The following is a 144,179-nucleotide window of genomic DNA, read 5'->3' on the forward strand; positions in this document are numbered from 1 at the left end:
AAGCATGTAATGAGTCAAACTGACTCATTACATGCCGCTGTGTGCTGCGGGCAACCGCTGCCCGCAGCACACAGCCGACTAGAGAGGAGAGGATCGCACTGCAGCGGCACGGGGGAGAAGGAGGGAGATGGAGGAGGGAGCCGCAGCAGCACTTTGTTACGGGTTGAGGCGCTGCTGCTGCTGTCCCTCCCTCTGCTTCACTATAGGCTGTCTTCCGAGAACAGCCTATAGTGAAGCATAGGGGCAGCAGCACCTCCACCAATGACACAGCGCTGCTGCAGCTCCCTCCTCCACCTCCCTCCTCCTCCTTCTCTCCTGCCCGGGAATCGTCAGAAGCTGCACCGAGGAGCCTGAGCCAGCGGAGAGGGTAAGTATAATTCTTTTCTTTTCTTTCTTTCTTTCTTTCTTTCTTTCTTTCTTTCTTTCTTTCTTTCTTTCTTTCTTTCTTTCTTTCTTTCTTTCTTTCTTGGGACTGTCTGCCGCAATGTGTATAAATGGGGAATCTGGCTGCCGCCATGTGTAAAAATGGAGAATCTGCCTGCCGCAATGTGTAAAAAGGGGGATGCTGCCTGCCGTAATGTGTAAAAATGGGGAATCTGCCTGCCGCAATGTGTAAAAATGGGGAATCTGCCTGCCGCAATGTGTAAAAAGGGGGAATCTGCCTGCCGCAATGTGTAAAAACGGGGAATCTGCCTACCGCAATGTGTAAAAATGGGTAATCTGCTTGCCGCAATGTGTAAAAAGGGGTAATCTGCCTGCCGCAATGTGTAAAAATGGGGAATCTGCGTGCCGCTGTTATGCACACCAGTGCCTGCAGGAATGTACTGGTGTCTGAACTGTTATGCACACCAGTGCCTGCAGGAATGTACTGGTGTCTGAACAGATAGGGATGCAAAACAAATGAACTCACAGACAGACTGGGGAATATGACATTACGTACACAGAAGGTGATAGGGTAACAAAATAAACACAAAGTGAACAGAGAAGCCCAGAGGCTAAGAAACTGGGTGTCTCCCTAGTATTAAGAATGCTCAGATGGAAAAAGCAAGATGTTGTGTTTTAATACGTAGAGAACCCGAAATGCTGTTGCTAAGGGCAACAGCAAAACCCTAAAGGGTTACCAACGGATGTGGCAGTAAACTCCTTGGTCAGAGATGGAATGATAGATACAAGGACAGTCTCCACAATCCTAATCCTCACTTGCAGTGCACAGGTTTAGCTTACTGCCACTAAACTGACACCTGAACACCTTGCACAGTGAGACCGGATTTAGGCAGGCAAATCTGATAATACAGCCGCAAACTTGCTAAGTTCACAGAGTAGCAAAAGAACCCCAGCAAGTTAAACGACTGACTCCAGTCTTACTGCTAGGTCTGGATTGGCAGAGTGTAGTACCAAATCCCAAGGCCTATATGCAGTAAGCAACAACAAATACAAAGCTACACAGTACTGGCTAACTTTCAGGAACTAACTAACCAACAAAGATTCAGCAGCATCTGCTTAACCTGAGAAGAGGCCTTATATAGCAGGTGCTGTCCACGCCCCACTCAGACCTCACAGACTGTGAGCACAAAAACCAGCACCGGATCCCCTGCCGTGCACAGAGCCTGTAACCACTGCACAGCAAAAGACCCGAACCGGAGTATCAGCTGCTCTCAGGTTACTCCGCTAGCACTTGTCTCCCGGTTGCCATGACGACGTGGCAGCACAGGGCAGGAGACCCTAACAGTACCCCCCCTCTGACGAGGGGTCAAAGAACCCCTACCACCGGGTTTATCGGGGAACTGCGAGAAGAAAGAGCGTATCAGTCTGGGGGCATGAAGATCACAACTGCGCACCCACGACCGCTCCTCCGGGCCATACCCCTTCCAGTGCACCAAAAATGACAGCCGACCCCGAACCATCTTGGAGTCAAGAATCCTTTCAACAACAAACTCCCTCTGGCCACGTATACGAAGAGGGGAAGGTCTTCCACTGGAAGAAGGATTACTAATCGCCCGTTTTAAAAGGGAACAATGAAATGTTTTATTGATACCCAAAGAACGGGGCAGATCTAACTGAAATGCCACCGGATTGATAACCCTGGTGATCTTATAAGGGCCGATGAACCGGGGGCCTAACTTATGAGATGGCTGTCTCAACTTCAAATTCTTGGTAGACAACCAGACGAAGTCTCCTAATTTGAAGCTGCAGGGTCTTTTCCGCTTATCAAAAACCCTTTTGGTCACTAATGACACAGACACAAGGGCTTTCTTCACTTTCCGCCAAATACCTCTAGGGACCGAAACCACCGAGGAACCACCAGGCGTGGAGTCCAGGGGGTCAAAAGAATTGGCCTTAGGATGATGCCCATACACACAAAGGAAGGGAGAGATCCCTGTAGCAGAGTGAGCCGCGTTGTTATAGGCACACTCCGCCATGGACAGATGAGCAACCCAGTCAGTCTGACACTTGGAGACATAACACCTGAGGAACTGCTCCAAGGACTGGTTCACCCTTTCAGTCTGCCCATTAGACTGCGGATGGTAGCCTGACGACAAGCTGACAGAAATCTGGAGATCGGAACAAAATGCCCTCCAGAATTTGGCCACAAACTGGGATCCGCGGTCAGAGACCACATCAAGTGGCAACCCGTGGAGACGCACAACATGCAGCATAAATAATTCAGACAGGCGTCTGGCCGATGGCAGCCCAACCAGTGGAACGAAGTGCGCCATCTTCGAAAACCTGTCAACGACAACCCAGATGGCTGTCATCCCCGAGGATTTGGGCAAGTCCACCACAAAATCCATTGAAATGTGGGTCCATGGCTTAGATGGGATAGAGAGTGGATGTAATGGGCCAACAGGAACCCCTCTAGGAGTCTTATTTCGGGCACAGATGTCACATGCCCGAACCCACTGATCCACATCCTTAGCCACCGAGGGCCACCACACCGCCCTAAATAGCAACTCCCGAGTTCTGGCAATACCCGGGTGACCTGCTGACTTCTTGGCATGGAATTCCAGGAACACTCGCTGTCTTAACCTAGGAGGCACAAACAAAAGACCTACCGGAAGGTCTGGAGGAGCCTGCTCCTGTGCTCTAAGGACTAATGATAAGAGGTCCTGGGTAATGCCCACTTTAATACATGATGGGGACACAATGGGCAATGGCTCCTCGGTGGTCTCCTGTATTGGAGCAAAACTCCGCGAGAGCGCATCAGCCTTGATGTTTTTTGACCCAGGGCGATATGTTATCAAAAAATTAAAGCGAGCAAAAAACAAAGCCCATCGTGCCTGCCTGGCATTGAGACGCTTCGCTGACTCTAAATATGCCAGATTCTTATGGACGGTGAGAATTGAGACCACAAACTTAGCCCCCTCAAGTCAGTGTCTCCACTCCTCGAGTGCATCCTTAATAGCCAACAATTCCCGGTTACCCACGTCATAATTCATCTCGGCAGGCGAAAATTTACGGGAAAAGTAAGCACAGGGATGAAGGCGATTATCAGACACTCCCATCTGAGAGAGCACTGCCCAAATACCCATCTCAGAGGCATCCACCTCCACCACAAAAGGACGCTCTGGATCTGGGTGTCGCAGCACCTTGGCCGATAAAAATGCCCTTTTGAGACGGGCAAAAGCCGCTTTAGCCTCACAAGACCAGTGAGCAACATCCGCCCCTTTCTTAGTGAGTGCCACCAAGGGCGCCACTATAGACGAAAATCCAGCGATAAATCGTCTATAAAAATTCGCAAAGCCCAGGAAACGCTGAAGCGCCTTCAAACTAGTGGGCTGCACCCAATCCAGGACTGCCTGTACCTTGGAACCCTCCATTTGGAAACCTTCTGGGGAGATAATATATCCTAGAAATGCGATTTGCTGAACTTCAAATTCGCACTTCTCCAGCTTCGCCCCAAGCCGGTGGTCTCTGAGTTTCTGGAGGACTAAGCGTACATGCTTCCGATGTTCCTCCAGGGAATGGGAGAAGATTAGGATGTCATCTAAGTATACAACTAAGAATCTATTTAAATATTCCCTGAGTACATCGTTCATGAAATCCTGGAAGACTGCCGGGGCATTACAGAGCCCAAAAGGCATCACCAAATATTCATAATGCCCTGAGTGGGTATTAAAGGCAGTCTTCCATTCATCCCCCTCTCTTATTCGGATTAGATTGTACGCCCCGCGTAGGTCAATCTTAGAAAAAATGGTGGCAGTACGAAGCTGGTCAAACAAGACCGAAATGAGAGGCAGTGGGTATGAGTTTTTAATTGTGATACGGTTCAATTCCCAGGGTCGCAATGAACCGTCCTTTTTACCCACGAAGAAGAACCCCGACCCAACTGGAGACTGTGAAGGTCTGATAAATCCCTTAGCCAAGTTCTCCTGAATGTACTCTGCCATAGCCTGAGTCTCAGGACGTGACAGGGAGTACAACCTGCTCTTGGGAAGTTTAGCATTTGGCAACAAATCAATGGCACAGTCATAGGGGCGATGGGGAGGTAGTACCTCTGCAATTTTTTTGGAGAACACGTCCGCAAAATCTGCATAACACCCTGGCAATCCTGGCAAACTTAGCTGCGAGAGCCTGACTGGAAGGCTCAAGCAACTCCTGAAACAATCAGTACCCCAACTAAGAATCTCCCCAGAGACCCAGTCAAATTGAGGATTGTGGGCCCTTAACCAGGGTAACCCCAACACCAATGGGGCAAAAGTACAGACAGTCACATAAAAGGACAATTTTTCAGAGTGTGTGGCTCCAATAAACAAAGAAATCTTGCTAGTGCAAGAGGTAATTTTACCTTGGGATAATGGTTCCCCGTTTAACCCACAAATCTCAATTTCCGATGCCAAGGGTACTAAGGGAACAGAGTGTTTCAGGGCGAATTGGCGGTCCATAAAAACCCCGTCGGCCCCACTGTCCACAAAGGCCTCAGTCTTGACAGTTTGACCGAGGATCTTCAAGGTCACCGGAATGATAAAAGTCTTCTTGGGAAATTCTGACTTCTGGCCTGACAGGATATTTCCCATCACCCTCAGGCCCTGAAGTTTTCCGGCTTTTCTGGGCATGATACTACCACATGACCTTTATTCCCACAGTACAAACACAACCCCTGCTGTCTCCTCCGCGTCTTCTCACGCGAGGAGAGGCGGGTAGCCCCAATCTGCATAGGCGCCTCGGAAAATTCCTCAGAGTCTGAGGTTCCCTTGGGAAAGAAGGAAACCTCGGTCTCCCTTTCAAGCCTACGCTCTCTCAGCCGTCTATCCACCCGGATGGATAACTGCATGAGCTGATCCAAGCTATCAGGCAAGGGATATTGTACCAGTTGGTCTTTTATCTGGTTAGAAAGACCTCTTCGGTACTGGTGTCTCAGGGCTGGGTCATTCCACTGGGTATCATGGGCCAACCTCCGAAACTCCGTACAGTAAACCTCAACTGGCCTTCGCCCTTGCTTAAGGATCGAAATCTGAGCCTCGGCTGAGGCCGTCTTGTCAGGGTCATCATACAACATGCCCAGTGCCGTAAAAAAAACATCAACACTTTTAAGCGACGGACAGTCAGGCTGCAACCCATATGCCCAGACCTGTGGGTCTCCTTGTTGCAAGGAAATCACTATGCCCACCCGCTGAATCTCTGACCCAGAAGACTGAGGCCTAAGCCGGAAGTATAGCTTGCAGCTCTCCTTGAAACAAAAGAACTGCGAGCGATCTCCAGAAAAACGATCCGGGAGATTTACTTTCGGCTCCTTAACCCCTGAAGGTGCTGCTGCTGCGGGAGCTCCGCCAGCGGCCTGGGAAATGTGCATTTTAATGGACAAATCATTAAATTGTCGAGTCAGGACCTGCACCTGATCGACCACCTGTTGCAACGTATTTTGAGGGGTATGCTCCATATTCCCACAAAATTTCAACAGGAGTATTAGGCTGCTGAATATGTTATGCACACCAGTGCCTGCAGGAGTGTACTGGTGTCTGAACTGTTATGCACACCAGTGCCTGCTGGAATGTACTGGTGTCTGAACAGATAGGGATGCAAAACAAATGAACTCACAGACAGACTGGGGAATATGACATTACGTACACAGAAGGTGATAGGGTAACAAAATAAACACAAAGTGAACAGAGAAGCCCAGAGGCTAAGAAACTGGGTGTCTCCCTAGTATTAAGAATGCTCAGATGGAAAAAGCAAGATGTTGTGTTTTAATACGTAGAGAACCCGAAATGCTGTTGCTAAGGGCAACAGCAAAACCCTAAAGGGTTACCAACGGGTGTGGCAGTAAACTCCTTGGTCAGAGATGGAATGATAGACACAAGGAGAGTCTCCACAATCCTAATCCTCACTTGCAGTGCACAGGTTTAGCTTACTGCCACTAAACTGACACCTGAACACCTTGCACAGTGAGACAGGTTTTAGGCAGGTAAATCTGATAATACAGCCGCAAACTTGCTAAGTTCACAGAGTAGCAAAAGAACCCCAGCAAGTAAACAACTGACTCCAGTCTTACTGCTAGGTCTGGATTGGCAGAGTGTAGTACCAAATCCCAAGGCCTATATGCAGTAAGCAACAACAAATACAAAGCTACACAGTACTGGCTAACTTTCAGGAACTAACTAACCAACAAAGATTCAGCAGCATCTGCTTAACCTGAGAAGAGGCCTTATATAGCAGGTGCTGTCCACGCCCCACTCAGACCTCACAGACTGTGAGCACAAAAACCAGCACCGGATCCCCTGCCGTGCACAGAGCCTGTAACCACTGCACAGCAAAAGACCCGAACCGGAGTATCAGCTGCTCTCAGGTTACTCCGCTAGCACTTGTCTCCCGGTTGCCATGACGACGTGGCAGCACAGGGCAGGAGACCCTAACAGCCGCAATGTGTAAAAAGGGGGAATCTGCCTGCCGCAATGTGTAAAAAGGGGGAATCTGCCTGCCGTAATGTGTAAAAAGGGGGAATCTGCCTGATGTAATGTGTAAAAAGAGGGAATCTGCCTGATGTAATGTGTAAAAAGGGGGAATCTTTGCCGTAATGTGTAAAAAGGGGAAATCTTTGCCGCAATGTGTAAAAATGGGGAATCTGCCTGACGTGATGTGTAAAAAGGGGGAATCTGCCTGCCGCAGTGTGTAAAAAGGGGGAATCTGCCTGCCGTAATGTGTAAAAAGGGGGACGCTGCCTGCCGTGATGTGTAACAAGGGCACGCTGTCTGCTGTAATGTGAAACAAGGGTACGCTGTCTGCCGTAATGTGTAAAAAGGGGACGCTGTCTGCCGTTATGTGTAAAAAGGGGACGCTGTCTGCCGCTATGTTTAACAAGGGCACGCTATCTGCCGTTATGTGTAAAAAGTGTACGCTGTCTGCCGTTATGTGTAAAAATTGGGACGCTGTCTGCCGTAATGTGTAAAAAGGGGACGCTGTCTGCCGTTATGTGTAAAAAGGGGACGCTGTCTGCCGTTATGTGTAAAAAGTGTACGCTGTCTGCCGTAATGTGTAAAAAGGGTACGCTGTCTGCCGTAATGTGAAACATGGGTACGCTGTCTGCCGTAATGTGTAAAAAGGGTACGCTGTCTGCCGTAATGTGTAAAAAGGGGACGCTGTCTGCCGTTATGTGTAAAAAGTGTACGCTGTCTGCCGTTATGTGTAAAAATTGGGACGCTGTCTGCCGTAATGTGTAAAAAGGGGACGCTGTCTGCCGCTATGTTTAACAAGGGCACGCTATCTACCGTTATGTGTAAAAAGTGTACGCTGTCTGCCGTTATGTGTAAAAATTGGGACGCTGCCTGCCGTAATGTGTAAAAAGGGGACGCTGTCTGCTGCTATGTTTAACAAGGGCACGCTATCTGCCGTTATGTGTAAAAAGTGTACGCTGTCTGCCGTTATGTGTAAAAATTGGGACGCTGTCTGCCGTAATGTGTAAAAAGGGGACGCTGTCTGCCGTAATGTGTAAAAAGGGGACACTGTCTGCCGTTTTGTGTAAAAAGTGTACGCTGTCTGCCGTTATGTGTAAAAAGTGTACGATGTCTGCCGTTATGTGTAAAAATTGGGACGCTGTCTGCCGTAATGTGTAAAAAGGGGACGCTGTCTGCCGCTATGTTTAACAAGGGCACGCTATCTGCCGTTATGTGTAAAAAGTGTACACTGTCTGCCGTTATGTGTAAAAATTGGGACGCTGTCTGCCGTAATGTGTAAAAAGGGGACGCTGTCTGCTGTTATGTGTAAAAAGGGGGATACTGTCTGCCGTAACGTGTAAAAAGGAGGACGCTGTCTGCCGTAATGTGTTAAATGAGCTCTACCTGTTGTAGTGGTGCTACTGTGCGGCGTAATTTGAATAATGGAGACTACTGTGCACCGTTATATGACTTGATATTATTTTGTGGCCACACCCCTTCCCCACAAAGCCACGCCCCTATATTTTTTGTGCGCGCCTGCGCCGCGCACTGCCCCTGCTTTGCATGCAGGGGTGGGGCTCCGATGCCGTTTCTTGCACACAGTGCTAAAATGTCTAGTTACGGCACTGTTGCTAGGTATCCATTTCTCTGGCCCTGAGCAGGTCCCCATCAACAGATCCTCTCCAGGGTTGAGGGGGTGGACTTGGATGGGGGGGTGGGGCAAAGCATTTTGTCACACCTGGGCCCACCGCTCGCTAGTTCCGCCACTGAAGCAGCCAGTATTTACCTTGCACAGAAACAATATAACCCACCCAAATCTAACTCTCTCTGCAAATGTTATATCTGCCCCCCCCCCTGCAGTGCACATGGTTTTGCCCAATTGCTAACAAACTTGCTGCTGCGATCAACTCAAAATTATCCCCTATATACTAATTCAATTAAGAAGCCAGGTTATTATGGTATGGATAAAGAACCAAAGGTCTTTTTAATCGACTCAAAGAATCCGTATGTTATTCATATCTACAATTGATGATTAAACCTTTGGCCTTTAGAAGATGTACCCCTGATGAAGTCTTGACAAGAGACGAAAGAGATATGCGGCGGATACTCTTCATGTTTTGTGTTTTGGTTTTGGATCTGGATTCCCGCTCGTGTTTTGGATCTGGATTCCCGCTCGTGTTTTGGATCTGGATTCCCGCTCGTGTTTTGGATCTGGATTCCCGCTCGTATTTTGGATCTGGATTGGTTTTGTCAAAACCACGCTTTCGGATTTTGGGTTTGGATCTGGATGATTTATGAATTAAAACATAAAAACAGCTAAAATCACAGAATTTCGGGGTAATTTTGATCCTACTGTATTATTAACCTCAATAACATTCATTTCCACTCATTTCCAGTCTATTCTGAACACCTCACACCTCACAATATTGTTTTTAGGCCAAAAGGTTGCACCATGGTCGCTGGATGGCTAAGCTAAGTGACCCAAGTGTGCGGCACAAACACCTGGCCCATCTAGGAGTGGCACTGCAGTGTCAGACAGGAGGGCAGATATAAAAAATAGTCCCCAAACAGCACATAATACAAAGAAAAAAAAGAGGTGCAAGATGTAATTGTCTTGGGCTCTCCGACCCACCCTTATGTTGTTTAAACAGGGCATGCACAGTTTAATAAACCCATCATTACAGCGACAGGTGGTCCCCCTGGAAAAAGCTTGCCAAGTTCTCCGAATCATAGCTAGCTACATACATACCACCTCCATATTTGATGACTTTTCACATTATGACAAGAGGCAAGAAGAAGAGGACAGTGTCAAGAAGGTGATTAAAAATTAGAGAGGCACACGCAATCAGGAACAACACACAGGCTTTCACCCCCACTCCTATATTGGTGGGGAACAGAAAGGACTTCAACCAAGAAAATATATAATTAGTAATTACCACATTACTGGACAAACTGAAAAACTAGTGGCCAAAGCCTCCAAATTTGTACCCCTTCTCCATTTTCAGGGTTTAAGATAATCTCGGATTTAATGCTGGGATACAAATAAACTGGTTTATACCACAGTACCAATATTGGATATTTTCCCCTCCACGGAGTCTGGAGACTTATTTTGTGAAAATCTTGTGGGTTTCCTTTTTTCCATTTTTTTATTGCATTTTTAGTTACATATTTTGTGGCAGATGCCTTATTTTTGTTTTTCACAGCTCCCAGTTACACGCGTGTGAGCATACCTGTGTTTCCCAGTTACACGCATGTGAGCATACCTGTGTGTCTTGTTTATTTTATTCATATTTATGTTTTAAATAAAGCAGCCCCTTAGATGTTTTAGCAGCACCTCCTGAGCCCCCACAGCAGCCCCGGCTTGGACAAGTTGAGTTCGGTACAGTACTAAGCAGGACTGTGCAGTGATTTTTTTGTTATGGAGCCCCTGCCTTAGTGGAGTTTACCACTCTACAGTCAAAAATCATTTTATACTATAAGTAGGACTGTGGGAGGACGCAATGCTAACCTCTGTGCCCACAGCATGCCTTAGCCTGGCAAGCCAGACATCTTCCTGGCTATAAGCCATCATGAGACTCGATACTGGGCCTTATTCAGTAACTGTTTGTGCCTCACAGGAGCTCCTGGCCCATCTAGTGCTGTAGTGCAATGGAAAGCTGATGCAATGCAAGATCACTGAAACTCTGTTCTTCTAACACCGCAAGGTCTTGGGATAACCCTACGCAGCCCTTAGGAAAAGGAGATACCTGTACAACAAATGCGCATCTTGTATATAAATAATCCCAAAATGTGGAACATCAATATTAAATCAAAATTAATGTTGACTAATTGGTGTCACTGACCTAGGTTGGGGGTGTTGTGAACTCGGGGGTTCTCCCGATGGTAGGGGAGAGGAACCACAGTTGGGTCGGAACAGGGATAGCTTGATATAGGTCTTCCTCATACAGGACTCTGACAGTAAAGCTTGGTGAAAATATTAAAGAACTTTATTGCAGGAAGGGAGCAACACAATGTCACATAGCAGAGAAGGAACGTATGGGGTAATGTCCAGGCCTATAGGAGAACTTGTAAGCAATGTTAAAGATTCTAGGAAAAGAAGTACTTGTGAGTGTTGGTACAAGATAATAGTGACTGAAGAACTTGTGAGTGATGTTTTTAAAGATACTGATGATTTGAAGAACTGGTGAACGGTGATTAAAGACTCTGATGATTTGAAACACTTGTGAGCGGTGGTTAAAGACACTGTAGAACTTGTGAACGGTGGTTAAAGACACTGATGATTTGTATGACTTGAGAGCGGTGGTTAAAGACACTAGTAACTTGCAAAACTTGGGAGCAGTGGTTAAAGACACTGGTAACTTGCAAAAGTTCGGAGCGGTGGTTAAAGACACTGATGACTTGTAGAATTTGAGAACGGTGTTTAAAGACACTGATGACTTGTAGAACTTGAGAGTGGTGTTTAAAGACACTGATGACTTGTAGAACTTGTAAGCGGTGTTTAAAGATACTGATGACTTGTAGAACTTGAGAGCGGCGTTTAGCCCGCAGCCCACGCTGACTCCAAGAAGCACTGGTGACTGGATTGCAGAGAAACACAGCAGCCGCTGTATACGCTGGAACTGTGCAGCAACTGGCACCTGGAAGTGCCGGAGACACTGGGGTACGACTGCAGAGAGATTCGCCGGGAACAAGAGCACTGGCATCCACTTCAGGGGAAAAGACGATACTCAGGCGCCGAGGCTCTGCCCGGCATCTGCCTTTGAATCTCCCGCCTCCGCTGGATTGGCGGAACAGTCCGATGACGTCACCCGCTCCCCGCTCACGTGATGCCGGGTGTCATGGCGGCGCCCCTGCCCCGGGGAACCGCCGGGAGCCGCGCCAGCCAGACGCCGGAGCCCATGGACCATCGAAGGCGGAGGCCGCAACACAGACCAGCAGGCACGCAAGGGTAAGCGCGGTGAACGCCGCCTATGGCGTGTGACAATTGGAGCCATTCATTTGAGTGAGTCTCTAACATGAAATAATTGAGAAGAACCACTCTCTACTGCTCCTGCAGAAAATCTTACTTTTACCTCTCCAACAGCTGCTCTGGGTTATGATTCGGTATCTTCTGAGTCACACTGACTTTGACCACAAATGTGGACTCTCCCCACTTTATTTAAAAACACTTCGTCAAAATAGCAATTTCCATTTCCACCTTTGCGGCTATATGTTTTCACAAATCTGTTTGTGATGTTGAAGCTTGTTTCATATGCTCTAGGATTTCATTTAAACCTAGGATCAAGTACAGCAGCACCCCTGGAATTAAACGGCAGTGCCCCATGAGAATTACACAGCACAGCAGACAGGCAACCGCACCCCTGGACTTAAACGGCAGTGGGGCAGCACCCCTGGACTGATAGGGCAGAGGAGCAGCATTCCATATAGGGCAGCACCCCTGGAATGATGTGGCAAAGAAAACATGTGCAACATGGAATTGTCCTTGGGCCCTCCCACCCAACCTTATGTTGTATAAACAGGACATGCATACTTTAACAAACCAATAATTTCAGTGACAGCGTCTGCCACACGACTGTGGCTGAAATTATTGGTTTGTTTGGGCCCACACCAAAAAAAAAAAAATAATCAATTAATCTCTCCTTGCACAAACTGGCTCTACAGTGGCAAGATGTTGTCAGCATTTTCAGACCCCCTTCCCATTCAGTGTTTACATCCTCATCCTCATCCTCACAGAGAAATAATATTCAAACAAACAACATAATTTAGGTGTCAGTGGACTGCTTACACTATTACCCAAAGTTTCTGAACTTGACAATGACTTCTGATGAATGCGCTGCAGGTGACGTATAAGGGAGGATGTTCATAGGTGGTAAACGTCCTTACCCCTATTTATTATGGATTGACAAAGGCAACAGATGGCTTGACACCTGTTGTCCAGATTTGTGGAGAAATAATTCCACACTGAAGAGGTGGCTTTTTTGGTATTTCGCCCAGGCATCACAATGGGCTTTGTCATCCCATGGCCAAAAACTGTCTCCACTGGTGCCTTATTCAAACAAACCACATCACCATCAGAATCCTCATCGTCAACTCCTCCTCAGCACCAGCTACACCCATATCCTCCTCATCAAGGTGTACTTCTACAGTGACATCCTCAATCTCAATATCAGCAACTGGACTGGCGGTGATCCTCCCAGCATGCTCCTCTTCCCATACTGTGTTGTGAAGGTCAGGCCTAGACATCGCAACCGCAGACAGTGCCAGCACCCCTTTATTTTCACAAGACCCCTGTGATTTTACAGCATACAGGACCAGTGTACTTTTATTTTAACAACAGTACCCCTGTATTTTTACAGCATACAGGAACATTGTACATTTATTTTAACAGCATCACCCCTGAATATTTACAGTATAAAAGACCGGGCCAGTGTACATTTATTTTCACTGCAACCCATATTTTTTACACCATACAGGAGGACATTGCCCCCTATACAACACAATGACAGCCAGGACAGCACCCCTAACACAGCACAGGTACACCACACTGACAGGACAGCACCCCTACTGAGCACCAGGACTGACAGAAGAGACAGTGCCCTCCCCCACCAAAAAAAAATCTGCTGAACCGCTCCACCCCTATGTGATGTGTGATGTCATACATCGTGAAGTTACATATGGGAAGAGTATTACAGACCTGCTGATGCACAGGGAAGGCTTGATTTAAGAAGTCCTCCCTGCACATCAGCCTGCTGTTGTTGTATACACCTGGTGAAGCTCTTCAAGTCTCTGCTGTAGGAGCCAGGGGTGGGCCCCTCTCTATGTAAGGGCCCGGAACACCAGTCCCCGCAGTCCCCCCGATGGCTGCCCTGCTGAGCACACACTGACGCCACCACCGACAGAGAGACAGAGTTCTGTCTCCCTTACTCTCCAAGTCCGGCTGTTTATATGAAATCCAAACCCTGTGAGAATCCGACTGCAGGACGATGAAGTTTTGTCTCGTTCTGTTTTCCGAGTCTGGCGGGACCCGGGCTCGGAGCATTAAGAAGTTTGGGGGGGTTTGGTTCTCTGAGAACCGAACCCGCTCATCTCTTTTATATATATATATATATATATATATATATATAAAGAGAAAATACAGCGCCACTTGTGAGATGAGATCTCAGTAAAGAATGTAAACATATAATCAACCGTTGAGAGTGCTATCAGACTGTTATATTAAAAACACACATAACCTTAATATAGGTGTCTGCCAGCCCCTAAAGATGCAATGCTGGTATAGTACTGCTAGAAAGGTACAAAAGTGGGGGGATAGGGGTATCTGCGACCTGTGTTTCGTCACATCAGACTTCTTCAAAGCCCTTTGAAGAAGTCTGATGTGACGAAATGCGTTGGGTTTCCTTCACTGACCCCCTGCCTATTTTTAAGTTAAGTCTCCTATTTTTATAAAATTAACATTTTATGCTTTTATTTTTGCTAAGGATCTTTATGTAATATTTTACTCTTATATACTATTAAAACTTTTTTATTGTCATATATATTTTTTGGCTCATAAATTATAACTATAGTGACTATATGTTAACAACACAGGTCGCCGATACCCCTATCCCCCCACTTTTATATATATATATATATATATATATATATATAAACAAATATAGAAAACCACAGCACTCGCCACCCCAGAAGCGGGGTGCAGCATCCACACTCGCCACTCATAGGGTGGGGTGCATGCCGCCCATGGCCACCAACCCAAATATATACAAACAGAAAGTTCAGCACTCACCATAGCAAGCTCACTTGTCCTCACAACATCAATAAATAAATGATGGGGGTTTAGTTAATGCATTGGCCAATGCACGGAAGCCTGCAAACCGCTCGCCAAGGTACTCCACCTTCATGCAGGTCCTACACTATCACAAAGTCTTAAAAATTAAAACCTGGCAACTGTATCACACATAATATACTGCACACATGCCCACTAGGTTTAAGGTATACCTGCCACATATCTTACGGCTTTTAAAGGTACACTAGTCACCTGACCCTGGCTGATAAATTACTAAGGAGCAGCTGAAACAGGTTTAGAACAAGTGAGATTACACAGGGGTGCATGAAAAGGCCTGTGACCACGGTTAATAAGAGTTAACCAAAGATGAACCTCCTAGTGATACTCTGTGGACCCCTTCATTCAAAGTAAAGCATTCGTTACCTCTAATACCAAGAAATAATGACACGGAGACTTGAATTTGGCAGAAAAATTGCTAGCTATTTATTGTACCCTAACCATTAGCAAACCTGTAAATTGAAAATTTTGTTAACATGCCGATTCAGCCGGCATATGGTGGCAGAAAAAAGAACGGCTCTATTGAAACTGACGCTAACCTTAAAAACGTTAAAATTCAAAACTATCCTAATTTAAATACAAACTATAAAATCGGTAATAGGTGCCCAACTCAACCCCCACGGTGACTACCCACCCTGATGGGTGCCTGCCGCTGCCCCCGGACGGGTGGTCGAGTGGCCTTAAAAGTCGATGGAGGTGAGTGCACCTAAACCACACCAAACTGTAAATCACTACAGCTAACAAGACAAACTACAACCTGCCGTTCTTTTCCGCCAATAAATAGCCAACGATAAAACCAGCCAACAATTCAACGCCAAGGCACTCCGTGCCAGAACCTCTACCAACAGGGCGGGAGGGCGGGAAGGCAATTCAGAAGCAAGAGAGACCAAGCTTGCCTAGCATTCCCTATATATATTAACCCTCCCCCTTTTCCAAAGGCTGTACTTTCCTCACAGCTAGGTCCACCCCTCACAGGATGTTTAACTCTTTCCATTCCTATGTAGTCATTTCTCACTCCTTAACCCCACAATATACAAACAAATCTAGAAAACCACAGAACTCACCACCCCAGAAGCGGGGTGCAGGATCATGATGACAATATGTTTAAATATTGAAACGTTGATCGAAGTCCACTGACTCTTGTGAAGTTTTTCCTAGCCTAAGTGCCGCTCCTCTGCACGTATATATATATATATATATATATATATATACACACTGCTCAAAAAATAAAGGGAACACTAAAACAACACATCCTAGATCTGAATGAATGAAATATTCTTATTAAATACTTTGTTCTTTACATAGTTGAATGTGCTGACAACAAAATCACACAAAAATTATCAATGGAAATCAAATTTATTAACCCATGGAGGTCTGGATTTGAGTCACCCTCAAAATTAAAGTGGAAAAACACACTACAGGCTAATCCAACTTTGATGTAATGTCCTTAAAACAAGTCAAAATGAGGCTCAGTAGTGTGTGTGGCCTCCACGTGCCTGTATGACCTCCCTACAATGCCTGGGCATGCTCCTGATGAGGTGGCGGATGGTCTCCTGAGGGATCTCCTCCCAGACCCGGACTAAAGCATCCGCCAACTCCTGGACAGTCTGTGGTGCAACGTGGCGTTGGTGGATGGAGCGAGACATGATGTCCCACATGTGCTTAATTGGATTCAGGTCTGGGGAACGGGCGGGCCAGTCCACAGCATCAATGACTTCGTCTTGCAGGAACTGCTGACACACTCCAGCCACATGAGGTCTAGCATTGTCTTGCATTAGGAGGAACCCAGGGCCAACCACACCAGCATATGGTCTCACAAGGGGTCTGAGGATCTCATCTCGGTACCTAATGGCAGTCAGGCTACCTCTGGCGAGCACATGGAGGGCTGTCCGGCACCCCAAAGAAATGCCACCCCACACCATTACTGACCCACTGCCAAATCGGTCATGCTGGAGGATGTTGCAGGCAGCAGAACGTTTTCCTTGGCGTCTCCAGACTCCGTCACGTCTGTCACATGTGCTCAGTGAGAACCTGCTTTCATCTGTGAAGAGCACAAGGCACCAGTGGCGAATTTGCCAATCTTGGTGTTCTCTGGTAAATGCCAAACGCCCTGCACGGTGTTGGGCTGTAAGCACAACCCCCACCTGTGGACGTCTGGCCCTCATACCACCCTCATGGAGTCTGTTTCTGATCGTCTGAGTAGACACATGCACATTTGTGGCTTGCTGGAGGTCATTTTGCAGGGCTCTGGCAGTGCTCCTCCTGTTCCTCCTTGCACAAAGGCGGAGGTAGCGGTCCTGCTGCTGGGTTGTTGCCCTCCTACGGCCTCCTCCACATCTCCTGATGTACTGGCCTGTCTCCTGGTAGCACCTCCATGCTCTGGACTCTACGCTGACAGACACAGCAAACCTTCTTGCCACAGCTCGCATTGATGTGACATCCTGGATGAGCTGCACTACCTGAGCCACTTGTGTGGGTTGTAGACTCCGTCTCATGCTACCACTAGAGTGAAAGCACCGCCAGCTTTCAAAAGTGACCAAAACATCAGCCAGAAAGCATAGGAGCTGAGAAGTGGTCTGTGGTCACCACCTGCAGAACAACTCCTGTATTGGGGGTGTCTTGCTAATTGCCTATAATTTCCACCTGTTGTCTATTCCATTTGCACAACAGCATGTGAAATTGATTGTCAATCAGTGTTGCTTCCTAAGTGGACAGTTTGATTTCACAGAAGTGTGATTGACTTGGAGTTACATTGTGTTGTTTAAGTGTTCCCTTTATTATTTTGAGCAGTATATATATATATATATATATATATATATATATATATAAAATTCAGATTTCCCTTTATTTTAGCGAACTTTAATTTGTCTTATAAGCAGGGCCGTCTTAACAGCAGTGTAGGCCCTTTGACAAAGAAATGCACTGGGGCCCCTGCCCACCCTCCAGCGGTAAGGTTTGGGGGTGCTATCAGAGGCAGCTTTGATGTCCCACGGGCGGTAGGGGGTGTTCTATCTTCCGCTCAGCATGTAGGACCTGGAGCAGTAATTCCTGATAATTGCTCCTTTACTGAACAGATTGTGAGAGATGGGGGCGGGAGGGAGAACACTAAACTGTAGAAGGGGGCATTGGGCTGAATGAAGGGGCCCCGGTACATGACTTCCAGGGTGGTAGGGGGTGTTTAATATGCAGGGGAGGGGTGGATAGTGGAGTGGGCTTAATATTCATCATTTTCCAGTGGGAGGGCAGCTTGCTTGATTGCAGATATCTCCAGTTGCTGGAAACAGATTTCTTAGCTTTCAGTGTTATTAAAAACTAGAGAGTCCCACCTTTCAGGAAGTACTGGGGACTTAGAGATCAGGGCTCAGGATCAAGAGCAATCCACCGAAGAAAGAGGGTGGTATTCATGTGACAGATGGTCACATGACCTCCCCCAACATCCTGCCCCCCCACTATCCCGATGGTCGGCATGCCAACAAACAGGGACTATTTCCACTCATGGGTTCCCATAGAGTGGGAATATGACCCGTGGTGAGCCACCACCAAGCCTGCATGGGCCTTGCAAGGGGCTTGCAGCACTGGCTCCCCCCTCCTTCCCGCCTGGAAAACTGCATACCAGGCGTGTGGAGCTGGAGCAGGGACCGGCTGCTGGAAGGCTGATAGCTCTGGTTCTGGGCATAGTAGAGACAAGTTGCTATTGTCCACCAAAAGAGGAGAGTCCCAGCTTTTGGAGTATACTAGTGATGTGCACCGGAAATTTTTCGCGTTTTGTGTTTTGGTTTTGGGTTCGGTTCCGCGGCCGTGTTTTGGATTCGGACGCGTTTTGGCAAAACCTCACCGAAATTTTTTTGTCGGATTCGGGTGTGTTTTGGATTCGGGTGTTTTTTTCAAAAAACCCTCAAAAACAGCTTAAATCATAGAATTTGGGGGTCATTTTGATCCCATAGTATTATTAACCTCAATAACCATAATTTCCACTCATTTCCAGTCTATTCTGAACACCTCACACCTCACAATATTATTTTTAGTCCTACAATTTGCACCAAGGTCGCTGGATGACTAAGCTAAGCGACCCAAGTGGCCGACACAAACACCTGGCCCATCTAGGAGTGGCACTGCAGTGTCAGACAGGATGGCCGATTTAAAAAATAGTCCCCAAACAGCACATGATGCAAAGAAAAGAAGAGGCGCACCAAGGTGGCTGTTTGACTAAGCTAAGCGGCACAAGTGGCCGACACAAACACCTGGCCCATCTAGGAGTGGCACTGCAGTGTCAGGCAGGATGGCCCTTCAAAAAAATTGTCCCCAAACAGCACATGATGCAAAGAAAAAAAGAGGCGCACCAAGGTCGCTGTGTGACTAAGCTAAGCGACACAAGTGGCCGACACAAACACCTGGCCCATCTAGGAGTGGCACTGCAGTGTCAATCAAGACAGGATGGCACTTCCAAAAAATTGTCCCCAAACAGCACATGATGCAAAGAAAAAAAGAAGCGCACCAAGGTGGCTGTTTGACTAAGCTAAGCAACACAAGTGGCCGACACAAACACCTGGCCCATTTAGGAGTGGCACTGCAGTGTCAGGCAGGATGGCCCTTCAAAAAAATTGTCCCCAAACAGCACATGATGCAAAGAAAAAAAGAAGCGCACCAAGGTGGCTGTTTGACTAAGCTAAGCAACACAAGTGGCCGACACAAACACCTGGCCCATTTAGGAGTGGCACTGCAGTGTCAGGCAGGATGGCCCTTCAAAAAAATTGTCCCCAAACAGCACATGATGCAAAGAAAAAAAGAAGCGCACCAAGGTCGCTGTGTGACTAAGCTAAGCGACACAAGTGGCCGACACAAACACCTGGCCCATCTAGGAGTGGCACTGCTGTGTCAGGCAGGATGGCCCTTCAAAAAAATTGTCCCCAAACAGCACATGATGCAAAGAAAAAAAGAAGCGCACCAAGGTGGCTGTGTGACTAAGCTAAGCGACACAAGTGGCCGACACAAACACCTGGCCCATCTAGGAGTGGCACTGCAGTGTCAATCAAGACAGGATGGCACTTCCAAAAAATTGTCCCCAAACAGCACATGATGCAAAGAAAAAAAGAGGCGCACCAAGGTGGCTGTGTGACTAAGCTAAGCAACACAAGTGGCCGACACAAACACCTGGCCCATCTAGGAGTGGCACTGCAGTGTCAGGCAGGATGGCCCTTCAAAAAAATTGTCCCCAAACAGCACATGATGCAAAGAAAAAAAGAGGCGCACCAAGGTCGCTGTGTGACTAAGCTAAGCGACACAAGTGGCCGACACAAACACCTGGCCCATCTAGGAGTGGCACTGCAGTGTCAATCAAGACAGGATGGCACTTCCAAAAAATTGTCCCCAAACAGCACATGATGCAAAGAAAAATGAAAGTAAAAAGAGGTGCAAGATGGAATTGTCCTTGGGCCCTCCCACCCACCCTTATGTTGTATAAAGTAAACAGGACATGCACACTTTAACGAACCCATCATTTCAGCGACAGGGTCTGCCACACGACTGTGACGAGATGAGCGCCTGAAATTTTTCGGGTTTTGTGTTTTGGTTTTGGGTTCGGTTCCGCGGCCGTGTTTTGGGTTCGACCGCGTTTTGGCAAAACCTCACCGAATTTTTTTTGTCGGATTCGGGTGTGTTTTGGATTCGGGTGTTTTTTTCAAAAAACCCTAAAAAACAGCTTAAATCATAGAATTTGGGGGTCATTTTGATCCCATATTATTATTAACCTCAAAAACCATAATTTCCACTCATTTTCAGTCTATTCTGAATACCTCACACCTCACAATATTATTTTTAGTCCTAAAATTTGCACCGAGGTCGCTGGATGACTAAGCTAAGCGACCCTAGTGGCCGACACAAACACCTGGCCCATCTAGGAGTGGCACTGCAGTGTCACGCAGGATGTCCCTTCCAAAAAACCCTCCCCAAACAGCACATGACGCAAAGAAAAAAAGAGGCGCAATGAGGTAGCTGACTGTGTGAGTAAGATAAGCGACCCTAGTGGCCGACACAAACACCGGGCCCATCTAGGAGTGGCACTGCAGTGTCACGCAGGATGGCCCTTCCAAAAAACCCTCCCCAAACAGCACATGACGCAAAGAAAAAAAGAGGCGCAATGAGGTAGCTGACTGTGTGAGTAAGATAAGCGACCCTAGTGGCCGACACAAACACCGGGCCCATTTAGGAGTGTCACTGCAGTGTCACGCAGGATGTCCCTTCCAAAAAACCCTCCCCAAACAGCACATGACGCAAAGAAAATAAGAGGCGCAATGAGGTAGCTGTGTGAGTAAGATTAGCGACCCTAGTGGCCGACACAAACACCGGGCCCATCTAGGAGTGGCACTGCAGTGTCACGCAGGATGTCCCTTCCAAAAAACCCTCCCCAAACAGCACATGACGCAAAGAAAAAAAGAGGCGCAATGAGGTAGCTGTGTGAGTAAGATTAGCGACCCTAGTGGCCGACACAAACACCGGGCCCATCTAGGAGTGGCACTGCAGTGTCACGCAGGATGGCCCTTCCAAAAAACACTCCCCAAACAGCACATGACGCAAAGAAAAAAAGAGGCGCAATGAGGTAGCTGTGTGAGTAAGATGAGCGACCCTAGTGGCCGACACAAACACCGGGCCCATCTAGGAGTGGCACTGCAGTGTCACGCAGGATGGCCCTTCCAAAAAACACTCCCCAAACAGCACATGACGCAAAGAAAAATTAAAGAAAAAATAGGTGCAAGATGGAATTGTCCTTGGGCCCTCCCACCCACCCTTATGTTGTATAAACAGGACATGCACACTTTAACCAACCCATCATTTCAGTGACAGGGTCTGCCACACGACTGTGACTGATATGACGGGTTGGTTTGGACCCCCCCCAAAAAAGAAGCAATTAATCTCTCCTTGCACAAACTGGCTCTACAGAGGCAAGATGTCCACCTCATCATCATCCTCCGATATATCACCGTGTACATCCCCCTCCTCACAGATTATCAATTCGTCCCCACTGGAATCCACCATCTCAGCTCCCTGTGTACTTTGTGGAGGCAATTGCTGCTGGTCAATGTCTCCGCGGAGGAATTGATTATAATTCATTTTAATGAACATCATCTTCTCCACATTTTCTGGATGTAACCTCGTACGCCGATTGCTGACAAGGTGAGCGGCGGCACTAAACACTCTTTCGGAGTACACACTTGTGGGAGGGCAACTTAGGTAGAATAAAGCCAGTTTGTGCAATGGCCTCCAAATTGCCTCTTTTTCCTGCCAGTATAAGTATGGACTGTGTGACGTGCCTACTTGGATGCGGTCACTCATATAATCCTCCACCATTCTTTCAATGGTGAGAGAATCATATGCAGTGACAGTAGACGACATGTCCGTAATCGTTGTCAGGTCCTTCAGTCCGGACCAGATGTCAGCATCAGCAGTCGCTCCAGACTGCCCTGCATCACCGCCAGCGGGTGGGCTCGGAATTCTGAGCCTTTTCCTCGCACCCCCAGTTGCGGGAGAATGTGAAGGAGGAGATGTTGACAGGTCGCGTTCCGCTTGACTTGACAATTTTCTCACCAGCAGGTCTTTCAACCCCAGCAGACTTGTGTCTGCCGGAAAGAGAGATCCCAGGTAGGCTTTAAATCTAGGATCGAGCACGGTGGCCAAAATGTAGTGCTCTGATTTCAACAGATTGACCACCCGTGAATCCTTGTTAAGCGAATTAAGGGCTCCATCCACAAGTCCCACATGCCTAGCGGAATCGCTCTGTTTTAGCTCCTACTTCAATGTCTCCAGCTTCTTCTGCAAAAGCCTGATGAGGGGAATGACCTTACTCAGGCTGGCAGTGTCTGAACTGACTTCACGTGTGGCAAGTTCAAAGGGTTGCAGAACCTTGCACAACGTTGAAATCATTCTCCACTGCGCTTGAGTCAGGTGCATTCCCCCTCCTTTGCCTATATCGTGGGCAGATGTATAGGCTTGAATGGCCTTTTGCTGCTCCTCCATCCTCTGAAGCATATAGAGGGTTGAATTCTACCTCGTTACCACCTCTTGCTTCAGATGATGGCAGGGCAGGTTCAGGAATGTTTGGTGGTGCTCCAGTCTTCTGTACGCAGTACCTGAATGCCGAAAGTGGCCCGCAATTCTTCGGGCCACCGACAGCATCTCTTGCACGCCCCTGTCGTTTTTTAAATAATTCTGCACCACCAAATTCAATGTATGTGCAAAACATGGGACGTGCTGGAATTTGCCCAGATGTAATGCACGCACAATATTGCTGGCGTTGTCCGATGTCACAAATCCCCAGGAGAGTCCAATTGGGGTAAGCCATTCTGCGATGATCTTCCTCAGTTGCCGTAAGAGGTTTTCAGCTGTGTGTGTATTCTGGAAAGCGGTGATACAAAGCGTAGCCTGCCTAGGAGCGAGTTGGCGTTTGCGAGATGCTGCTACTGGTGCCGCCGCTGCTGTTCTTGCTGCGGGAGGCAATACATCTACCCAGTGGGCTGTCACAGTCATATAGTCCTGAGTCTGCCCTGCTCCACTTGTCCACATGTCCGTGGTTAAGTGGACATTGGGTACAACTGCATTTTTTAGGTCACTGGTGAGTCTTTTTCTGAGGTCTGTGTACATTTTCGGTATCGCCTGCCTAGAGAAATGGAACCTAGATGGTATTTGGTACCGGGGACACAGTACCTCAATCAAGTCTATAGTTGCCTCTGAATTAACGATGGATACCGGAACCACGTTTCTCACCGCCCAGGCTGCCAAGGCCTGAGTTATCTGCTTTGCAGCAGGATGACTGCTGTGATATTTCATCTTCCTCGCAAAGGACTGTTGGACAGTCAATTGCTTACTTGAAGTAGTACAAGTGGTCTTCCGACTTCCCCTCTTGGATGACGATCGACTCCCAGCAGCAACGACAGCAGCGCCAGCAGCAGTAGGCGTTACACTCAAGGATGCATCGGAGGAAACCCAGGCAGGAGAGGACTCGTCAGACTTGACAGTGACATGGCCTGCAGGACTATTGGCTTTCCTGGGTAAGGAGGAAATTGACACTGAGGGAGTTGGTGGTGTGGTTTGCAGGAGCTTGGTTACAAGAGGAAGGGATTTAGTGGTCAGTGGACTGCTTCCGCTGTCACCCAAAGTTTTTGAACTTGTCACTGACTTATGATGAATTCGCTGCAGGTGACGTATAAGGGAGGATGTTCCGAGGTGGATAACGTCCTTACCCCTACTTATTACAGCTTGACAAAGGCAACACACGGCTTGACACCTGTTGTCCGCATTTGTGTTGAAATAATTCCACACCGAAGAGCTGATTTTTTTTGTAATTTGACCAGGCATGTCAATGGCCATATTCATCCCACGGACAAAAGGTGTCTCCCCGGGTGCCTGACTTAAACAAACCACCTCACCATCAGAATCCTCCTTGTCAATTTCCTCCCCAGCGCCAGCAACACCCATATCCTCATCCTGGTGTACTTCAACAGTGACATCTTCAATTTGACTAACAGGAACTGGACTGCGGGTGCTCCTTCCAGCACTTGCAGGGGGCGTGCAAATGGTGGAAGGCGCAAGCTCTTCCCGTCCAGTGTTGGGAAGGTCAGGCATCGCAACCAACACAATTGGACTCTCCTTGGGGATTTGTGATTTTTTTTTTAATAACACAATTTTTATTATTATTTAAAGGCATACATGAAAGAACAGATAAAGATGTTCGTCACATACATATAATGCGGTGAACTTTTAATACAGAGACAGTGATATGAAAGATTAACCAAGAATGCAGCTTGCTAACATAATCAAAAGCTTCAGCTAGATTACTACAGATTGGAATGCGGATTTAGGATTCTGTAGGATTTATCTACTTGAGATTATGACGAGAATAAAGTGGAGAAATAATAAAAAATGAGAGTATATGAAGAGAATAATATGAAAAGAAAGGAAGAAGAAATAAAAGAAAAGGAAAAAAAAAACCAAGAAAATAAAAAATCGTGAGAAATAAAAGACAAGGGGAGGGGGTGGAAGGGGGAAGGAGGAGGGGGGGGACGAGATCATAGTTATTATGAAATAAAATAAAAGACAAGGGTCTCTGCTATGTACAAGGATTTAGACGAAGTGTACTAGAAAGCTAGTGTTGTTTGGGATTAAGAGTTAGCGACGACCCGTAGATGATGCCAGTCTGTGTTTTCAAACACTTTCATAACTTTATCTTGAGTAGATGAGTCTAGAGAAACAATAAATGGGGACCATTTGGCATAAAACCGATCTACATGTCTATCCAAGTCTGGAAATGTATTATTCCTATCGAAATAAAGGATTTGTAGGAGTTTTATTTTTAGTTCTTGTAAGGAAGGAGAGGAAGGGGAGATCCAATGGATAAGAATTATTTTCTTTGCAAGTGTCACAATGGTGGCCAGCAGTGGAATATGGGAGGAGAGTTGCTTGTTGGGGAGCCAATTTTTAAAATTCGCACACAGGTAGGCTAGTGGATCAGGAAAGACATGAATGGAGAATAAATAATTTATATATACCGTTACCTTATTCCAAAAGCGTTTTATTTTCCCACATTCCCAGAAACAGTGGTAAAAGTTAGCATGCGAACAGTGACATTTGGGACAGGATCCTGAAGTGTCTGGATTCATATGTTTTCTCTGAGCAGGAGATATGTAGGCCCTATGTATAGTTCTCCAGTGCACCTCTTGAAGGTATGAGGATTTTAGGAACTTTAAGATTTTAGAGCAATGTTGAGTTAAGATCAAAGGGGAAGTTATATCAGGGATATCAGTTTGCCATGTAGATGCAAGTGTGTGCCATGATTTCGTGTTAGAGATCGGTAGTAGAATAGTATAGAGATATTTTATACGGTAAGATACAGCATTTATTAGTCGCAGTAGGGAGTTAATGGGATCAGTCGAATTTTGATGTCTGGTTTGAGGATCTAGTGAAAAAGCAAAGTGCCGTGCTTGTAAATACATGAAAAAATTAGAGGTGTGCAGTGAAAATCGTGATTGGAGAGTGGAAAAAGCCAATATTTGTCCTCCAGGGTCAAAGACCTGTGAGGTAAGTGAAAGACCTTTATCTTTCCACGTGTAGAAGGATGGATTGGTTATCGAGGGAGAGAAGGAAGGGTTGCCCCAGAGGGTATTGTATGGGGAGGAAGTCGGGTTTCTCATCAGTTTTTTGTTTATGGAGACCCAGGCTAGATAAGTGTCATGAAACATTATATGATGGAAAATATTTGAGGGAATGTCTGATTTTTTGGAATGAAGAAGGGCGCCAGGAGAGTAGGGATTGAATAGAGCGGTGTCAAGAGAATTAGAAGTGAATGTAGATTTAGAAAGAAGCCAATCTGAGATATATCTGAAATGCGTAGCTAGTGAATATAATCTTAAATTTGGGAGGGAGAATCCTCCATGTGATTTATGAGTCTGGAGTTTATGGAAGGCGATTCGAGGGCGTTTATTTTGCCAGATAAATCGTGAGGTGATGTGGTCAAAACGTTTCATGTCCAGTGCAGAGAGATTGATTGGTAACATTTGAATTAGATAGAAAATTTTAGGGAATATGATAGATTTGACTACCGCTATTCTTCCAATAATGGATAATGGTAAGTTAAGCCATGAATCGTATAGAGAAGTTATTTTAGCGAGAGCCGGGGTGAAGTTGAGTTTGTATAATGAGGACATATCTGATGGGATATTTAATCCTAGATATTTGATTTCTGTTTTCGAGGTGGCTACTAAGAAAGGAGGTGAGGGGGTTTGTGGATGAGGTTTGGGATCTTCTAACGTCAGAATATCTGACTTAGACTTATTTATCTTGAACCCCGATTGGGTGCCAAAATTAGAGATCAAAGAAAACAAAGAGGGTAAAGAGGTAGTAGGGTTGGATAGAAAAAGTAGAAGGTCATCTGCGTATAGAGCTAGTTTCAGCGTGGAAGACCCTATTGAGATACCCTGAATAGAAGAAGAATTTCTAATAGAAATTGCGAGTGGTTCAATGGCAATGGCGAAAAGTAACGGGGAAAGGGGGCATCCTTGGCGTGTGCCTCGAGAAACTGCGAATGGCGTGGACAGGTGGCCATTACAATATAGCTGAGAGGACGGAGAAGTGTATAGGGTCTGGATGAAGGAAATGAAAGAGGGCGGATAACCGAAATGTTGCATGGATTTGAAAAGGTGGGGCCATTCTAGAAGGTCAAACGCCTTTTCTGCATCTAAGGCTAAGACAATGGTGTGAGATGAGGAGGGGTAAAATTTGAGATGTTGGATTACAGAGAGAACCTTGCGTACATTAGTCACCGAATGTCTTCCCCAAATGAACCCAGATTGGTCCGGGTGGATTATGTGGGGGAGGGTGTACTTTAGTCGGTCGGCTAAGATTTTGGCAAAAATTTTATAATCTGAATTCAATAGAGAGATTGGGCGGTAAGAACCAGGGAGGGAGGGGTCCCTGCCTGGTTTCAATAAGATTTTGATTATGGCACTATTAAAATAAAGGGGGATAGATTTGGAGTCAATTATTGAGTTAAACAGGGCCATAAGATGTTTATCTATTTTATCTATTAAGAGTTTGTAGAACTCGTTAGAAAAGCCATCAGGGCCTGGAGCTTTATTAAGTTTCAGGTGGCTAATAGTATAGCGAACTTCTTCCAAAGTAATGGGGTTAGCTAGCGATTCGGTTAATTCAGTAGGGAGTTGAGGTAGTATAGGAAATGACCAGGAATGATGATTATCTTCGGATGTGGAAGGTTGACCTGTGTATAATGTTTCATAAAATTGTCTCATGAGAGAAGTGATTTGTTGGGGGTCATTGGTTAGAGAACCATCGGGAAGCTTTTGAGGATGCACTAACATAGGAGGTGAGGTACCTTTCAGAATGTTTGTTAATAATTTACCTACTTTATTTCCAAAATTATGAAACCTAGAATCAACTTTAAATTTATATTTGTCTCCCATCAGAGAAAGAAATTCATTAAACTGAAGTTTTAATGTTAAGTATGAAGATTTGTGAGTCTGAGTGGGGTACGTTTTGAAAGCTTGATAAGCAGAAGAAAGTGCACGTTGCATGTCTAGATAAGATTGAGCGTATTTTTTCTTAAGGGCTGACGAGTAGGAAATGATGTTACCTCTAAGTACTGATTTGGCAGTCTGCCAGAATAAAGGTGGATCTAACTCTGAATGTTGTTCATTTGAAAAATAAAAAGAGTCCCATGTAGCTTGTAAAGAGTCGCAAAACTTCTTGGAATTATTAAGGTGAGAGGGAAATCTCCATTGAGGAGATTTATTCCGAGAAGGGTGAAGAGTGTATGAGAACCAGATCAGAGCGTGGTCGGAGATAACTATGGGTTCAATGGCTGAGTCTGATACCGACGGGAAGAGGTGTTGAGATATAAAGACATAGTCGATCCTAGAAAAGGTGTTGTGTGCGGAGGAATGGCAGGAAAACTCTCTTTCTAACGGGTGGAGCGCACGCCAAATATCTATTAGTTGTAGAGAGTCAGAAAAGAGAGGAATGCCTAGGGTAGGGAGATGTTGAGGGGTCCTAGAGGTGTTAGAGCGGTCTAGGTAGTTGGAGGAAATTAAATTGAAATCACCGCATACTATTAGATTATCATTGGAGAACGGAGAAAGTTTAGCTAGCAGCATCTGAAAAAATGATTTTTTGTAAGTAGTGGGAGCATAGATATTGCACAGAACTAGTGCATGTGAATCAATTGAAAGTTTAGTGATCAAAAATCGTCCATTAGGGTCAATGTCGGAGGAAATGATTGTAGTGTTAAGGTTACGTTTTGCCAATAGAACTACCCCTCTAGATTTAGAGTTGAATGGAGCCGCTGCTATAAGGGACCAATGTGACATTTGCAGTTTCAAGGACTCTTGTTGAGTTAAATGAGTCTCTTGCAGGAATGCAACATTAATGTCCGACTTGGATAGGTAAAGAAGGATTTTACGGCGTTTAGCCGGAGAATTAATCCCACCAACATTTAGCGTACCAATTTTTAAGTCTATCATGTGAATGGCCAGTTAGGGTAGAACAATAAGAGATGCACCCTTACTTCAAGTAAATAGATCAGAGAGTGGAAAAAGGATATGGGGATAGGGTGGGGAGGGGCATGGGAAGAAAAAAGACACCAACAAAAACTAATAGTGAATGTTTGGCAGGCAAACAGACTTCGGGACCATATAAGCATAGTGATAACCAGAATGAATCTAAACATTAATTCTATTCCGGAACAATGCTTCCGGTGATTCCCCGACCTCAGCAACTGGGAGAATTATGAACTAATACAAAATAGAGCTAAGCCAACAGATGCAGCTATAGACCTAGTGTTCATTTAGACTAAATGTTGAATTGAAATGAGAGCAACACTGAGATTAAAAAATAATGCTAATCATTAACTACTCATAGGATCACCTGAGAACAAAATTCACACCTAAATATAAACAAATGGGATTGAAACCATCCCATTGGTAATCATCATAAGTTTGAAAGGATATTCAAACGTAGTTGAGTTAACTCTAATGTATCAAAAGAAGGAAGGGAGCCTCTCTAATGGGGGCATTACTAATTAGGCCTAAAAGTCAAGAGTTAGGGATCGGAGTAACATCAGCGATGTCAGTTTGATCTTCAGAAGATCCTTCTTGGAGATATGACGCTGCGTCTTCAGGAGTAGAGAAATCCACGTGCTTGTCACCATCATAGATTCGGAGCTTCGCTGGGTAAAGTAAAGAGAATTTTCGTTTTTCGGATACCAATTTTGAGCAAATAGGATTGAAGGCTTTCCTAGCTCTCGCTAGTTCCGCAGAAAAGTCTTGGAAAATGAGCAGACGGTTGTTTTCCCACTGTAAGGATCGAATCTTCCTGGAGGCGGACCAGATGGCTACTTTGTGCAAATAATTCAGGCATCTGAACAGTGTGACACGAGGGCGACCCTCTGTAGAACGAGGAGGAGGACCCACACGGTGCACACGCTCTATCACCAGATCTTTACTAATATCAGGGATACCTAGGAGATTGGGGAGCGTTGTTTGGACAAATTGAGTAAGATTGTCCCCCTTCACAGTTTCAGGGAGACCTACCAGCCGAATATTATTTCTTCTGGACCTGTTTTCTGCGTCATCTAGCTTCATCCATAATTGATAATTCTCCTTTTCAAGACGTTTGACACAGCCCTGAACATCAGCCATATCATGACAGAGGCCTCCAATTCTATTCTCATTAACAGAGACTTTGTGTGAGAGATGTTGTAATTGAAGCGAAATGTCTGCAACTGCTTTTGACAACAATGGAGCCATGGCTTGTGTAATGGCCTCTGTGAGGTCAGCGTATGTAATAGGCGAGTCAGGGGAACGATCCAATGGAGGGGGGCATGAAAGTGATTGTGAAGCAATCAGTTTTTTGGGAGCTGGAGATGAGGGAGGGGTGGTAATTCCAGGAGCCATAGTGGTATTAGCTCTCCTTTTTTCCTGACGAACAGGGAGGGAGGAAGGTAGGGCTTTGGCTGTAGAATTGGAAGATAGAAATCGGTCCATTTGTAATAATAGGGATAAGGAAATGAGGAGTTATCCTTTTAAAAATATTTCACTGGGTTTAGAAGTAAGAAAAAGCGTGCGTAGTATCTATGAGCTGTGGAAGTTGGTCCTGTGTAGTGTGGTATTCTCAGGAAGCCTTTGATATGAACCTGACGTGGAAGTTTGCTGGAGATGGTGTGTATAAAGTTAAAAGTTAAACATCAGTGACCCACCTTATAATCTTCAGCAGGGATCAAGTATTAACTATAAATCTCTGCAGCTGCAGGGCTAGGCCAGACAGTGTGTATGTAGGCAGCAGGAGAGTCTCCCAGAAGTAGTGCTGCTGCGGTTGCTATGGTTACCGCTCGTACTTATGTGTAAGCCGGGTGCCGTGGCTGAGCTCTGCGGCTCTCCTTAGCGGCAGCGTCTTCTCCCCACGTTTATGATTGCAGGTGTGACTGCCTGTCGCACCGAGTGCAGCGAGGGAGGGAGAGAGCGGCCGTAGTGAAGTGCCGTCCGGCGGGGAAACCTCTCGGCGGGCGGGTGGGTGGCTCAGATGTATCGCGGTCAGAGCCGCCAGCGGCTTGTTATATAAGGGAGCAGCGAGGCTACAAGTGTCGGCGTCGTGAGGCTGTTAAAACAGCCGTTATAACGGTGCTTTAGCCGGGAAACACCGGAGCTGTGCTGTGGCGTGTCCTCACAGCATAGAGCCGGAACCGGAAGTCGGGGATTTGTGATTTTGAAGAACGCACAGTTCTTTGCTGTGCTTTTGCCAGCTTAAGTCTTTTCTTTTTTCTAGCGAGAGGATGCGTGCTTCGATCCTCATGTGAAGCTGAACCACTAGCCATGAACATAGGCCAGGGCCTCAGCCGTTCCTTGCCACTCCGTGTCGTAAATGGCATATTGGCAAGTTTACGCTTCTCCTCAGACGCTTTTAATTTTGATTTTTGGGTCATTTTACTGAACTTTTGTGTTTTGGATTTTACATGCTCTCTACTATGACATTGGGCATCGGCCTTGGCAGACGACGTTGATTTCATTTCATCGTCTCGGCCATGACTAGTGGCAGCAGCTTCAGCACGAGGTGGAAGTGGATCTTGATCTTTCCCTTTAACCTCCACATTTTTGTTCTCCATTTTTTAATGTGTGGAATTATATGCCAGTATCAATAGCAATGGCCTACTACTATATTTACTGCGCAAACTAAAATGCACCACAGGTATAGAATGTAGATGGATAGTATACTTAATGGAAGACGAGTGACGACACAGAGGTAGGTACACAGCAGTGGCCTACTGTACTGCTATATATAGTATACTGGTGGACACTGTCAGCAAACTGCAAAACTAAAATGCACCACAGGTATAGAATGTAGATGGAGGGTATACTTAATGGATGACGAGTGACGACACAGAGGTAGGTACACAGCAGTGGCCTACCGTACTGCTATATATAGTATACTGGTGGACACTGACAGCAAACTGCAAAACTAAAATGCACCACAGGTATAGAATGTAGATGGATAGTATACTTAATGGATGACGAGTGACGACACAGAGGTAGGTACAGCAGTGGCCTACCGTACTGCTATATATAGTATACTGGTGGACACTGTCAGCAAACTGCAAAACTAAAATGCACCACAGGTATAGAATGTAGATGGATAGTATACTTAATGGATGACGAGTGACGACACAGAGGTAGGTACAGCAGTGGCCTACCGTACTGCTATATATAGTATACTGGTGGACACTGTCAGCAAACTGCAAAACTAAAATGCACCACAGGTATAGAATGTAGATGGATAGTATACTTAATGGATGACGAGTGACGACACAGAGGTAGGTACACAGCAGTGGCCTCCCGTACTGCTATATATAGTATACTGGTGGACACTGTCAGCAAACTGCAAAACTAAAATGCACCACAGGTATAGAATGTAGATGGATAGTATACTTAATGGATGACGAGTGACGACACAGAGGTAGGTACAGCAGTGGCCTACCGTACTGCTATATATAGTATACTGGTGGACACTGTCAGCAAACTGCAAAACTAAAATGCTCCACAGGTATAGAATGTAGATGGATAGTATACTTAATGGATGACTACACAGAGGAAGGTACAGCAGTGCACTCTGCACTGTACTCCTCCTATATAATATTAATTATACTGGTGGTCCCCAGTCCCCACAATAAAGCAGCACACTGAGCACAGATATGGAGTGTTTTTTCAGGCAGACAACGTATACTGGTGGTCACTGTCAGCAAAACTCTGCACTGTACTCCTGCTATAGCTGCTCCCCAGTCCCCACAATTAAGCAGTGTGAGCACTCAGCACAGATATATTATGCAGCACACTGAGCACAGATATGGTATGGAGCATTTTTTTCAGGCAGAGAACGGATAAAAACTGGTGGTCACTTATCAGCAAAACTCTGCACTGTACTCCTAACAGCTGCTCCCCAGTCCTCCCCACAATTAAGCAATAAACAACCAATGAATCAAGTTCTGTCTTCTACAATAAACGGAGAGGACGCCAGCCACGTCCTCTCCCTATCATCTCCAATGCACGAGTGAAAATGGCGGCGACGCGCGGCTGCTTATATAGAATCCGAATCTCGCGAGAATCCGACAGCGGGATGATGACGTTCGGGCGCGCTCGGGTTAGCCGAGCAAGGCGGGAAGGTTCGAACCTGCCTCGGACCCGTGTAAACAAGGTAAAGTTCGGGGAAGTTCGGTTTCCGAGAAACCGAACCCGCTCATCACTAGAGTATACCCTCAGAAAACTCTATATCAGACAGAACCCGAGATATCTGGCTGGGAAGAGCAGTTAACAGGATCGGATGGTGTCCACTGCTTTGAAGTCGGATATCTCTGGTTCCTCAGAGCCGATTTTCAAAAACTGGTACCCCTAAAATATGGGACTCTCAACTATCAGTTTAGGTCCCCTATCCTCCTAAGGCCCTTTTGAAACTCCCCACTGAGCCCGTATAAAAAGACGGCCTTGCCGAAGAGGACCCTTTTTCGAGTATTTGTGAGTAATAAATTGGGCAGTGAAGGGTGTTATCTTGTGTTTTTTTGGTAAAATATTACAACAGTAGTGTAGGCTCAGAGGCCTGGGGCTGGGTATCCATTTGGGGACCCCACACTGTTTTCTATTTTTATCTTTAGTGGGTTGGGGGGGGACAGATCCCACTAATCTACAGTATGAAAACTGGATTCTTGTCAGTTTCTCTGGGTGTTTGTGGTGGGAAAGGGACGTAAAATCCGATGGGTATCAACAGCGGATTTAAAATGACAGACTCAATGCTTAGTAAATCCTGTATTTTTAGACCCTTTACCGCTGTTGCCCATCAGTTCTGAATTGACAGCAGAACCCACTCTTAGTACATTTAGCCATTAGTGTCAGACACTGTTAATCCCTCATTATTAAAATAGTTTTGTGATTTATTTGCTAATTTATATACTGATAGCTGAGCTTCAGGACGGTATTCTCCAAGCAATACATGAAAACATGGCATGATAATGTAATGCTGTTGTGCACATCTGGAACGTATGAAGTCACCCATAACAGAAGAGGAAATCCAGTCTCATTGTCTCCTGGTCTCCTGACGGAATTACCGGCTTGTGTTGTCAGATATGTTGCAAGGAGTAATTCCAGATACTGTAATTCAGCGCTGAGTCATCATCATCGTCACTTCCAGAGAATTCTTTATCCTGATCTGACCGGAATTCAGAACTATCTAGGCCAGGGAGAATCACCATCTACTGTCACTCTACATAGAGCGCAGATCAATAGACTCATCCCACAACTACAGCACGTGCAACACTATACTACAACACTATACAACTCTCATTAACTCCAACTCATGTACAAAACCCCAAATCCTAGTTACCAATAAAACACATTTCATATAAAACAGCCCGAACATTAATGGGTTAACTGCACCATAAACACATTTACATACATCACTAAATAGCTATACATAAAAATCAGGATAAACAGGATTAGTAAATGACAAAGTGTTCTTCATTACCACACACGTGCTCCAGCATAGAAGAGCTGATTCCGCTTTATAGATGTACAGTATGTAAAGCTCTTACAATAAACACAATATCAATCAAAATGTATTGGAAAGAAAAGACAGAAAAGACCAAAACTGCAGATTTCTGCCAGGGGGCTCCTACCAAGCACAGCCTGTAGCTTTTATCCTTTGCTTCTCCATTATTTTCCAAACCTTGTACTAGATGTCACCCACCACCATTTCTCAAGGGAGGACTTTCTGATGGGTCGATATTAAACAGTGTGCGTGCCACGTGGAATACCTGACCCCTACGGTAACTAAAAATAATATGGTCAAATGAAAATCCCGAAACCTCTTGAGAGCCCATAAACCCATAAGTTCTTTCCCTCAGCAGTAAGCCCTCAGCCCAACACTCATTTAACACTTCCATAAGAAGGGGCCAGAAAATCCATTAAGGCCTTATAGAATTCAGATGGTAGAACACGCAGTCCTGGGGACTTCTTCATATACAGACAGTCCATAACTGTTCTCAGCTACTGTTACAATTCCACATAGAATATCATGTGATGCATGCAGACTATCCATACCTGGTGTAATCCTTCTCCAACACCAAATAAGCGTACCAGTTATACTGACATTCCTTCATCAGAGCGTTCACCTGGGAGCAGTGGCGTAAGCTAGCCCCAGTCGCACGGAGGCATGATAAATGTTGGTTCCCCCCCCCCAATCTTCATATATATAAGTCATCACAGTACAATAGACACCAGCATACCTTTATAGCACATCTACAGTGCTCCCTCACCCGATGGAGATACTTCGGCGCAGTGGTATGACTATATGTACAAGAAACACACATGAATCTTTCACTTAAACACACAACTTTCCTCAAAAAAAATACAGACATACACACACAACTCACTTAAAAACATGCACACACATAAACACAATGCTGCCAACATTTACTAAAGTCACCCCCAGCACCCATCACTTCCTACATGCACCACACACACGCACAGTGCACCTTGAGGCAGGTGCTGCCATCGCCTACCTGTTGCTATCAGCCGGGATGGAGACAGAGTCAGAGAGAGCTTCACCCGGCCAGCTTAATTGGAAGGACCTGGGAGGAGCTGTGTGCTGGAGCTCCCCCTAGCTGCAGCCAGTGCCGGCTCCCTGGAGATACGAGGAGGCAGCTGCCATGTCACCGAGGCACAGCTCTGCTCCTCCATCTGAAAATATAATGCAGCAGCGGCGATGGATCAGTGGGCAGTTGGGGACAATGGAGGAGAGGTGTCCCCTTCAGGTCAGGAGCCCGGCGGCAGACGACTCCCTTGCCTCCCACAGTTCCACCACTGCCTGGGAGATATCTCCACTATCTTACTGCTCACAGATCAAGAAATTATGTCTTCTTTCCAACACCAAGTAGGCTTGGTTCTCCTTCATGTTTTTGTAGTCTATGAGGCGGTGGAAGAAGTTTCAAGTTTGCTCCTTACATACCTCTCATTATCTGACCTACTCCAACCAGTGTCCAAAAGTGATTCCTGGGATTCAAAGGAGTCTCTTAAGGACTGTCCAATCTCATCCTCCTTTAGGAGCTCAGAGTTCAAGCACCATAGGACCCTTCCTTTCTGAGGGGATTCTGAGATGCTCAAAAAAAGCACACAGCAAATGTGATCAGTGAAATCCACAGGCTCCAGCACAGGAGCTGAAGTCACAGAGCCCTCCTTATCAAAGAAACTATCTATCCTAGACCTACAGCTACCTCTATAAAGGTGAACCCCATGAGATTTGGGGAATGGCAAACATGCACATCCACCGAACCTGCCTCTCTAATCATACAAACTAAAGAAGAGGAATAATAGCCCAGGGTAGACTATGAGACTCCTCTATCATTTGGTCTAGGTACAGGGTTAAAATCACCTCCGAAGACTGTTTGCCGAGCTCTCCATGAATACACATTTCCTGTCTCACTTAGATGTTAATTAGTCTTAAGTTACATTTCTACAGTTTGACATCCAGAACCATACATACATCTACCATCTTCATGCTCTAATATTCACTGTATGGTTACATACATGTAAAACATCCCAGCAACTTACCATATGGCTTAGTAGCAATAGACTGAGCCATATGGATTGGCCATGCATCCACTCACATTTGGCCTTGTAGGATCTGCAAGTTGACCTATCATAGTCTCTTGCAAAAATAAAAAGTCAACCTCAAGTGCGCTAAACAATCAAAAGCCATATAATGAGCTCAATTGGAAAGGACAAATGCCCCATTAATGACGGAAAATCTTGTAGGCTGGGGTGCCATCATTAAGAATAATAAAAGAACAACATAAACTGAATTCTTTACTCGCAGAAGAACTATTTTTGCTTTCTACCAACAGATGAACTCACTATGAGTTATAACTAGAGATGAGCGGGTTCGGTTCTCCGAGATACGAACCAACCCGAACTTCACCTATTTTACACAGTTCCGAGGCAGCCTCGGACCTTCCCGCCTTGCTCGGTTAACCCGAACGCGCCCCAAACGTCATCATCCAGCTGTCGGATTCTCGCGAGATTCGTATTGTATATAAAGAGCCGCGCTTCGCCGCCATTTTCACTCGTGCATTGGAGATTGAATGGAGAGGACGTGGCTGCGTTCTCTCCCTGAAAGCTCCGTAATCTGTGCTCAGAATGCTGCAAATATCTGTGCTCAGTGTACTGCAAATATCTGTGCTCAGTGTGCTGCAAATATCTACGTTCTCTGCCTGAAAACGCTCCATATCTGTGCTCAGTGTGCTACAAATATCTGTACTCAGTGTGCTTTATTGTGGGGACTGGGGACCACCAGTATATACAGGTTGAGTATCCCTTATCCAAATATTCCGAAATACGGAATATTCCGAAATACAGACTTTTTTGAGTGAGACTGAGATAGTGAAACCTTTGTGTTTTGATGGCTCAATGTACACAAACTTTGTTTAATACACAAAGTTATTAAAAATATTGTATTAAATGACCTTCAGGCTGTGTGTATAAGGTGTATATGAAACATAAATGCATTGTGTGAATGTAGACACACTTTGTTTAATGCACAAAGTTATAAAAAATATTGGCTAAAATGACCTTCAGGCTGTGTGTATAAGGTGTATATGAAACATAAATGCATTGTGTGAATGTAGACACACTTTGTTTAATGCACAAAGTTATAAAAAATATTGGCTAAAATGACCTCCAGGCTGTGTGTATTAGGTGTATATGAAACATAAATGCATTCTATGCTTAGATTTAGGTCCCATCACCATGATATCTCATTATGGTATGCAATTATTCCGAAATACGGAAAAATCCGATATCAAAAATACCTCTGGTCCCAAGCATTTTGGATAAGGGATACTCAACCTGTAATTATAGTAGTACAGCACAGTAGGCCATTGCTGTATCTTGCAGCACTGTGTCACTGCAAGTATCCATTCCATATCTGTGCTGCATTTTTGTGAGCAGTATATATAGTATTACAATGCAGCATTTTGGTGACCAACAGTATATAGTTGTACAGTAGGCCATTGCTGTATCTTGCAGCTCTGTGTCACTGCAAGTATCCATTCCATATCTGTGCTGCATTTTTGTGAGCAGTATATATAGTATTACAGTGCAGCATTTTGGTGAACAACAGTATATAGTTGTACAGTAGGCCATTGCTGTATCTTGCAGCTCTGTGTCACTGCAAGTATCCATTCCATATCTGTGCTGCATTTTTGTGAGCAGTATATATAGTATTACAGTGCAGCATTTTGGTGAACAACAGTATATAGTTGTACAGTGGGCCATTGCTGTATCTTGCAGCTCTGTGTCACTACAAGTATCCATTCCATATCTGTGCTGCATTATTGTGAGCAGTATATAGTAGGACAGTGCAGCATTTTGGTGACCAACAGTATATAGTTGTACAGTACATTAGGCCATTGCTGTAGTATCTTGCATCTCTGTGTCACTGCAAGTATCCATTCCATATCTGTGCTGCATTATTGTGAGCAGTATATACTGTAGTAGGACTGTGCAGCATTTTGGTGACCAGCAGTAATCATATATAGTACAGTAGAGTAGGCCATTGCTGTATCTTGCAGCTCTGTGTCACTTCTAGTATCCTGATCAGTGCTCAATATCTGCTGCATTGTTATGACCAGTATGTATACTGTACTGTGCGACGTGTGTTATACACCTGGTGATTATACATCCTGTAATCTGTACTGAGCGATGTGTGAGATACACCTGGTGATTATACACCCTATATTATTATTATCCTTTATTTATATGGCGCCACAAGGGTTCCACAGCGCCCAATTACAGAGTACATAAATAATCAAACAGGAAAACAGCAACTTACAGTTGATGACAGTATAGGACAAGTACAGGGTAAATAAACATAGTTACATCAGCAGATGACACTGGAATAAGTATCAGGTGGCAGAAGACTGCTGGATGTGGTACAGTTGAAGATTATTAAAGTAAGACAAAGGATAAGCACATGAGGGAAGAGGGCCCTGCTCGTGAGAGCTTACAATCTAAAGGGGAGGGGTAGACAGACATGGGTGACACAGATGGGGTACATAGAGCACATGGAACAGAGGGTTAGGTTGAGATTTGGCTGGGTTTGGTGAAGAAGTGGACCCCCAGAAGGCACAAGTCAATATTTAACATTGCAACATTTTACAGGGCTATGCAGGAGAAAATTAAAAATAGGGGGAAAAAAAATCAATAACTTCTACCGCTTTCAAAAAGGTCAATGGAAGCTGAAATAATGGACAACTACCTCATGTAAGCCAGATACAGTATACCACACAGTACTTAGCAGAGTTAGGAATGAGTGCTTATGAAATACAGTAACATTTTGTCATAATATTTCAGAAACTGCATGGCTGCTCTCTTGCACTCTTTTGCTCTAATACACCACCTGCTTTAGGATTTATATTCAAAAACATTATGTCTCCATAATCCCAAAAACGTCAGTCTTCTTGGAAAGTGGTTTGTTCCTTTGTAAGGGAAAGAGAACAAACGTTCTCAAACAACGGTTTCTCAATTTCTTTTTCCTCTGGGAAGGGATTGTGGATTCGCAGGAATATCTGAGCATTTCTGTAATCAGAAAGCAGCGACTTTCTACAAATGTTTATGAATAATTCCAGTGATTTTGTCATTTTCTTCCAGTGATTTGGACCAATAATACCATTGATTAGAAAGAATAATTCCTGTGATATTGAGGTGTTTGTGTCGCTTAGCTTAGCCGTCCAGCGACCACAGTGCACCTCTTTTTCTCTTTTCTTTGCATCATGTGCTGTTTGGGGCCAATTTTTTAAAGTGCCATCCTGTCTGACACTGCAGTGCCACTCCTAGATGGGCCAGGTGTTTGTGCCGCCCTCTTGGGTCGCTTTGCTTAGTCATCCAGCGACCTCGGTGCAAATTTTAGGACTAAAAATAGTATTGTGAGGTGTCAGGTGTTCAGAATAGACTGGAAATGAGTGGAAATTGTTTTTATTGAGGTTAATAATACTATAGGATCAAAATTACCCCCAAATTCTATGATTTAAGCTGTTTTTGAGGGGTTTTTGAATAAAAAAAAAAAACAACCGAATCCAAAAACACACCCGAATCCAATAAAAACTTTTCAGGGAGGTTTTGCCAAAATGCGTCGAATCCAAAACACGGCCGCGGAACCGAATCCAAAACCAAAACACAAAACCTGAAAATTTTTTGGTTCACATCTCTAGTTATAACAGCTCTTTTTTGGATTCACCTCCCTCCACTACCCCACCACCACAACCATAATAGACCCAAATGACCCATCACCTCCTCACACCTATCTGGTGGGTTAGATGGTAGTCAGATTTGCAATTCCTTTGGGGGAATGGAAATGTTTTCTCAGGACCCCCAACCATCAGGATCTCTGGAAGGGGCTACACAGGTCTACACATGTGATAAAACTCATTAAGGACTCCTTCCAACTCTTTGTATCCACATTTGGGAAAGTGCCGCCTGTGCCCCAGGATCTTTTACAGCCACAATGAGACCATCATTGTTTATAATGCAACTTATTTGATACTCTAATTTTTATCTGAGAAGATTGGATACTTTGTATTTTACACAGTCTATAATGAAATGGTTTGATATACAATGAAACAGTACCCTTGTATCAAGTGAGCAGTTCCTTTTTCTTTTTGGTATTATACTGTATGTATGATTGAGTCCTTCACAGATGGCTCATTGTACTACTGCACTTGTGTCTAGGCTACATTCGATGTCAGTAGCGCCGTGGGGTTGTTTCTGGTATTTCGATTCCTCCTCACACTTTATGGTAGGTTAGATGGTATTTGGACTTTACCCTTTCTTTCCTCTTCTTCATCCCTACAACTAATCCTTCACCTACTGCACTGGGTATCCACTGACTCAGGCTGAGGGAACCTTTCTGCACTTTTTGGCTCTTTTGTTTTTTAACCATCATGTATCACCCCCTCCTCCTCCTCCTCCTTCTCCTCCTACTACTCACTGAAAAATGAATGAAACTGATTTGTTAAAATAACATCTACCGTAAATCTTTCTTTTCCTTAGTTTTCTGTTTTTATTAACCAGTACAGACCCAGTCTCTGTATTTTCTATTCTGGGCCTGGGCCTGATCCACCCAGTTTAGGGATCCTTGGACTCAGTGGAAGCCACTGGATGTTTTGAAGTTGACAGAGAACTGGGAACAGGATTCAGTCAAAATCCAGGCAGTCAGAATGCTAATGGATCCCGGTGGTAAGTACAGGGGGGGTTTAGGCACTAGGGAGAAAATTAGGGTTAGGCTGTGGGAAGTGGTGCGTTAGGATTAGGGGTAGAATCAAAATACTTTCCAGGATCCATCAGGGTTCTGCTGTCAGTCTTCAGACCATCAGGATCCTGACTGCTGGGATTTCGTACCCAACCCATGGGAACCTCACCAATCATCTCTTTTGAACTAAAATCAGAATGATTTTGTCCCCAACTTCAACATCTCTCTGCAGACTAGTTTAAAGCCTTATAAATGAATCTGGCTTACTGGATGAGATGCAATACTGTTACGATCTGGGGAGTATATCTGGACAGAGTGTTGATTGAAATAATCTAGGGAATGTTTCTGGATGAAGTGTTACGCAAGCCCAGCAATCCTCAAGTCTCCTGCATTCTAAAGCTTCACCTTTAGCAGCCGCCTTTCCTAGGTGGATTAAGTTCACCCGGTACTCAGATGCCCCCAGGTCTTAATGTGGACAAAGAAACTATTGGAGGCTGGGGCTGGGCAAGTGCAAGGAGATATGCTGGAGTAGAACCCACCTGACATGGAGTGGGTTAAGGCTGGACAGACTGGCACACACTAGACAAGGACTAGACCAAGAATATCAAAAGACAAGAAATAGATAAGAGAATAAGGAATTAATAACAAGGTATGGTAATAAGGTAAAGGTACTAATGAGACATCTGGGTATTGAGAGACACAGAGTGATGAACTAATGGTAATAGCAATGGGGAAGTAGTCAGGTGATCTAATTAAAGAGACAGGCAAGAAACAAATCAAATGGTACATAAATAGCAGGGAATGCTCTGAACTCATGTTACTGCTGGCAACCGCAGTACCAACACAAAGGAGCAAAGAAGACTGAGACAAGGAATAGTTCAGAGAACAGACTATTAGGATGGTGACAATGGCCCTCATTCCAAGTTGTTCGCTCGGTAAAAATCTTCGCATCGCAGCGATTTTCCGCTTAATGCGCATGCGCAATGTCCGCACTGCGACTGCGCCAAGTAAATTTGCTATGCAGTTAGGAATTTTACTCACAGCTTTTTCATCGTTCTGGCGATCGTAATGTGATTGACAGGAAATGGGTGTTACTGGGCGGAAACAGGCCGTTTTATGGGCATGTGGGAAAAAACGCTACCGTTTCCGGAAAAAAACGCAGGAGTGGCCGGAGAAACGGAGGAGTGTCTGGGCGAACGCTGGGTGTGTTTGTGACGTCAAACCAGGAACGTCAAGCACTGAAATGATCGCAGATGCCGAGTAAGTCTGGAGCTACTCAGAAACTGCTACGAGAGGTGTAATCGCAATATTGCGAATACATCGTTCGCAATTTTAAGATGCTAAGATTCACTCCCAGTAGGCGGCGGCTTAGCATGAGCAAATCTGCTAAAATTCACTTGCGAGCGAACAACTCGGATTGAGGGCCCAATGTACACAGATAAACAAGCCAGAGTTAGACTGTAGTGGAATGGGACTGTGGAAATAGAGACACAGGTGGTGGTATGTACTGTATAAAGTAGCTATATGCAAATGAAATGATACTGGATAACAACAGAAAGACCAAGATACAGACAAGATAAAGAACAAGTATAGAGTTAGAGAAATCCCCACTGCAGGGTCTGGCAAGGACACTTTAGCACAGGCTCTCACAGGACAAGAATATAAAACAGAGAGCCAAAGGCTTCCGCAGCAACCAGGATCTATGACCAGCAGGGAGTAATGAGCAGACTGGGAATATAAAGGGAGTACTAACCAATGACATGATTCAGTACAGACAAGCCCCCCTTTAATTACTAACTCAGTGCAACTGTGCTGCTGCACATCCACCAGGCTCCAGACTTTAACAAGTAACACATGCTGGAGTAATGTAAAAATGCATCTACCAACATGTGAGCTGCTCCAGCAATTAAGCAGACAGAATAGAGTTGCAGACAGCACATCTAACAGTACCCTCCCATCCTTGAGGGACACCCACACAGAACTAAGAGGGACTACAAACAAGGTTGATTCAAGACTTCCATCGAGACTTCTTTTTGCAGGATCCTAGCGGTCTGACCAAGGTAAGTCCCCATAAATTATCTGAACTGATAGTACCCTCCAGCAATGGAACCTCATCGGCTTCAGAATCATAATCAGAGTTGGAGTCTACATCCAGAGGGAGGATAACTGTTTTCTTCTTAGAGACAGATGGAACTAGAAAAGCATGGCTGGATTGGACCTGGGCATGGGAAGGCTGGACTGGAACTGGATACTGCAGATCAGATTTCTGCACAACTCCTGTACAGGGTGCAGACAGTGAGGCAAAACCAGCAGTTATCTTCCGGATAGGAGAACTTGATGAAGAGGATACTGCGCTGTGAATAGCCTGAGACTGAAGTACCGTAAAATCCTGGTTCATGCACTTCCGACTCTTTTTGTTGGTAATCGAGTCCTTGGAAAGTGAAGCAGAATCCTCAGAAGAGCCAGAAAAAATAATGTCTGGTCCACCAAACATCTTGATCACAGCTTGGCTGAAGGTCCCCACGTCCTGCAGAATAGGATCTCCGGATATGATTAAATGGTAAGCCCACTCCCTAGTCTTCCTTCTAAAAGACAGGAGAAGAAGCAACACAATCTCTGCTGGAGAGGAACAGAGTGGAGCCACGTCCTGGGACTGCAACAACACTTCATGAAACTGCTCCATCTTCCCATAGAAGAGGGCTAAATCTAGATCTTGGTCTTTAGGAGGAAGTTGGGAATCTTCTGCAAACATAGCTGGCTTAGATTTTTTTCCTAGATCTTACATGGTCAGAAGTTCTTTCAGAAGTTGAATGTCTAGAAGATTTTTTAGGGGACATAGCATGAACTACTACATTTGAAGTCATGGCTGGACCCTCTCCTTTAGGGGACTTGACAGGATCAACCCCTACCGGAGTCTTGACTGAAATTTCCTCTGCTGGGAACTTGACAGGATCAGATGCTCCACAAAGAGCTGCAGGAATTGAGACATGGACAGACAACCCTCTTGGGGCTATAGGACTTGACACTAAGTCAGATGTCCTTTTTGGGGCTACAGGACTTGACATTAAGTCAGATGCCCCACATGGAGCTACAATACTTGACACGGAGACAGACTCCTCCTCTGAGGCTTTGGAGTCAAATTCCCCCTCAGAGTCAGATGACCTTTCCAAGGCCACAGATTCAGAAGACTCTTCTGGAACTGACCCATCAGCCACAATGTCAGATACTTCTCTTGAAGACTGCACCTCAGACTCCCCTCCTGGGGTCGGAACCTCAGACACAGCTCCTGGGGTCGCACCTCAGACATGGCTCCTGTGGTCGGCACCTCAGACACGACTCCTGGGGTCGACACTTCAGACACGACTCCTGGGGTCGACACCTCAGACATGGCTCCTGGGGTCAGCACCTCAGACACGGCTCCTGGACTCCCAACATTTGACACCCTTGAATAGACTGGAATATTGGATTCCCTTGATAAAACCGGAACATCGGATTCCCTTAATAAAACCGGAACTTTGGATTCCCTTGATGAAACCGGAACAACGGATTCCCTTGATGAAACCAGAACATCGGATTCCCTTGATAAGACCGGAACATTGGATTCCCTTGATGAGACCAGAACATCGGATTCCCTTGATGAGACCGGAACATCGGATTCCCTTGATGAGCCGGATCATCAGCCTCTCTCTCTGGGACCGGATCATCGGAGTCTCTCCATGGGACCGGTTTATCGGACTCTCTCCCTGGGAGCGGATCATTGGACTCTCTCCCTGGGACGGGATCATCGGACTCTCCCTGGGACCAGATAATCGGACTCTCTCCCTGGAACCGGATCATCGAACTCTCTCCCTCTCTCTCTGTCCTTTGTTTGTGAAACATTTGTCAAACATATATGCCTAACTTAAAAAAAATGCTTTGTCCTTCCAGAAACAACTAATGCTACCAGCATACCTCCGACACACCAGCAAGACAGTGACATAGATGAGACAATCATTTTACAACTTCAGCCAATAATTGAAGGAAACACACCCCCAGCACCTGTGAGTACACCACCCCCGCTAAACACACCACCACCACAACACAGCCCAACAACACCAGTAGCACAAGGGCCTGATCAAGTGTTTTGGGACAGTTGGGCTACACAACAGGCCACTAATCAGGATTGCCTATGTAGACAGACACACATTTTCTCAAGCCTACCATCTCACCTCAGAAGAATAAGCTGAAATATCAGCCAACAAATTGAGCCAACCACGCGAATGGCAAACACCATGGAAATAATGCGGGCAGACATGACACATGTCATGGGAAACTTACAACGCCTAATGGAAGAACATCACAGACAACAGCAAAGCTGACTAAACATTTTAGAAACAAATCAAATGCTCATTGAATCAATACAGTGGCGCACCCAGGGGGGGTTTCCGAGCACCCAGAAACCCCCCTCCACTAAAAAAAAAAAAAAAAAAAAAAATTTTTTTTTTTAGCTGCATGAGTATTATTAATGACTGTCTAGCGTCCTCTGCAGCCTGCTGTCTTCCTGGTGGCACTTGTAAGTGCAATAAAAGTTTACTTTATTTTAATTATAGTACATATATATCCATGTGCATACATATATACACATGTATATACATACATACATATAAACACACACACACACACACACACACACACACACACACACACACACACACACACACACACACACGATATATATATACATGTGTATATATATATGTGTGTACTGTATGTGTGTGTACACACATATATATATATATATATATGTATGCATGTTTAATATGCTATGTATATGTGTATATGTATGTGTGTGTATGTATATATATATGTATATATATATATATGTGTAGATAGATATATATATATATATATATATATATATATACACACACACACACACACACAGACACACTAGTTTTACGGACCCGGCATATACTGGGTCACCTCAGTCCCCACCCCCGTGATTGGCTCCGCCCAGTTCTGGAAACCCCCCCATGCAAATCCTGCGTTTGCCACTGGAATATCCTGTATCAAGGAAAATCACACTGCTGCCTGCAACGCGTGAACTCAATGCCACCCTCATTAACCTCAATGAAACACTCAGTTCCCAGCACCAACAGCAACAAAGCACCAGCTCTGGTATGACAACTCCACTTGTATCGCCTGTGGCCTCACCACCAAGGTGCTCCAGCAGAACACGTGTAATTCTAATTCACACTACTATATACCAGTCTTTGTCAATTTTTTGGCCAGGAAAATGTTATCTGTGCTACACATTCTGAGGTGTATGCATTAATGAGCCAACAGTCTTTGATTATCTAATTAGTATTACCAGATTCAGTCTCATATCTAGCAGCCAGTCTACTGCACAGCCATGCTGATTAACACATGACCCATACAACCTAATTTTTGTCTTTGAGTGGTTAATTGTTTAAAACTTGACACCATTAGGACACTAGCAGTATTGCCCAACAAGCAAGTGTCCTAATATGTGCAAGCAGAGCCGGCCCTAGCCAATTTGATGCCCTAGGCAAAATTTTGTCCGGTGCCCCCTAGCTCCGCCACTAGTTCTGCATCTGTACCTGCAACGCTCAGGTAGTGGGGCCCACCGGGGGGTTACCCTGTGGGCCAGTTCAACTCTGCTCAATGCCACACAGTAATGACCATAATACATATAATTCCACACAGTAAAGGAACCTTACACATATGCCCCACATTAGTAATGCCCATAATACACATAATGCCACACAGTAATGCACCTTACACATATGCCCCACATTAGTAATGCCCATAATACACATATACTGCCACAGATACTGCCACACTTGCTGGTTATACAAAAAGATCAGTATCAAACATGTAGAAACTGTCCATTCTCTTCACTATTCAGTGTGTTTGCTGGTGTCTGTTACTGCATGCCCTTTACTTTATACTGTGGGAGCTAAATGCTCTGCCCTCCAGTCTGATGTGTCCGAAAGTCACGCTGCACTGATGTTTCATATAGAAATAGCACAACGCAACTTACTGACCACGTTACAGTGCTAGATGGCAGGGGAATTTTACGGTATGGACTGACTAGGAAATAAAGTGTGGGGAGAATACTGCCCATGTTATGTCCCTGCAGACACCTGGGGTTTGCACAGGGATAAGGGACACACACAGGATGGCAGGGTCCCCTTCCCCCATGTGCACAAGCAGTATAGGTGATGTCAGGTTTCTGTGAAGCAGTCTTCCAAAATACACATGTGTTATCATAAGAAGCCATCCAGTAATAACCTTATATAGTCAGTAAAAATGTCACAGGTCCAGGAATTGCATTTACTGGGCTTCTGCTGTCTGTCTGAGGTCTCACAAGTCAGGGGCATTCAAGCATGTCGGAGGAAGTTTAAGGCACAGTGTGCATTTTTTTTGACAAATGTAAACAGCAGTGTATACAAGTACTGATTGAATACATTTGGAAAGTAACAGTTAGTTTGCGGACTGTCCCTCTCAGCATGAGATACTGCAGGGACATGCTTGGATGCCTCTAGACATGCTTGAATGCCCTAGGCCAGTGGTTTCCAAACTTTTTCGAATCACGGCACCCTAGAGTATCAGAATTTTTAGCATGGCGCCCCTAAGCCAATAGTTTTACTGAAAAATGTAGAAAGAAATATTAAATTATGTAAATTGTCTTTATAGGACCTCCTTAGGGTAACTTATGTGGTGAGGGACAAGATTTGCTTCTGATTGTCAATATATTTTATGATTGGCAGCCATTAACACTGGTTTCGCTATTTACATTGACCATGCAGAATTTGAATTGGTTCTGGACCACCAACCCGAGGCACCCCTGCAAGTGTCCCGAGGCACCCCAGGGAGCCACGGCACACAGTTTGGGAACCACTGCCCTAGGCAAATGCCTAGCCTGCCTATAGCTAAGGCCGGTTCTGTGTGCAAGCAATAATGTTTTTTTTTTCATTTTTTTGGTGGTTTATCATTAATGCCCTGCCATGTTTGTGTGTGCTAAAAAGGCGTTATGGGAGCATTTGTTTATAAGCTTAAAAAAAAAAAAAAAATTTTCCTTGCAACTGCAAAAGTAATGTGTGTAATAATGGATACATATTGTTTATTGTGTTGTGGCCCTCATTCCGAGTTGATCGGTCGCAAGGCGAATTTAGCAGAGTTACACACGCTAAGCCGCCGCCTACTGGGAGTGAATCTTAGCTTCTTAAAATTGCGACCGATGTATTCGCAATAATGCGATTACTAACTACTTAGCAGTTTCAGAGTAGCTCCAGACTTACTCTGCCTGTGCGATCATTTCAGTGCTTGTCGTTCCTGGTTGACGTCACAAACACACCCAGCGTTCGCCCAGGCACTCCCACCGTTTCTCTGGCCACTCCTGCGTTTTTTCCGGAAACGGTAGCGTTTTCAGCCACACGCCCCTGAAACGCCGTGTTTCCGCCCAGTAACACCCATTTCCTGTCAATCACATTACGATCGCCGGAGCGAAGAAAAAGCCGTGAGTAAAAATACTTTCTTCATAGTAAAGTTACTTGGCGCAGTCGCAGTGCGAACATTGCGCATGCGTACTAAGCGGATTTTCACTGCGATGCGATGAAAAATACCGAGCGAACAACTCGGAATGAGGGCCTGTGTCTTTAAAACAAGCAGAATTGAACAAGCAATCAGAAACAAATAAAACATTAAGGATGATACAAAGTTTGTGTCCCTTAAATACCATGGAACACCACACATAGGGACACATGTATTCAGCATAGAGAAGATTAAAAACATGGCGAAGTGTAAAGTTACTACGTAGCAGACATTCAGATAGTAACTAACATTTTCAATAACAATCAGGATTACGTAGTGGGTTATCACCTTCCACTTATCACTGCTTAATGACTTCTCCAGTCTTTTTACATGTGCTGTCAGGCTCCGGAGCCTTACCTCAGGCGTGTGCCCACACGTGTTGCCGTCCCGCTGGTTGGCGCGGCTGGGGCGGCGGGTCCTTCTGGACGGATGTGCGGCTGCCGGGGGACGAGGGTCTGGAGAGCCAGGCGCTGCGGCGGGGATCGCTGCGGTAAGGTCCTTTAGTGGTGACACAGTATAGTGCGTCAGAGACAGAAGCTGGCTAAAGCTGTGTGCTAACAGCTAAGTATGTCTCCTGTGCTGGGGGCAGCCATGTTGGAGACCAGAGAATTACCAATGAAGTTCCCAATCTGTGTCCAGCCAATCCTGCATGTTCTCCCCTCACAAAAGGGGGCTGGCTCAGAGGGAGAGTGCCAGTGCTTCAAGTTACCTCCTTGTGAAAGGTTCTCCAGGTCTGTGCTCCCAGGTTACTTTTGGTTCCCTGGTCCTGATTGCTCTCATCCATCGGTTACCTAAACGCTGCTGCAGTCCTGCTGTCTAAGTCCGTTGGCACCGGCGCTCACGGTGTCCCAGGTCATAGAGGAGCTCCACGTGCTAACAGAGGTTCCCGCAGACGTCTTCATTTCTTCAAAGTCCAAGTTCTTCAGCCTCGTCTTTCAATCACAAACCACAGTCTTCATTTCTTCAAAGTCCAAGTTCTTCAGCCTCATCTTTCAATCACAAACCACAGTTTTCATTTCTTCAAAGTCCAAGTTCTTCAGCCTCGTCTTTCAATCACAAACCACAGTCTTAATTTCTTCAAAGTCCAAGTTCTTCAGCCTCGTCTTTCAATCACAAACCAGTCCTCATTTCTTCAAAGTCCAAGTTCTTCAGCCTCGTATTTCAATCACAAACCACAGTCCTCATTTCTTCAAAGTCCAAGTACTACAGCCTCGACTTTTAATCATAAGCCACAGTCTTCAGTTCTTCTTTACCGGAGTTCTTCAGCTTCACTCTTCAAGTCATTTAAGTATAGACTCTAATTCTTCCAGTTTCTTCAATTGCTCCAATATTCGTGTACAGCCTGATTATTCATTAAAACTACAATTATCTTCCTACGAAGTCCTCCTTTTCTTTACACCCTCCAGCCAACGTTAACACTTAGTTTGGCTCCCACCCCATGAGGAGGAATTACATTCAGCCACCTCGTTTACTCTCCTCACAGGTAGCTGTCCCTTCAGCCAAAACTCGGTTGTCGGAACCCCAATTTACGCCGAGCGTGACAGTAAGCACTGGCCCAATGGATCCGGCAAGTGAGCAGGCTACCGGGGGCGATGCCTCTGTGGATATTCTGTCTCGTCTAAATAAACAGGAGGCCACGCAGGCACAGATTGTGCAGTTCATGCAGAATATGTCCACTCGTTTGGATTCTCTTCACTCAGCCATTTCCACATCTCGGACTCCAGTTCCAGCTTCCAATCCGCCAGCACCTAATCCTCTAGTGTCGATTCCAGTTCCTCGTTTACAACTACCGCCACCCAGTAAATTTGACGGTAGTCCAAAGCAATGCCGAGGGTTCCTCAATCAATGCGAGATCCAGTTTGAGCTTCAGTCAGCTAACTTTCCGCCTGATTGGACCAAAATCGCATACATCATTTCACTTCTGACCGGACCAGCTCTGGATTGGGCTTCACCCTTATGGGAGAGAACTGATCCCATACTCTCGAATTACCCGGAATTCGTGGCAACTTTTCATAAAATCTTTGACAAGCCAGGCCGGACCACCTTTGCCTCTTTCGAGATTCTGCATCTGCGTCAGGTAACCCGTTCCGTTGCCCAGTACGTGATCCAATTCCGTACTCTGTCTTCCAAAGTGGGCTGGATTGAAGAGGCTCTCATTGCCGCCTTTTGGAACGGTCTCTCCGAAAAAATTAAAGATGAACTGGTCACTCAGGATGTGCCAGTTAAGCTCGATCAGCTTATTTCTTTATGTAACAAGATTGATCTAAGATACAAGGAGTGCTGTCTTGAGAGAACAAGGTTCGAGCGACCCAAACCTCGGGCCTGTCTCACTCCTAGACCATCCTCACCATCTACTGAAGAACCCATGCAGGTCAACCGCTCTTGTCTCACCAATGATGAACTTCAAAGATGCAGACAGGGCAACCTCTGTATGTATTGTGGGGTGGCCAACCACTTTGTTAAATCTTGTATTCAACAACTGGGAAACTCCCACTCCTAGCTTATGCAGGAGAGGTTAAGCTAGGAGCATTCCCCAACCAATTTACCAGGAAGGAATCACTGTTGGCTGTATGTCTTGAACTTCCCTCTGCCTCCTTTCATGTTACAGCACTTTTGGATTCTAGAGCTGCAGAAAGTTTAATTACTTCCGCCTTAGTCCGACAGTCTGAAATACCAACCACTTGTTTGGAGCGAGCTATCTCTATCACCGTGGTTGACGGAAGTTATATCCCTGAAGGGATCATCACCCACCGTACAGTTCCTCTGAAGATAAAAGTTGGTATTCTCCATTCTGAAGTTCTCTATTTCCTGGTAATTCCCAAAGCCTCTCAAAAAATAATCCTAGGATTCCCGTGGTTACAGGAGCACAATCCCCGCTTGGATTGGCAAACTATGGATGTACTCGCCTGGGGGGAGTTGTGTTCTCAAAGCTGTTTATCCACCGTCAAGCCACTCTTTACCCTACACGCCACTGATCTCCCAGATGCCTATCAGCCCTTTCTGGATGTGTTCAGTAAGCAAGGGGTGGAAACCTTGCCTCCCCACCGAAGTTGGGACTGCCCTTTCGATTTATTGCCTGGTAAAACACCTCCCAGAGGCCGAACGTACCCTTACTCTCTCCCAGAAACCCAAGCGATGTCGGAGAACATACAGGATAATTTGGCCAAAGGGTTCCTTCGCCCTTCCTCTTCTCCAGCCGGGGCAGGGGGGGGGGGGTTTGTTAAGAAGGACGGGGTCCTACGGCCTTGCATCGACTACCGGGGCCTCAACGAAATTACAGTTAAGAACAGATACCATTTGCCATTGATTCCCAAACTATTTGACCGAGTAAAGGGGGCTACCATTTTCACCAAATTGGACCTGCGGAGAGCTTATAACCTTATACGCATTCGCTCAGGAGACGAGTGGAAGACTGCGTTCAATACTCGCGATGGGCATTACGAATATCTGGTGATGCCCTTTGGCTTATGCAATGTTCCAGCAGTCTTCCAGAATTATCTCAACAAATTATTCCGAGATCTCCTCTATAAGTGCCTGGTTGTGTATCTGGACGATATTCTAATATTTTCCAAAGATCTGAAAGTCCATCGGGAATAAGTCAGAGAAGTCTTGAGACGTCTAAGGGAAAATCGACTCTTTTGTGAACTAGAGAAGTGCACGTTTGAGGTTCCCTCCATCCCTTTTTTAGGTTACATCATTTCTGGGAGGGAATTACAGATGGATCCTGCCAAAGTCCAAGCAATCAGAGATTGGACCCTTCCTACCACTCTGAAGGGAATCCAGCATTTTTAGGCTTCGCCAATTTCTATAGAAAGTTTATGAAAGATTATTCCTCCATCATTGCCCCGATTACAGCACTAACAAGAAAAGGGTCTAATTCTGCAGCTTGGCCACCTGAGGCACTAAAAGCCTTTTTGTTTCTAAAAGAGGCCTTCATGTCTTCTCCTATCCTTCAGCAACCTGATCTCAGTCGTCCTTTTCAGGTGGAGGTGGATGCTTCTTCAGTAGGAGTGGGGGCCGTCTTATCCCATTACTTCGAGGATCAGAAAGCTCATCCTTGTGCTTATTTTTCCCGAAGATTCTCTCCGGCAGAACAAAAGGACGCCATTGGAGAACAAGAATTGCTTGCCATAAAACTTGCTTTTGAAGAGTGGAGGTACTTACTGGAAGGAGCTCAGCACCCAATCTCAGTAACCACAGATCACAAAACTCTTTTATATCGTCAGACCGCTCGATGTTTAAACCCCACGGCAAGCCAGGTGGAAACTGTTCTATACATACATTGTGTTGGTGAACAAAGGTTATTGTATCTAAACACCAAGCAAATGACACTCACACAATGAATATGCCTGAGCACAATAAGGGCTATTACAGGCACATACAAGGTTAACTACATCCCATATGTTTGGGTATTTCTCAGATTAGTCACTTATAATTAATTTATATTTGAGTTCTAATCTGCATAATTTGCAGTAAATTATTTGGTCTGTGTATACTTTTTTATTCATCAGTCTCTCATCTGGCTGACAGCAGCACTGATTAGGACATTGTTCTCTTCAGTAGACTATTTGCAGTCACAACAGACAGCAGAAGTGTCTCTCTTTCTTCAAGCCTAGGGTCAATTTTACAATCCCAGGCTCTCAAATCTTTACCCATTGTGGCTCATCTATCTTCAATATATTTATATATTTTTTCACTTATATTTTCACTCTTACTTTTTTCCTTTTCACTTCTTTTTTCGTACACCCTCTCATCTGGAAAGGTCCTGGACCTGATGCTTTTGCATCTGAAACAGGCAAAGTACAGACAGCAGAAGTGTTTCTTTCTCCTTGCTTCCTCATCCAATCTCATAGATCACGACTGTCCTGTATACGCCCGATCCCACTCCAATTCGGAAGCTCAGCAGGACAGGCCTGGCTAGTACCTAGATGGGAGACCAATCTGGGAACACCAGGTACTGTTGACCAATATTGGATGAAATATTTTTCTTATATTCAATGTCACAATAAAACAACACAGACCTTCCTAGAATAGAGTTTAATTGGGAATTATAATCCAAATTCATATTTTCACCCATTATTGTGTATTTCTATTTCTTAATGGTCAAATCAAGATTTCATGCATTTATTTTGACTATACTATGTCACTATTTTTAATGCAATATGGAATAAAAGTTAAATTTTAATTCACTCATTAATACATATTTTTATATTTCTTCACATATAATATATATCAATTATCATAAAAAGTGCTCCCTAAAAGAGTTTTTTTGTCTTTGTCCTTTTTCATATTGTGGGCACTGTTCTTCTCACGTTTTTCTTTCAAGCTCAGTTATCGTCCAGGGTCTCTTAATCAGAAAGCAGATGCGCTCTCTCGTTCATTGAGTTCAGATGAGTCCACAGATCTTCCGGACTGACAATTCATCCTAGATCCTGCCTCCTTTGCTGCAACTCATACTACTCTGCTTCCTCCACTGGGAAAAATCTTTGTTGCACCAGAACTCTGAAAAAAACTGCTCACGTGGGCTCATACCTCACCGTGTATGGAACACTCAGCTAGCCTCAAGACTCTTAAGTTCATCCAATGCTCCTATTGGTGGCCTCATCTGAAGACGGATGTTTTGGAATTCATAGCTGCCTGCCCAAAGTGCGCCCAACATAAAAGTCCAAGAGGATCACCATCGGGTCTTCTTCATCCGCTATCGGTTCCACAAAAACCCTGGACACACATCTCCATGGATTTTATAACTGACCTACCTGTCTTCAGAGGACAAAACACCATTTGGGTCATTGTGGACCGATTTTCCAAAATGGTGCACCTTGTCCCACTCACAGGTCTTCCAACCACTCCACAACTATCAAAAATGTTCATATCAGACATCTTCCGATTACATGGAATTCCACAAGAGAGAGTTTCCGATCGAGGGCCTCAGTTTGTGGCTAAATTCCAGAGAGCACTGAGTTCAGCTCTTGGAATGGAATTAAGTTTCTCCTCTGCATACATCCCCAAACGGATGGCAAGACTGAGAGAGTGAACCAAGACTTAGAGACTTTCCTATGACTCTTCATGTCTTCTTCTCAGGACGATTGGCTGGACTTTCTTCCATTTGCTGAATTTGCTCACAATAATCTCTACCATTCCGCTACCCATTCCACACCCTTTTATGTGAATTATGGTCTTCATCCACGTGTTCCTGCTTTCCAATCTCTTCCAGCTCTCGAAGTACCTGCTGCAGAGTTAGCCCTTCAGCAATTCACTAAGATGTGGAAACAAGTTCATGAGGCTCTGCTTAAAACGTGCAATAAATAAAAAATGTTTGCAGATCCGAAATGGAAGGCTGTCCCTAGTCTCAAAGTGGGTCATCAAGTCTGGATTTCTACTCAAAACTTAAGACTCAAGGTCTCTTCCAAGAAATTTGCCCCCAGATTCATTGGACCATATCCTGTTGAAAAAGTATTGAATCCAGTAGCATGCAAAGTGACGTTGCCTCCATACTTGAAGATCCCAAATGCATTTCACACCACCTTACTGAAGCCTCTCATACTTAACCGTTTTCGGGCTGCGCTCCCTAGACCTCCCAAGGTGCAAGCTGCTCAGGGAGAAGAATGTGAACTTCATAGGATCCTTGACTGTCGAAAAATATATTGTCGTCTCCAATATCTTATTGATTGGAAGGGATATGGACCGGAGGAAGGGTCCTGGGTTTCTGAAGAGATGTCCACACTCCAAGATTAGTCCAGGCCTTTCTTACCAAGAATCCGATGAAAGCACGAGGGTGTTCAGAGCCCACCCTAAAAAGGGGGGGTACTGTCAGGCTCCGGAGCCTGACATCCGGCGGGTGCTCCCACGGGTTGCCGTCCCGCTGGTTGGTGCAGCTGCGGCGGCGGGTCCTTCTGAACGGATGTGCGGCTGCCGGCGGCCGAGGGTCTGGAGAGCCGTGCACTGCGGTGGGGATCGCTGCAGTGTGGTCCTCTAGTGGTAACACAGTATAGTGTGTCAGAGACAGAAGCTGGCTAAAGCTGTGTGCTAACAGCTAAGTATGTCTCCTGTGCTGGGGGCAGCCATGTTGGAGACCAGAGAATTACCAATGAAGTTCCCAATCAATAAGTTCTTCAGCCTCGTCTTTCAATCACAAACCACAGTCCTCATTTCTTCAAAGTCCAAGTTCTTCAGCCTCGTCTTTCAATCACAAACCACAGTCTTCATTTCTTCAAAGTCCAGGTTCTTCAGCCTTATCTTTCAATCACAAACCACAGTCCTCATTTCTTCAAAGTCCAAGTTCTTCAGCCTCGTCTTTCAATCACATACCACGTCTTCATTTCTTCAAAGTCCAAGTACTACAGCCTCGTCTTTTAATCATAAAACACAGTCTTCAGTTCTTCTTTACCGGAGTTATTCAGCTTCACTCTTCAAGTTATTTAACCATAGACTCTAATTCTTCCAGTTTCTTCGATTTCTCCAATATTCGTGTACAGCCTGATTATTCATTAAAACTACAGTTATCTTCCTACGAAGTCCTCCTTTTCTTTACGCCCTCCGGCCAATGTTAACACTTAGTTTGGCTTCCACCCCATGAGGAGGAATTACATTCAGCCACCTCGTTTACTCTCCTCACAGGTAGCTGTCCCTTCAGCCAAAACTCGGTTGTCGGAACCCCAACTCAGGCTGAGTGTGACATTTGCATCATAATATGATGTGTACTGAAAAGCATGTACACATGCTGCATTTGTATGCCACTAAACCGGTGTATGTTTCTATGTCTTTGGAATCATATACATTCTGATGAAGTAACATGTTTGAGTTTGTTTTAAACAATAATTATGTTACAAAGTAACAAAAAAAACAATGACAAGATACACATATACTTACCTTAAAAATGTAGATTTATAAGTTCTTGCCTCACCTGCCTCCCTACATCTGTACTCCAAGTGTCGCCAGATATATCTAACTCCTCTGCTTGCTGACTGCTTTCTTCATCATCCTCCTCCTCATCAACATGTGGCAGATGTTGTTGCAGACACATGTTATGAAGAAAACAGCAGCAGAACACAATTTTGGTCACCTTTAAGGGACTATACAACAAATGCCCACCAGACTTATCCAGACACCGAAACCTAGATTTCAGCACACCAAAACATCTTTCTATCACATTCCACATGGACTTATGTGCATTATTGTAATTGTGTTCAGCAGGGGAATCAGGGCGGGTCAATGGAATCAGAAGCCAAGAGAAACAGCCATATCCTGCATCACCTGAAAGACATATATAGTAACCTGTGTAAAGTACATATACAGCAACACATAACTAACACAGTGGATTTGGGTGTAGTATACAAAGCCCTACACATATTAAAACACATACCTAGCAGCCATCCATCTGGCATTTGTCCGTCCTCAAATTTATCAAAGAGGGATGACTGACTGAGGATGAAGGAGTCATGGCAGCCACCAGGGTAACCAGCAACAACACTCATGATTTTTAGTTTTGCATCACAAACCACCTGGACATTTGTAGAGTGGTCAAGATGTCTATTGGTATATATATGCTGCCTGCCCCTAGGTGGTCTCAGCTGAATGTGTGTGCAATCTATGGCTCCCAGCAGATTGGGCATGCCAGCCAGCTCATAGAAATCTACCCTGATAGCATGCCACTGAGACTCCTGGATAGGGAAGCAGATTGAGGCATCGATGTGGGGCTGCAAAACATCCAACACCTGTGTGTATATTTGTGAAAATAAGGGTACTGAGATTAAATGACATAACATTATTACTGGGCACTGACATTACTAAAACCAACAAATAAACAGATGAGGTTGTTAGGTATACGTCACCTGTGTTAGGATTCTGGAAAAGGAGGGCTGTGAGATCCCAATGACATCACCAGATACAACCTGAAAGCTACCAGTAGCAATAAAGTGCAACACAGCCAGGAGTTTATGCAGGCCTGAGACAGGGCGAGAGCGTGCAGTCTCAGGGTCTAGGTCCAGTTTGACAAGGTCATACAGATGGAAAATCTGTATGACCTTGTCATCAGCCAATTCATTTAAGTTTAAACGCCCCCTAAAAAAATGAGGCCTGCACAGCCTCCATGGAACCTGTACAACCTGCTGACCATGTTCAGTTTCCTGGCCCAGGTTTCTTCCAGGCTGATATCTGAGTCTCAGGAATCCCACAGCACACAAAACATCACTGCACCATAGTCCAGCAGCCATTTCTGAGTGTGGCAGGGACGTGCAGTCAGGGGAGGCAGTGCCTCCCCTGTCATTAATGATTAAAATAATAGAAAGAAGATACTTATGACACATATGATGTGTCATAAGTATGTGCTTAGCCTTTATATTATTTTAATAATCTTTTTATGTAAAAAAAAACTGTTTTAATTGTGAATAGGAGGCACCACTCTCGGTGCCTCCCGATGGCTATGTGAAAGGGCCGGAAGCGGGGGGCGGGGCCAGGCATCGGACAGTAAAAGCCCATTACAAAAAGCCCTGCAAGCGGCACCTCTAGAAGTGCCGCTGTGACAAGGGGCGTGCTGTCAGATATGAGAGCACGCCCCTGTCACTGAATGATTGGGCAGTGGCAGCAGGGGTGGATTGAACAGTCAGGACACCAAGCCACCCCCCTTCCCGGGCTGACTGCCACAAACAATGCCCTCTCCATCACACCAGTGCAGTGGCCTGCCGATTGTCACCCCCCACCACGCCCCGATGTTTACCGGGAACGGAGGACTTCAGGGCAGCAGCAGGGCAGGCTCTGTCTGTAATGTGCAGCTGCAGCTCAGCCTCATTATACTTATGTGGAGGCTGGGCTGGCTGTACGTAGGGGGAGCTGCAGAGTCACTTCCTCACCTGGCCAGCTCCTCTCAGGCAGTTCCCGTGGGCCTTTGAGAGTTCAGAGGTCGGGTGAGGAAGTGACTCTGCAGCAGGTTCCTGACTGGCATGCTGGAGGGGGCTGGCTGGCCGGCTGATCAGGTAAGTAGTCACTGTCTTCTCTCCCCATGCCTGTTTTTCTGTGTCTAGCTGTCTCTCTCTCTCTGTCCCTCTCTGTGAGTCCCTTCCCATAGCAGTCTCCCTCCCCATATCACTCTCTTCATGTCTTTCTGTCTCTCTCTCTCTCTCTGCATGTCTGTCTCTCCCTGTTTCTGTCTCTCTCTCCCTGTGTCTGTCTCTCCATGCCTCTCTCCCTCCATATGTCAGTCTCTGTCTCTCTCTATCTCTCTCCCCTACCAAGAAATACATGATGAAAAAGCACTCCATAGAATAACATATAATGATATAATAATATAAAAGTTTGCATGGTTAATATATTAAAACACTTTAATATGGCAAATATCCCATGTTCATTACAGAAATAGTAAAGTGACAATCAGCTTGCAATTAGCATTATAATCACATATGTTTAAAAAGTGCATGAAGTAATATGTAACAGTTTATGCCCCTGTTCCAATAATACAGAATACTGACATGTATTCTGTATTATTGGAACAGGGGCATAAACTGTTACATATTACTTCATGTACTTTTTACACATATGTGATTATAATGCTAATTGCAAGCTGGTTGTCACTTTACTATTTCTGTGATATACATGGGATATTTGCCATATTAAAGTGTTTTAATATATTAGCCATGCCATCTCTTTTATATTATATTATTCTGTTGAGCGCTGTTTCATCATGTATTTTGTTTCAGGGCGTAACTAACCTCTACGTATTAACAGCTGCTGTGGAAGCGCTGCCCTTGTAGCACCTGGAATAGGGTCACTGGTTCTCATACTCGGTCCTCAGGACCCCACACGGTTCATGTTTTCCAGGTCACCTGTAGATTTTTAAAATGTGACAGTTGGTGACACACAGTGCAGCTGCCGGGTGACATGGAAAACGTGAACCGTGTGGGGTCCTGAGGACCGAGTTTGAGAACCACTGGGTTAACATACCATTTTCCTCAGTCTCTCCCTCCCTCCCTGTGTCTGTCTCTCCCTGTCTCGGTCTGTTTCTCCCCGTGTCTGTCTGTCTGTCTCTCTGTCCCTGTGTCTGTCTCCACGTCTCTGTATCTCTCTCCCTGTGTCTCTTTCTGTCTCTCTCTCCATGTCTGCTCCCTCCCCATGTCTGTGTGTCTCACTCTCTTTCCCTGTATCTCTCCCTCTCCATGTCTGTCTCTTTCTCAATGTCTTATCCCTCCCTGTGTCTGTCTGTCTCCCCATATCTGTCTCTTTCCCTGTGTCTGTTTCTCTTCATGTGTGTCTCTAGCCCTCCTCATGTCTGTCTCTCTCTCTCCAAGTCCATTTCTCTTTCCATGTTTGTGTCTCTTTGTCCCTGTCTTTTTCTCCCACCCAAGTTACTCTCTTTCCAAAACTGTCTCTCAGTATGTATGTCTCTCTCTCTCAACATGTCTGTATCTCACTCCCTCCATGTCCCCCACTCTCCCCATGTCTGTCTCTCCGTCACACACACACACACACACACACACACACACACACACACACACACACACACACACACTCACATGCCCCTAGTCATGAAGAGAACTGGGACAGACAGCTCCAGTGATGAGGAGGGCACTGCTGCGGGCAGCCAGAAAACGAAGAGCCTTATGTACACCTGGTGCGGAGGTGCAGCCCTGCCCCACCCCCAACCCGATCGCAGGCCACGCCCATGCTTCCCTGGACTACGCAGAGAACACCAGAGGAGCGGAACCCATAACTTCTGCTGAGGCTGTCTGTCCGTCCTGTGTGAGCTTGCATGGAAGGAGCAACGGTGGCTGGGACCTGGGAGCTGCATAAGAGGAGGTGAGATCCCATACTGCCCACTTTTTCCCTCCACTTCTCCCATCCTGCCCCCCCCCTTCTATTACTCCCTGCCTGTCCCCCTATTCTGCACTACTGTTACTCCAATCCTGCCCCCTGCTCTCCTCCACTACTACTCCCAGTCTGCCAGCCTGCTCCTCTTCCGTCTCTCTCCCTCTAGTGTCTCCTTATTCCTCCTCTCTCTCTCTCTGCCATCTCCCTCTATTTCTCTCTCTCTCTTGTTTCCTCGCTACTCCTCTTTCCCGTATACCCCTATTTCTATTCTCTTTTTGCCATCTCCTCTATTACTCCTCTCCAATCTCCCTCTATTCCTTCTCTATCTTCCTTCTGCCCCCTATTCCATCTCTCTTCCTTCTCACCCTATTCCATCTCTCTTCCTTCTCACCCTATTCCTCTCTCTCTCTCTCTGCCATCTCCCCCTATTTCTCTTCTCTCTCCCATCTCCCCATATTCCACCTCTCTGTCTCCCGTAAATTAATAAAAATTGACAATGTATTAGCCACCTGCTCATCACAAGTTTGATGAGCAGGAAGGCTGCAGGCACTGGCGGCATCAGACTGAGATGCAGATTAGCGGCTGGGGGTCAGGCAGTTGATGGCGGCAATTTTGTAGGTCATTGGCAGGGTTGGCACCCATTAGTGGCGGCAGTAGTGGGCATTGGCACGGCGGCAGAAGATGGCATTGTCTGGACTCCACAGAGATTATGGCTGCAGTGCCTCACCAGCCACTGACCTCACCGCACGCCACTGGAGTGTGGGTTGTTTGAAATGGGCCTAAGATCCTTTTATAGGCATGCTAATTCAGGTGTGATTGATGTGGAAGTTGCAACACATGTAAACACGCCAGGAAAAAGCAGGTCTATTTTTTTACGATTCGCAAAACAATACGACCGCAATTGAGCATTCATGGACAAATATCCAAATACGAATGAATAGTAAATTAACGCATTGTATGAACAAACAGCCGTGTTTGACCGATGGTCTATTCATTCGTATTTCTGATCTCAGCCAGGAAAACCATTACGAATAGCACAAGCACTGCCGAGATTTTAACTTAGTAAATTCCTGTGTTGTCAGAATAAAAATACAAACTCGGAACAAATCTGAAATTTAGTAAATAAACCCCCTTGTGTTATTATCCAGTGGATACTGTATAAAAGGAACAAGGGGGCGGAGGGAGGGAATTGTATGGGGGAATACTTCAGCCCTCGAATCCTATTTTATGCCCCATTTGAGAGGTGGGGGCATCGACCTTCCCTGTCCTTTACCTTTTTAAGTAGCTTCCCAATTTACCAATCAGAATACAATTTGAAAAGTGTATGATAACTAGGGGTGTGCGCAAGGCCATTTTTCGAGTTTTGGTTTTGGATTTGGATTTTTATTTTTAAATCATAAAAACGGCTAAAATCACAGAATTTGGGGGTAATTTTGATCCTTCGGTATTATTAACCTCAATAACAATAATTTCCACTAATTTCCAGGCTATTTTGAACACCTCACACCTCACAATATTATTTTTAGGCCAAAAGGTTGCACCGAGGTCGCTGAATGACTAAGCTAAGCGACCCAAGTGTGCGGCAGAAACACCTGGCCCATCTAGGAGTGGCACTGCAGTGTCAGACAGGAGGGCAGATATAAAAAAGGCCCCAAATAGCACATGATGCAAAGAAGAAAAATAATTGCAATGAGGTAGCTGTATGACTAAGCTAAGCGACACAACCACCTGGCCCATCTAGGAGTGGCACTGCAGTGGCAGACAGGAGGGCAGATATAAAAACTAGGCCCCAAACAGCACATGATACAAAGAAGAAAAAGTGGTGCAAGATGTAATTGTCCTTGGGCCCTCCCACCCACCCTTATGTTGTATATATTAAACTGAAGAACTTCAGGAGGCTGAATACATTTTGGAATAAACCAATAAAGACACAAAGAACATCCCAGAATAGCATACCCTTCAACTGTACCTTTTTTATGGTCTGTACTGATTTTTGGCTCTCCAAACTTCCATTGAAAGTACAGGAAAAGGGGTGTGGTCATGGCCCCTTTACCCGTGACCACGCCCCCTCTCCTAATTTGTACCGATTTTTATGTGTAAAATGTTGGAGGGTATGGAATAGGCCTGCAGCCCTGCTCACCCTCCAACTTCCCCAAGTCTCCTCACCAACGGCAAAACTGTTATCTATCATCATACTGTATGTTTTATTGAGCAGTGTGACTCGACAAATGAAGCATTTAAACAGTACACATACAGTAGTGTTGACATTTTCTCACATTGCACTTTAGAAGCCTATACTGTATCGCGCTTCCCCACTGAGATGGATCCAATTGGCTCCCTCCCATCACTGCCCCTCCCCCTGCAGCGCACATCATTGGATGCATGGACAAATAGGACCCTGGACCCGGAAGTCCTATCATTGCTCTTACCGCAAGTCCTGTCCTTCGGGATATTAGTAAATGGCGATTTGCATGCGGTGAGCAGTAGGATGCGCGATGGTTGATGCATCCCGTCCTCAATGCACTGAAACACGTTTCGTCAGCATGAATATGTTTTCCTGTGTGTTTATTCTGAGTGCAGACTACAAATCCGTTGCAGCGCTCTACTAGAGAATCCGGGACTCTTGTTTGCGTCTGCCCCCCAGGCTGAAGTTGCCATCCAGCCCCTGGCTAGGAGAGATGTTGTGATGTATCTCCCAATCCCAAGAAACACTGCAGAAGACGTGGGAGCGGTGAGGGGGCAACGCTCCTGGGTAATGTATGTAGTGGTGCGCCTGGAAGAGAAGGAGCCGGGAACACCGCTACATACATTACAGCGGGCAGATGGCGGTGGTGCAAAGTACAGTTGGGTCCTCTTACAATGTTGCCTCGGTGCATATACACGGGCGCACTCATCACAGTAGTGCTGTGCTGCGCCAGGCTGCATATTCTTGCACCCGCAGTTTTACCACGCATGACGCAATTCATATGTATCACGGCAAGATTATAAAAGGGGACATATGTGCATAGGCAATGTGCTGTGTGCCAAGCACTGTCCGCACCACCCTATGGTGGCCCAGGGGAATGATGTCCAGATCTGCCTCATGGAAACAGACATAAGGGGAGTACACACGTGACTATTCAAAATCGTCAGCAACAGGACCCGGCGGCGGAGCCGGCATCGTCAAGTGCATACACACCTGCCAATGCCGGCAGCAACGAACGGCAGCGCGGTGGGGGGCATTCAGCAGCATGGCATGGCTAACGACAGCCCCAGATCTTCTTGCAGGTTCAAAAAATCAGGGACTGTCGCTAGCGTCCCGCAGGTGCGCGCATCGCCATCAGCATTGGTCATACACACGGAACAATGTGCACGATGTGTCGTTCCGTTTGACTGGGAACGCCCACATCGTGGCTGTAACCAACCCGCGTGTGTGCAGCTGTACAACACTACACAGTGACACTGAGGACAACAGTGAAGGAGATCAGAAGAACACCGGTGTCCACAGGAGAACAAGCTGAATGGGGAACATAAACCTCTAAGAAGAAGGTATCGAGAAGAAGAGGCAGATGTGTTTTTGGTAAACTCCAAAAGAAGGAACCTAAGGTGAACATGACTCAGGTCAGTAAACAGAACACCTTTAAATGATATAATTATGTACTTGCAAAAGAAGAATCATCAATGGTGCCAAGTATAATTGTTTAAACAAGTATACTTGGCATGACTAATGTGTTGATTTAAATATGTTAATTACAAGAACAACATTAAAGAGGCATATCTCTACAGATGTGTAATCATACATCCAGCCTCAATACTCCATGCACAGCGAGATGCCAACTCTGCTAACGCATGCTTGAATTCTGTGTCTGTATCTGCATTCTGTATGCAGATACAGCGGCAGTCACACACAGAATATAGACATGTCGCATATCCTATTACTGACACTGTAACATAGCATTCCATATGCAGATACAGCTACAGTCATACACAGAATATAGGCATGCCGCATATACTATTACTAACACTGTAACATAACATTCCATATGCAGATACAGCGGCAGTCACACACAGAATATAGGCATGCCGCATATCTATTACTGACACTGTAACATAGCATTACGTATGCAGATACAGCGGCAGTCACACACAGAATATAGACATGTCGCATATCCTATTACTGACACTGTAACATAGCATTCCATATGCAGATACAGCTACAGTCATACACAGAATATAGGCATGCCGCATATACTATTACTAACACTGTAACATAACATTCCATATGCAGATACAGCGGCAGTCACACACAGAATATAGGCATGCCGCATATCTATTACTGACACTGTAACATAGCATTACGTATGCAGATACAGCGGCAGTCACACACAGAATATAGACATGTCGCATATCCTATTACTGACACTGTAACATAGCATTCCATATGCAGATACAGCCACAGTCATACACAGAATATAGGCATGCCGCATATACTATTACTAACACTGTAACATAACATTCCATATGCAGATACAGCGGCAGTCACACACAGAATATAGGCATGCCGCATATCTATTACTGACACTGTAACATAGCATTACGTATGCAGATACAGCCACAGCCACACACAGAATATAGGCATGCCACATATCCTATTACTGACACTGTAACATAGCATTCCATATGCAGATACAGCCACAGTCATACACAGAATATGGGCATGCTGCAGATCCTATTACTGACACTGTAACATAACATTCCATATGCAGATACAGCTGCAGTCATACACAGAATATAGGCATGCCGCATATCCTATTACTGACACTGTAACATAACATTCCATATGCAGATACAGCTGCAGTCATACACAGAATATAGGCATGCCGCATATACTATTACTTACACTGTAACATAACATTCCATATGCAGATACAGCTACAGTCATACACAGAATATAGGCATGCCGCATATACTATTACTTACACTGTAACATAACATTCCATATGCAGATACAGCCGCAGTCACACACAGAATATAGGTATGCCGCATATCCTATTACTGACACTGTAACGTAGCATTCCATATGCAGATACAGCTACAGTCATTCACAGAATATAGTCATGCCACATATCCTATTACTGACACTGTAAAATAGCATTCCGTATGCACAGGGCCGGCTCCAGGCACGTTCGAATTGAGCGGCCGCGCGGGGCGCCACCCTTAATGGGCGCCGCGCGCTGGCGCCGCCATTTTCGTTCCTGGAGCCGGCCCTGTGCTGCGCTGCCCGGTCTTAAACTATTGTGTGCTTACGCGCTTTGCGGCGCTGGCATCTGACGTCAGACGCCAGCGCAGCGCACATAGCGCACACCACCCGCACCGCCGCCACACCGCCCGCGGCCCTGCGCCCTGCTCCCTTCTCCCTCAGACAGCAGCACTCCTCCCCCTCCCAGTGCAGCAGGTATTGGGGGCATTTATGGATGGCATTATGTGGGGGCTGCACTGTGGGGGCATTCATTTATCTAGCACTGTGCGGGCATTTATTTATCAGGCACTGTGGGGGCATTTATTTATCAGGCGCTGTGGGGGCATTTATTTATCTGGCACTGTAGGAGCATATCTGGCACTGGGGGCATTTATTTATCTGGCACTGGGGGCGTTTATGTATCTTGCACTGTGGGGGCATATCTGCACTGTGGGGGCATTAATGTATCTGGCACTGTAGGGGAATATCTGGCACTGGGGGCATTAATGTATCTGGCACTGTGGGGGCATATCTGGCACTGGGGGCATTAATGTATCTATCACTGTGGGGGCATATCTGGCACTGGGGGCATTAATGTATCTGGCACTGTGGGGGCATATCTGGCACTGGGGGCATTAATGTATTTGGCACTGGGGGCATATCTGGCACGGGGGCAATAATGTATCTGGCACTGTGGGGGGCATTAATGTATCTGGCACTGTGGGGGGGCATTAATGTATCTGGCACTGTGGGGGCATTAATGTATCAGGCACTGTGGGGGGCATTAATGTATCTGGCACTGCAGGGGCATATCTGGCACTGTGGGGGGCATTAATGTATCTGACACTGTGGGGGGCAATAATGTATCTGGCACTGTGTGGGCACTTATGCATCTGGCACTGGGGGCACTGATGCATCTGGCACTGGGGGGCATTTATGCATCTGGCACTGGGGGCATTTATGTATCTGGCACTGGGGGCATTTATGTATCTGGCCCTGTGGGGGCATTTTTATATCTGGCACTGTGGGGACATATCTGGCACTGTGGGCACATATGTATCTGGCACTGTGTGGGCACTTATGTATCTGGCACTGTGGGGCATTAATGTATCTGGCACTGTGGGGGGCATTAATGTATCTGGCACTGTGGGGGGGCATTAATGTATCTTGCACTGCGGGGGCATATCTGGCACTGTGGGGGGCATTAATGTATCTGACACTGTGGGGGGCAATAATGTATCTGGCACTGTGTGGGCACTTATGCATCTGGTACTGGGGGCATTTATGCATCTGGCACTGGGGGCATTTATATATCTGGCACTGGGGGCATTTATGTATCTGGCCCTGTGGGGGCATATCTGGCACTGTGGGGGCATTTTTATATCTGGCACTGTGGGGACATATCTGGCACTGTGTGGGCATTTTTATATCTGGCACTGTGGGGACATATCTGGCACTGTGGGCACTTATGTATCTGGCACTGTGTGGGCACTTATGTATCTGGCACTGTGTGGGCACTTATGTATCTGGCACTGTGTGGGCACTTATGTATCTGGCACTGTGGGGGCATTTATGTATCTGGCACTGTGGGGGGCATATCTGCACTGTGGGGCATTTATGTATCTGGCACTTTGGGGGCATTTATGTATCTGAACTGTGGGTGCATATCTGGCACTATGTGGCCATTTATGTAGCTGGCACTGCTGGCGGGGGCATGTCACGTGTAGCTGGCACTGCTGGGGGGGCATGTCACGTGTAGCTGGCACTGCTGGGCGGGCATGTCATGTGTAGCTGGCACTGCTGGGGGGGGCATGTCACGTGTAGCTGGCACTGCTGGGGGGCATGTCACGTGTAGCTGGCACTGCTGGGGGGCATGTCATGTAGTGTTCCCGCTAGGCGTCTGTGGCTAGGCAATGTGTCTCAGTGCTCTCCCTGGTGCAATGTGTCTCAGTGCTGTGCCTGGCGGAAAGTGTATAGGAGGTTCTACCTGGTGCAGTGTGTATTAGCTGCACTACTGTGTGGTGTAATGCAAATTGCCACTATTATGTGGCCACGTACCTTCCCCACAAAGTAACTCCCCTTAATTTTTGCTGCGCGCCTACGGCGCGCACTGTCCATGCTTTGACATATAGGTATGGGAACAACAAGCAGTATGTACATCATTTTGCCCTCCTAACTTAAAAATGTGCCCTCCCTGTGATCAGCACCATGCCCTAAAAAGTGAACACTATCATGTGTAGCTGGCACTGCTGGGGGGCATGTCATGTGTAGCTGGCACTGCTGCGGGGCATGTCATGTGTAGCTGGCTAGCTGGCACTGCTGCGGGGCATGTCATGTCTAGCTGGCACTGCTGGGGGGCATGTCATGTCTATCTGGCACTGCACATTATGTGTATCTGGCACTATACTGGAGACATTGTGTGTAAGGAACACTACTGTGGCTATGTGTAAGGCTGCTAATTGTGTGAAAATATATTTATAGTTTGATGATATGAAGTTACAAGGCCACGCCCACTTTTCCAGAGGTCACGCCCACTTTTCCAGAAGCGCGCGCGCCTTCGTCGCGCTCATGGGGGGAGGGGGCGCTTTTATAATTTTCTCGCTCAGGGTGCTAGTAGGCCTGGAGCCGGCCCTGCATATGCAGATAGAGCTGTAGCTGCACACAGAACATAGGCATGCCACATATCCTATTACTGACACTGTAACATAGCATTCTGTATGCAGATACAGCCACAGTCATACACACAATATAGGCATGCCACATATCCTAATACTGACACTGTAAGGTAGCATTCCATATGCAGATACAGCTGCAGTCATACACAGAATATGGGCATGCTGCAGATCCTATTACTGACACTGTAATGTAGCATTACGTATGCAGATACAGCCGCAGTCACACACAGAATAGAGGTATGCCACATATCCTATTACTGACACTGTAACGTAGAATTACGTATGCCTATGTAGCCATAATCACACACAAAATATAGGCATGCCTCATATCCTATTACTGACACTGTAACGTAGCATTCCATATGCAGATACAGCTGCAGTCACACACAGAATATAGGCATACCTCATATCCTATTACTGACACTGTACTATAGCATTACATATGCAGATACAGCCGCAGTCACACACAGAATATAGGCATGCCGCATATCCTTTTACTCACACTATAATGTAGCATTCCATATACAGATACAGCTGCAGTCATACACAGAATATGGGCATGCTCATATCCTATTACTGATACTGTAACTTAGCATTCTGTATGTAGATATAGCCTAACACAGAATATAGGCATGTATTTTTAATAAACAGATTCTGCTTGTGTGTCTTGTTCATATAGGAATGTGAATATTATGCATTTTTGGGGAAATATGCCCAAAAATACACCCAGCATTAGTAAGCGCAACTAGAAGGGCTGATTAACGTGACTGCGGCCACGAAAAAGGAGGACACATGAATGCACATCAACCCAGGTTGTTGCTCAGTTGAAAGGGGTAAAAAAAAAAAAAAAACACCCTGAGTCTAGTTACCCGGGAATCAAACCCAGGTAATGAACAGGTTTGGGCATGGGTAGGACCCGGGTCATGCTGAAAGCCCATACCTCTCAAACAATGGTGCCTCACGGGTGGTCAGGAGGTTGTGGGACACAATGCATCTGCCAGCTCTGCTTTCTACCCTGCTATGCCGACAGCAGCGCTGGCAGGCTAAAGGTATGTGACGGAGGCTGGGGGCAGAGTGCTGGCCTTGCCCCCAGCATGATGTAGGCAACTTCCATTAGGGGCATGGCCTAACAGGACTCAGGCCACTATGCTGAGCTCCCGATGTGCCAGGTTTCCTGGTGCTTGGAGATTACATCATCTCTAAGCGCTGGCCAAAAGACACTGCACTTGCGTGCAGTGTAAATGGCTCCAACCTGGGAAATTCACAGATTGATGCCGCAGTGGGAAAGGGGTAAGTCCTAGGTCTGACCCGGACTGGAACTGTGTTCCAAATCCCATGACAGAACCAGAAAAAGAGGTATAAGGGAATACCTCAAACCCAAAAATAGATAACCTGTCCCTGAGAGAAGATTCTAAATGCTGTACCTGACTGAAGCAGCTGTGTCGGTAGCCAGACCAATGAAGAATATATATATTAAAAAACACAGCGCTAAAAAAGGTAGCATACAATTACACAAAACACTTTATTGCAAATATAGCATGTCATAAAAACCTGTAAAAATATATCCACTTGGCTGAAGCAAATCACAATTCCAGATGTTGTACAGTATGATCAATCTCACTCATCAGCAATGTGACCACCTTAGGGCTCTAATAGATAGGAGCTCCAAATAAATAGATAGAATATTTTGTGGTAAAATATTATATAATATCTACTAAGGTGGGTACACACTGGAGCGATGTGTACTCAGCTGTTATGTCAGCCCAATGGGGTGAAATATTGGATTCTGGGTACACATTGAGGCTCACTCAGGAGCGGTTGTTCTAAAAAAATCTGTGAAACGTGCGTTGGCGGTTGACACTGCACGCATGTGATTAAATAATACATGCAATGAAAATGTGTTGAAAATATTTATATGTAAGTGCAAGCAATCAGCATTCTACAGTATGAGACATGTTCACTAATTGTAATAACAATATACATAAATTTGCCAATCGCTTTCAGTGAGAACTTTTCGGCCATACGCTGCATGCCATTGGGATAGAGATTATGCTCAGCAACTAGAGATGAGTGGGTTCGGTTCTCAGAGAACCAAACCCTACCGGACCTTTCTACCTGAGTCCAGATCTGAGTCAGGCTTGGGTTTTCCCACCTGACTCGGAAACCCAAACGAGGCAAAACGTCATCATCCTGCTGTCGGATTCTCGTGGGATTTTTCACTCCTCTCTCGGAGGGTGTAGTGAGAGGACGTGTCTCCGTCCTCATTGTCTGTGTGGGGGCGGGAAAGTGCGGTGGTGAGTCTTGTGCTGTGTTGTGCTGCATCAGTCCAGTCCAGTGTAGTCAGTGTATTGTGCTGCATCAGTCCAGTCCAGTGTAGTCAGTGTATTGTGCTGCATCAGTCCAGTCCAGTGTAGTCAGTGTATTGTGCTGCATCAGTCCAGTCCAGTGTAGTCAGTGTATTGTGCTGCATCAGTCCAGTCCAGTGTAGTCAGTGTATTGTGCTGCATCAGTCCAGTCCAGTGTAGTCAGTGTATTGTGCTGCATCAGTCCAGTCCAGTGTAGTCAGTGTATTGTGCTGCATCAGTCCAGTCCAGTGTAGTCAGTGTATTGTGCTGCTCAGTCCAGTCCAGTGTAGTCAGTGTATTGTGCTGCATCAGTCCAGTCCAGTGTAGTCAGTGTATTGTGTTGCATCAGTCCAGTCCAGTGTAGTCAGTGTATTGTGCTGCATCAGTCCAGTCCAGTGTAGTCAGTGTATTGTGCTGCATCAGTCCAGTCCAGTGTAGTCAGTGTATTGTGCTGCATCAGTCCAGTCCAGTGTAGTCAGTGTATTGTGCTGCATCAGTCCAGTCCAGTGTAGTCAGTGTATTGTGCTGCATCAGTCCAGTCCAGTGTAGTCAGTGTATTGTGCTGCATCAGTCCAGTCCAGTGTAGTCAGTGTATTGTGCTGCATCAGTCCAGTCCAGTGTAGTCAGTGTATTGTGCTGCTCAGTCCAGTCAGTGTAGTCAGTGTATTGTGCTGCATCAGTCCAGTCCAGTGTAGTCAGTGTATTGTGCTGCATCAGTCCAGTCCAGTGTAGTCAGTGTATTGTGCTGCATCAGTCCAGTCCAGTGTAGTCAGTGTATTGTGCTGCATCAGTCCAGTCCAGTGTAGTCAGTGTATTGTGCTGCATCAGTCCAGTCCAGTGTAGTCAGTGTATTGTGCTGCATCAGTCCAGTCCAGTGTAGTCAGTGTATTGTGCTGCATCAGTCCAGTCCAGTGTAGTCTGTGTATTGTGCTGCTCAGTCCAGTCCAGTGTAGTCAGTGTATTGTGCTGCATCAGTCCAGTCCAGTGTAGTCAGTGTATTGTGCTGCATCAGTCCAGTGTAGTCAGTGTATTGTGCTGCATCAGTCCAGTCCAGTGTAGTCAGTGTATTGTGCTGCATCAGTCCAGTCCAGTGTAGTCAGTGTATTGTGCTGCATCAGTCCAGTCCAGTGTAGTCAGTGTATTGTGCTGCATCAGTCCAGTCCAGTGTAGTCAGTGTATTGTGCTGCTCAGTCCAGTCCAGTGTAGTCAGTGTATTGTGCTGCATCAGTCCAGTCCAGTGTAGTCAGTGTATTGTGTTGCATCAGTCCAGTCCAGTGTAGTCAGTGTATTGTGCTGCATCAGTCCAGTCCAGTGTAGTCAGTGTATTGTGCTGCATCAGTCCAGTCCAGTGTAGTCAGTGTATTGTGCTGCATCAGTCCAGTCCAGTGTAGTCAGTGTATTGTGCTGCATCAGTCCAGTCCAGTGTAGTCAGTGTATTGTGCTGCATCAGTCCAGTCCAGTGTAGTCAGTGTATTGTGCTGCATCAGTCCAGTCCAGTGTAGTCAGTGTATTGTGCTGCATCAGTCCAGTCCAGTGTAGTCAGTGTATTGTGCTGCTCAGTCCAGTCAGTGTAGTCAGTGTATTGTGCTGCATCAGTCCAGTCCAGTGTAGTCAGTGTATTGTGCTGCATCAGTCCAGTCCAGTGTAGTCAGTGTATTGTGCTGCATCAGTCCAGTCCAGTGTAGTCAGTGTATTGTGCTGCATCAGTCCAGTCCAGTGTAGTCAGTGTATTGTGCTGCATCAGTCCAGTCCAGTGTAGTCAGTGTATTGTGCTGCATCAGTCCAGTCCAGTGTAGTCTGTGTATTGTGCTGCTCAGTCCAGTCCAGTGTAGTCAGTGTATTGTGCTGCATCAGTCCAGTCCAGTGTAGTCAGTGTATTGTGCTGCATCAGTCCAGTCCAGTGTAGTCAGTGTATTGTGCTGTCCAGTCCAGTGTAGTCAGTGTGTTGTGCTGCATCAGTCCTGTCCAGTGTAGTCAGTGTATTATGCTGCATCAGTCCAGTCCAGTGTAGTCAGTGTATTGTGCTGCATCAGTCCAGTCCAGTGTAGTCAGTGTATTGTGCTATCCAGTCCAGTGTAGTCAGTGTATTGTGCTGTCCAGTCCAGTGTAGTCAGTGTATTGTGCTGCATCAGTCCAGTCCAGTGTAGTCAGTGTATTGTGCTGCATCAGTCCAGCCAGTAACAGTGTTGGTGTCCTCTGCTGCTATATGTCCCCAGTGCTGCTGTATAAGTCCCTTGCAGTTCTGTTGTGTTGTCTTGCATCAGACCAGGGGTAGTGTCTTGTGCAGCATCAGTACAGTGACCAGTCACAGTGGTGGTGTCCTCTGCTGCCATATATCCAGTGTTACTGCCGTATAATTCCCGTGATACTGGCTTATAATTTCTGTGATACTGCCATATAATTCCCGTGATACTGGCGTATAATTCCCGTGATACTGGCGTATAATTCTCAGAATACTGGCGTATAATTCCCATGATATTGCCGTATAATTCCCGTGATACTGGCGTGTAATTCCTATGATATTGCCGTATAATTCCTGTGATACTGGCGTATAATTCCTGTGATATTTGCGTATAATTCCCGTGATACTGGCGTATAATTCCCGTGATACTGTCGTATAATTCCTGTGATACTGGCGTATAATTCCAGTGATACTGGCGTATAATTCCCGTGATACTGGCGTATAATTCCTGTGATACTGGCATATAATTCCCGTGATACTGGCTTATAATTTCTGTGATACTGCAATATAATTCCCGTGATACTGGCGTATAATTCCCGTGATACTGGTGTATAATTCTCAGAATACTGGCGTATAATTCCCATGATATTGCCGTATAATTCCCGTGATACTGGTGTGTAATTCCTATGATATTGCCGTATAATTCCTGTGATACTGGTGTATAATTCCTGTGATATTGGCGTATAATTCCCGTGATACTGGCGTATAATTCCCGTGATACTGGCGTATAATTCCTGTGATACTGGCGTATAATTCCAGTGATACTGGCGTATAATTCCCGTGATACTGGCGTATAATTCCTGTGATACTGGCGTATAATTCCAGTGATACTGGCATATAATTCCCGTGATACTGGCTTATAATTTCTGTGATACTGCCATATAATTCCCATGATACTGGCGTATAATTCCCGTGATACTGGCGTATAATTCTCAGAATACTGGCGTATAATTCCCATGATATTGCCGTATAATTCCCGTGATACTGGCGTGTAATTCCTATGATATTGCCGTATAATTCCTGTGATACTGGCTTATAATTCCTGTGATATTGGCGTATAATTCCTGTGATACTGGCGTATAATTCCCGTGATACTGGCGTATAATTCCTGTGATACTGGCGTATAATTCCAGTGATACTGGCGTATAATTCCCGTGATACTGGCGTATAATTCCTGTGATACTGGCGTATAATTCCAGTGATACTGGCATATAATTCCCGTGATACTGGCTTATAATTTCTGTGATACTGCCATATAATTCCCGTGATACTGCCGTATAATTCCCGTGATACTGGCGTATAATTCTCAGAATACTGGCGTATAATTCCCATGATATTGCCGTATAATTCCCGTGATACTGGCGTGTAATTCCTATGATATTGCCGTATAATTCCTGTGATACTGGCGTATAATTCCTGTGATATTGGCGTATAATTCCCGTGATACTGGCGTATAATTCCCGTGATACTGGCGTATAATTCCTGTGATACTGGCGTATAATTCCACTGATACTGGCGTATAATTCCCGTGATACTGGCGTATAATTCCTGTGATACTGGCGTATAATTCCAGTGATACTGGCATATAATTCCCGTGATACCGGCTTATAATTTCTGTGGTACTGCCATATAATTCCCGTGATACTGTCGTATAATTCCCGCGATACTGGCGTATAATTCTCAGAATACTGGCGTATAATTCCCATGATATTGCCGTATAATTCCCGTGATACTGGCGTGAAATTCCTATGATATTGCCGTATAATTCCTGTGATACTGGCGTATAATTCCTGTGATATTGGCGTATAATTCCCGTGATACTGGCGTATAATTCCCGTGATACTGGCATATAATTCCTGTGATACTGGCGTATAATTCCCGTGATACTGGCGTATAATTCCTCTGATATTGCCGTATAATTCTCAGAATACTGGCGGATTATTCCTGTGATACTGCCATATAATTCCCGTGATACTGGTGTATAATTCCTGTGATATTGCTGTATAATTCCCGTGATACTGCCGTATAGTTCCAGTTATCCTTCAGTATAATTCCAGTATAATTCCCCACAAGAAATTTACTTCAAAGGCCTCTCACACTGAGATCTTTCACACCTACACAACAGGAATTGGATTCTAACACCTCTCCACAAGGCTGCTTTTGACTAAATCAGCAACAGAAAAAGCAGTTATTTTATTTACAGTATCACTTGTTTCAAATATACCCATTGTATTAAGGAGCAGAAATAGGTTACAGCAACAACGATTATAGCGATTACAATCTAAGATGGCGCCGAAGATGGCTGCCTCGGAGCTACGCAGCTCAGCCAAAATACCTGTTTCCCCTTGTTTTCCCTTGCCCTTGTCTACCCCACCGGTGACCAAATACAGCAGGGAAGCCCTCCTTAGTTGGAGCGCTCCCGAGGTGCTTACCACACGTTCGGGCCCGTCGGCGGGCAGATCAGCTGCCCTTGCAGCCCTCGCTGCCCTTGCTGCCCTGTGTGGCAAGGATGCAGATGTTGTGGACACCGAAGTGGATGACCGAGCAGCCGCGCCCCCCCGCAGCCCAGGTGGCAACTGGATCACCGGCCCCGGAAAGAGAATGACGGAGGCCCTCATGTCGGCCCTAGTAGAAGGACCTGTACTCAGAGGAGAGGCTGTCGCGCAGGCGCCCTAGTGAGGTGGCGGCGGCGAGGGCACCGGTCTGCACTACCCGCGATCCTGCTTTCGAATGTGCGCTCACTGGCAAACAAGTTCAACGAATTGTCCCTCCTTCTGGGCAGCGCAGGGTCAGGCATTACAGGGTCATCTATCCTCTGCTTTACGGAGACGTGGCTGGACGACCATATTGCGGACAACCCGATGTCTCTGCCGGGCTTCAGTCTCTTCAGGGCCGATCGCTCCAAGGTTCTCTCAGGAAAAACGAAGGGTGGTGGCATCTGCTTCTACATCAACGACGGATGGTGCACCAATGTCACGATCATAGGCAAATCATGCAGCCCTCACCTGGAGATGCTGAGTATCAACTGCAACCCCTTCTATTCCCCCCGGGAATTTGCCTCAATTGTCCTTGTGGGAGTGTACACCCCCCCCCTCGCCTGCGCGAACGAAGCCCTGCACCACCTGGCCATTTGTATATCCGACATAGAACAAAAACACCCAGACTCTCTGCTTATAGTACTGGGTGACTTCAACAGAACTAACCTGAGCAAGGAGCTACCTAAGTACAAACAACAAGTCACGTGTCCCACTAGGGAAGGGCGCACCCTTGATCACTGCTACACTACCCTCAAGTCTGCCTTCCGGTCTATCTCGCGTGCTGCACTCGGCCTATCTGACCACTGCCTCGTCCACCTACTCCCTACCTATACACAGAAGCTGAGAGCAGTTAAGCCTGTCGTTAAGACTGTCAAGAAATGGACCAATGAGGCCAAGATGAAGCTCCAGGCCTGCTTTGACTGCACGGAATGGGGGGTCTTTGAAGCCTCGGCAACCGACCTGAATGACTTGACAGACACTGTCACATCCTACATCAGCTACTGTGAGGACATGTGTGTACCTACCAAGACTTACCGCATTTACAACAACAACAAGCCCTGGTTCAATGCCCAGCTCAGGCAACTTCGTCGAGCCAAAGAGGAGGCCTATAGCAGCGGTGACAGAGCACTATACAACCGTACTAGGAACTCTCTGACTAAAGGAATTAGGCTAGCAAAAAAGTGGTTCTCGGACAAGCTGACAAACGATCTCTCCACCAATGACCCCGTATCTGTATGGAAAGGAATGCAATCCATAACCAACTATAGGAAAACATCAAAGTCCACCGCCATGCACCAAGACCTTGCAGATGAACTGAACCACTTTTATTGCAGGTTCGCAAAAGAAGTCCCCTGCAACCCAAACAATCACCTCTACGATGCCCCGAACACCGACGGCCAACCCCAGGCACTGCAAGTCACCCAAGAAGAGGTGGAGGCATTGTTCAAAAGGACCAAAACCAGGAAAGCTCCGGGTCCTGACGGAGTGTCACCATCTGCCCTAAGAGCATGTGCGGGTCAGCTCGCCCCCATATTCACCAAGATCTTCAATAAATCGCTGGAGCTACAGAAAGTCCCTTCCTGCCTCAAAAGGTCTACTATAGTCCCGGTCCCCAAGAAACCAACTATCACGAACCTGAATGACTACAGGCCGATAGCACTGACGTCTGTGGTCATGAAAACGTTCGAGCGTCTGGTTTTGAATCACCTGAAAACTGTGACTGGCCCCCAACTGGACCCCCTGCAGTTCGCCTATCGCTCGAATCGGTGTGTCAAGGATGCAGTCAACCTGGGCCTGCACTACATTCTACAGCACCTAGACATTCCCGGTACCTACGCGAGGGTCCTGTTTGTCGATTTCAGCTCGGCCTTCAATACAATCGTCCCCAGCATCCTCCACCCCAAATTACTTCGCCTAGGGGTCCCAGAAGCTACCTGTTCCTGGATAATAGACTTCCTGACAGATAGGACACAGGTGGTGAAAGCGGGGGAATTCACCTCTCAAGCGCGGTCCATCAGTACAGGGGCCCCTCAGGGCTGTGTCCTCTCACCCCTGCTCTTCTCCCTGTACACAAATGACTGTACCTCAGAGGCGCAATCAGTAAGGATCATCAAATTCGCCGATGACACCACCGTCATCGGCCTCATCAAGGATGGGGACGAATCGGCCTATAGACGGGAAGTAGACCGGCTGGCCCAGTGGTGCATCCACAACAACCTTAACCTCAACCCCCTCAAAACTGTCGAGATGATAGTGGACTTCAGGAAGAAGTCATCTAGTGCACCTCCGCTAACGATTGCTGACAGTGTGGTATCGCTAGTGGACTCCTTCAAGTTTCTAGGGACCACAATCTCCAGGGACCTTAAATGGGGGTCCAACACTGATGCCACTGTTGGGAAAGTGCAGCAGAGGTTGTTCTTCCTCAGGCAACTAAGGAAGTTCAACATCCCACAGAAGCTCCTGCTCCTCTTCTACTCCGCGATTGTGGAGTCGGTACTGTGCTCCTCGATACTCGTATGGTACAGCTCCGCCAGCGCGAGGGACATATGCAGGCTCCAAAAGGTGGTCAGAACCGCAGAGAAGATCATCGGGGCCGACCTTCCCTCAGTCCAGGACCTGTACTTGTCCAGAGCTAAAAAGCGGGCAATGAAGATAGTAAAAGACCAGCTACACCCCGGCCACAGCATGTTTAACTTGCTTCCTTCAGGCAGGCGTTACAGGGCTGTCCCCGCCAGATCCACCAGAAGCCTCAAAAGTTTCTTTCCCCAAGCTGTCCGCCTGCTGAACTCCTGACCATTGACTGACTAGACGTACATGTAACTCACTTGTGTCCCTACGGTATACCTATCTGTGTAACTTTACTTGCCCCCCCCCCCCCGCCACACACACACACACACCTGCATACCTGTTACCTACTTGGCTGTTGTATAGCAAACCGAAGACAAATTCCTAGTATACGTAAGTATACCTGGCCAATAAAGCTGATTCTGATATAAATCCATATAATTCCGTATAAATCCAGTCCAGTGGTGCTGCCATATAATTCAGTGGTGCTGTCCTGTGCTGTATATTATTTATTCCAAATAAAGGAGTTATTAATATTTAATCCAAATAATTTTTACAGGGTTTGCCCTGTGAGGTGTAGGGGTACGCTCTCTTGTGCCGCATATTGTGTTATATAACTCCAGAAAAATAATGGAGAACAAAAATTTGGAGGATAAAATAGGGAAAGATCAAGAACCACTTCCTCCTAGTGCTGAAGCTGCTGCCACTAGTCATGACATAGACAATGAAATGCCATCAACGTCGTCTGCCAAGGCCGATGCCCAATGTGATAGTAGAGTCTATTAAAATCTAAAAAGCCAAAGTTCAGTAAAAAGACTCAAAAAAATAAATTTAAATGGTCTGAGTAGAAACGTAAACTTGCCAATATGCCATGTACAACACGGAGTGGCCAGGAATGGCTGAGGCCCTGGCTTATGTTCATGGCTAGTGGTTCAGCTTCACATGACGATGGAAGCCCTCATAACTGAGGCCTTGACACTTATGTTGGTGTTAAACGTGCGTCCGGTATCCGCCATTAGTGCATTGGGATTTAGACAACTGATGGAGGTATTGTGTCCCCGGTACCAAATCCCATCTAGATTCCACTTCACTAGGCAGGCGATAGCGAGATTTTGCCATTTAATTCAAGTGATTTGTACGTATAATTACAGTGATTTTGCCAATTAATTACATTGATTTGGATGTATAATTATTAATTACAGTGATTTGGATGTATAATTATTAATTACAGTGATTTGGACACTTATGAGTGGAAATGATTGTTATTGAGATTAATAATACCGTAGGAGCAAAATTACCCCCAAATTTTGTGATTTTAGCCGTTTTTTGTTTTTTTAAAAATCCTCCAGATCCAAAACCAAAACACGAAAGTGGAATTAGAACCAAAACCAAAACACAAAACATGAAAAGTGCCAGCTGCGCATTTCTTTCAGCAACATGCGTAAATATATGAGTGGGAAGTTAAATTATGTGCATAAATACTGTAAATGCATTAAACACAATCGGCATACCACCTGTTATTCATTAAGGGATAATAACTTCTGATAATCTATTTCACTACATGCTAGAGGGAAATAGGTTCTCAATGTTATACTCATTTCAGACAGGAGTAACGCGTATATGATCCAGAGGAGAAGGGGACAGTGACTGTTATATCACCTGAAACACCCTTCTAGTTTGCCGGCAAACTACTTCTGCCTCACAGCACCGATCACGTCTGAATTAGGCTCTGTGTCCCTAATTCACGTAAAATTACACAGTAGTACCACTTTACCTTATATACGTTACTCACATCCTCCTTATTCACATTACACCACACCCTATTGCTCCTTATTCACATTACACCACACCATATTGCTCCATATTCACATTAGACCACACCATATTGCTCCATATTCACATTACACCACACCCTATTGCTCCTTATTCACATTACACCACACCCTATTGCTCCTTATTCACATTACACCACACCATATTGCTCCATATTCACATTAGACCACACCATATTGCTCCATATTCACATTACACCACACCCTATTGCTCCTTATTCACATTACACCACACCATATTGCTCCTTATTCACATTACACCACACCGTATTGCTCCTTATTCACATTACACCACACCATATTGCTCCTTATTCACATTACACCACACCCTATTGCTCCTTATTCACATTACACCACACCATATTGCTCCTTATTCACATTACACCACACCCTATTGCTCCTTATTCACATTACACCACACCATATTGCTCCTTATTCACATTACACCACACCCTATTGCTCCTTATTCACATTACACCACACCATATTGCTCCTTATTCACATTACACCACACCATATTGCTCTTTATTCACATTACACCACACCATATTGCTCTTTATTCACATTACACCACACCATATTGCTCCTTATTCACATTACACCACACCATATTGCTCTTTATTCACATTACACCACACCATATTGCTCCTTATTCACATTACACCACACCATATTGCTCTTTATTCACATTACACCACACCATATTGCTCTTTATTCACATTACACCACACCATATTGCTCCTTATTCACATTACACCACACCATATTGCTCTTTATTCACATTACACCACACCATATTGCTCTTTATTCACATTACACCACACCGTATTGCTCCTTATTCACATTACACCACACCATATTGCTCCTTATTCACATTACACCACACCATATTGCTCTTTATTCACATTACACCACACCATATTGCTCTTTATTCACATTACACCACACCATATTGCTCTTTATTCATATTAGACCACACAGTAGTGCCCTTTCTATACGTTACGCCACACAATAAAGCACTTTATAAACATGATGCCACAAATTAGTAATGCCCTTATACACATAATACCACACAGTAATGTCCCTTACACATATGCCTCACATTATTACTGCATTTATACACATGAAACACATACTGCCCCTTACACATACTGTATTCCAAACATTACTGCACAACCAACCCACCCACACACAACACTCACATGGCTTCTCTGCCTCTGCTTGGATACATATGTGTAATCATACATCTTGCCTCAATACATCATGCAGGAGCAGATCTAGGCACGGGCAAGGAGGGCGGGCACCCGGGGCGTGGCCACAGCCACCCCGCAGGCACCCACCGCCCACCCGCACCCTGCACTCTGGCTGCAGCAAGTGCCAAGGGCAGTGTGGGCGCCTGCTGTAGCTGGCTCCATTGTCATAATTGACCTCTAGTGTCTGTGCAGTGCTATGGGAGAGACATTATGATGTCTATCCCATAGAAAGGACCCGGCGGCGGCCAGAGACGGAGCAGCAGCGGTCGGGAAGCAGGAGCGGGGCTGGTGAGTATTGTTTTTTGTGTTTGTAAGCGGCGCTACAAGGGGGCATAACAACCGGTACATCTCTACTGGCAGCACATCTAATGGAGGCAAATCTACTGGGGCATCTCTACTGGGGCCACATCTAATGGGGCAAATCTACAGGGAGCATCTCTACTGGGGGCACATCTAATGGAGGCAAATCTACAGGGGCATCTCTACTGGGGCCACATCTAATGGGGCAAATTTACATCTCTACTGGGGGCACATCTAAGGGGGCATTACAACCGGGACATCTCTACTGGCAGCACATCTAATGGAGGCAAATCTACTGGGGCATTTCTACTGGGGCCACATCTAATGGAGGCAAATATACAGGGGCATCTGTACTGGGGCCACATCTAATGGGGGCATAACAACCGGGACATCTCTACTGGCAGCACATCTAATGGGGCAAATCTACAGGGAGCATCTCTACTGGGGGCACATCTAATGGAGGCAAATCTACAGGGGCATCTCTACTGGGGCCACATCTAATGGGGCAAATCTATAGGGGGCATCTCTACTGGGGGCACATCTAAGGGGGCATAACAACCGGGACATCTCTACTGGCAGCACATCTAATGGGGCAAATCTACAGGGGGCATCTCTACTGGGGACACATCTAATGGAGGCAAATCTGCAAGGAGCATCTCTACTGGGGGCACATCTAATGAAGGCAAATCTACAGGGGCATATCTACTGGGGTCACATCTAATGGGGCAAATCTACAGGGAGCATCTCTACTGGGGGCACATCTAATGGGGCAAATCTACAGGGGGCATCTCTACTGGGGGCACATCTAAGGGGGCATAACAACCGGGACATCTCTGCTGGCAGCACATCTAATGGGGCAAATCTACAGGGGGCATCTCTACTGGGGGCACATCTAAGGGGGCATAACAACTGGGACATCTCTACTGGCAGCACATCTAATGGGGCAAATCTACAGGGGGCATCTCTACTGGGGACACATATAATGGGGCAAATCTACAGGGGGCATCTCTACTGGGGACACATCTAATGGGGCAAATCTATAGGGGGCATCTCTACTGGGGGCACATCTAATGGGGCAAATCTACAGGGGGCATCTCTACTGGGGGCACATCTAAGGGGGCATAACAACCGGGACATCTCTACTGGGGCCACATCTAATGGGGCAAATCTACAGGGGGCATCTCTACTGGGGGCACATCTAAGGGGGCATAACAACCGGGACATCTCTACTGGCAGCACATCTAATGGGGCAAATCTACAGGGGGCATCTCTACTGGGGACACATCTAATGGGGCAAATCTACAGGGGGCATCTCTACTGGGGACACATCTAATGGGGCAAATCTATAGGGGGCATCTCTACTGGGGGCACATCTAAGGGGGCATAACTACAGGGGCATCTCTACTGGGAGCACATCTAATGGGGCATAACTACAGGGGCATAACTACTGGGGGCACATCTACAAGGGCAAAATCTACAGGGGGCATAACTACAGGGGAACATCTACTGGGGGAAAATCTACAGGGGGCACAACTACAGGGGCCATGCCCCTTCCCTATGAAGCCATGCCCCTATTTTTTTACGCGCGCCTCAGGTGTGCACTAACCCTATTTTACCTGTCGGGGGGGCACCAAAGGAAACTTTCGCCCTGGGCGCCACAAGTCTAGAACCGGCCCTAACACCATGCAGCAGGAGATGCCTTTTATTGATGAAAATGCATCTTATTTGCATTGCTGTGTGGCTAGTATGCACAAGCAGCTTCTGCTAATTAAAATGATATGTGGCATGAAATGCTATGTTACAGTGATTTCCAGGAATACAATGTAACGTAGCATTTCGTATGCAGATACAGCCACAGACACACAAAGAATATAGGTATTTTGTATATAATTCTAATCAGCAGAATCTGCCTGTGCCCCTAGGCATACCAAATGCTCTAGGCATTAGCCTAGTTTGCCTATGCCTAGGGCCGGCTCTGCTCCCACCTTTTGACTCGATGGAGTGGCCTAAAAGGGGGTGGGGCTTCGGGAGGTGTGCACGGGGCCTAGCACCGCTACCTCTGTTTTCATCATTATGGGGGCATGCCCAGCGCTCCCTGAGCAGCCGGACAGCCGTCGGCTAACCCTCCATGCACTCATAGATGCCGTGCATCTATTCAGTGAGCAGTGATCACCAATCTGCCCCTCCCCCGCTTATTGGACACTGCAGCCCGAGGGTGGGAGGTATGCCATCAGTTGTGACTGACCCGCTGTATTTGGGACAGTTGGGAGGTATGCCATCAGACTAACCTTCAATTTATAGCCCAAATACTACATTGATTATTATTATTTATTATTTTAGTTATTAGCAGTTTCTTTTTTTTTTTCTTTTTTCTTTTTTAAATATATTTATTGAATTTTATCATTTTGAAACAATTAACACATTTACAACATTACATAGAGAATGTATAATGAGAAAAAAAAAATACTGTTCATAAGATTCAGTGGGGTCGATTCTATTCGGCAACGTAAGAATAGCGCCGGGAATTAGCTCCCGACGCTATTCAATTCAGCTCCAGTTAAGTCGGCGATGTTCCGTTCTCGCCGACTTAACAGGTAGTTTTGTCGGGAGAACGGGCATTCTCCGACTTAACTACCCGCGGCGATGCTGATTCCCAACAGAATCAGCCTTGCGCCGGCCGCGAGGCAGCACTTTTGTCGGGTTTCTTCTCTCATCCCCCAGGGATGAGAGAAGAATTCCCGACAATTGCGGGTCACTAGCAGCTGAATTGAATAGCGTCGGGAGCTAATTCCCGGCGCTATTCTTAAGTTGCCGAATAGAATCGACCCCAGTGAGTCAAATTTCCCTCAAAGGGAAGAAAGATCAGTGATACAAGCGTATAAGTGAGAAATAACAACAGGTTTTGTATGCATTTTCTAATACACGTATTGGCACAGAAAGTGTTGGTCTGTCTACAGTGTTTATCAAGTTAGTAGTAAGAACCTGTAATGCTTTAGTATGGGATAACCATGTCCAAATCAGCATATTGTATATCATTTGAAACATATACCTTACACATTCTCCAAGGTGATACTCAGAGCTTCTCAAACCTCGTGAAAAAACTCTGGGGGGTGGGAAAAACAGAAGAAAACAACAGGGAAGAAAAAAAGGTGAAGGGGGGAAGGGGGGGAGGGGGAACAAACCGGAAAAAGGGTGTAGGGGAGGCCAATCAATCGTCTCTGTCATTATTTAAGAATATCTCAGGTCTCACATCTCAGCAAGGCATAATTGTTTCGGTATGTCTGGTACTACAAGTTCTCGTTACAGCTAGAGATACAGTCGATGTAAGCATGAACAAGCAACATTGAGGAGAAAGGTTGCCCAAACTTTTCTTCCATCAACACACTGTGCCAGTGTTAAGGTATTTTTCGGGAGGGGGGGGGAAGGTACTACAAATTGAGGGATGTAATACAGATAAATGGTTCCCATTTCTTAAAAAACTGTGCGGTCTTAGTAATAGAACCCGTGGCAAGAGTATATTTGTCATAGGACACATATTTAGATAATAGGTTTTCTACTTCCAGTAGGCTTGGTGTGTGTCGTGATATCCAGGCATTGAGAATCACTTTTTTAGCTACCGTGACCAAGGTCATCAGGAAAGGGATTATTTTTCTCTGTGACATGGGGATATTCCAAACCTCAAAGTTGGCAAATAGTAAGGCTATAGGATCTAGTGTAGCTTTGAGTGAGAAATATGTATTAATATAACCCACTATTTTATACCAAAACCTTTTTATGTGCCCACAGGACCAGATATTATGATAAAAGGTGGCTGAAAAGTACCCACACTTCGGGCATCTTCCTGATTCTTCCTGAACAAAATGACTTCTCTGGCTCTGGGACACATATGCCCTATACAGTGTCTTTCCTGAAGGGTTGAAGACTGAACAACACGAAGTGTTTGCGCATAGTATTTGAATAGTGTTTGACTATCCTGCAATAAAGGTATATCCTTACTCCAGGTGTCAGTCATCTTTTGCCATATTTGAGTGTGAGAGGGTTCCATAAGTTTTAAATATATATCTCTAGGTTTATATTGTTTCTTAAGAAACTTAGAGAGGATAGGGAACAGAGTGTCAACTAATAGAGAAGAGGAGGTCATCGGGGGTAGCGAGTGTATGTATTGAAATAGTTGTAGGATGGAGAACTGATAGGAATCAGGAAGACCGTATAAAGTCTGAAGATCCTGGAAGGACAATAATGTGCCTCCTGGGTCAAATACCTGGGTGATCGCTTTAAGGCCTTTCAGCCGAAGGCGTTCAAAAACTGGGTTTTCCAAACCTGGAGTGAACATCGGGTTTCCCCATATAGGTAACCCAGGAGAGTTGCGGGGGTTATGGTGTAGCTTCTCATTTACAAACCACCAGGCTTCATAAGTATCTCTGAAAATCAATCTGTTATATATGTGTGTGGGGATATGGGGTTTAGGGGTGTGTAGAAGGGCACCTGGGGAAAATGGAGCTAGGACAGCACTGTCCAGTGACACGTCCGTATATATATTCTGCTCTGTCAACCAGTCAAGGGCATACCTCAGCAAAAGTGCACGTGAATAATTGGTAAGGTTAGGAAGTCCCAATCCTCCATTCTTTTTGGGTATTTGCAGTTTAACCATAGAGATCCGAGGTTTCTTGGACTTCCATAAAAATTTACTACATGCGGACATTATGCGTCTCGTGTCCTTTCCTGTCAATTTGATAGACAAACATTTGCATTATATATGTCAACTTGGGGAATATCACCGTCTTAATGACTTCAATTCTACCCAGCAATGATAAAGGTAGGTTATGCCACCGTGACAAAGATTGTTCCATAAGTGCTATCACTGGTGGGTAATTCAGTTTGTATAAGGATTCCATTTTATTAGGGTTGCTTATTCCTAGATATTTAAGTTTGGAGTCCATTACCTTAATAGTCTCAGGTTGTCAGTCGCTGGAGGGCAGGTCTGGGCCCGTTCAATACAAGGAGTTCCGATTTATTAACATTAATTTTGTAACCTGAGAATTTCCCAAATTGATTGATAATATTAAGTGCTGTCGGGATAGAATGGGTAGAATAAGATAAGAAGAGCAACATATCGTCCGCGAGCAATGATAAGCGGAGGTCTGTATCTCCCAGCACAATGCCCTGGTATAGGGGGGAGTGTCTGAGGGCAATGGCCAAGGGTTCCAGTGCGAGGGCGAACAGTAAGGGTGATAGTGGGCATCCCTGTCTGGTCCCTCGTTCTATTTTAAAACTTGCCGACATCAGCCCATTGCATATAATTCTAGAAGTAGGGAGAGTGTACAAAGTTTTAAGAAATTTTATAAATTCATCGGGAAAAGCAAATCTGGCCAAAGAGTCAAACAAGTGGTCCCAGTGCACCACGTCAAAGGCTTTTTCAGCATCTAAGGATAAAATTGCTTGTGGCACCCTGGACATGGCGCACTGGGGGCCCTGCACCGCGGCCAACACCCGTCGGATATTGTTCACCGAGTTCCTTCCCATGATGAAGCCCGTCTGATCCCGGGGAACCACCAAAGGCATAACCAATTTCAAACGTTCCGCCAATATTTTGGTCAAGATCTTGTAGTCCAAATTTAGAAGTGATATCGGGCGGTATGAGCCGGGATCAGACAGGTCCCTACCCGGTTTCGGAAGCAACCGCAGAGTAGCTTCATTAAAATAATTTGGAAGGATTCCCGTCGCCAGGACATTGTTATAAACCAATACTAGGATTGGAGATAGTTTGGGGGATAGTAATTTATAGAACTCAGAGGTATAGCCATCCGGGTCAGGCGCTTTCCCACGCTTCAGTGTGGATAACGTCGTCATCACCTCCGCAACTGTGATATCCGCCGTCAGCTGTGTGTGGTAGGAATTCGGTAATTTTGGGAGAGGTAAGTCCTCCCAGAATGTCAACACCGAATGGGGGGCAGTAGAGGGGAGGGAATACAGGTTTTCGTAAAAAAGTTGTAAAACCACTGCTATTTGTGTGTTAGATGAGGTCAAACTGCCATCATGTTGTCTAAGAGGGTGTATGGTGGGAGGAGTCCGCTGGCCCAGTAGTAAGTTAGACATCAATTTGCTAGACTTATTCCCAAACCTGTGGAATTTACATCTTCCTTTAAATGTGTATGAGGATTCTAAACGCGTAAATATGTTATCAAACTTCTGTGTGGCTGCCTTATAAGCTTTTTTCGTGGCTAACGAAGGGTTAGCTTTATATGCTTGAAATGCCATGGTAAGGGTTTGCTGTGTTGTAAGGTACTCTTTGTTGAGTGTTCTTTTACCTGAGACCGAATGTGAGATGATGACCCCTCTCAAAGTGGCCTTACCTGCCAGGGCCGGTGCAAGGTTTCTCGGCACCCTAGGCAAAATTTCTGCCTACACCCCCCCCCCCCCCCCGCCCCCCGTCCTCCCGACCCTCCCCTTCCCCTGTTGCTTGGACAGTGGAGTGATCACGTTATCTAGAGGCTGTGTTAACGGTATGTTGATCCTCCTGAAGCAGCCAAATAACAGCAAAAGAAAACCTGACAAATATTATATTAAATGCACACAAGTTAAAAAGCATCCAGCCCCACATCCATATATAGTATAACACCACAGTCTGTAGTTTTATACAGTATTATAGATAGGCATTAGGGTTGTAACTAGAACTTTGTGGCAGTGACGTGCGGTGAGGTCATTGGCTATATATATATATATATATATATATATAGTGTTCATTCTAGCACCCTGCACCTTTCAAATACTGTGCAGTTCCTCTTTCCTGCCCGGGGTGTCGCTCTCTGCTGTGGTGCTTCTCCGCACACTCTGATCTGTTACTCAGTGCTGTGATACAGACCTGTGTGTGCTGAGAAACACCAGAGCAGAGAGTGACACCCCAGGCAGGAAAGGGGAACTGCATGGATTTTGAAAGGTGCAGGGTGCTAGAATGAATAATATATATATATATATATATATATATATATATACACACACACATACATATACAGTGGTCGAAGTAGACATTTTGAAGTGGGGGTATGGAAAAGTGAAGGTTGCAATTATGCGCGCGCCTCCGGGAGAGGGGGTGTGGCCACTCAAATGGGGGCGTGTCCTTCAGTGTATTAGGACCCCTTATACTATCTAGAAATTCTTATACTATCTAGAAATTCACATTACAGCACACGGAATGAGCCGAAATTCACACTACAGCACATGGAATGAGCCAAAATTCACACTACAGCACATGGTATGAGCCAAAATTCATATTTTACCACACAGTATGAGCCGAAATTCACATTACAGCACACCGTATGAGCCGAAATTCATATTACAGCACACCGTATGAGCCGAAATTCACATTACAGCACACCGTATGATCCGAAATTCATATTTTACCACACAGTATGAGCCGAAATTCACATTACAGCACACGGTATGAGCCGAAATTCACATTACAGCACACGGTATGGGCCGAAATTCACATTATAGCACACGGTATGAGCCGAAATTCACATTACAGCACACGGTATGAGCCGAAATTCACATTACAGCACACAGTATGAGCCAAAATTCATATTTTACTTCACAGTATGAGCCGAAATTCACATTACAGCACACGGTATGAGCCGAAATTCACGTTACAGAACACGCTATGACCCAAAATTTCAGATTTTACTACACTGTATGAGCCGAAATTCACATTATAGCACACGGTATGACCCGAAATTCACATTACAGCATACTGTATGAGCCAAAATTCTGATTTTACCATATGGTATGAGACGAAATTCACATTATAGCAAACGGTATGACCCACAATTCAGGGACAGGGAGAGAGAGTGACAGCAAGGACTGAGAGAGTGACAGCAGGGACTGAGAGCGTGACAGCAGGGACATTAGGTAACATTACCTGATATGTGCAGCGGAGGTGCGGAAGGGACTGTGGTTGCTGGTGGCGTATGAGCCCATGGTCTGCGGGGGATGCGGCGGTACTAAGCTGTCCTTCTTCGCTGCGGCGTTGATGTCCCTCTGACCACCGCCAGTTGTGGTCTGCGGTGGTCAGCTTTCAATGGCGGTGCAGCGTGCAGAAGTGAGCGCTGGTCAGCGGTGGAAGGCGGGCAGCTGTGATATAAATATATAATTTTTTTACATTTATTTTATTTATTTTTCCCTGTCCCTGCGTCCAAGTGATCTGGGGGTGTGCTGCAGTCCAAGTGATCTTGCCCAGATCACTTGGCCTGCAGCTCACCCCCAGATCACTTGGACTGCAGCTCACCCCCAGATCACAAGGCGGGGAGCTGCAGTCCAAGTGATCTGGGGGTGAGCTGCCCAGACACTTGCCACCAAGCACAACTCCCCCACCCCTCGCCTTAGTGGTCCTGGTTCCTCAGTCCCGGAGGAAGCAGATGCTGCCGGAGATGCTGAGGGCACGGAAATAGAGGTAACAGCGCTGCCTGTTGTCTCCGGAGCTGCCGCTGCTGTAGGCAACTCCAACATCGGGAGGTGCGGGGCGGCAGGGAGGGAGGGGATAGGGAGACGTGGAGTGGGAGGGAGGGGATAGGGAGACGCAGGGCGGCAGGGAGGGAGGGGATAGGGAGACGTGGGGTGGGAGGGAGGGGATAGGGAGACGCGGGGTGGAAGGGAGGGGATAGGGAGATGCGGGGTGGGAGGGAGGAGATAGGGAGATGCGGGGTGGGAGGGAGGAGATAGGGAGACGCAGGGCGGCAGGGAGGGAGGGGATAGCGAGACGTGGGGCGGCAGGGAGGGGATAGTGAGACGCGGGGTGCGAGGGAGGGGATAGGGAGACGCGGGGCGGCAGGGAGTGAGGGGATAGGGAGGCGCGGGGCAGCAGGGAGGGAGGCGCGGGGAGGGAGGGGATAGCGAGACGCGGGGCGGCAGTGAGCGGACAGTGAGACGCGGGTGGGAGGGAGAGGATAGGGAGACGCGGGGCGGCAGGGAGGGAGGGGATAGGGAGACGTGGGGTGGGAGGGAGGGGATAGGGAGACGTGGGGTGGGAGGGAGGGGATAGCGAGACGCGGGGCGGCAGTGAGGGGACAGTGAGACGCAGGTGGGAGGGAGAGGATAGGGAGACGCGGGGCGGCAGGGAGGGAGGGGATAGGGAGACGCGGGGTGGAAGGGAGGGGATAGGGAGATGCGGGGTGGGAGGGAGGAGATAGGGAGGCGCGGGGCGGCAGGGAGGGAGGGGATAGCGAGACGCGGGGCGGCAGTGAGGGGATAGTGAGACGCGGGGAGGGAGGGGATAGGGAGACGTGGGGTGGGAGGGAGGGGATAGGGAGACGTGGGGTGGGAGGGAGGGGATAGCGAGACGCGGGGCGGCAGTGAGGGGATAGTGAGACGCAGGTGGGAGGGAGAGGATAGGGAGACGCGGGGCGGCAGGGAGGGAGGGGATAGGGAGACGCGGGGTGGAAGGGAGGGGATAGGGAGATGCGGGGTGGGAGGGAGGAGATAGGGAGGCGCGGGGCGGCAGGGAGGGAGGGGATAGCGAGACGCGGGGCGGCAGTGAGGGGATAGCGAGACGCGGGGCGGCAGTGAGGGGATAGTGAGACGCGGGTGGGAGGGAGAGGATAGGGAGACGCGGGGTGGCAGGGAGGGAGGGGATAGGGAGACGTGGGGTGGGAGGGAGGGGATAGGGAGACGCGGGGTGGAAGGGAGGGGATAGGGAGATGCGGGGTGGGAGGGAGGAGATAGGGAGGCGCGGGGCGACAGGGAGGGAGGGGATAGCGAGACGCGGGGCGGCAGTTAGGGGATAGTGAGACGCTGGGTGGGAGAGAGAGGATAGGGAGACGCGGGGCGGCAGGGAGGGGATAGGGAGGCGCGGGGCGGCGGGGAGGGAGGGGATAGAGAGACTTCTCTTGTCTTTCAGATGTTCCAATTAAATATATTTTACACAAAAAAAAATATATTTTGATAAGTAAGCCCAGACAAGGGGCGGCCGCGGCGAGGGTCTAGCCTGCCACAGCCGTCAGTCACCTCACCTACGCCAGTGTGATTTCCCTGCGGCTGCTCCATGTCTCTAACAGAAATAGACGGAGCCGCGCGTATGAGAGAGCAGGTCAGGAGACGGGCGCCACACAAGCGCTGACGTTCGTGCTGACGGCGCCTAGCAGGATGCGTGTTAGGCTGTCAGTGTGGGCGGCGCCCGTCTCCTGACCTGCTCTCTCATACGCGCGGCTCCGTCTATTTCTGTTTAGATATGGAGCAGCCGCAGGCCCGCAGGGAAAGCAATACACTGGGCTGGTGAGGTGACTGACGGCTGTGGCAGGCTAGACCCTCGCCGCGGCCGCCCCTGGTCTGGGCTTACTTATCAAAATATATTTTTTTTTTTGGTAAAATATATTTAATTGGAGCCTGCCGCCCTCCAGTGGCCAGCGCCCATAGGCAGCTGCCTAAAGCTGCCTAATGGTAGCGCCGGCCCTGTTACCTGCTTGCCTGCTTACCTGCTTGGAATGAAGTGTGTGTAAATTTTCTTTTTCATAGTGATCCCATGCTGTGGATACTGCTTGCTGCAAAGGAATGGACACAGACAGGGATGCTGGGCATCTCCAATTAATAAAATCAGTTTGTTCCCTACCTAAAAATAGGTCCGTCCAGATAACAGCGTGATCAGATAGGGATATTGATTCCATTTCAACTCTCTCAACCCTAGGTAGTAGAGTACTGGATAGTAACATGTAGTCAATCCTTGACAGCGTCCCCTTAGCTGCCGACAAACAGGAGAACTCCCTTTCTGTAAGATGTTTAACCCTCCATATATCTAACAATAGTAGTTGCCGTGCCAACTCAGGCACTCCAAATTTTGGGAGTCTACATCTAGCTAATTTGGGGAATTGTTTGTCTAGCTGAGGGAGGGAGATAATGTTAAAGTCCCCACAAAGGAGAATAGGCATGTCTAAAAAAGGGGTAAGCAGGGATACAATGGTTTGAAAAAAGGAGTTAGAATAAACAGAGGGGGCATATACATTAAGACAAATACATTTTTGTTGGTCACACTGTATCTGGCATAACACATAGCGGCCTAAAGGGTCTGACGTGAGACCGGGTATTTCTATCCTGAGGTGTTTTGCGGCTAATATAGCAACGCCCCTTGATTTGGAGTTATATGAGGAAGCAACCAGGACGGTCCATTTAAGCATATTGAGTTTCAGGGACCTCAGTGGGGATCAGGTGTGTTTCCTGGAGAAACAACAAATCAATGTGGAGCTTATTCAAGTACATCAATATACGTTTTCGTTTCGCGGGAGAGTTAATACTAGAGATGTGCACTTGAAATTTTTCGGGTTTTGTGTTTTGGTTTTGGGTTCGGTTCCGCGGCCGTGTTTTGGGTTCGACCGCGTTTTGGCAAAACCTCACCGAATTTTTTTTGTCGGATTCGGGTGTGTTTTGGATTCGGGTGTTTTTTTCAAAAAACACTAAAAAAACAGCTTAAATCATAGAATTTGGGGGTCATTTTGATCCCAAAGTATTATTAACCTCAAAAACCATAATTTCCACTCATTTTCAGTCTATTCTGAATACCTCACACCTCACAATATTATTTTTAGTACTAAAATTTGCACCGGGGTCGCTGGATGACTAAGCTAAGCGACCCTAGTGGCCGACACAAACACCTGGCCCATCTAGGAGTGGCACTGCAGTGTCACGCAGGATGGCCCTTCCAAAAAACACTCCCCAAACAGCACATGACGCAAAGAAAAAAAGAGGCGCAATGAGGTAGCTGTGTGAATAAGCTAAGCGACCCTAGTGGCCGACACAAACACCTGGCCCATCTAGGAGTGGCACTGCAGTGTCACGCAGGATGGCCCTTCCAAAAAACACTCCCCAAACAGCACATGACGCAAAGAAAAAAAGAGGCGCAATGAGGTAGCTGTGTGAGTAAGCTAAGCGACCCTAGTGGCCGACACAAACACCTGGCCCATCTAGGAGTGGCACTGCAGTGTCACGCAGGATGGCCCTTACAAAAAACACTCCCCAAACAGCACATGACGCAAAGAAAAAAAGAGGCGCAATGAGGTAGCTGTGTGAGTAAGATAAGCGACCCTAGTGGCCGACACAAACACCTGGCCCATCTAGGAGTGGCACTGCAGTGTCACGCAGGATGGCCCTTACAAAAAACACTCCCCAAACAGCACATGACGCAAAGAAAAAAAGAGGCGCAATGAGGTAGCTGTGTGAGTAAGCTAAGCGACCCTAGTGGCCGACACAAACACCTGGCCCATCTAGGAGTGGCACTGCAGTGTCATGCAGGATGGCCCTTCCAAAAAACACTCCCCAAACAGCACATGACGCAAAGAAAAAAAGAGGCGCAATGAGGTAGCTGTGTGAGTAAGATAAGCGACCCTAGTGGCCGACACAAACACCTGGCCCATCTAGGAGTGGCACTGCAGTGTCACGCAGGATGGCCCTTCCAAAAAAGACCCCCCAAACAGCACATGACGCAAAGAAAAAAAGAGGCGCAATGAGGTAGCTGTGTGAGTACGATAAGCGACCCTAGTGGCCGACACAAACACCTGGCCCATCTAGGAGTGGCACTGCAGTGTCACGCAGGATGGCCCTTCGAAAAAAACACTCCCCAAACAGCACATGACGCAAAGAAAAAAAGAGGCGCAATGAGGTAGCTGTGTGAGTAAGATAAGCGACCCTAGTGGCCGACACAAACACCTGGCCCATCTAGGAGTGGCACTGCAGTGTCACGCAGGATGGCCCTTCCAAAAAACACTCCCCAAACAGCACATGACGCAAAGAAAAAAAGAGGCGCAATGAGGTAGCTGTGTGAGTAAGATAAGCGACCCTAGTGGCCGACACAAACACCTGGCCCATCTAGGAGTGGCACTGCAGTGTCACGCAGGATGGCCCTTCCAAAAAACACTCCCCAAACAGCACATGACGCAAAGAAAAAAAGAGGCGCAATGAGGTAGCTGTGTGAGTAAGCTAAGCGACCCTAGTGGCCGACACAAACACCTGGCCCATCTAGGAGTGGCACTGCAGTGTCATGCAGGATGGCCCTTCCAAAAAACACTCCCCAAACAGCACATGACGCAAAGAAAAAAAGAGGCGCAATGAGGTAGCTGTGTGAGTAAGATAAGCGACCCTAGTGGCCGACACAAACACCTGGCCCATCTAGGAGTGGCACTGCAGTGTCACGCAGGATGGCCCTTCCAAAAAAGACTCCCCAAACAGCACATGACGCAAAGAAAAAAAGAGGCGCAATGAGGTAGCTGTGTGAGTAAGATAAGCGACCCTAGTGGCCGACACAAACACCTGGCCCATCTAGGAGTGGCACTGCAGTGTCACGCAGGATGGCCCTTCCAAAAAACACTCCCCAAACAGCACATGACGCAAAGAAAAAAAGAGGCGCAATGAGGTAGCTGTGTGAGTAAGCTAAGCGACCCTAGTGGCCGACACAAACACCTGGCCCATCTAGGAGTGGCACTGCAGTGTCACGCAGGATGGCCCTTCCAAAAAACACTCCCCAAACAGCACATGACGCAAAGAAAAAAAGAGGCGCAATGAGGTAGCTGTGTGAGTAAGATAAGCGACCCTAGTGGCCGACACAAACACCTGGCCCATCTAGGAGTGGCACTGCAGTGTCACGCAGGATGGCCCTTCCAAAAAACACTCCCCAAACAGCACATGACGCAAAGAAAAAAAGAGGCGCAATGAGGTAGCTGTGTGAGTAAGCTAAGCGACCCTAGTGGCCGACACAAACACCTGGCCCATCTAGGAGTGGCACTGCAGTGTCACGCAGGATGGCCCTTCCAAAAAAGACTCCCCAAACAGCACATGACGCAAAGAAAAAAAGAGGCGCAATGAGGTAGCTGTGTGAGTAAGATAAGCGACCCTAGTGGCCGACACAAACACCTGGCCCATCTAGGAGTGGCACTGCAGTGTCACGCAGGATGGCCCTTCCAAAAAACACTCCCCAAACAGCACATGACGCAAAGAAAAAAAGTGGCGCAATGAGGTAGCTGTGTGAGTAAGCTAAGCGACCCTAGTGGCCGACACAAACACCTGGCCCATCTAGGAGTGGCACTGCAGTGTCACGCAGGATGGCCCTTCCAAAAAACACTCCCCAAACAGCACATGACGCAAAGAAAAAAAGAGGCGCAATGAGGTAGCTGTGTGAGTAAGCTAAGCGACCCTAGTGGCCGACACAAACACCTGGCCCATCTAGGAGTGGCACTGCAGTGTCACGCAGGATGGCCCTTCCAAAAAACACTTCCCAAACAGCACATGACGCAAAGAAAAAAAGAGGCGCAATGAGGTAGCTGTGTGAGTAAGCTAAGCGACCCTAGTGGCCGACACAAACACCTGGCCCATCTAGGAGTGGCACTGCAGTGTCACGCAGGATGGCCCTTCCAAAAAACACTCCCCAAACAGCACATGACGCAAAGAAAAAAAGAGGCGCAATGAGGTAGCTGTGTGAGTAAGCTAAGCGACCCTAGTGGCCGACACAAACACCTGGCCCATCTAGGAGTGGCACTGCAGTGTCACGCAAGATGGCCCTTCCAAAAAACACTCCCCAAACAGCACATGACGCAAAGAAAAATTAAAGAAAAAAGAGGTGCAAGATGGAATTGTCCTTGGGCCCTCCCACCCACCCTTATGTTGTATAAACAGGACATGCACACTTTAACCAACCCATCATTTCAGTGACAGGGTCTGCCACACGACTGTGACTGAAATGACGGGTTGGTTTGGACCCCCACCAAAAAAGAAGCAATTAATCTCTCCTTGCACAAACTGGCTCTACAGAGGCAAGATGTCCACCTCATCATCATCCTCCGATATATCACCGTGTACATCCCCCTCCTCACAGATTATCAATTCGTCCCCACTGGAATCCACCATCTCAGCTCCCTGTGTACTTTGTGGAGGCAATTGCTGCTGGTCAATGTCTCCACGGAGGAATTGATTATAATTCATTTTAATGAACATCATCTTCTCCACATTTTCTGGAAGTAACCTCGTACGCCGATTGCTGACAAGGTGAGCGGCGGCACTAAACACTCTTTCGGAGTACACACTTGTGGGAGGGCAACTTAGGTAGAATAAAGCCAGTTTGTGCAAGGGCCTCCAAATTGCCTCTTTTTCCTGCCAGTATAAGTACGGACTGTCTGACGTGCCTACTTAGATGCGGTCACTCATATAATCCTCCACCATTCTTTCAATGGGGAGAGAATCATATGCAGTGACAGTAGACGACATGTCCGTAATCGTTGTCAGGTCCTTCAGTCCGGACCAGATGTCAGCATCAGCAGTCGCTCCAGACTGCCCTGCATCACCGCCAGCGGGTGGGCTCGGAATTCTGAGCCTTTTCCTCGCACCCCCAGTTGCGGGAGAATGTGATGGAGGAGATGTTGACAGGTCGCGTTCCGCTTGACTTGACAATTTTCTCACCAGCAGGTCTTTGAACCCCAGCAGACTTGTGTCTGCCGGAAAGAGAGATCCAAGGTAGGTTTTAAATCTAGGATCGAGCACGGTGGCCAAAATGTAGTGATCTGATTTCAACAGATTGACCACCCGTGAATCCTTGTTAAGCGAATTAAGGGCTCCATCCACAAGTCCCACATGCCTAGCGGAATCGCTCCGTGTTAGCTCCTCCTTCAATGTCTCCAGCTTCTTCTGCAAAAGCCTGATGAGGGGAATGACCTGACTCAGGCTGGCAGTGTCTGAACTGACTTCACGTGTGGCAAGTTCAAAGGGCAGCAGAACCTTGCACAACGTTGAAATCATTCTCCACTGCGCTTGAGACAGGTGCATTCCACCTCCTATATCGTGCAGAATTGTATAGGCTTGAATGGCCTTTTGCTGCTCCTCCAACCTCTGAAGCATATATAGGGTTGAATTCCACCTCGTTACCACTTCTTGCTTCAGATGATGGCAGGGCAGGTTCAGGCGTTTTTGGTGTTGCTCCAGTCTTCTGTACGTGGTGCCTGTACGCCGAAAGTGTCCCGCAATTCTTCTGGCCACCGACAGCATCTCTTGCACGCCCCTGTCGTTTTTTAAAAAATTCTGCACCACCAAATTCAAGGTATGTGCAAAACATGGGACGTGCTGGAATTTGCCCATATTTAATGCACACACAATATTGCTGGCGTTGTCCGATGCCACAAATCCACAGGAGAGTCCAATTGGGGTAAGCCATTCCGCGATGATCTTCCTCAGTTGCCGTAAGAGGTTTTCAGCTGTGTGCGTATTCTGGAAACCGGTGATACAAAGCGTAGCCTGCCTAGGAAAGAGTTGGCGTTTGCGAGATGCTGCTACTGGTGCCGCCGCTGCTGTTCTTGCGGCTGGAGTCCATACATCTACCCAGTGGGCTGTCACAGTCATATAGTCCTGACCCTGCCCTGCTCCACTTGTCCACATGTCCGTGGTTAAGTGGACATTGGGTACAACTGCATTTTTTAGGACACTGGTGAGTCTTTTTCTGACGTCCGTGTACATTCTCGGTATCGCCTGCCTAGAGAAGTGGAACCTAGATGGTATTTGGTAACGGGGGCACACTACCTAAAGAAATTGTCTAGTTCCCTGTGAACTAACGGCGGATACCGGACGCACGTCTAACACCAACATAGTTGTCAAGGCCTCAGTTATCCGCTTTGCAACAGGATGACTGCTGTGATATTTCATCTTCCTCGCAAAGGACTGTTGGACAGTCAATTGCTTGGTGGAAGTAGTAAAAGTGGGCTTACGACTTCCCCTCTTGGATGACCATCGACTCCCAGCAGCAACAACAGCAGCGCCAGCAGCAGTAGGCGTTACACGCAAGGATGCATCGGAGGAATCCCAGGCAGGAGAGGACTCGTCAGAATTGCCAGTGACATGGCCTGCAGGACTATTGGCATTCCTGGGGAAGGAGGAAATTGACACTGAGGGAGTTGGTGGGGTGGTTTGCGTGAGCTTGGTTACAAGAGGAAGGGATTTACTGGTCAGTGGACTGCTTCCGCTGTCGCCCAAAGTTTTTGAACTTGTCACTGACTTATTATGAATGCGCTGCAGGTGACGTATAAGGGAGGATGTTCTGAGGTGGTTAACGTCCTTACCCCTACTTATTACAGCTTGACAAAGGCAACACACGGCTTGACAAATGTTGTCCGCATTTCTGGTGAAATACTTCCACACCGAAGAGCTGATTTTTTTGGTATTTTCACCAGGCATGTCAACGGCCATATTCCTCCCACGGACAACAGGTGTCTCCCCGGGTGCCTGACTTAAACAAACCACCTCACCATCAGAATCCTCCTTGTCAATTTCCTCCTTAGCGCCAGCAACACCCATATCCTCCTCATCCTGTTGTACTTCAACACTGACATCTTCAATCTGACTATCAGGAACTGGACTGCTGGTGCTCCTTCCAGCACTTGCAGGGGGCGTGCAAATGGTGGAAGGCGCATGCTCTTCACGTCCAGTGTTGGGAAGGTCAGGCATCGCAACCGACACAATTGGACTCTCCTTGTGGATTTGTGATTTCGAAGAACGCACAGTTCTTTGCGGTGCTTTTGCCAGCTTGAGTCTTTTCATTTTTCTAGCGAGAGGCTGAGTGCTTCCATCCTCATGTGAAGCTGAACCACTAGCCATGAACATAGGCCAGGGCCTCAGCCGTTCCTTGCCACTCCGTGTGGTAAATGGCATATTGGCAAGTTTACGCTTCTCCTCCGACAATTTTATTTTAGATTTTTGAGTCCTTTTTTTACTGATATTTGGTGTTTTGGATTTTACATGCTCTGTACTATGACATTGGGCATCGGCCTTGGCAGACGACGTTGCTGGCATTTCATCGTCTCGGCCATGACTAGTGGCAGCAGCTTCAGCACGAGGTGGAAGTCGATCTTGATCTTTCCCTAATTTTGGAACCTCAACATTTTTGTTCTCCATATTTTAATAGGCACAACTAAAAGGCACCTCAGGTAAACAATGGAGAAGGATGGATACTAGTATACTTATGGATGGACGAGCGACTGCCGACACAGAGGTAGCTACAGCCGTGGACTACCGTACTGTGTCTGCTGCTAATATAGACTGGATGATAATGAGATAAAATTAAAATATATATATATATATATATCACACTAGTACTGCAGCCGGACAGGTATATATTATGTAATGACGGACCTGCTGGACACTGTCTGTCAGCACTGCAGACTCCTAAAGTAAGCTACTAGTATCAAGAAGATAGAAAAATAAAAATAAACCACGGGTAGGTGGTATACAATTATGGATGGACGAGTGACTGCCGAGTCCCGACACAGAGGTAGCTACAGCCGTGGACTACCGTACTGTGTCTGCTGCTAATATAGACTGGATGATAATGAGATAAAATTAAAATATATATATATATATATATATCACACTAGTACTGCAGCCGGACAGGTATATATTATGTAATGACGGACCTGCTGGACACTGTCTGTCAGCACTGCAGACTCCTAAAGTAAGCTACTAGTATCAAGAAGATAGAAAAAAAAAATAAACCACGGGTAGGTGGTATACAATTATGGATGGACGAGCGACTGCCGAGTCCCGACACAGAGGTAGCTACAGCCGTGGACTACCGTACTGTGTCTGCTGCTAATATAGACTGGATGATAATGAGATAAAATTAAAATATATATATATATATATATATATATATATCACACTAGTACTGCAGCCGGACAGGTATATATTATGTAATGACGGACCTGCTGGACACTGTCTGTCAGCACTGCAGACTCCTAAAGTAAGCTACTAGTATCAAGAAGATAGAAAAAAAAATAAACCACGGGTAGGTGGTATACAATTATGGATGGACGAGCGACTGCCGAGTCCCGACACAGAGGTAGCTACAGCCGTGGACTACCGTACTGTGTCTGCTGCTAATATAGACTGGATGATAATGAGATAAAATTAAAATATATATATATATATATATATCACACTAGTACTGCAGCCGGACAGGTATATATTATGTAATGACGGACCTGCTGGACACTGTCTGTCAGCACTGCAGACTCCTAAAGTAAGCTACTAGTATCAAGAAGATAGAAAAAAAAAAAAAAACCACGGGTAGGTGGTATACAATTATGGATGGACGAGCGACTGCCGACACAGAGGTAGCTACAGCCGTGGACTACCGTACTGTGTCTGCTGCTAATATAGACTGGATGATAATGAGATAAAATTAAAATATATATATATATATATCACACTAGTACTGCAGCCGGACAGGTATATATTATGTAATGACGGACCTGCTGGACACTGTCTGTCAGCACTGCAGACTCCTAAAGTAAGCTACTAGTATCAAGAAGATAGAAAAATAAAAATAAACCACGGGTAGGTGGTATACAATTATGGATGGACGAGCGACTGCCGAGTCCCGACACAGAGGTAGCTACAGCCGTGGACTACCGTACTGTGTCTGCTGCTAATATAGACTGGATGATAATGAGAAAAAATTTAAATATGTATATATATATATATCACACTAGTACTGCAGCCGGACAGGTATATATTATGTAATGACGGACCTGCTGGACACTGTCTGTCAGCACTGCAGACTCCTAAAGTAAGCTACTAGTATCAAGAAGATAGAAAAAAAAAATAAACCACGGGTAGGTGGTATACAATTATGGATGGACGAGCGACTGCCGACACAGAGGTAGCTACAGCCGTGGACTACCGTACTGTGTCTGCTGCTAATATAGACTGGATGATAATGAGATAAAATTAAAATATATATATATATCACACTAGTACTGCAGCCGGACAGGTATATATTATGTAATGACGGACCTGCTGGACACTGTCTGTCAGCACTGCAGACTCCTAAAGTAAGCTACTAGTATCAAGAAGATAGAAAAAAAAAATAAACCACGGGTAGGTGGTATACAATTATGGATGGACGAGCGACTGCCGACACAAAGGTAGCTACAGCCGTGGACTACCGTACTGTGTCTGCTGCTAATATAGACTGGATGATAATGAGATAAAATTAAAATATATATATATATATATATATCACACTAGTACTGCAGCCGGACAGGTATATATTATGTAATGACGGACCTGCTGGACACTGTCTGTCAGCACTGCAGACTCCTAAAGTAAGCTACTAGTATCAAGAAGATAGAAAAAATAAATAAACCACGGGTAGGTGGTATACAATTATGGATGGACGAGCGACTGCCGACACAGAGGTAGCTACAGCCGTGGACTACCGTACTGTGTCTGCTGCTAATATAGACTGGATGATAATGAGATAAAATTAAAATATATATATATATATCACACTAGTACTGCAGCCGGACAGGTATATATTATGTAATGACGGACCTACTGGACACTGTCTGTCAGCACTGCAGACTCCTAAAGTAAGCTACTAGTATCAAGAAGATAGAAAAAAAAATAAACCACGGGTAGGTGGTATACAATTATGGATGGACGAGCGACTGCCGACACAGAGGTAGCTACAGCCGTGGACTACCGTACTGTGTCTGCTGCTAATATAGACTGGATGATAATGAGAAAGAATTAAAATATATATATATATCACACTAGTACTGCAGCCGGACAGGTATATATTATGTAATGACGGACCTGCTGGACACTGTCTGTCAGCACTGCAGACTCCTAAAGTAAGCTACTAGTATCAAGAAGATAGAAAAAAAAATAAACCACTGGTAGGTGGTATACAATTATGGATGGACGAGCGACTGCCGACACAGAGGTAGCTACAGCCGTGGACTACCGTACTGTGTCTGCTGCTAATATAGACTGGATGATAATGAGATAAAATTAAAATATATATATATATATCACACTAGTACTGCAGCCGGACAGGTATATATTATGTAATGAAGGACCTGCTGGACACTGTCTGCAGAATGCGTTTATAAAAACACCACACGACGAGTGTTTAACTTTTTCAGGCAGACAATCACAATATACTGGTGGTCAGCAGACAATCACAATACTGGTGGTCAGTGGTCACTGGTCAGTCACACTGGCAGTGGCACTCTGGCAGCAAAAGTGTGCACTGTACTTAAAATTTGTACTCCTGCTATAACTGCTCCCCAGTCTCCCCACAATTAAGCTGTGTGAGCACTGCAGTGAGCACTCAGCAGTCAGATAATGATATACAGTATATGATGCAGCACACTGGGCTGAGCACAGATATGGTATGTGACTGTGTCACACTGTGTATCGTTTTTTTTCAGGCAGAGAACGGATTCATTAAACTGGTGGCACTGGTCACTGCCACTGGTCACACTATCAGCAGCAAGTAGTACTCCTCCTATATTATGCTCCCCAAAAATTGTGTCTCTCTCTCTCTAGTACTATTAGTCACTCAGTCTAAACGGAGAGGACGCCAGCCACGTCCTCTCCCTATCAATCTCAATGCACGTGTGAAAAATGGCGGCGACGCGCGGCTCCTTATATAGAATCCGAGTCTCGCGATAGAATCCGAGCCTCGCGAGAATCCGACAGCGGGATGATGACGTTCGGGCGCGCTCGGGTTAACCGAGCAAGGCGGGAGGATCCGAGCCTGCTCGGCCCCGTGTAAAAAAAGCTGAAGTTCGGCGGGTTCGGATTCAGAGAAACCGAACCCGCTCATCTCTAGTTAATACCCCCCACGTTCCAGCTTCCTATTTTAATAGACATTGGTAGAATAGAGCTGGAAGCAGTACCTTATGATGTTTTTCAAGCGGGGAATCGCCGTCCCGGTCCTGGGACCTTTCCCAAGGCACTTATTATCCTGTTTACATATAGAATGGCATGAGATAAAGAGAGACATGAGATGACAGCCCATATTGCCCTTCTGGGAGGCGGGTAGACGATTCCTGGAATAGACATACATTTGGAAAACAAAAACAATCAAAAACATCACAAACAAATAATAACTGCCGGCAAAGTGGAGAGTATTGCAAAACATAGAAATTATAACTATGAGCATATCTTGCTCCTAGGCAAACGCGCCTAGCCCTTAAACAACGTAATTTCCACAGCTTTGCATAACACCTGGCGGTATAACATTTCACTCCAAAAATAATATAGAGTAGTTAGGCCCAACAGATATATGTTCATTAGTCCCGAGAACTCTATAGGTGTATATCCTGGGTATCGTAGAAAGTCCATAGATACCGAGGAAGCAATGTACAAGAGATACAATCCTTCGTGACATGTACCGCACATGGCAATATTGTAGTAGGTAAGCCAATAATACAAGTGTTCTCATTAGTCACAGTCAGACATTCTACGGTGGGGGTCCTGGGTTTCAGATTCCCCGGATAGGAAAGCTTCTGCATCTGATACTGTTAAAAAATCTTTAAAGGTAGAACCGTTATAAAGACGTAGCCTGGCAGGATATAGCAAGGAAAATTTACGATTCTCTTGTATTAGACGAGAACATATCGGGGCAAAATCCTTTCTCATTTTGGTCAGTTCTGCGGAATAGTCCTGAAAGATCAATATCTTGTGACCCTCCCAGGAGATATTTCTCTGCCTGCGGGAGGACCATATCAGCTCTTTATGTAAGTAATTGAGGGTGTTAAATATTACTGCACGAGGACGTGCTCCTTCTGCTGACCGGGCTGGGCCTATCCTGTGTGCACGTTCGATAATAATATCATCACATCGGTCTTGTATATGCAGCAAGCTGGGTAATGTGAGTTTAATAAAGTCGAATAATTCCTGGCCATTCAAGGACTCAGGGAGCCCAATAATCCTGAGATTATGTCTCCTAGATCGATTTTCAAGATCTTGTATCTTATTGTGTAGTTGGTATATTTCTTTATCATGGCGAGTGACAGATTGTTTCAGACCAGCGACATCGGCAAAAGCCTCACCCAGCCGATGCTCGGTATGTAAAACACGCTGTGTAAGCAGAGAGAGCTGTTTATTTATATCTGCCGTTTGTGCTTTAAGGAGTGGGCCCATTGCCAGGCGTATAGCTCCGATCATTTCCCCGTAAGTGACTGGGGTGTCTGGAGGTGGCAGGGGTATTTCTGTGGTTGGTGGGGAGTCAGTAAGGTTATCCCCTTTAGGAGCAGTGCTACCTCCGATCCAGAAGTCAGGGTGTCTTGCGGTGGGAGCAGCTGAGAAGCGTCTGAGGCGCTGGAGCTGGCGTCCGGCGCCATCTTTGTTTCGGTCCGGCACCGCTCCTTCTCTTTCTGCGAGCGGTTCTTGTTGCTGGGCATCGGGAGGAGATATCTGTCCATGCAGCGGACAGGGCAGGGTAAGTAGCTGGCGGTGTCAGCGCTGTGTGGGAGGCTGTTAGAGCCGGGAAATAGCTGGCAGGGCGCGTTCAGCAGCGGAGCTCACTGCCTCAGCTGCCTCGCATCGGGTAGCCGGAACCGGAAGTCAGCAGTTTCTTATATAGCGCAGCATATTCCGTTGTGCTTTACTATTAGAACAACAGTAATAGAACAAAACTGGGTAATAACAGACAGACAGAGGTAGGAGGGCCCTGCTCGCAAGCTTACAATCTATAGGGAGATAGGCATAGATACACAAGGATAGATGCTACCTATTACATAATGGTCACCAGATTGCTAGGTTCTTAATGGGTTGTATGATATGGTCACCCAGCAATGTTGGCCAAGTGTCAGGAGGGTGTGAGAGTAAAGACAGACAAGATATGTGATGTTATGTGTACTGTACAGAGGATGTAATTAGATAGGGAAGCATTGAAAGTTATGTGGGTGGGTCTGGAATTTGATAGGCTTGTCTGAAGAGGTGAGTTTTCAGGAATGTTAAAAGGTTTGGAGACTAGAGGCGAGTCTTATTGTGCGTGGGAGGACCTTCCACAGAGTGGGTGAAGCCTGGGTAAACTCCTGTAATTTTGAGTGTGAACAAGTAATGAGTGTGGATGAGAGACGTAGATCTTGTGCAGAGCGGAGAGGTCGGGTAGGGAGATATTTTGAGATGAGGTAAGAGATGTAAGTTGGAGTAATTTGGTTAATGGCCTTGTGTGTAAGTAAAAGTATTTTATATTGAATATGGTAGAATAACGGTAACCAATGGAGGGACTGACCGAGCGGATCTGCAGACGATGAACGTCTAGCGAGGAAGATTAGCCTCGCAGCTGCATTCAGAATGGATTGTAGTGGTGAGAGTCTCGTTTTGGGAAGACCAGTTAGGAGACTATTGCAATAATCAATGTTGGAGATAATGAGAGCGTGGATTAGAGTTTATGCTGTGTCTTGTGTAAGATATGGTCATATTTTGGATATGTTTATTACATGTATGTAACATGATCTTGAGACAGATTGAATGTGGGGAACAAAGGACAGATCAGAATCAAGAATGACACCTAGGCAGCGAGCTTGTGGGGTAGGGATGAATGCCGAGTTCTCAACAGTGATAGAGATATCAGGTTGATAACTACTATTGGCTGGTGGAAATATAATTAACTCTGTTTTGGAAATAATAAGTTTTAAGTGGCGAGATATCATCCAAGATGAAATGGCAGAAAGGCATTCAGTGACACGGCCCAATACAGATGGTGACAAATCTGGGGAGGATAGATAGATTTGAGTATATGGGGAGGATAGGTAGATGTGAGTATCATCTCCAAACAGATGATACTGAAATCTGAAAGAGTTGATTAGTTTACCAAGAGATGAGGTATAGATAGAGAAAAGCAAAGGACCTAAGACTGAGCCTTGTGGTACTCCAACTGAGAGAGGTAGAGAAGAGGAGGTGCATTCAGAGAAGTGAACACTGAAGGAGCTATTAGATAGGTAGGATGAAAACCAAGAAAGGGATGTGTCCTGAATACCTAGGGATTGGAGTGTTTGTATGAGAAGAGAGTGGTCACAGTGTCAAAAGCAGCAGAGAGATCTAGAAGAATAAGTAGTGAGTAATGGCCTTTATATCTAGCAGTGACCAAATCATTCACTACCTTAGTCAGTGCTGTCTCTGTGGAGTGTTGGGCACGAAATCCTGACTGAAGTGGGTCCAGTAGGCTGTGTGAGTTAAGAAAGTGTGTGAGGCGAGTGTAGGCAAGTCTCTCCAGTAGCTTGGAGGGGCATGGGAGCTGAGAGATGGGACGGTAGTTAGAGAGAGAGTTAGGATCAGAATTTAGTTTTTCAGAATGGGAGTAATCACTGCATGCTTGTATAGAGAAGGAAAGATTCCAGTAGACAGAGAGATTACAGATTTTCATTAAGGTTGGGATGAGCACAGTAGACAGAGCTTTACTAATTTGTGAGGGTATAGAGTCAAGGGGAGAGGTATTAGAGTCAGGGGCGGAACTGTGGGAGGCAGTGGAGTCGGCTGCCGCCGGGCTCCTGGCCACAAGGGGGCGCATCTCCTCCACTGTCTCCCGCAGCCTGAGAACTGCGCTGCTATTGCAGATGGAGGAGCTGTGTCAGTGACACGGAAGCTGCCTCCTGTAGAGAGAGATGGCACTGGCTGCAGCTAGGGGGAGCTCCAGAGCACAGCTCCTCCCGGGCCCTTAGTAAGCCAGCCGAGGGAAGCTCAGAACTCTCTGCTCCTCCATGCTCTGGATGATAGCCAAAGGTAGGCACTGTGTGGGGGGTGGGGGAGAGGTGTATTTGGGGGGAAGTACTGTGTTTTGTGTGTGCTTGTTTTTAAGTGAGGTGTGTGTGTTTTTAAGGAAAGTTGTACATTCAAGTAAAAGAGGCATGTGTGTGTGTGATGTGTGTGAGAGTGGCATGTGTGTGAGAGGCATGTATGTGTATGTAAGTGGGAGGCATGTGTGTGTGTGTGTGTGTGTGTGTGTGTGTGTGTGTGTGTGTGTGTGTGTGAGAGAGGCATGTGTATGTAAGTGAGAGGCATGTGTGTGTGTGTGTGTGTGTGAGAGAGGCATGTGTATGTAAGTGGGAGGCATGTGTATGTAAGTGAGAGGCATGTGTGTGTGTGTGAGAGGCATGTGTATGTAAGGGGCCCTACACACTCGGCGATGCGCCGCCGAGGTGCCCGACGGCCGACGAGCGACCCAGCGGCGGGGGGGCAGTGACGGGGGGAGTGAAGTTTCTTCACTCCCCCCGTCACCCGGCTCCGTAGACTTGCAGGCAAATATGGACGATCTCGTCCATATTGGCCGGCATGCACAGCCGACATGGCCCCAGCGATGAACGAGCGCGGGGTCGCGCATCGTTCATCGCTGGGGACTCCACACTGCACGATATGAACGTTATCTCGTTCATTAATGAACAAGATCGTTCATATCGTGCAGTGAAATCGCTATGTGTGTAGGGCCTATAAGTGAGAGGCATGTGTATGTAAGTGAGAGGCATGTGTATATGAGAGGCACGTGTATGTGAGAGGCATGTGTATGTGAGAGGTGTGTGTAAGTGAGAGGCACGTGTGTGAGAGGTGTGTGTAAGTGAGAGGTGTATGTAAGTGAGAGGCGTGTGTGTTTAAGTGAGACGTGTGTTTAAGTGAATGAGGCGTTTGTCTTTTTTTTAATATATATCTAGTGTTCACGCTAGGTGTCTGCCCCTTTTTTAGACAGCTGAATCCCGCCCTGCCCGTTTTTGTGCGCCCTGCCGCCCCGCCGTTTGCTGCCTGCCGGACCCCGCCACGTCGCCGGATCCAGCCGTGCGCCGCCGGACCCGGTACGTACATGAGAGTCCCCCTGGGCTAAATTAACCTTGTAAGTATTTTGCAGCTGTAAACATTAATCTCAGTGCTTTCTACCTGGTGCAGTGTGCCTCAGTGCTCTCTACCTGGTGCAGTGTGCCTCAGTGCTCTACCTGGTGCAGTGTGCCTCAGTGCTCCCTACCTGGTGCAGTGTGCCATTAGTGCTCCCTACCTGGTGCAGTGTGCCTGAGTGCTCCCTACCTGGTGCAGTGTGCCTGAGTGCTCCCTACCTGGTGCAGTGTGCCTGAGTGCTCCCTACCTGGTGCAGTGTGCCTCAGTGCTCCCTACCTGGTGCAGTGTGCCTCAGTGCTCTCTACCTGGTGCAGTGTGCCTCAGTGCTCTCTACCTGGTGCAGTGTGCCTCAGTGCTCTCTACCTGGTGCAGTGTGCCTCAGTGCTCTCTACCTGGTGCAGTGTGCCTCAGTGCTCTCTACCTGGTGCAGTGTGCCTCAGTGCTCTCTACCTGGTGCAGTGTTCCTCAGTGCTCTCTACCTGGTGCAATGTGCTTCAGTGCTCCCTACCTGACGCAATGTGTATAATGTGCTCTATCTGGCGCAATATGTATAATGTGCTCTATCTGGCGCAATGTGTATAATGTGCTCTATCTGGCGCAATGTGTATAATGTGCTCTATCTGGCGCAATATGTATAACGTGCTCTAGCCTCTACCTGGCGCAGTGTGTATAGGAGGTTCTAACTGGTGCAATGTGTATTAGGGGCACTACCGTGTGGTGTAATGTGAATTTACACTATTATGTGGCCACGCCCCTTCCCCACGAAACAACGCCCCTAGATTTTTGCTGCGCACCTTCGGTGCGCACTGTCCATGTTTTGCCCATAGGAATGGGAGCACCAAGCATTATAGTATGTACCTAAGTTTGCCCATTTAACTTAAAAATTTACCCTCACGAATGAAAAATGTGCCCTCCCCGTGATCAGCACCCTGCCCTAAAAAAAAAATACTACAGTGAACACTAATTATATTGGCACACCGATGCGCCAAAGCATCTCCATGGAGACCTGGTGGGTGAGGGAGCACTGTAGGTGTACTATAATGGTATGCTGGTGTCTGTTTTATTGTAATGACTGACTTGGAGTGCGTCCACTTTCTATGTGTATCTATATTACTATTGGGAAAGGTACCTGAGCACCCTTCTACTGTTCACCCTGGGTGCGGGACAGCTACATATGGTATGTGTGTGTATGTGTAGGGGGGCACCAAAATGTATCATGCCTCCGGCGACTGGGACGAACTTACGCCACTGATTAGAGTAGGCAGATAAAAATAGTGCAGATACTTCATCTTCATTTGTAGGATCAAATGAGGAGAATGTGTTAGAGAGTTCAGGCAGGGAATTGAGCAGGTCACTGGCTGTGGAAGAGCATACCATTTCATTGTGGATCTTATCAATCTTGTCCTGGAAATAAGAAGCAAGATCTTGCGCACTGACAGTGGCTGGTGGGTTGGGTGAGGGAGGGACAAGAAGTGATTTAAATGTATTAAAAAGTCGCTTGGGGTTAGAGGCTTGAGCAGAGATGAGAGATTGAAAATGTTTGTTTGGCAGTGTCCAGAGCATTACGATAAGAGTGGTAGGTGGTCTTATATGTGAGAAGGTTACTTGAGCAACAAGATTTATGCCACTGGCGTTCTACTTTACGTGAGAGTTTTTGTAGGTGACTTGTGTATTTAGAGGGCCACGGTTGACATCTAAGTCTACGTGGAGTGTGCTTAACTTCTTTGCACCTATATCACAGGCGCTGTGTCCATTTATTAACATACTAGTGCGTCACTACATGACCAACCCTTTCTTCATTTTCCTTAATCTAACAGGGGTGGCTGTTCTTGCTGCTGCTGTCGCTATCTTCTGCCATACACAATTGTGATTATAAGTTAATATGGGCAGAAGGTAAACCTGAGCATAGAGATGACCCCTGCTGGTGCATCATTCCCATATGATGGTGTACAACTGCTGATACATCGGTACCATCGTCTCAGATCGAGTCATGTGGCAGAGTCTGAGGGCCTCTGTAGACGCCCAGGCTGAGCTGCTCTCCCGGGACACTGAGGGCTCTCCTGTAGTAAGTAAGATCGCAACTGCTAATTTACGCACACCCAGAAACCGCCGTCTGAACGGCAATTACACGCCTGTGTATACCCGACCGCTCCCCGTTACCACCGCCAAACGCTGTCTTCCTGTCACTCACTTTACGGCTCATTCCTCTGTGCAAATGCAATCACAGTTCACTCACTGCACGTGCGCACTGCGGCTCAGATGCATGCACAGCGAGAAAACACTGACTGATGTGCGCACTATAGCCGCTTTGCGACTGCCCCTGAATGAGCCCCTCTGAGCAATGTCAATGAAGGACAGAACGATCACTCTTCCGTCCCTTATTAGCATGCATGGCGTCACTAACGATATCATCAGGTTTGCTGTGCGGCAGCGTGTATATTGAGCGTACACACTGAGCGATGGGGACAATATATCGGTTCGATCTGACATATCAATCAGTGTGTACCCAGCTTTATCATTTGGAGCTCTTATTAGAGATTAAGTGTACGCCATGCGAAAATTCCCCTCAGTCAGCAGATAGCGGCAAATCCGTTCACATCACACTCACCATATAATGTTTTTCCCATTCTGTGCAGTGTGTGCGCAGGCCAGGACTTACTCCTACAGTGCGTAGGTATCAGGCTGATCAGGGCCGGAGCTGACGTCACACACCCTCCCAGAAAACGCTTGGGCACGCCTGCGTTTTTCCTGACACTCCCAGAAAACAGCCAGTTACCACCCACAAGCGTCCTCTTCCTGTCAATCACCGTGAGAATGGCCGTGCAATCAAAATTTTCACACCATGCACATTGTGGTGTATACGCATGCGCAGTAGTTTGATAATCGCCCGCTGTGCAAAAACGGAAAACATCGATCAGGTCTGTATCGGGCCCCAGTTGTAAGTACTACCCCAATAAATCTAAGAGGAATTATATGAATGTTTCTTATAAGACTGTAAATAAGGAACATTGTGATAGGGATTATAAATCTAATCATCTGGACTTTAATGAAGAGAAAAAAGAATTTAAAGGCTTATAGGATAATAAAGAGATTATATATAATCAGGCCAACAAGGGAGGAGCCTCAGCGGTGCTGTATAGAATAGATTATGTTATTGAAAGGTGAGAAAGGTGCTAGAGATACCTATTACAGCTTCTGAGGTGTCATTATACCAGGGTGCAGCAGAAATTCACATGAGTGGCCACTGATGTGCAGGCATTACAATGGTTATACAGCATTATACAAGAGTTAGGGGTCTACATATATTTATTAAGCCCTGGAGAGAGATAAAGTGGAGCAATAGAGTACCAACCAATCAGCTCCTAAGTGTCATTTCTCAAACACAGGGTGGGATGTAATACGGTGCGATTTGTTAGTGTGAGTCAAATTTGCATCTTCTTGCACATCTTGAAGGTGTGAGTGTGTCCCGCAACTCGCAAATGTAATAGAGTGCAAGTTTCCAGGGTCAAATATAACTCACATGTAACTTCTCATGAGAATCTAGGAAGTGTGCGAGTTTCTGACCAATGAGAATGTGAGTTTCAGAATGTGAGTTGCACAATTTGAAAGAAATGTACCCATTGACACCCAGAAGTCACATGATTTGTACCTCACACACCCTATATAAGCCCTTGATCCACCATTTTGTCCTTTGATAGGTATGAGAGGTATTTGGGCAGAAGAGAGGAATAACTGTGACAGAGAAAGAGAGAGAGAGAAAATTGTGTTTTACTGCAGCATTATGGCATTCAGGAGAGTTGGTGGACAGCAGAGGATGTCAGAGGAGGTGGAGGTGCTGGAGCCTGAGTGTAAGGAGTAGGAGACACAGGAGGAGGAGAGTGAGGAGGTGGAGGGAGGCAGTGAGGAGCAGGATACACAGAAGGTGGAGGGGGAAGTGGAGGAGAGAGAGGAGGAGGAGGAGGAGGAGGGAGGCAGTGAGAAGCAAGAGACACAGGAGGAGAGGGAGGTGGAGGAGAGAGAGGAAGAGGAAAAAGGCAGTGAGGAGCAGAAGACACAGGAGGAGGAGAGGGAGGTGGAGGAGAGTGAGGAGGAGGAGGGAGGCAGTGAGGAGCAGGAGACACAGGAGGAGGAGAGCAGGATACACAGGAGGTGAAGGGGGAGTGGGAGGAGAGTGAGGAGGAGGAGGAAGGAGGCAGTGAGGAGCAGGAGACACAGGAGGAGGAGAGGGAAATGGAGGAGAGTGAGGAGGAGGAGGAGGGAGGCAGTGAGGAGCAAGAGAGAGGAGGAGATGAGGGAGGTGGAGGAGTGTGAGGAGGAGGGAGGCAGTGAGTAGCAGGAGACACAGGAGGAGGAGAGGGAGGTGGAGAAGAGTGAGGAGGAGGAGGAGGGAGGCAGTGAGGAGCAGGAGACACAGTAGGAGGAGAGGGAGGTGGTGGAGATTGAGGATGAGGGTGGCAGTGAGGAGCAAGAGACACAGGATGAGGAGGAGAGAGAGGAGGATGAGGAGAGTGAGGAGGAGGAGACATAGGAGGAGGAGAGGGAGGTGGAGGAGAGTGAGGAGGAGGGAGGCAGTGAGGAGCAGGAGACAAAGTAGGAGGAGAGGGAGGTGGAGTACAGTGAGGAGGAGGGAGGCAGTGAGGAGCAGGAGGCACAGGAGGAGGAGAGTTGGGTGGAGGAGAGTGAGTAGGAGAAGGGAGGCAGTGAAGAGCAGGAGACACAGGAGGAGGAGAGAGAGAGGTGGGGGAGATTGAGGAGGAGGGAGGCAGTGAGGCGTAAAAGACACGATTAGGAGAAGAAGGTGGAGGAGAGTGAGTAGGAGGGAGGCAGTGAGAAGCAGGAGACACAGGAGGTGGAGAGGGAGGTGAGAGATGGTGAGGAGGAGTGAGGCAGAGAGAAACAGGAGACACGGGGAGTGGAGAGGGAGGTGGAGAGTGAGGAGTAGGAGGGAGTCAGTGAGGAGCAGGAGACACTGGAGGGGGAGAGGGAGGTTAAGGAGAGTGAGGTGGAGCAGGGAGGCAGTGAGGAGCAGGAGACACAGGAAGAGGATAGAGAGGTGGAGGAGAGTGAGGAGGAAGAGGGAGGCAGTGAGAAGCAGGAGACACAGGAGGAGGAGAGGGAAATGGAGGAGAGTGAGGAGGAGGAGGGAGGCAGTGAGGAGCAAGAGAGAGGAGATGAGGGAGGTGGAGGAGTGTGAGGAGGAGGGAGACAGTGAGTAGCAGGAGACACAGGAGGAGGAGAGGGAGGTGGAGAAGAGTGAGGAGGAGGAGGGAGGCAGTGAGGAGCAGGAGACACAGGAAGAGGATAGAGAGGCGGAGGAGAGTGAGGAGGAGGGAGGCAGTGAGAAGCAGGAGACACAAGAGGAGGAGAGGAAAATGGAGGAGAGTGAGGAGGAGGAGGGAGGCAGTGAGGAGCAAGAGAGAGGAGGAGATGAGGGAGGTGGAGGAGTGTGAGGAGGAGGGAGACAGTGAGTAGCAGGAGACACAGGAGGAGGAGAGGGAGGTGGAGAAGAGTGAGGAGGAGGAGGAGGGAGGCAGTGAGGAGCAGGAGACACAGGAGGAGGAGAGGGAGGTGGTGGAGAGAGAGGATGAGGGTGGCAGTGAGGAGCAAGAGACACAGGACGAGGAGGAGAGAGAGGAGGAGGAGAGTGAGGAGGAGGGAAGAAGTGAGGAGCAGGAGACATAGGAGGAGAGGGAGGTGGAGGAGAGTGAGGAGGAGGGAGACAGTGAGGAGCAGGAGACACAGTAGGAGGAGAGGGAGGTGGAGTACAGTGAGGAGGAGGAGGGAGGCAGTGAGGAGCAGGAGGCACAGGAGGAGGAGAGTTGGGTGGAGGAGAGTGAGTAGGAGAAGGGAGGCAGTGAAGAGCAGGAGACACAGGAGGAGGAGAGAGAGAGGTGGGGGAGATTGAGGAGGAGGAAGGCAGTGAGGCGTAAGAGACACGAGTAGGAGAAGAAGGTGGAGGAGAGTGAGTAGGAGGGAGGCAGTGAGAAGCAGGAGACACAGGAGGTGTAGAGGGAGGTGGGAGATGGTGAGGAGGAGTGAGGCAGAGAGAAACAGGAGACACGGGGAGTGGAGAGGGAGGTGGAGAGTGAGGAGTAGGATGGAGGCAGTGAGGAGCAGGAGACACTGGAGGGGGAGAGGGAGGTTAAGGAGAGTGAGGAGGAGCAGGGAGGCAGTGAGGAGCAGGAGACACAGAAGGAGGAGAGGGAGGTGGAGGAGAGAGAGGAGGAGGGAGGCAGTGAGGAGCAGGAGACAGAGGAAGAGGATAGAGAGGTGGAGGAGAGTGAGGACGAGGGAGGCAGTGAGGAGCCAGAGATACTGGAGGAGGACAGGGAAGTGGAGAAGAGTGAGGAGGAGGAGGAGGGAGGCAGTGAGAACCAGGAGACACAGGAGGAGGAGATGGAGGAGAGAGAGGAGCAGGAGGAAGGTAGTGAGGAGCAGGAGACTTAGGAGGAGGAGAGGGAGGTGGAGGAGAGAGAGGAGGAGGAGGAGGAGGAGGGAGGCAGTGAGGAGCAGTAGACACAGGAGGAGGAGAGGGAGGTGGAGGAGAGTGAGGAGGACGAGGGAGGCAGTGAGGAGCAGGAGACACAGGAGGAGGAGAGGGAGGTGGAGGAGAAGGAGAATGAGGAAAAAGCTGTTGCACCAAGGAAAAAGGCAGTGCATTAATAGGCATGAAGGAGGCTGGTGAGTGCAAAACACAATTCACACACATTACACATATCCCCATCGGTCAGTAGGCCACAGGAGTGTAAATATAATGTCACATAACATTAATAAAATGGTTAGCACTTACTGCACATGTAGGTACACCCTTTCTTTGCAAGAAACATGTGAGTTTGGTCTGTACAAGTTGCAGGATTGTGGGAAACATTTGAGGTTGGTTTATGCGAGTTACAGGATTGCGGGAAACATGAGGTCTGTGCGAGTTGCAGAATCGTGGGAAATGTGAGTTTGATCTATGCGAGTTGCCAGATTGAGGGAAACGTGAGTTTGGTTTGTGCGAGTTGCAGGATTATGGGAAACGTGAGGTTGGTCTATGTGAGATGCAGGATTGCAGGAAACATGTGAGTTTGGTCTGTGCGAGTTGCAGGATTGTGGAAAACATGTGAGTTTGGTCTGTGCGAGTTGCAGGATTGTGGAAAACATGTGAGTTTGGTCTGTGCGAGTTGCAGGATTGTGGAAAACATGTGAGTTTGGATTGTGCGAGTTGCAGGATTGCGGGAAACATGTGAGTTTGGTCTGTGTGAGTTGCAGGATTGTGGAAAACATGTGAGTTTGGTCTGTGCGAGTTGCAGGATTGTGGAAAACATGTGAGTTTGGTCTGTGCGAGTTGCAGGATTGTGGAAAACATGTGAGTTTGGTCTGTGTGAGTTGCAGGATTGTGGAAAACATGTGAGTTTGGATTGTGCGAGTTGCAGGATTGCGGGAAACATGTGAGTTTGGTCTGTGTGAGTTGCAGGATTGTGGAAAACATGTGAGTTTGGTCTGTGCGAGTTGCAGGATTGAGGAAAACATGTGAGTTTGGTCTGTGCGAGTTGCAGGATTGTGGAAAACATGTGAGTTGGGTCTGTGCGAGTTGCAGGATTGCAGGAAAATGTGAGTTTGGTCTGTGCGAGTTGCAGGATTGTGGAAAACATGTGAGTTTGGTGTGTGTGAGTTGCAGGATTGTGGAAAACATGTGAGTTTGGATTGTGCGAGTTGCAGGATTGCGGGAAACATGTGAGTTTGGTCTGTGTGAGTTGCGGGATTGTGGAAAACATGTGAGTTTGGTCTGTGCGAGTTGCAGAATCGTGGGAAATGTGAGTTTGATCTATGCGAGTTGCCAGATTGAGGGAAACGTGAGTTTGGTTTGTGCGAGTTGCAGGATTATGGGAAACGTGAGGTTGGTCTATGTGAGATGCAGGATTGCAGGAAACATGTGAGTTTGGTGTGTGCGAGTTGCAGGATTGTGGAAAACATGTGAGTTTGGTCTGTGCGAGTTGCAGGATTGTGGAAAACATGTGAGTTTGGTGTGTGTGAGTTGCAGGATTGTGGAAAACATGTGAGTTTGGTCTGTGCGAGTTGCAGGATTGTGGAAAACATGTGAGTTTGGTCTGTGCGAGTTGCAGGATTGTGGAAAACATGTGAGTTTGGTCTGTGCGAGTTGCAGGATTGCGGGAAACATGTGAGTTTGGTCTGTGCGAGTTGCAGGATTGCGGGAAACATGTGAGTTTGGTCTGTGCGAGTTGCAGGATTGTGGAAAACATGTGAGTTTGGATTGTGCGAGTTGCAGGATTGCGGGAAACATGTGAGTTTGGTCTATGTGAGATGCAGGATTGCAGGAAACATGTGAGTTTGGTCTGTGCGAGTTGCAGGATTGTGGAAAACATGTGAGTTTGGTCTGTGCGAGTTGCAGGATTGTGGAAAACATGTGAGTTTGGTGTGTGTGAGTTGCAGGATTGTGGAAAACATGTGAGTTTGGATTGTGCGAGTTGCAGGATTGCGGGAAACATGTGAGTTTGGTCTATGCGAGTTGCAGGATTGTGGAAAACATGTGAGTTTGGTCTGTGCGAGTTGCAGGATTGTGGAAAACATGTGAGTTTGGATTGTGCGAGTTGCAGGATTGCGGGAAACATGTGAGTTTGGTCTGTGTGAGTTGCAGGATTGTGGAAAACATGTGAGTTTGGTCTGTGCGAGTTGCAGGATTGTGGAAAACATGTGAGTTTGGTCTGTGCGAGTTGCAGGATTGTGGAAAACATGTGAGTTTGGTCTGTGTGAGTTGCAGGATTGTGGAAAACATGTGAGTTTGGATTGTGCGAGTTGCAGGATTGCGGGAAACATGTGAGTTTGGTCTGTGTGAGTTGCAGGATTGTGGAAAACATGTGAGTTTGGTCTGTGCGAGTTGCAGGATTGTGGAAAACATGTGAGTTTGGTCTGTGCGAGTTGCAGGATTGTGGAAAACATGTGAGTTTGGTCTGTGTGAGTTGCAGGATTGTGGAAAACATGTGAGTTTGGATTGTGCGAGTTGCAGGATTGCGGGAAACATGTGAGTTTGGTCTGTGTGAGTTGCAGGATTGTGGAAAACATGTGAGTTTGGTCTGTGCGAGTTGCAGGATTGAGGAAAACATGTGAGTTTGGTCTGTGCGAGTTGCAGGATTGTGGAAAACATGTGAGTTGGGTCTGTGCGAGTTGCAGGATTGCAGGAAAATGTGAGTTTGGTCTGTGCGAGTTGCAGGATTGTGGAAAACATGTGAGTTTGGTGTGTGTGAGTTGCAGGATTGTGGAAAACATGTGAGTTTGGATTGTGCGAGTTGCAGGATTGCGGGAAACATGTGAGTTTGGTCTGTGTGAGTTGCAGGATTGTGGAAAACATGTGAGTTTGGATTGTGCGAGTTGCAGGATTGCGGGAAACATGTGAGTTTGGTCTATGTGAGATGCAGGATTGCAGGAAACATGTGAGTTTGGTCTGTGCGAGTTGCAGGATTGTGGAAAACATGTGAGTTTGGTCTGTGCGAGTTGCAGGATTGTGGAAAACATGTGAGTTTGGTGTGTGTGAGTTGCAGGATTGTGGAAAACATGTGAGTTTGGATTGTGCGAGTTGCAGGATTGCGGGAAACATGTGAGTTTGGTCTATGCGAGTTGCAGGATTGCGGGAAACATGTGAGTTTGGTCTGTGCGAGTTGCAGTATTGCGGGAAACGTGCATTTGGTCTATGCGAAATGCAGGACTGCGGGATACACGTGTGTTTGGTCTGTGCAAGTTACAGGATTGTGGGAAACATGTGAGTTTGGTTTATGCGAGTTGCAGGATTGTGGGAAACATGTGAGTTTGGTTTATGCGAGTTGCAGGATTGTGGGAAACATGTGAGTTTGGTTTATGCGAGTTGCAGGATTGTGGGAAACATGTGAGTTTGGCTGTGTGAATTGCGGGACTGCAGAAAATGTGAGTTTGGTTTATGCGAGTTGCAGGATTCCGGGAAATGTGAGTTTGGGCTATCAGAATAGCAGGAGTGCGAGAAACGTGAGTTTGGACTGTGCGAGTTACAAGATTGTGGGAAACATGCGAGTTTGGTCTGTACAAGTTACAGGATTGCGGGAAACATGAGTTTGGTTTGTGCGAGTTGCAGAATCGTGGGAAATGTGAGTTTGATCTATGCGAGTTGCCAGATTGAGGGAAACGTGAGTTTGGTCTGTGCGAGTTGCAGGATTACGGGAAACATGTGAGATTGGTCTGTGCGAGTTGCAGGATTGTGGGAAACACGTGAGTTTGGTCTGTGCGAGTTGTAGGATTGTGGGAAACGTGAGTTTGGTGTGCGTGAGTTGCAGGATTGTGGGAAACATGTGAGTTTGGTCTGTGCGAGTTGCAGTATTGCGGGAAATGTGCATTTGGTCTATGCGAAATGCAGGACTGCGGGATACACGTGTGTTTGGTCTGTGTGAGTTACAAGATTGCAGGAAATATGCAAGTTTGGTCTGTGCGAGTTGCAGGATTGCAGAAAATGTGAGTATGGTCTGTGCAAGTTACAGGATTGTGGGTAACATGTGAGTTTGGTTTATGCGAGTTGCAGGATTGTTGGAAACATGCTAGTTTGGTCTGTGCAAGTCGCAGGATTGTAGGAAACATGTGAATTTGGTCTGTACAAGTTACAGGATTGCGGGAAACATGAGTTTGGTCTGTGCGAGTTGCAGAATCGTGGGAAATGTGAGTTTGATCTATGCGAGTTGCCAGATTTAGGGAAACGTGAGTTTGGTCTGTGCGAGTTGCAGAATCGTAGGAAATGTGAGTTTGATCTATGCGAGTTGCCAGATTGAGGGAAACGTGAGTTTGGTCTGTGCGAGTTGCAGGATTGTGGGAAACATGTGAGTTTGGTCTGTGCGAGTTGCAGTATTGCGGGAAACGTGCATTTGGTCTATGCGAAATGCAGGACTGCAGGATACACGTGTGTTTGGTCTGTGTGAGTTACAAGATTGCAGGAAATATGCAAGTTTGGTCTGTGCGAGTTGCAGGATTGCAGAAAATGTGAGTATGGTCTGTGCAAGTTACAGGATTGTGGGTAACATGTGAGTTTGGTTTATGCGAGTTGCAGGATTGTGGGAAACATGTGAGTTTGGCTGTGTGAACTGCGGGACTGCAGAAAATGTGAGTTTGGTTTATGCGAGTTGCAGGATTCCGGGAAATGTGAGTTTGTGCTATCAGAATAGCAGGAGTGCGAGAAACGTGAGTTTGGACTGTGCGAGTTACAAGATTGTGGGAAACATGCTAGTTTGGTCTGTGCAAGTCGCAGGATTGTAGTAAACATGTGAGTTTGGTCTACGCGAGTTGCAAGATTGTGGGAAACATGTGAGTTTGGACTGTGCGAGTTGAAGGGTTGGGGAAATGTGAGTTTGGTCTATCAGAATTGCAGGATTGCGAGAAACGTGAGTTTGGACAGTGCGAGTTACAAGTTTGTGGGAAACATGTGAGTTTGGTCTGTGCAAGTTGCAGGATTGTAGGAAACATGTGAGTTTGGTTTATGTGAGTTGCAGGATTGCGGGAAACGTGAGTTTGGTCTGTGCGAGTTGCAGGATTGTAGGAAACATGTGAATTTGGTCTGTACAAGTTACAGGATTGCGGGAAACATGAGTTTGGTCTGTGCGAGTTGCAGAATCGTGGGAAATGTGAGTTTGATCTATGCGAGTTGCCAGATTTAGGGAAACGTGAGTTTGGTCTGTGCGAGTTGCAGAATCGTGGGAAATGTGAGTTTGATCTATGCGAGTTGCCAGATTGAGGGAAACGTGAGTTTGGTCTGTGCGAGTTGCAGGATTGTGGGAAACATGTGAGTTTGGTCTGTGCGAGTTGCAGTATTGCGGGAAACGTGCATTTGGTCTATGCGAAATGCAGGACTGCAGGATACACGTGTGTTTGGTCTGTGTGAGTTACAAGATTGCAGGAAATATGCAAGTTTGGTCTGTGCGAGTTGCAGGATTGCAGAAAATGTGAGTATGGTCTGTGCAAGTTACAGGATTGTGGGTAACATGTGAGTTTGGCTGTGTGAACTGCGGGACTGCAGAAAATGTGAGTTTGGTTTATGCGAGTTGCAGGATTCTGGGAAATGTGAGTTTGTGCTATCAGAATAGCAGGAGTGCGAGAAACGTGAGTTTGGACTGTGCGAGTTACAAGATTGTGGGAAACATGCTAGTTTGGTCTGTGCAAGTCGCAGGATTGTAGTAAACATGTGAGTTTGGTCTACGCGAGTTGCAAGATTGTGGGAAACATGTGAGTTTGGACTGTGCGAGTTGAAGGGTTGGGGAAATGTGAGTTTGGTCTATCAGAATTGCAGGATTGCGAGAAACGTGAGTTTGGACAGTGCGAGTTACAAGTTTGTGGGAAACATGTGAGTTTGGTCTGTGCAAGTTGCAGGATTGTAGGAAACATGTGAGTTTGGTTTATGTGAGTTGCAGGATTGCGGGAAACGTGAGTTTGGTCTGTGCGAGTTGCAGGATTGTAGGAAACATGTGAATTTGGTCTGTACAAGTTACAGGATTGCGGGAAACATGAGTTTGGTCTGTGCGAGTTGCAGAATCGTGGGAAATGTGAGTTTGATCTATGCGAGTTGCCAGATTTAGGGAAACGTGAGTTTGGTCTGTGCGAGTTGCAGTATTGCGGGAAACGTGCATTTGGTCTATGCGAAATGCAGGACTGCAGGATACACGTGTGTTTGGTCTGTGTGAGTTACAAGATTGCAGGAAATATGCAAGTTTGGTCTGTGCGAGTTGCAGGATTGCAGAAAATGTGAGTATGGTCTGTGCAAGTTACAGGATTGTGGGTAACATGTGAGTTTGGTTTATGCGAGTCGCAGGATTGTGGGAAACATGTGAGTTTGGCTGTGTGAACTGCGGGACTGCAGAAAATGTGAGTTTGGTTTATGCGAGTTGCAGGATTCCGGGAAATGTGAGTTTGTGCTATCAGAATAGCAGGAGTGCGAGAAACGTGAGTTTGGACTGTGCGAGTTACAAGATTGTGGGAAACATGCTAGTTTGGTCTGTGCAAGTCGCAGGATTGTAGTAAACATGTGAGTTTGGTCTACGCGAGTTGCAAGATTGTGGGAAACATGTGAGTTTGGACTGTGCGAGTTGAAGGGTTGGGGAAATGTGAGTTTGGTCTATCAGAATTGCAGGATTGCGAGAAACGTGAGTTTGGACAGTGCGAGTTACAAGTTTGTGGGAAACATGTGAGTTTGGTCTGTGCAAGTTGCAGGATTGTAGGAAACATGTGAGTTTGGTTTATGTGAGTTGCAGGATTGCGGGAAACGTGAGTTTGGTCTGTGCGAGTTGCAGGATTGTAGGAAACATGTGAATTTGGTCTGTACAAGTTACAGGATTGCGGGAAACATGAGTTTGGTCTGTGCGAGTTGCAGAATCGTGGGAAATGTGAGTTTGATCTATGCGAGTTGCCAGATTTAGGGAAACGTGAGTTTGGTCTGTGCGAGTTGCAGAATCGTGGGAAATGTGAGTTTGATCTATGCGAGTTGCCAGATTGAGGGAAACGTGAGTTTGGTCTGTGCGAGTTGCAGGATTGTGGGAAACATGTGAGTTTGGTCTGTGCGAGTTGCAGTATTGCGGGAAACGTGCATTTGGTCTATGCGAAATGCAGGACTGCAGGATACACGTGTGTTTGGTCTGTGTGAGTTACAAGATTGCAGGAAATATGCAAGTTTGGTCTGTGCGAGTTGCAGGATTGCAGAAAATGTGAGTATGGTCTGTGCAAGTTACAGGATTGTGGGTAACATGTGAGTTTGGCTGTGTGAACTGCGGGACTGCAGAAAATGTGAGTTTGGTTTATGCGAGTTGCAGGATTCTGGGAAATGTGAGTTTGTGCTATCAGAATAGCAGGAGTGCGAGAAACGTGAGTTTGGACTGTGCGAGTTTCAAGATTGTGGGAAACATGCTAGTTTGGTCTGTGCAAGTCGCAGGATTGTAGTAAACATGTGAGTTTGGTCTACGCGAGTTGCAAGATTGTGGGAAACATGTGAGTTTGGACTGTGCGAGTTGAAGGGTTGGGGAAATGTGAGTTTGGTCTATCAGAATTGCAGGATTGCGAGAAACGTGAGTTTGGACAGTGCGAGTTACAAGTTTGTGGGAAACATGTGAGTTTGGTCTGTGCAAGTTGCAGGATTGTAGGAAACATGTGAGTTTGGTTTATGTGAGTTGCAGGATTGCGGGAAACGTGAGTTTGGTCTGTGCGAGTTGCAGGATTGTAGGAAACATGTGAGTTTGGTCTATTCAAGTTGCAGGTTTGCGGGAAACGTGAGTTTGGCTGTGTGAGTTGCGGTATTACAGAAAATGTGAGTATGGTCTGTGCAAGTTACAGGATTGCGGGAAACATGTGAGTTTGGTTTATGTGAGTTGCAGAATTGCGGGAAACGTGAGTTTGGTCTGTGCGAGTTGCAGGATTGTGGGAAACATGTGAGTTTGGCTGTGTGAATTGCGGGACTGCAGAAAATGTGAGTATGGTCTGTGCGAGTTACAGGATTGTGGGAAACACGTGAGTTTGGTTTATGCGAGTTGCAGGATTGCGGGAAATGTGAGTTTCACTCCGTAAGGTTCACCCCAGTGTGGATGGTGTACAAATGCTCCTCACATGTGTGCTTACTTTCATACAATCAGGACAAAACGTATAAAGGTTTCTTTATAGCCTCTGTGAACACCTCTTCTATCCGATTTTTTTCATGCCACAAACATTCAAGGTAAAATTCATCTATATACAATGCTCACATTAATGCTTACTTCAAAGGACGCCATTCTTTCATATAACGGTTTCTTTCTCAGCAAGCCTGTTAGTCGTCCTCAATCATTCCTCAAATTCGTATTTTGCTCGGTTTTAAGCACAAACACGAAGGGATGTATAAGGATTTGTATAAATTTATTAATAAAATTTCTTAAAAACAATTTCTGGTTCATATGCCACAACTTCATCAGCATTATGGATGTTATACAACACAGCACAACAGTGAAACAGATGGTAACCCGGGATATCTCACCGTGTTGCTGAGTGAACTGGTTAGTGTGGTTTCCAGAACTTCACATGCTCCACCAACGCGTTTCTACTAGTTAGTCTTTATCAATAATTGCTCAAAATTGGAGGACTATCAAAAACAGAGTGCCAAAATTAAGAAACAGCCCAAGAATAGAGCAGAAAACCACACTGAGGATTTTGGGGTACCATTTATTACCAAGTTTAATAGTCAGCATAAACAGATGGAGTCCATCATTAAAAAGCATTGGGGGATCCTACTGCGTGATCCAGCGCTAAAAGGAACCCTCAAAGAAAGACCCCGGTTCATATATAGAAGGGCGGACAACTTGAAGAACATTTTGGTCAAAAGTGCAGTACAAGAAAAGAAGAAAACTACTACAATCATGACCAAGGATTTCCACAGATGTGGCACCTGCAGTATGTGCAGAAATTGCAAAAGCCCAGTATCGAAAATTACAGACTACACCTCCACCTCTACTCAAAAAACCAAACGGATTCAACAGTTTATTACGTGTAATAGTAACCATGTAGTATACCTTATCACTTGTTCCTGTAGAAAACAATATATCGGAAGAACCACCAGGAAATTAAAGCATCGCATGGCGGAACACGTTCGTAACATCAAAAAAGGGGTTACTACCCAAGGGGTATCAGCCCACTTTAAGGATGTACACCAATGCCAGCTGTCGGACCTGATTTCCTTTTGTGGGATTCACATTATAAAAGGAAATTGGAGAAAGAACAACATGGAGGAGGAGCTGGCGAAAAAACAAATGCGGAGTATCTTCGAGATGGGCACCCTGCACCCAGCCGGCTTAAACCTGGACTTTGAGACCAAATGGTTCCTGTGAGATTCAATGTCTATCCTTAATTTGAAAAATGGGACTATTCAATGGGAATCCACTTCAACCTATTTCATGTATGTACCAGTATAGAATACCTCCACACATCTCACCTATATCTAGTTTTGGCCACTCATTTATATTTTCATTAATTACTGTCTTAAATCATGAGACTGTCTAAGGATTATATAGATAAATAAGAAATAGAAAGATTGCACTATGAACAAATAGAGTTAGGCGTCACGTTCACACATGTTTATTTATTGTATCCCTCATTTGACATAAAGCAAAGGATCGTGTATACATATTTTCTTTATAATATATCGACATGCAATGGGGGTATCAACATTCTTATTGTAAATATACATTTCGACCCCGTCTCATGTCCCTTTCAATTGTACATTTTGGTGCCAGTATAACATATGGTGTATGTAAGGTATGGGACTGTATTATTGGGCCAGCATGTCAGCCCTAGCGCCATGCATTCCGGACGATGTGGAATGCATAGGTACACTATTGTTCACGGCGGGGAGTGTCCGGCGAAACAGGCGGCGCTGGCTGTCTGCGTATGCACTCCACAGAACGTGGAGCGCATAGGGGCGGAAGCGGGACGCGACATCCGGCGGAAGTTAGACACGCAGGGTGGTGAGAGGCAGTGACGTGCGGTAGGGTGAGGCAGGTGAGGCAGAGCCTTTCCTGTCATACTAACGTTTGTGCCAGAGTTTTGGCTATATAAAGTATATGAAAAATACAAAGAATATGTGTGAAATATGTTATTTGCATTATTAAATTAATTTTTATAGCCAAAAACTCTGGAGTAAAAAGTCTATGGCAGCTGAGGCAGTGCCTCCCCTCCTTAACTTTTACGCTCATCTCTGATTAAAACTCACCAAATTTCCAGGAGGTTATACTGCTGCACCTGTGTATAATGCCCAGATGTACCCTTTGGCTCATATATTGCATGTAAATCTGGCTATGGTGCTAGCCAGTGACTCCTGAGCCATTTAGCTCACCGCACGTCCCTGGTGAGAGGTCTCACCACCGGAAGTCCGGCGGAAATGTAGTGCGTTCCACGTCATTTGGAACGCACATCAGTTTACACAACTTTACATGTTTTAATGAGTATATCACACATAATTAAGAGCGCTCAGTAGGTATACCTCACTAACCTTTCATCCGCTATACCAATATCTGGCAATAATAACCTAATTGCAGAGTGAATTGGTTAATTGTATCGCGCCCAGGAAGGGGCGGGTATGTATTAGATATCATATAAATATAGGATATAACACCATCCACATGCACCTTGATAAACTAGTAGAAACGCGTTGGTGGAGCATGTGAAGTTCTGGAAACCACACTAACCAGTTCACTCAGCAACACGGTGAGATGTCCCGGGTTACCATCTGTTTCACTGTTGTGCTGTGTTGTATAACATCCATAATGCTGATGTAGTTGTGGCATTTGAACCAGAAATTGTTTTTAAGAAATTTTATTAATACATTTATACAAATCCTTATACATCCCTTCGTGTTTGTGCTTAAAACCGAGCAAAATACGAATTTGTGGAATGATTGAAGACGACTAACAGGCTTGCTGAGAAAGAAACCGTTATATGAAAGAATGGCGTCCTTTGAAGTAAGCATTAATGTGAGCATTGTATATAGATGAATTTTACCTTGAATGTTTGTGGCATGAAAAAAATCGGATAGAAGAGGTGTTCACAGAGGCTATAAAGAAACCTTTATACGTTTTGTCCTGATTGTATGAAAGTAAGCACACATGTGAGGAGCATTTGTACACCATCCACACTGGGGTGAACCTTACGGATACCATTGCACTTCCCGAATAGCCATAGTCGAAGGAATCCGGGCAGAAGTCACCCTATTTTACCTTGTTTTCTGGGAATTGAGATTGAACTGTTGTATATCCATTGTGCTTTTTTCACATATCGCATTATGGAACTGAATCTGCACATGGACCATTTATTGTGAAATTGACGGACTTTCCCAGTGAAATTGATGAACAGTGAACATTTCGGTAAAATACCACCGTTATCTTATCTTTGCGCCATAAGTGGGATCCTATCCAAACCCATATTTTGTCAATTTCCCCCTTTTTGGTGTGTGTGGTGACACATCAGGATACGACCCCACATCAGGCAGCAAAGGGAGTGCGCAGGAAAATATCTTAAATTTTGTTTTAATATGTGAGTTTGGACTGTGCAAGTTGAAGGATTGGGGAAATGTGAGTTTGGTCTGTGTGAGTTACGGGATTGCAGAAAATGTGAGTATGGTCTGTGCGAGTTACAAGATTGTGGGAAACGTGCAAGTTTGGTCTGTGCAAGTTGCAGGATTGTGGAAAACGTGAGTTTGGTCTATGTGAGTTGCAGGATTGTGGAAAACGTGAGTTTGGTCTGTGTGAGTTGCAAGATTGCGGGAAACATGTGAGTTTGGACTGTGTGAGTTGCAGGATTGTGGGAAACATGTGAGTTTGGTCTATGCAAATTGCAGGATTGCAGGAAACATGTGAGTTTGGCTGTGTGAGTTACGGGATTGTGGGAAACATGTGAGTATGGTCTGTGCGGGTTACAAGATTGTCGGAAACGTGCGAGTTTGGTCTGTGCAAGTTGCAGGATTGTGGAAAACGTGAGTTTGGTCTATGTGAGTTGCAAGATTGCGGGAAACATGTGAGTTTGGACTGTGTGAGTTGTAGTGATGAGCGGGTTCGGTTCCTCGGAATCCGAACCCCCCCGAACTTCAGCCTTTTTACACGGATCCGAGGCAGACTCGGATCTTCCCGCCTTGCTCGGCTAACCCGAGCGCGCCCAAACGTCATCATCCCGCTGTCGGATTCTCGCGAGGCTCGTATTCTATCGCGAGACTCGGATTCTATATAAGGAGCCGCGCGTCGCAGCCATTTTCACACGTGCATTGAGATTCATAGGGAGAGAGAGAGAGTGAGAATGAGACACTGATTTACTGGAGCTTAGGAGTACTCAGAGAGTGCAGAGTTTACTAGTGACTGACCAGTGACTACTAGTGCAGTTTTTTTATTATATTATTATTTAATATAATCCGTTCTCTGCCTGAAAAAAAACGATACACAGTGACACAGTAACAGTATACCATATCTGTGCTCAGCCTCAGTGTGCTGCATCATCTATGTATATCTGACTGTGCTGAGTGCTCACTGCTCACACAGCTTAATTGTGGGGGAGACTGGGGAGCAGTTATAGCAGGAGTACATATTATTTAACAGTGCACACTTTTGCTGCCAGAGTGCCACTGCCAGTGTGACTGACCAGTGACCACTGTCTGACCACCAGTATATTGTGATTGTCTGCCTGAAAAAGTTAAACACTCGTCGTGTGGTGTTTTTATTCTATAAACGCATTCTGCTGACAGTGTCCAGCAGGTCCGTCATTAATTATATAATATATACCTGTCCGGCTGCAGTAGTGATATATATATATTTTTTATATCATTATCATCCAGTCTATATTAGCAGCGGACGCAGTACGGTAGTCCACGGCTGTAGCTACCTCTGTGTCGGCAGTCGCTCGTCCATCCATACTTGTATACCACCTACCTGTGGTGTTTTTTTTTTTTTCTATCTTCTTGATACTACTAGTAGCTTACTTTAGGAGTCTGCAGTGCTGCTGACAGTGTCCAGCAGGTCTGTCATTATATAATATATACCTGTCCGGCTGCAGTAGTGATATATATATATTTTTTATATCATTATCATCCAGTCTATATTAGCAGCAGACGCAGTACGGTAGTCCACGGCTGTAGCTACCTCTGTGTCGGCAGTCGCTCGTCCATCCATAATTGTATACCACCTACCTGTGGTGTTTTTTTTTTCTATCTTCTTGATACTACTAGTAGCTTACTTTAGGAGTCTGCAGTGCTGCTGACAGTGTCCAGCAGGTCCGTCATTATATAATATATACCTGTCCGGCTGCAGTAGTGATATATATATATATTTTTTATATCATTATCATCCAGTCTATATTAGCAGCAGACGCAGTACGGTAGTCCACGGCTGTAGCTACCTCTGTGTCGGCAGTCGCTCGTCCATCCATAATTGTATACCACCTACCTGTGGTGTGTTTTTTTTTCTATTTTCTTGATACTACTAGTAGCTTACTTTAGGAGTCTGCAGTGCTGCTGACAGTGTCCAGCAGGTCCGTCATTATATAATATATACCTGTCCGGCTGCAGTAGTTATATATATATAGATATATTTTTTTTATATCATTATCATCCAGTCTATATTAGCAGCAGATGCAGTACGGTAGTCCACGGCTGTAGCTACCTCTGTGTCGGCAGTCGCTCGTCCATCCATAATTGTATACCACCTACCTGTGGTGTTTTTTTTTTTTTTTCTATCTTCTTGATACTACTAGTAGCTTACTTTAGGAGTCTGCAGTGCTGCTGACAGTGTCCAGCAGGTCCGTCATTATATAATATATACCTGTCCGGCTGCAGTAGTGATATATATATATTTTTTATATCATTATCATCCAGTCTATATTAGCAGCAGACGCAGTACGGTAGTCCACGGCTGTAGCTACCTCTGTGTCGGCAGTCGCTCGTCCATCCATAATTGTATACCACCTACCTGTGGTGTTTTTTTTTTTTTTCTATCTTCTTGATACTACTAGTAGCTTACTTTAGGAGTCTGCAGTGCTGCTGACAGTGTCCAGCAGGTCCGTCATTATATAATATATACCTGTCCGGCTGCAGTAGTGATATATATATATATTTTTTATATCATTATCATCCAGTCTATATTAGCAGCAGACGCAGTACGGTAGTCCACGGCTGTAGCTACCTCTGTGTCGGCAGTCACTCGTCCATCCATAATTGTATACCACCTACCTGTGGTGTTTTTTTTTTCTATCTTCTTGATACTACTAGTAGCTTACTTTAGGAGTCTGCAGTGCTGCTGACAGTGTCCAGCAGGTCCGTCATTATATAATATATACCTGTCCGGCTGCAGTAGTGATATATATATATATATTTTATATCATTATCATCCAGTCTATATTAGCAGCAGACGCAGTACGGTAGTCCACGGCTGTAGCTACCTCTGTGTCGGCAGTCGCTCGTCCATCCATAAGTATACTAGTATCCATCCATCTCCATTGTTTACCTGAGGTGCCTTTTAGTTGTGCCTATTAAAATATGGAGAACAAAAATGTTGAGGTTCCAAAAATAGGGAAAGATCAAGATCAACTTCCACCTCGTGCTGAAGCTGCTGCCACTAGTCATGGCCGAGACGATGAAATGCCAGCAACGTCGTCTGCCAAGGCCGATGCCCAATGTCATAGTACAGAGCATGTAAAATCCAAAACACCAAATATCAGTAAAAAAAGGACTCAAAAATCTAAAATAAAATTGTCAGAGGAGAAGCGTAAACTTGCCAATATGCCATTTACCACACGGAGTGGCAAGGAACGGCTGAGGCCCTGGCCTATGTTCATGGCTAGTGATTCAGCTTCACATGAGGATGGAAGCACTCAGCCTCTCGCTAGAAAAATGAAAAGACTCAAGCTGGCAAAAGCACAGCAAAGAACTGTGTGTTCTTCGAAATCACAAATCCACAAGGAGAGTCCAATTGTGTCGTTTGCGATGCCTGACCTTCCCAACACTGGACGTGAAGAGCATGCGCCTTCCACCATTTGCACACCCCCTGCAAGTGCTGGAAGGTGCACCCGCAGTCCAGTTCCTGATAGTCAGATTGAAGATGTCAGTGTTGAAGTACACCAGGATGAGGAGGATATGGGTGTTGCTGGCGCTGGGGAGGAAATTGACCAGGAGGATTCTGATGGTGAGGTGGTTTGTTTAAGTCAGGCACCCGGGGAGACACCTGTTGTCCGTGGGAGGAATAGGGCCATTGACATGCCTGGTGAAAATACCAAAAAAATCAGCTCTTCGGTGTGGAAGTATTTCAACAGAAATGCGGACAACATTTGTCAAGCCGTGTGTTGCCTTTGTCAAGCTGTAATAAGTAGGGGTAAGGACGTTAACCACCTCGGAACATCCTCCCTTATACGTCACCTGCAGTGCATTCATCATAAGTCAGTGACAAGTTCAAAAACTTTGGGCGACAGCGGAAGCTGTCCACTGACCAGTAAATCCCTTCCTCTTGTAACCAAGCTCACGCAAACCACCCCACCAACTCCCTCAGTGTCAATTTCCTCCTTCCCCAGGAATGCCAATAGTCCTGCAGGCCATGTCACTGCCACTGGCAATTCTGACGAGTCCTCTCCTGCCTGGGATTCCTCCGATGCATCCTTGCGTGTAACGCCTACTGCTGCTGGCGCTGCTGTTGTTGCTGCTGGGAGTCGATGGTCATCCCAGAGGGGAAGTCGTACTCGTAAGACCACTTTTACTACTTCCACCAAGCAATTGACTGTCCAACAGTCCTTTGCGAGGAAGATGAAATATCACAGCAGTCATCCTGCTGCAAAGCGGATAACTGAGGCCTTGGCATCCTGGGCGGTGAGAAACGTGGTTCCGGTATCCATCATTACTGCAGAGGCAACTAGAGACTTGTTGGAGGTACTGTGTCCCCGGTACCAAATACCATCTAGGTTCCATTTCTCTAGGCAGGCGATACCGAAAATGTACACAGACCTCAGAAAAAGACTCACCAGTGTCCTAAAAAATGCAGTTGTACCCAATGTCCACTTAACCACGGACATGTGGACAAGTGGAGCAGGGCAGGCTCAGGACTATATGACTGTGACAGCCCACTGGGTAGATGTATGGACTCCCGCCGCAAGAACAGCAGCGGCGGCACCAGTAGCAGCATCTCGCAAACGCCAACTCTTTCCTAGGCAGGCTACGCTTTGTATCACCGCTTTCCAGAATACGCACACAGCTAAAAACCTCTTACGGCAACTGAGGAAGATCATCACAGAATGGCTTACCCCAATTGGACTCTCCTGTGGATTTGTAGCATCGGACAACGCCAGCAATATTGTGTGTGCATTAAATATGGGCAAATTCCAGCACGTCCCATGTTTTGCACATACCTTGAATTTGGTGGTGCAGAATTATTTAAAAAACGAGAGGGGCGTGCAAGAGATGCTGTCGGTGGCCAGAAGAATTGCGGGACACTTTCAGCGTACAGGCACCACGTACAGAAGACTGGAGCACCACCAAAAACGCCTGAACCTGCCCTGCCATCATCTGAAGCAAGAAGTGGTAACGAGGTGGAATTCAACCCTCTATATGCTTCAGAGGTTGGAGGAGCAGCAAAAGGCCATTCAAGCCTATACAACTGAGCACAATATAGGAGGTTAAATGCACCTGTCTCAAGCGCAGTGGAGAATGATTTCAACGTTGTGCAAGGTTCTGCAACCTTTTGAACTTGCCACACGTGAAGTCAGTTCAGACACTGCCAGCCTGAGTCAGGTCATTCCCCTCATCAGGCTTTTGCAGAAGAAGCTGGAGACATTGAAGGAGGAGCTAACACAGAGCGATTCCGCTAGGCATGTGGGACTTGTGGATGGAGCCCTTAATTCGCTTAACAAGGATTCACGGGTGGTCAATCTGTTGAAATCAGAGCACTACATTTTGGCCACCGTGCTCGATCCTAGATTTAAAACCTACCTTGGATCTCTCTTTCCGGCAGACACAAGTCTGCTGGGGTTCAAAGAACTGCTGGTGACAAAATTGTCAAGTCAAGCGGAACGCGAGCTGTCAACATCTCCTCCTTCACATTCTCCCGCAACTGGGGGTGCGAGGAAAAGGCTCAGAATTCCGAGCCCACCCGCTGGCGGTGATGCAGGGCAGTCTGGAGCGACTGCTGATGCTGACATCTGGTTCGGACTGATGGACCTGACAACGATTACGGACATGTCGTCTACTGTCACTGCATATGATTCTCTCCCCATTGAAAGAATGGTGGAGGATTATATGAGTGACCGCATCCAAGTAGGCACGTCAGACAGTCCGTACTTATACTGGCAGGAAAAAGAGGCAATTTGGAGGCCCTTGCACAAACTGGCTTTATTCTACCTAAGTTGCCCTCCCACAAGTGTGTACTCCGAAAGAGTGTTTAGTGCCGCCGCTCACCTTGTCAGCAATCGGCGTACGAGGTTACATCCAGAAAATGTGGAGAAGATGATGTTCATTAAAATGAATTATAATCAATTCCTCCGTGGAGACATTGACCAGCAGCAATTGCCTCCACAAAGTACACAGGGAGCTGAGATGGTGGATTCCAGTGGGGACGAATTGATAATCTGTGAGGAGGGGGATGTACACGGTGATATATCGGAGGATGATGATGAGGTGGACATCTTGCCTCTGTAGAGCCAGTTTGTGCAAGGAGAGATTAATTGCTTCTTTTTTGGTGGGGGTCCAAACCAACCCGTCATTTCAGTCACAGTCGTGTGGCAGACCCTGTCACTGAAATGATGGGTTGGTTAAAGTGTGCATGTCCTGTTTATACAACATAAGGGTGGGTGGGAGGGCCCAAGGACAATTCCATCTTGCACCTCTTTTTTCTTTCATTTTTCTTTGCGTCATGTGCTCTTTGGGGGGTGTTTTTTGGAAGGGCCATCCTGCGTGACACTGCAGTGCCACTCCTAGATGGGCCAGGTGTTTGTGTCGGCCACTAGGGTCGCTTAGCTTACTCACACAGCTACCTCATTGCGCCTCCTTTTTTTCTTTGCATCATGTGCTGTTTGGGGAGTGTTTTTTGGAAGGGCCATCCTGCGTGACACTGCAGTGCCACTCCTAGATGAGCCAGGTGTTTGTGTCGGCCACTAGGGTCGCTTAGCTTACTCACACAGCTACCTCATTGCGCCTCTTTTTTTTCTTCTTTGCGTCATGTGCTGCTGTTTGGGGAGTGTTTTTTGGAAGGGCCATCCTGCGTGACACTGCAGTGCCACTCCTAGATGGGCCAGGTGTTTGTGTCGGCCACTAGGGTCGCTTAGCTTACTCACACAGCTACCTCATTGCGCCTCTTTTTTTCTTTGCGTCATGTGCTGTTTGGGGAGTGTTTTTTGGAAGGGCCATCCTGCGTGACACTGCAGTGCCACTCCTAGATGGGCCAGGTGTTTGTGTCGGCCACTATGGTCGCTTAGCTTACTCACACAGCTACCTCATTGCGCCTCTTTTTTTTCTTCTTTGCGTCATGTGCTGCTGTTTGGGGAGTGTTTTTTGGAAGGGCCATCCTGCGTGACACTGCAGTGCCACTCCTAGATGGGCCAGGTGTTTGTGTCGGCCACTAGGGTCGCTTAGCTTACTCACACAGCTACCTCATTGCGCCTCTTTTTTTCTTTGCGTCATGTGCTGTTTGGGGAGTGTTTTTTGGAAGGGCCATCCTGCGTGACACTGCAGTGCCACTCCTAGATGGGCCAGGTGTTTGTGTCGGCCACTAGGGTCGCTTAGCTTACTCACACAGCTACCTCATTGCGCCTCTTTTTTTCTTTGCGTCATGTGCTGTTTGGGGAGTGTTTTTTGGAAGGGCCATCCTGCGTGACACTGCAGTGCCACTCCTAGATGGGCCAGGTGTTTGTGTCGGCCACTAGGGTCGCTTAGCTTACTCACACAGCTACCTCATTGCGCCTCTTTTTTTTCTTTGCGTCATGTGCTGTTTGGGGAGTGTTTTTTGGAAGGGCCATCCTGCGTGACACTGCAGTGCCACTCCTAGATGGGCCAGGTGTTTGTGTCGGCCACTAGGGTCGCTTATCTTACTCACACAGCTACCTCATTGCGCCTCTTTTTTTCTTTGCGTCATGTGCTGTTTGGGGAGTGTTTTTTGGAAGGGCCATCCTGCGTGACACTGCAGTGCCACTCCTAGATGGGCCAGGTGTTTGTGTCGGCCACTTGGGTCGCTTCGCTTAGCCATCCAGCGACCTCGGTGCAAATTTTAGGACTAAAAATAATATTGTGAGGTGTGAGGTGTTCAGAATAGACTGAAAATGAGTGGAAATTATGGTTATTGAGGTTAATAATACTTTGGGATCAAAATGAACCCCAAATTCTATGATTTAAGCTGTTTTTTAGTGTTTTTTGAAAAAAACACCCAAATCCAAAACACACCCGAATCCGACAAAAAAAATTCGGTGAGGTTTTGCCAAAACGCGTTCGAACCCAAAACACGGCCGCGGAACCGAACCCAAAACCAAAACACAAAACCCGAAAAATTTCCGGTGCTCATCACTAGTGAGTTGCAGGATTGTGGGACACAGGTGAGTTTGGTTTATGCGAGTTGCAGGATTGTGGGAAACATGTGAATTTGGTCTGTGCAAGTTGCAGGATTGTGGGAAACATGTGAGTTTGGCTGTGTGAGTTGCAGGACTGTAGAAAATGTGAGTATGGTCTGTGCGAGTTACAGGATTGTGGGAAACATGTGAGTTTGGTTTATGCGAGTTGCAGGATTGCGGGAAATGTGAGTTTGGTCTATCAGAATTGCAGGATTGCGAGAAATGTGAGTTTGGACTGTGCGAGTTGCAAGTTTGTGGTAAGCATGCGAGTTTGGTCTGTGCAAGTTGCAGGATTGTAGGAAACGTGAGTTTGGTCTATGCAAGTTGCAAGATTGCAGAAAACATGTGAGTTTGGAATGTGTGAGTTGCAGGATTGCGGGAAACAGGTGAGTTTGGATTATGCACGTTGCAGGATTGCCGGAAACGTGAGTTTGGTCTGTGCGAGTTGCAGGATTGTTGGAAACATGTGAAAATGACTGTGTGAATTGCAGGATTTCAGGAAACATGTGAGTATTGTCTGTGCAAGTTGCAGGATTGCGAGAAACATGTGAGTTTGGTCTATGTGAGCTGAAGGATTGCGGGAAACGTGAGTTTGGGCTGTGCGAGTTGCAGAATTACGGGACACATGTGAGTTTGGTCTTTGCGAGTTGCAGGATTGCAGAAAATGTGAGTTTGGTTTTTGCGAGTTACAGGATTGCGGGAAACGTGAGTTTGGAATGTGCGAGTTGCAGGATTGCGGGAAACATGTGAGTTTGGTTTATGCGAGTTGCAGGATTGCGGGAAACGTGACTTTGATCTGTGCGAGTTACAGGATTTCAGGAAACATGTGAGTTTGGTTTGTGTAAGTTGCAGGATTGCGAGAAATGTGAGTTTGGTCTCAGTGAGTTGAAGGATTTCGGGAAACATGTTAATTTGGTCTGTGCGAGTTGCAGGATTGCGGGAAACGTGAGTATTTTCTGTGCGAGTTGCAGAATTGCGGGAAACATGTGAGTTTGGTCTGTGCGAGTTGCAGGATTGCAGAAAATGTGAGTTTGGTCTGTGCGAGTTACAGGATTGTGGGAAACGTGAGTTTGGTCTCTGCAAGTTGCAGGATTGTGGGAAACATTTGAGGTTGGTCTATGCGAGTTACAGAATTGCGGGAAACATGTAAGTTTGGTCTGTGCGAGTTGCAGGATTGCGGGAAACATGTTTGTTTGATCTGTGCGAGTTGCAGGATTTCAGGAAACATGTGAGTTTGGTCTGTGCAAGTTGCGGTCCCGGCCCTCCTGTACTGTGTGAGTGGCTTTGGTTAGACTGAGAATTGTGCCCCGGTCCTTCTGTACTGAGTGATTGGATTTGGTTAGACTGGGTACTGGGTCCTGGTCCTTCTGTACTGTGTGAGTGGCTTTGGGTAGACTAGGTACTGGGTCCTGTTCCTTCTGTACTGTATAAGTGGCTTTGGTTAGACTGAGTTCTGGGTCCCAGTCCTTTTGTACTGTGTGAGTGGCATGGGTTAGACTGAGTACTGGGTACTGGTCCATCAGTAATTTGTGAGTGGCTTGGGTCAGACTGAGTACTGCGTCCCGGTCCTTCAGTACTTTTTGAGTGGCTTTTGTTAGACTGGGTAATGGGTACAGGTCCTTTTGTACTGTGTGAGTGGCTTTGGTTAAACTGAGTACTGGGTTCCGGTCCTTCTGTACTGTGTGAGTGGCTTTGGTTAAACAGTACTGGGTTCCGGTCCTTCTGTACTGTGTAAGTGGCTTTGGTTAAACTGAGTACTGGGTTCCGGTCCTTCTCTACTGTGTAATTGGCTTTGGTTAAACTGAGTACTGGGTTCCGGTCCTTCTCTACTGTGTAATTGGCTTTGGTTAAACTGAGTACTGGGTTCCGGTACTTCTGTACTGTGTTAGTGGCTTTGGTTAGACTGAGTACTGGGTCCCAGTGAATCTGTACTGTGTGAGTGGCTTGGGTCACACTGAGTACTGGGTCCCGGTCCCTCTGTACTTTGTGAATAGTTTGGGTCAAACTGAGTATTGGGTAATGGTCCATCACTAATTTGTGAGTGGCTTGGCTCAGACTTAGTACTGGGTCCTGGTCCTTCAGTACTTTGTGAATGGCTTTGGTTAGACTGAGTACTTGGTCCTGGTCCTTCAGTACTGTGTGAATGGCTTTAGTTAGACTGGGTACTGGGTCCAGGTTATTCTGTAGTGTGTAAGTGGCTTTGGTTAGACTGAGTACTGTGTCCCGGTCCTTTTATACTGTGTGAGTGGCTTCGGTCAGACTGAGCACTGGTCCTTTAGTACTTTGTGAGTGGCTTTGGTTATACCGAGTACTGGGTCCCGGTCTTTCTGTACTGTGTAAGTGGCTTTGGTTAGACTGGGTACTGGGTCCTGGTCCTTCTGTACTGTGTGAGTGGCATTGGTTAGACTGGGTAATGGGTCCAGGTCCTTTTGTACTGTGTGAGTGGCTTTTGTTAGCCTGAGTACTGGGTCCCGGTCCTTCTGTACTGTGTGAGTGGCTTTTGTTAGCCTGAGTACTGGGTCCCGGTCCTTCTGTACTGTGTAAGTGACTTGGATTACACTGAGTACTGGGTCCCGGTCCTTCTGTACTGTGTGTGTGGCTTGCATCAGACTAAGTGCTGGGTATTGGTCCTTCAGTACTTTGTGAGTGGCTTGTGCAGATTGAGTACTGGGTCCTGGTCTTTCAGTACTTTGTGAGTTGCTTGAGTAAGACTGATTACTGGGTACCAGTCCTTCTGTACTGTGTGAGTGGCTTTATTTAGACTGGGTACTGGGTCCCGGTCATCTGTTCTGTGTGAGTGGCATGGGTCAGACTAAGTACTGGGTCCCGGTCAATCAGTAATTTGTGAGTGGCTTGGGTCAGACTGAGTACTGGTTCCCGGTCCTTCAGTACTTTGTGACTGGCTTTGGTTAGACTGAGTACTGGGTCCCAGTCCTTCTCTACTGTGTAAGTGGCTTTGGATTAACTGAGTACTGGGTTCTGGTCCTTCTGTACTGTGTGAGTGGCTTTGGTTAGACTGAGAATTGTGTCCCGGTCCTTCTGTACTGTATAAGTGGCTTTGGTTAGACTGAGTTCAGGGTCCCGGTCCTTTTGTACTGTGTGAGTGGCTTGGGTCAGATTGAGTACTGGGTACTGGTCCTTCAGTACTTTGTGAGTGGCTTTGGTTATACTGAGTACTGTGTCCCGGTCCTTTTATACTGTGTGAGTGGCTTCGGTCAGACTGAGCACTGGTCCTTTAGTACTTTGTGAGTGGCTTTGGTTATACCGAGTACTGGGTCCCGGTCTTTCTGTACTGTGTAAGTGGCTTTGGTTAGACTGGGTACTGGGTCCTGGTCCTTCTGTACTGTGTGAGTGGCATTGGTTAGACTGGGTAATGGGTCCAGGTCCTTTTGTACTGTGTGAGTGGCTTTTGTTAGCCTGAGTACTGGGTCCCGGTCCTTCTGTACTGTGTGAGTGGCTTTTGTTAGCCTGAGTACTGGGTCCCGGTCCTTCTGTACTGTGTAAGTGACTTGGATTACACTGAGTACTGGGTCCCGGTCCTTCTGTACTGTGTGTGTGGCTTGCATCAGACTAAGTGCTGGGTATTGGTCCTTCAGTACTTTGTGAGTGGCTTGTGCAGATTGAGTACTGGGTCCTGGTCTTTCAGTACTTTGTGAGTTGCTTGAGTAAGACTGATTACTGGGTACCAGTCCTTCTGTACTGTGTGAGTGGCTTTATTTAGACTGGGTACTGGGTCCCGGTCATCTGTTCTGTGTGAGTGGCATGGGTCAGACTAAGTACTGGGTCCCGGTCAATCAGTAATTTGTGAGTGGCTTGGGTCAGACTGAGTACTGGTTCCCGGTCCTTCAGTACTTTGTGACTGGCTTTGGTTAGACTGAGTACTGGGTCCCAGTCCTTCTCTACTGTGTAAGTGGCTTTGGATTAACTGAGTACTGGGTTCTGGTCCTTCTGTACTGTGTGAGTGGCTTTGGTTAGACTGAGAATTGTGTCCCGGTCCTTCTGTACTGTATAAGTGGCTTTGGTTAGACTGAGTTCAGGGTCCCGGTCCTTTTGTACTGTGTGAGTGGCTTGGGTCAGATTGAGTACTGGGTACTGGTCCTTCAGTACTTTGTGAGTGGCTTTGGTTATACTGAGTACTGGGTCCCGGTCCTTCTGTACTGTGTGAGTGGCTTTGGTTAAACTGGGTATGGGTCCCGATCCTTCTTTACTGTATACGTGACTTGGGTTAGACTGAGTACTGGGTAACGGTTCTTCTGTATTGTGTGAGTGGCTTGGGTCAGACTGAGTACTGGGTACCGACCGGTCCATCAGTAGTTTGTGAGTGGCTTGGCTCAGACTTAGTACTGTGTCACGGTCCTTCAGTACTTTGTGAGTGGCTTTGGTTAGACTGATTACTGGGTCCTGGTCATTCTGTACTGTGTGAGTAGCTTTGGTTAGACTGATTACTTGGTCCTGGCCCTTCAGTATTGTGTGAGTGGCTTTGGCTAGACTGAGAATTGTGTCCCGGTCCTTCTGTACTGTGTGATTGGATTTGGGTAAACTGGGTACTGGGTCCCGGATCTTCTGTACTGTGTTATTGGCTTTGGTTAGACTGAGTACTGGATTTCGGTCCTTTTGTACTGTGTGAGTGGCTTGGGTCAGACTGAGTACTGGGTACTGGTCCTTCAGTACTTTGTGAGTGGCTTTGGTTATACTGAGTACTGGGTCTCGGTCCTTCTGTACTGTGTAAGTGGCTTGGATCATTCTAAGTACTGGTATCGTTCCTTCAGTACTTTGTGAGTGCCTTGGGTCAGATTGAGTACTGGGTCCTGTTCCATCTGTACTGTGTGAGTGGCTTTGGTTAGACTGAGAATTGTGTCCCGGTCCTTCTGTACTGTGTGATTGGATTTGGTTACACTGTGTACTGGGTCCCGGTCCTTCTGTACTATGTAATTGGCTTTGGTTAGACTGAGTACTGGATTTTGGTTCTTTTATACTGTGGGAGTGGCTTGGGTCAGACTGAGTACTGGTCCTTCAGTACTTTGTGAGTGGCTTTGGATTTACTGAGTACTGGGTCCCGGTCCTTCTGTACTGTGTAAGTGGCTTGGATAGACTGAGTACTGTGTCTTGGTCCTTTAGTACTTTGTAAATGGCTTGTGTTAGACTGAGTACTGTGTCCTGGTCCTTCTGTACTGTGTGAGTGGCTTTGGTTATATTGGGTACTGGGTCTTGGTCCTTCTGTACTGTGTAAGTGGCTTTGGTTAGACTGAGTACTGGGTCCCGGTCCTTCTCTACTGTGTGAGTGGCTTGTGTCAGACTGAGTACTGGGTACTGGTCCTTCTGTACTGTGTGAGTTGCTTTGGTTAGACTGGGTATTGGTCCCGGTCATTCTGTACTGTGTGAGTGGCTTTGGTTAGACTGAGAATTGTGTCCCGGTCCTTCTGTACTGTGTGATTGGATTTGGTTAGACTGGGTACTGGGTCCCGGTTCTTCTGTACTGTGTAATTGGCTTTGGTTAGACAGAGTACTGGATTTCGGTCCTTTTGTACTGTGTGAGTGGCTTGGGTCAGACTGAGTACTGGGTACTGGTCCTTCAGTACTTTGTGAGTGGCTTTGGTTATACTGAGTACTGGGCCCCGGTCCTTCTGTAAAGTGTTAGTGGCTTTGGTTATACTGGGTCCCGGTCTTTCTGTACTGTGTAAGTGGTTTTGGTTAGACTGGGTACTGGGTATCGGTCCTTCTGTACTGTGTAAGTGGCTTGGGTTACACTGAGTACTGGGTCCCGTCTTTCTGTACTGTGTGAGTGGCTTGGATCAGTCTAAGTACTGGGTATCGTTCCTTCAGTACTTTGTGAGTGCCTTGGGTCAGACTGAGTACTGGGTCCTGTTCCATCTGTACTGTGTAATTGGCTTTGGTTAGACTGAGTACTGGGCCCTGGTCCTTCTGTACTGTGTGAGTGCCTTGGGTCATACTGAGTTCTGGGTCCTGTTCCATCTGTACTATGTAAGTGGCTTGTGCAGATTGAGTACTGGGTCCTGTTCTTTCAGGAATTTGTGAGTGTATTTGGGTAAGACTGAGTACTGGGTTCCGGTCCTTCTGTACTGTGTGAGTGGCTTTGGTTAGACTGAGTACTGGGTCCCGGTCCCTCTGTACTGTGTGAGTGGCTTTGGTTAGACTGAGTACTGGGTCCCGGTCCCTCTGTACTGTGTGAGTGGCTTTGGTTAGACTGAGTACTGGGTCCTGGTCCTTCTGTACTGTGTGAGTGGCTTTGGTTAGACTGGGTACTGGGTCCCGGTCCTTCTGTACTGTGTGAGTGGCTTTGGTTAGACTGGGTACTTGGTCCTGGTCCCTCTGTACTGTGTGAGTGGCTTTGGTTAGACTGAGTACTGGGTCCCGGTCCTTCTCTACTGTGTGAGTGGCTTGTGTCAGACTGAGTACTGGATACTGGTCTTTCTGTACTGTGTGAGTGGCTTTGGTTAGACTGGGTATGGGTCCCGGTCATTCTGTACTGTGTGAGTGGCTTTGGTTAGACTGAGAATTGTGTCCCGGTCCTTCTGTACTGTGTGATTGGATTTGGTTAGACTGGGTACTGGGTCCCGGTTCTTCTGTACTGTGTAATTGGCTTTGGTTAGACTGAGTACTGGATTTCGGTCCTTTTGTACTGTGTAAGTGGTTTTGGTTAGACTGGGTACTGGGTCTCGGTTCTTCTGTACTGTGTGATTGGATTTGGTTAGACTGAGTACTGGGTCCCGGTCCTTCTGTACTGTGTGATTGGCTTTGGTTAGACTGAGTACTGGGTCCTGGTCCTTCTGTACTGTGTGAGTGGCTTTGGTTAGACTGAGTACTGGGTCCCGGTCCTTCTGTACTGTGTGAGTGGCTTTGGTTAGACTGGGTACTGGGTCCCGGTCCCTCTGTACTGTGTGAGTGGCTTTGGTTAGACTGAATACTGGGTCCTGGTTCTTCTGTACTGTGTGAGTGACTTTGGTTAGACTGAATACTGGGTCCCGGTTCGTCTGTACTATGTGAGTGGCTTTGGTTAGACTGAATACTGGGTCCCGGTCCTTCAGTACTTTTTGAGTGGCTTTTGTTAGACTGGGTAATGGGTACAGGTCCTTTTGTACTGTGTGAGTGGCTTTGGTTAAACTGAGTACTGAGTTCCGGTCCTTCTGTACTGTGTGAGTGGCTTTGGTTAAACAGTACTGGGTTCCGGTCCTTCTGTACTGTGTAAGTGGCTTTGGTTAAACTGAGTACTGGGTTCCGGTCCTTCTGTACTGTGTGAGTGGCTTTGGTTAAACTGAGTACTGGGTCCCGGTCCTTCTCTACTGTGTAATTGGCTTTGGTTAGACTGAGTACTGGGTTCCGGTCCTTCTGTACTGTGTGAGTGGCTTTGGTTAGACTGGGTACTAGGTCCCGGTACTTCTGTACTGTGTGAGTGGCTTGGGTCACACTGAGTACTGGGTCCCGGTCCCTCTGTACATTGTGAATAGTTTGGGTCAGACTGAGTATTGGGTAATGGTCCATCACTAATTTGTGAGTGGCTTGGCTCAGACTTAGTACTGGGTCCTGGTCCTTCAGTACTTTGTGAATGGCTTTGGTTAGACTGAGTACTTGGTCCTGGTCCTTCAGTACTGTGTGAATGGCTTTAGATAGACTGGGTACTGGGTCCCGGTTATTCTGTACTGTGTAAGTGGCTTTGGTTAGACTGAGTACTGTGTCCCGGTCCTTTTATACTGTGTGAGTGGCTTCGGTCAGACTGAGTACTGGTCCTTTAGTACTTTGTGAGTGGCTTTGGTTATACCGAGTACTGGGTCCCGGTCCCTCTGTACTGTGTAAGTGGCTTTGGTTAGACTGGGTACTGGGTCCTGGTCCTTCTGTACTGTGTGAGTGGCATTGGTTAGACTGGGTAATGGGTCCAGGTTCTTTTGTACTGTGTGAGTGGCTTTTGTTATCCTGAGTACTGGGTCCCGGTCCTTCTGTACTGTGTAAGTGACTTGGGTTACACTGAGTACTGGGTCCCGGTCCTTCTGTACTGTGTGTGTGGCTTGCATCAGACTAAGTGCTGGGTATTGGTCCTTCAGTACTTTGTGAGTGGCTTGTGCAGATTGAGTACTGGGTCCCGGTCTTTCAGTACTTTGTGAGTTGCTTGAGTAAGACTGATTACTGGGTACCAGTCCTTCTGTACTGTGTGAGTGGCTTTATTTAGACTGGGTACTGGGTCCCGGTCATCTGTTCTGTGTGAGTGGCATGGGTCAGACTAAGTACTGGGTCCCGGTCAATCAGTAATTTGTGAGTGGCTTGGGTCAGACTGAGTACTGGTTCCCGGTCCTTCAGTACTTTGTGACTGGCTTTGGTTAGACTGAGTACTGGGTCCCAGTCCTGCTCTACTGTGTAAGTGGCTTTGGATTAACTGAGTACTGGGTTCTGGTCCTTCTGTACTGTGTGAGTGGCTTTGGTTAGACTGAGAATTGTGTCCCGGTCCTTCTGTACTGTATAAGTGGCTTTGGTTAGACTGAGTTCTGGGTCCCGGTCCTTTTGTACTGTGTGAGTGGCTTGGGTCAGACTGAGTACTGGGTACTGGTCCTTCAGTACTTTGTGAGTGGCTTTGGTTATACTGAGTACTGGGTAACGGTTCTTCTGTATTGTGTGAGTGGCTTGGGTCAGACTGAGTACTGGGTACCGACCGGTCCATCAGTAGTTTGTGAGTGGCTTGGCTCAGACTTAGTACTGTGTCACGGTCCTTCAGTACTTTGTGAGTGGCTTTGGTTAGACTGATTACTTGGTCCTGGTCCTTCAGTATTGTGTGAGTGGCTTTGGTTAGACTGGGTATGGGTCCCGGTCATTCTGTACTGTGTGAGTGGCTTTGGTTAGACTGAGAATTGTGTCCCGGTCCTTCTGTACTGTGTAATTGGATTTGGTTAAACTGGGTACTGGGTCCCGGATCTTCTGTACTGTGTTATTGGCTTTGGTTAGACTGAGTACTGGATTTCGGTCCTTTTGTACTGTGGGAGTGGCTTGGGTCAGACTGAGTACTGGGTACTGGTCCTTCAGTACTTTGTGAGTGGCTTTGGTTATACTGAGTACTGGGTCCCGGTCCTTCTGTACTGTGTAAGTGGCTTTTGTTAGACTGAGTACTGGGTCTCGGTCCTTCTGTACTGTGTAAGTGGCTTGGATCAGTCTAAGTACTGGGTATCGTTCCTTCAGTACTGTGTGAGTGCCTTTGGTCAGATTGAGTACTGGGTCCTGTTCCATCTGTACTGTGTGAGTGGCTTTGGTTAGACTGAGAATTGTGTCCCGGTCCTTCTGTACTGTGTGATTGGATTTGGTTACACTGTGTACTGGGTCCCGGTCCTTCTGTACTATGTAATTGGCTTTGGTTAGACTGAGTACTGGATTTTGGTTCTTTTATACTGTGGGAGTTGCTTGGGTCAGACTGAGTACTGGTCCTTCAGTACTTTGTGAGTGGCTTTGGATTTACTGAGTACTGGGTCCCGGTCCTTCTGTACTGTGTAAGTGGCTTGGATAGACTGAGTACTGTGTCTTGGTCCTTTAGTACTTTGTGAGTGGCTTGTGTTAGACTGAGTACTGTGTCCTGGTCCTTCTGTATTGTGTGAGTGGCTTTGGTTATATTGGGTACTGGGTCTTGGTCCTTCTGTACTGTGTAAGTGGCTTTGGTTAGACTGAGTACTGGGTCCCGGTCCTTCTCTACTGTGTGAGTGGCTTGTGTCAGACTGAGTACTGGGTACTGGTCCTTCTGTACTGTGTGAGTGGCTTTGGTTAGACTGGGTATGGGTAACAGTCATTCTGTACTGTGTGAGTGGCTTTGGTTAGACTGAGAATTGTGTCCCGGTCCTTCTGTACTGTGTGATTGGATTTGGTTAGACTGGGTACTGGGTCCCGGTTCTTCTGTACTGTGTAATTGGCTTTGGTTAGACTGAGTACTGGATTTCGGTCCTTTTGTACTGTGTGAGTGGCTTGGGTCAGATTGAGTACTGGGTACTGGTCCTTCAGTACTTTGTGAGTGGCTTTGGTTATACTGAGTCTGGGCCCCGGTCCTTCTGTAAAGAGTTAGTGGCTTTGGTTATACTGGGTCCCGGTCT

The sequence above is a fragment of the Pseudophryne corroboree genome, chromosome 2, assembly GCF_028390025.1.
Source record: "Pseudophryne corroboree isolate aPseCor3 chromosome 2, aPseCor3.hap2, whole genome shotgun sequence".
Lineage (NCBI taxonomy): Eukaryota > Metazoa > Chordata > Amphibia > Anura > Myobatrachidae > Pseudophryne > Pseudophryne corroboree.